At 43.0% G+C, this 144179-nt stretch overlaps 2 protein-coding genes across 4 annotated transcripts; both read right to left on the bottom strand.

Annotated features, from left to right (window-relative positions):
* Window positions 1–45754: 45754 nt before the first annotated feature.
* LOC144689194 (bactericidal permeability-increasing protein-like) lies at window positions 45755–105101 on the bottom strand. The gene is made up of 16 exons (XM_078556310.1): window positions 105057–105101; window positions 104390–104537; window positions 100211–100319; window positions 93740–93868; window positions 86139–86291; window positions 84537–84600; window positions 81216–81276; window positions 81029–81120; window positions 69752–69928; window positions 65208–65267; window positions 61963–62130; window positions 57963–58030; window positions 56432–56474; window positions 56084–56147; window positions 53511–53587; window positions 45755–47197 (listed from the first exon to the last, which is right to left on the bottom strand). The coding sequence occupies exons 2-16, from the start codon at window positions 104496–104498 to the stop codon at window positions 47156–47158; spliced, it is 1416 nt and encodes a 471-aa protein (XP_078412436.1). The 5' UTR covers window positions 104499–104537; window positions 105057–105101; the 3' UTR covers window positions 45755–47155.
* A 5249-nt stretch (window positions 105102–110350) lies between these two features.
* Window positions 110351–137594, bottom strand: cdk5rap1 (CDK5 regulatory subunit associated protein 1). 3 transcript variants are annotated; one of them, XM_078555397.1, is made up of 13 exons: window positions 137254–137591; window positions 134817–134920; window positions 132745–132779; window positions 132218–132318; window positions 129127–129337; window positions 127919–128039; window positions 126695–126925; window positions 125990–126087; window positions 121705–121760; window positions 120893–121023; window positions 120040–120189; window positions 115316–115456; window positions 110351–113993 (listed from the first exon to the last, which is right to left on the bottom strand). In XM_078555397.1, exons 1-13 carry the CDS (start codon window positions 137573–137575, stop codon window positions 113880–113882), a joined length of 1815 nt encoding a protein of 604 aa, XP_078411523.1. In that variant the 5' UTR covers window positions 137576–137591; the 3' UTR covers window positions 110351–113879. The 3 variants fall into 3 exon arrangements, with proteins under 3 accessions (XP_078411523.1, XP_078411522.1, XP_078411524.1); XM_078555396.1 differs by lacking the exon at window positions 132745–132779 and having other exon boundaries at window positions 132218–132335; window positions 134799–134920; XM_078555398.1 differs by lacking the exons at window positions 110351–113993; window positions 115316–115456; window positions 132745–132779 and adding an exon at window positions 115606–115685 and having other exon boundaries at window positions 132218–132335; window positions 134799–134920; window positions 137254–137594.
* Between the last annotated feature and the right edge of the window lie 6585 nt (window positions 137595–144179).

Below are 144179 nucleotides of genomic sequence, written 5' to 3'. Positions count from 1 at the left end.
CACCAACCTGGACTAAAAAAATAATGTCCAAATTCTTCCATCCAATTCTCTCAGTTCCTTCGCCTCCGTTGCACCTGTTCCAATGATGCTACTTTCCAAAACAGTGCTTCTCACATGTCTTCCTTCTTCCTTTAACCGAGGTTTCCCACCCATGGTGGTTGACTGTGCCCTCAACCGTGTCTGACCTATCTCCCGCGCCTCTGCCCCCACACCTTCCTCTCCCTCCCAGAACCATGATAGGGCCCCCCTTGTCCTCGCTTTTCATCCCAGCAGCCTCCACATTCAAAGGATCATCCTCCACCATTTCTGCCTACTCCAGCATGATGCCACTGCCAAACACATCTTCCCCTCACTCCCCTGTCGGCATTCCATAGGGACCATTCCGTCCAGGACACCCTGGTCCACTCCTCTATCACCCCCAACACCTCATCCCCTTCTATGGTACCTTCCCATGCAATCGCAGAAGGTGCAACACCTGCCCCTTTACTTCCCCCCTCGTCACCGTCCAAAGGCCCAAATACTCCTTTCAAGTGAAGCAGCATTTCATTTGCACTTCCTTCAATTTGGTCTACTGCATTCGCTGCTCCCAATGTGGTCTCCTCTATATCGGAGAGACCAAACGCAGACTGGGTGACTGCTTTGCGGAACACCTTTGGTTTGTCCGCAAGCATGATCTAGATCATCCTGTCGCTTGCCATTTCAACACCCTATCCTGCCCTCATGCCCACATTTCCTTCCTTGGCCTACTGCAATGGTCCAGTGAAGCTCAAACTGGACCTCATCAAACAGCACCTCATTTTCCAATAGGTACTCTACAGCCTTCCGGACTTAACATAAAGTTCAACAACATCAGACCATGAACTCTCTCCTCCATCCCCACCCTCCTTTTTCATCTCCCCATTTTTCCATATTCATTTTTATTTTATTTTAATTTATTTTATTTTTTTAAATACTGAAAAAAATTTTCATTAATTTTTTTTTTCCCACTTATTTTCATTATTATTATTTTTTTACATTTATTTCCATTGTAATTCATTGTTTTATCCCCAGCTTTTAGCCTATTTTCAATCTTCCTTCCCCCACCCCACCCCCACTAGGGCCATCTGTCACTTTCCAGAGTGCTTACCCTGGTTTGGCCATTACCATATCTTGCTTCCTTAATGTCACCATTAGTGCCTCTTTAGCAAATATCACCACCATTAACAACTCTTTGAACTTATGTTTATGCTATCTTTTGCCATATCTCCTTTGCCTCCACCTGTCGCTGGCCTTCTATCCAGCTACACTGATTCCACCCCACTTAATCAGTATATATTTCATCATATCGCTACCTCCCTTTAGATCTGAAGAAGAGTCATATGGACTCGAAACGTTATCTCTGTCTCTCTCTCCACATGCTGTCAGGCTTGCTGAGTTTTTCCAGCATATTTTGTTTTCGGTCCAAATTCCTTTTGGCCATTTCATATGTTTAGCCATCTTCTCAAATGAGATAAAGAATACTTCGACATCTCCTTTCTTCAAACTTTGGAAGAGTTTGTACATATATAAACACCTCCCCACTGGGTTCTGATCTGGAAATAAGCCCTTCCTCATCTTCTGGTGTTTCTTTTTTAACTACCAGTGTTTTAAACTGGAATCCTCTGTCTCTCTCTTTTTCTCTTTCCTCCTTTTCTGACCTTGCCATTTCTAATTCCCTTTCCAGCTTACTTTCTTCTTGTTCTCTTGCCTTTTCTCTCTCCTGTCTTTCTGCCAGTTCACTTTGGAATGCTTATTCCCCACCCTTTTCCTCCAATTCAATCTTTTTCATTTGCAACTGAATTTGAGCCCGTTCCAATGACCCACACCTTGAAGAAATCGGTCTCTCGGGTATTCCTTCCAATTTCAAATACTACGCTATACCTTCAATTATGTCTGATTCCCTTACCCCTGCAGGTAATCCTAATTGTAACTTATCTGCCAATTCAATTAACTTAGCTTTAGTTACCTTTTGTAAACCAACCAGAGTTATGTCTTTTACCCACAGAAAAGCCTTAGTAACTGCCAAAACTATATTGCAGTCTCCCACTTTAAAATCTCGTGATACAACTCCTGGTTCAGTATGCTTCTCACCCTTGTTGTCTTTAAGTTCACCAATTCCAAGCCAATCAAGGAATTATTATTTTAATATACTATAAAGAGCCCTCAATTTTGTTATGGCATGGTGGACGGTGAATGTCAAGCTTCTCATATCCCAGAAGGAAACTTGCAACAGCTGCCAAAACGGTTTTTGAAATTTGTATAGTATGAGGAGCGGTTCTGAAATCAGGAAATGATTTCCCAGACTACTTATGATGACTTTATAGTAAGGTAATCATTTACTAAAAGAATAAGGGGGAAAAAAAACACAATTACATTTAAACACAAGAATGGCTTCACACAGTAAACAGTATTTTAAAACAGTTCCACAAATCTTAATCTTAAATTCTGCCAACTCCAGCATGATGCCACCACCAAACACATCTTCCCCTCACCCTCCCCTATCAGCATGCTCCCAATGTGGCCTCCTCTACATTGGAGAGACCAAACGCAGACTGGGTGACCGCTTTGCGGAACACCTTTGGCCTGTCCGCAAGCATGACCCAGATCTTCCTGTCACTTGCCATTTCAACTCACTAACCTGCCCTCATGCCCACATGTCTATCCTTGGCCTGCTGCAATGTTCCAGTGAAGCCCAACGCAAACTGGAGGAACAGCACCTCATCTTCCGATTAGGCACTTTACAGCCTTCCAGACTTAACATTGGGCCATCTGTCACTTGTTCATGTATAAATTCAGCATAACCTCCTTGCTCTTATACTCTATGTCCCTATTAATAAGCCCCAGAATGTTATATGCTTTATTAACTGCTCTCTCCACCTGTCTTGTCACCTTCAATGATCTATGTAAATATACACCCAGGTCTTTCTGCCCCTGCACCCCTTCAAAATTTCACCCCTTATTTTATATTATCTGTCCATGTTCTTCCTACCAAATGCATCACCTCACACTTCTCCATATTGAACTTCAACTGCCAACTATCTGCCCACTCCACCAACTTGTATATGTTCTTTTGAAGTTCCACACCATCCTCCTTGCAGTTTACAACACTCCCAAGCTTTGTATCATCGCAAACTTTGAAATTATCCCCTGCACACCAAGATCTAGATCATTAATCAGGAAAAACAAGGGTCCCAATATCGACCCCTGGGAAACTCCACTACAAACCTTCCTCTAGCCGGAAAAATATCCATTGACCATTACTCTCTGCTTCCTATTTTTCAGCCAATTTTGTACCCACGCTGCTATTGTCCTTTTTATTTCATGAGCAGTAATGTTTTTCACAAGTCTGTTGTGTAGCACTGTATCAAATGCCTTTTGGAAGTCCATGTACACCACGTCAACAACATTACCCTCATCGACTGTCAAGAAGAGATATTAATGTGTATAATGTTATTGAAAATTATTTTTAAATTGGTATTGTAGTTGGGTCTGTATCTATGTGTGTGTGTGTGACTGTGTGTCTGTGTGTGGCTTAATTGGATCAAAAACAGTTAGGTGCTTTGATGTTAAGTAGTTTGGGATGTTAATTAGATAAACATAAGGAGTGAAAGGTAAAGAGCAATTTGTATTTGTTGAATAAACCATTCAAAAGAATGAGTAAAATCTTGCACCTAGCTGGGAGATGCCAAGAAATGTGTTATATTACTAATAAAATTGGTGGATTGAAAGGATTATTGTTAGGAGAGGTAAAATTAAAACACTAGTAATACAATGGAAAATTCACATTCAATGGGAAAGCTAGGCATAAACAGAAAGGAGTTTGTGTGTGTGGGTCAGAGGCATGTAAGATCTAACCAGCCTGTAAGCCTACAACTGTGTCTGCAACCTGAAAGGGGCCTCATTTTGAATTCATAGGGCTGAATTTTCGTCCCGTTTTGGGGGGGGGGGGGGGGGGGGGGGAGGGGGAAGTTGATTGGCGGGTGCATGCAGGTGTGCTTCTGATTGGCGCCCCCGATTTGAGGCGCGGCACCATTTTACGTGGGTGGGCCAATTAAGGCCTGCCCAGTGTGACGTCCGCAGGGAAGCGCTCCCTGTGCGGGTGGGGGGAATGCCTAAAATCGAGAGTGTGATCTTTCGCGCATGCACCCTGAGGCTAAGTGCAGCCTCAGGGAGATCGACTCTACTTTCAACAATATTAAAAATAGAAAAAAAGATTCCCTTACATGTCCTCTCATGACAATGTCACATGAGTTGGGACATGTTCATAATTTCCAACAAAACTATTAAAATTTTTAATAGTTCCCACCTGTGGATGAGATTTCATGTTTTTTCTACTTCCCACCGGGGCTCCTGGCCTGCCCGCCAACCTTAAGGTTGGATGGGCAGGTCCATTAATTACTTTAATTGATCTGTCAATGGCCTCAATTGGCCATTGACAGGTCGGCGGGCGCGCAGCTGATTTTGCTGCGTCCCTGCCTTCCTGAAAATTTAAATGGGGCGGGGTGACGTCGGGAGTTCCGCCCGACATCATCCCGCATCATTTTATGTGTCGGCAAGCCTCTGCTCGCCGACAGTAAAATCCTGCCCATAAGGTCAAATGAGCTTTGCCTGGTGTCTGTTTAAAGTCTATGGGTTATTGTTGCCTTAGTGAAGATTTACCTGGGAGTGATTAATTTGGGGATTTGTTTAAAAGTTATTATGGTAATAAATTGTTTAAATTTGATGTTAATTTAATAAATGTTTAATTTAGTTTTATATTAAAAACCTCTTGAGGCTTGGTGGTTTTATTCCTGAATTCAGAGCTGCATCTCAAACATACCAATTGAAAATATAGCTTATGACAGTTGTTCAAGTTTCCCTCTGTTACCTCTTCAAAAAACTCCAGCAAGTTAGTTAAACATGATTTCCCTGTTAGAAATCCATGCTGGCTCTTCCTTATCAACCCATATTTTTCCATGTGACGACTAATTCTATCCCGAATAATTGCTTCTACCTTTTACAACCTGTATATATCGATCCTCCTTTGAACTATAACAAGTCAATTCAAAAACACTCCTGTTATTGCTTTATGTAAAACTTTGATTGAAGTTCCTCTTGGTTCATTAGCATATCAAAATCACTTCTTAATCCCTGCCGTCAGTTCAATTCTCAATCCAATTACAGCCTGACTTCCAGTAGATAAGAAAATATGCCAGGGTTATTACAAGAAGAAGATATTACAATTTCTTGTTTTCTTGACAGTGCCCATAACTATATAAAAGTAGAGAACATGGCTTTTCCATTCCCCCACTGAATTTTCTAAATGAAGCCTGGTTTACATTTTACTATCAACTTGACATCTGTCATATGCACCATTTTTCTGCTTCATCTTACTCTCTATATCTCTCATCATCTGGGGAGATCTAACTTTGTTTGACTTACCTTACACCCACAGATCGATTCACACCCCACTTTATTATTAGCGCTCGTCCAATTGTGTCTTCTGTGTTAAATTGCTCCTGTCCTTTTCCATTACTAAACTAATCCCAATGATACTATGATCATTGTTCCCTAAAAGTTCCCCAACGGACACTTGATCCTCTTGTTCTAACACATTCCTTGAACCAGATCCAGCAATGCCCCTTCCATATTGGGCCAGAAACATACTAATCAAGAAAATTCACCTGTATACATTCTTCCCCCTTTATGCCCTTTGTACTATCACTATTACAGCCTATATTGGGATAATTAAAATTCCCCCTGGTAACTACTCTATGGGTAGAATTTTGCCCTTGGCAGGCGTCACTGGGTGGGGGCGGCCGGGAAGCTGATTGCCACCTGCGATCAGCACCAGACCGCGATTTCATGCTGGCAGGACAATCACGGCCTGCCCAGTGTGAAATGCGAGTGGCAGCGCTGCCTGTGCGGGCGTGGGGAGGAGGGCGAGCCTGAACTTTGTGCATGCGTGCGAGTGAGCGCTTCATAATCTCCCTGAGTCACAGAGCTGCCTCAGGGAGATGAAGTGTTGTTTAAAAAAAAAAGGGAGCAGGGACATGTTATTAATTCAATTGTAAAACTTTTATTTTATTTTTATTTGCTTTTGGAAACCGTTGATTTGGTTTCCAAAAAAATGCAAAGGCTGCTTGGCCTTTTTGCCTGCCTGCCAACCGTTAGGTTGGACAGGCAGTGAAAAATTTAGGTTAATTGATTATTTAATGGCCTTAACAGGCCTTTCAGTTGTCGTTGGGCGCACTGCCGATTCCCGAGCGTGCCAGCCGACTGAACTATCGTGCAACTGTGGGTTGACGTCGGCACGTCAGCCAAGGTCAACACGTGTCATTTCACGCTCGAGCAGGTCAGGCGCACGCCCTACCGCCGAGTGAAAATTTCTGCCCTTATAGATTTTGCACATCTCTATATCCCTGCAAATTTGCTCCTCATTTTCTTTCCTTTTAATTAGCCCCATCAGTACTTTCTTGTGACGTATTAAAGTGTCACTTATTCATGTGTGCGTCTCGACAGTGCCAGAATGCAATTTGTTCTCAGTGAGCGCATCACAGCCAAACTTGATTCTATCATCACGCAATGTCCGTGCACGTTCACTTTCAGTAGTGATCATTGGATAGTGATCGTAAACAGGAGCCAATTTTCACTTCCCTGTCTCAAGGGTAATGAAGCTAATTGTACAGTCCTTATTGTTGCCCAATCAGTGAACCTACGATTGAATCTGGTCCTGGTCTGCATTCTGCATCCACTCATTGTACAGGTCTGTTGAGCTATTAGGTTTTAATAGCTTTAATCGTTAGACCAAAGAGGCACATTTCTAGTCCCAGTTTCGCAATGGTGCAAAGCTATCTTAATTTGTGTTTTGTCATTTAGATGAAGCGTGTAAGAGTACAGTAAGATTTATGTGGATGTTGCCTGTTAATACATACGAATTTAATAACTTTACTGCAGTTTGCTGTTATATTTTGAAGTATATTTGTTTTCAGGTTCCATATTGAACATAAGTAGTGATCAGAATTAAACCCTGAAAGATCGACAGATGAAATTAAAGTCCACATTTCCTACCCCGCATTGTTACGTGCTGAATGCAGATGTAGACTTTGACCATTTGTGCTGCCTGATATATTTTTTCCCCTCCTTCCCCCACCCAACCTTTAAAATCAGGAAGCCTAGGCAGGGCAAACTGTTGCTTGGTCTCTACTGATATTATGTTTTTAACAACCATTAGTGTTGGCTTGTGAGTGACATGGGCCACCTTCCGAAATTCTTCCTGGAAATTCTCGTCCCAGTTTGTAGAACCTCCTCACTTTCATCGTGGTAGGTTTTTCTCAGAGCCAGAGTGAAACTGGGGTTTAATGTTTGCTATCTCGCAGATGGGACCATTCTTGAGCATCAGGTCAGCCCACAGGACTTTAATCAGCAGTATTTTAGTTCTTGCAAAAGGTAGCCTGTTCAAGAAATAATATTAAAATTATAAAATACACTTCAGTTAGCATGGTCATCCATTTGAAAGTTTACTTTTTCACAACCTTAACTGAACATAAGGGCTGATTTTATGGACCTATATTACTGGCAGAGAGGTTAGGGTTATCAGCCCTCCAGTATTGTCCTGGAGTCTATAGGAATAGCTCCAGGACAGTGCTGCGAGCAATTCAGGAGAAAATTCACAGAGACATTTAAAAAAAAGTATGTTTTTTCTATTCTCTGAGTTATTAGTTATAAAAATATTAGCGATTGGAAAAATTGCACTTTAACAGAGTCAGGAATCATCCAGTTAAAGGATGACAAAGGAAGAGCCTGTTTGCCTTCCGATTGGTGGGGGAAGAGAGAAAACCACAGATGGGTGTTTTTAGATGATGGATGAGAATATAAGAACATATGAAATAGGATTAGGGCCATTTGGCCTCTTCAACCTGTTCTGACATTCAATAAGATCATGGAAGATCTGATGGTGAAATGTGAGGGCAGAGGTCATGTGATGAAACCTTCAGGAATGCATCCGATCAGAATTGACAGCATGAAGAAGGCTTCACATATTGATCGCACATGAAGGCAGTAAAATCAAGGATGATGCTGCTCGCCAAACGGTGTGGATTCATAAAATCAGCTCCATCACCATCACAACAATGTAGAAGAATTGACTTGTAGAATGACAGGACTGATTCCTCAAGTAAACGCTTGAGGCAAGAAACAACACTTGCAGGGAGTGCTAGGCAGGATATCATGATCCCTCGAATAATTTGAATGAACAGAAAATTGGGCATCATCCAGTGCTCCAGCGGCGGTCACTCCACACTGAGATCACCCGGTCAAGGAATCAGACTTTCTACTGAACGTCTTGCACAAAACTAGCACTGACAATAAACTGGCTTCATTCAGAGCTGCTACTTATTGAATGTGTATTTCTGTTTGTAACTTAAATGCAAAGGAATCTCATACATTCACATTTAAGGATTCTTCTTGTTTTTCTAAAATACCTCACAGGCCATGTTTTTTGGGAACTGGGCTGACCGATCCTTTGTCCCCTTCACTGTCAGGGCTGACGGCCTGAAGGTGCTGGGGATATGGTTCGGAGGGACCGGGGCATGTGTTAGAAACTGGAAGGAGTGAGTGGCTATGGTGAAAAGGAAACTGGGCATGTGGGAGCGACGCTCCCTCTCCATTGCGGGTAAGAACCTGGTCATCAGGTGTGAGGTACTCTCACTGTTGCTGTACGTGGCGCAGGTCTGGCCCATTCCAGACTCCTGCGCGATGGCGATCACTCGAGCCATCTTCCGCTTTATCTGGAGGTCGAAAATGGACCGTGTCCGCAGGGACGCGATGTACAAGCCTCTAGATAAAGGGGGAAAAAACGTGCCCAACATCGCCCTCATACTGATGGCCACCTTTGTGTGTGGCTGCATCAAGCGGTGCGTAGACCCTCAGTACACAAACACCAAGTGTCACTACGTGCTGAGGTTCTACCTGTCCCCGGTGTTGCGAAGGATGGGTCTGGCCACGCTGCCGCGGAACGCTCCAAGTAGTTGGACCGTGCCGTACCACCTGTCCCTGGTGGAAAAATTTATGCAGAAAAACACCTTTGACCACAAGTCCATCAGGCAGTGGTCAGCACGTAACGTCCTAGAGGCCCTGAGGGAAAAGGAGAGGGTGGACCCTGTGGGATTGTTCCCCGAGCAGACTGTCAAAGTCATTTGGCAGAATGCCTCATCGCCAGAACTTTCCAACAAGCACCAAGACGTAGCTTGGCTGGTGGTGAGAAAGGCCCTCCCCGTCAGATCCTTCCTACACGCCAGGAGGCTCACCCCCTCTGCACGTTGCCCTCGAGGTGGCTGTGGTGGGGAAGAGACCGTTGTTCACCTCCTTGTGGATTGTGCCTTTGCAAAGAAAGTCTGGAGAGAGATGCAGTGGTTGCTGTCGAGGTTCATCCCGAGCAGTTCTGTGACACAGGACTCTGTGCTCTACGGGCTGTTCCCAGGGACACACACCGAGACAAACATCAACTGCAGCTGGAGGATCATCAACTCGGTGAAAGACGCGCTTTGGTCTGCCCGAAACTTGTTGGTCTTCCAGCGCAAAGAGTTGTCCCCGACCGATTGTTGCGGACTGGCACAATCCAAAGTCCAGGACTACGTGCTGAGGGACGCACTAAAGCTTGGGGCAGCTGCCGCAAAGGCGCAATGGGGAAGGGTCGCTGTCTAAGACCTTTCTACCACAGCGCACCGAGAGACTGGGAACTGTTTAGAGCCCCTCGGGCTGTACAGATCAAAATGAAAGGCTGTAAATGATTGTAATATTGTTTGTACTGATGCACCTGGTGATACATTTTGTAAAAGTTTAACCTGGATTGTACCCTTGTAATGTTGTTTTTGAAATGGTTTTGAATGTGATTGAAGATATTTTATGAATAAAGTATATTTTTGCAAAAAAAAACCTCACATACAAATTCTTTCATACAAGAAAATATTGATTTCCATCTGGAATCTTTTTATTCATTCATGAGCTGTGGGTGTCACTGGCTAGGTCAATATTTATTGCCCATCCCTAATTGTCCTTGAGAAGGTGGTGGTGAGCTGCCTTCTTGAACTGCAGCAGTCCATGTGGTATAGGTGCACCCATAGTGCTGGTGGGTAGTAAGCTCCAGGGTTTTGACCCAGTAACAGTGAAGGAACAGTGATATAGCTCCAAATCAGGATGGCGAGTGGCTTGGGGGGGAACTTGCAGGTGATGGTGTTTCCATGCATCTGCTGCCCTTGTCCTTCTAGGTGGTAGAGGTCAGGGGTTTGGAAGGTGCTGTCGAAGGAGCCTTGGTGAATTGCTGCAGTGCATTTTGTAGATGGTACACACTGCTGCTACTGTGCATCGGTGGTGGAGGAAGTGAATGTTGAAGGTGGTGTATGGGGTGGTAATCAAGCAGACTGCTTTGTCCTGGGTGGTGGCAAGCTTCTTGAGTGTTGTTGGAGCTATACTCATCCAAATGGGGAGTTTTCCATCACACTCCTGACTTGTGCCTTGTAGATGGTGGACAGGCTTTGGGGAGTCAGGAGGTGAACTACTCTCCACAAAATTCCCAGTTTCTGACCTGCTCTTTCAGGCACTGTATTTATATGGCTGGTACAGTTCAGTTTCTGGTCAATGGTAACCCCCAGGATGTTGATAGCGATGGTAATGCCATTGAATATCAAGAGGAGGTGCTTAGGTTCTCTCTTGTTAGAGATGGTCACTGCCTGGCATGGGTTTTACGCAAATGTTACTTTCCACTTATCAGCCCAAGCTTCATTATAGTTGTTAGGGGGAAGAAAGTAAATGAGAATTTTTGGTAAGGGAGAATTCATTATAAGGGAATGAATTACTTAAATTAGAATCTATAGGCAGGCCAGCGCAAACCAGTAAATCAACAATTAAACAGTTAAACCAGATGAACCGTATACACTCTCAAACTTTGTACACCCTCAGGGTTTGCAAACACCAGCAAGGTCCTGGGAGTTAGACTGGAGACTTAGGTTGGAAAACAACTAAGATTAAGTGTGCTCTTCAACAGATAGGGGAAGGACAGATGGTCCCAGCTTAAATGGAGGGAAGGTCTCTGCCTGGGTAAAAATAGGGACATATGATGCATGTACCTGTTACCAGAGATGTCTGTTTAATGTAAACCTATATGTTGAAAAGATTGGAATCTGAAGAATGTTCTGGTACGTGACCAATAATGTATAAATATGGTGAACATTTGTAATTTAGCAGAGTGCTATCTCAAGCTGCATTGAGATGGTTCTCTCCTTGCAATTGCTCGAATAAACGGCCGTGACCTGTACCTGAGACTCCTGTGGTCCGTTTGTCAAAGTTACTACATCATAGTCCAGCTCATGCTGCATATGGTCATGGACCTCTTCAGTATCTGGGGAGTTGCAAATGGTGCTGAACATTGTGCAGTCATCCACAAACATCCCCACTTCTGACCTTATGATGGAGGGAAGGTCATTGATGAAGCAACTGAAGATGGTTGGGCCTAGGACACTATCCTGAGGAAGTCCTGTAACAATGTCACAGGACTGAGATGATTGACCTGCAAGAACTATAAACATCTTCCTTTGTGCTAGGTATCTGTGGAGCATTTTTCCCCTGATTTCCATTGACTCCAGTTTTGCTAGGGCTCCCTGATGTCACACTCAGTAAAATGCTTCCCTGATGTCAAGGGCAGTCACTCTCACCTCACCTCTTGAGTTCAACTCTTTTGTCCATGTTTGGCCCAAGGCTGTAATGAGATCAGGAGCTGAGTGGCCCTGGCAGAATCCAAACTCAGCGTCAGTGATTCTTTATTCTTTCATAGGATGTGGGTGTCACTGGCAAGGCTAGCATTTGTTGCCCACCCCTAACTGCCCTTGAACTGAGTGGCTTGCTAGGCCATTTCAGAGGGCAGTTAAGAGTCAACTGCATGTCTGTGGGTCTGGAGTCACATGTAGGCCAGACTAGGTAAGGATGACAGATTTTCTTCCCTAAAGGACATTAATGAACCAGGTGGGTTTTTAACAACAATTGACAATGGTTCCCGATCACCATTACTGAAACTAGCATTTGATTCAAGATTTGTTAATTGAATTTAAATTCCACCAACTACCATGGTAGGAACTTTACCCTGTGTCCCCCGAGCATTAGCCTGAGCCTCTGGATCACTAGCCCAGTGACATTATCACTATGCCATTGTCTCCCTCTTACTGAGTTATTGAGGTTATTGCTGAGTAAGTGCTGCTTGATAGCACTGTTGATGACACTTTCCATCACTTTGCTGATGATAGAGAGTAGACTGATGGGGCGGAATTTGGCTGGGTTGGATTTGTCCTGCTTTTTGTGGACAGGACATACCTGGGCAATTTTCCACATTGCTGGGTAGATGCCAGTGTTGTAGCTGCACTGGAACAGCTTGGCTAGGGGCGTGGCTAGTTCTGGAGCACAAGTCTTCAATACTATTGCTGGAAAATTGTCAAGACCCTCGCCTTTGCACTATCCAGTGTCTTCAGTAGTTTCTTGATGTCTCGTGGAGTGAATCAAATTGGCTGAAGGTTGACATCTATAATGCCGGGGACCTCAGGAGGAGGCCCAGGTGGATCATCCACTTGGCACTTCTGGCTAAAGGTGGCTGCAAATGCTTCAGCCTTGTCTTTTGAACTGATGTGCTGGGCTCCCACATCATTAAGGGTGGTAAGTTTGAATGCTATACTTTGAATCACATTCTCTGCCTGCAGCAGAACTTTGTCCTTGTCCTTCATTTTGGTTTAACTGCTAGCTAGGCCTGTCTCTGGCGAAGTCTTAACTTGTTTCAGTTCTGTAAACATGCTACTTCTGGCTTCATTATCAGCTCGCAGCTTGGAACGCCCGATGACTTTCCCTTCAATCTGAGTCTGCTAGCTCAGCACTGCCACCTGCTGTTAAATATTGGGTAATGTGTCAGCATTTTCGAAAAGCCTTCTGGCTGGTTCTCACTGCACTAAACTCTTTGACTTGTGTACTTCATTACACTGAGATGGTTTGCCACAATTTTGTGTTTGCTTGAGCATTGTCTTTTTCCCTATTGTTACTTTGTTGGGGGTGTTCTATACCTTTTCTTAAGGTCTGTGCTCTCCACAACTTGAAGTTTAAAATACTTGTCAAAAGCTTTTAATACCTTATTAAAGTTGGCTGAGGATTTATTAATGGCTTGCATTAGTATTACTTCATCAGAAAATTCACCTGGACTTCCTCTGATTTCCTGCTTGATCCTGATGTACCCTGGTGCTGAAAAACTCTTCTCTCCATGATGTCAAATTTTGCATCTACTTTGGCCCTTGCATGAGCTGAATTGTTTTATTGTATAAAACACACTTGCCTAACCTAATTGTTGACAAACTGCTGTATTTTCTAGTTATATTTTCATACAGCTTTAAATCTAAACTTTGCATGAGCTGAAATTGGCCTGGTAGTTTTAGCAGCATAATGAACTGCAGCTGAGACCACTCAGGAAGCACAGCCTGGGCACGGGTGTTAATCACTTGTACATAATATTCACTATTGTCAATAAACTCCCAAGAATGTCTCCCTGCCTTTGGCTCCTTTTTCTGATGAGCAGTGTTCATGTCACTCAGACGTGAAACCTTTTTGCTCAAGATAAAGGCAGGTGTCTCAGTCCGGGGCCTCTTCCCTGTGCTCTGTGCAACATTCAGACCAAAGTGATGGTCCAGCCTTGCACTCCCTGGGCACATCAGTGATGTAACATGACACAGCCAATAGGGCTGAGTTGTTCAAATCCCAGAGGGAAACTTGAAGCAACTGCCATAGCCCATTGTTTGCAATTTGTATGTTTCGAGATGCAGGCTTTGAATTTAGTAGTAATAAGGCCATAGAGTCTCAAGAGGTTTTTTATAAAACTAAATTAAACATTTATTAATACAAGAAAAATTGTAAGCACATACATATGTCTACAAAATGACTATTATAATAACTACAAAAACCCCCTAATTAATCTGACTCTCAGTTACACCCCCATGAAGGCAACAGTAAAACTCAGAGATTTTAAAGTTACTCTCTTCTCCGCCATCTTCACTCTCTGTAAGTCAAGGGCATACAGCTAGTTCACCAAGCTCCATGATTCTGATGTACTCTTCCTGCAGGGTGTAAGAGAGAGACATGTGGATTAGCATGGGTGTACTAAGAACCTGTCCTGATTAAGTCTGAAAGCCCCTTAATGTACCCGAAGATTGCTAGTCACCACTTGGATGGCCAGAAATTAGTGCACTGCATGCCTGCCCGAAATCCCACCCACCTCTGCCCCACTCCACCCGACCGATTGGTGGCAGCTTTGCTCATTGCACTGCAGGCTGTGTTCTCAGCTCAGGCACAGGCATTCTCCTAACCCACACTGCAAGGCTGCACTGTTAGCTTGAAGCATGGGGGAGACTGGATCAAACCAGGATGATGACATTGCAAGGGGCTGTGAGCACCTCCATTAGTGACTGCTCCGTGGCCAGCTTTAGCAAGTAGATTGTACAATGTGGCAGTTGTCCAACTGTTCTGCAGTCCACTAAAACACGCATTACTTTGCCATCTATGCCTGAGGAGTGCAAAGCTCTGGAGCACGTGGTGGCACTTTGATGCCTCTGTGTTGCTTGAATGGGCAGATATGATTGGAGTCGGGCTTCTAGCTTATCAATGTGGCTGCGCCTGAACTGTCTCAGCCGCAGAGGAATGGTCACTTTATTCAAAGTTTCCCTAGTGCATGGCCGCTTCCCTCGCCCACCACCCCCCACCCCACACGTGCTTGTGTGCTACCTTCAACTGTAGGGCTGCCCTTTCCCCCACATTGTGCCTTAACAGCAGGGCAGCCCTTGCCTCCCCTCAACATGCCTCAACTACAGGTCAGTCATTGCCCCCCGCAACTCAATGCGCCTCAACCTTGAAGTTCAACAGGCGACCCAGGCGAGCACTCCGCAACGTTACTGTGCACTCACCTCCGAGTTCCCATCAAAGTGCAGCCCGCCAAGTGCACGCCTTTTATATGCTTGTTGTGAAACACGTCGGTGTGCAATCACACCAACATGGGCAGGCGATCCAATGGGAGGGCTCATAATAAATATGCAGATGTATTAAAATGAGGATCCCGATGTCCGATGGCAGGAAACACGGCCCGCCATTGGTGAGCGGAACGGATGATTGCAAACTGCTTTCATGACGTCGTGAAACTGATTTTTGGGCTTCTCGCCATATGGTCCGGTCATGCCACCGGACATGCTTGATGCCAGCAGCACAGACGATTCTGCCCTATGAAGGGGCTTGACAGGGGTAGATATTGAAACATTGTTTCCCCTGTTTGTGGTATCCAGAAGATGGGGGCGTAGTTTCAGGATAATGGGCTGATGATTTAGGGCTGAGGAGGCATTTCTTCAGAAGGTGATGAATCTTTGAAATTCTCTACCCCAGTGGGTTTTGGATGCGCCATCACTGAATATTTATGAGGCAGATTCAGACAGATTTTTGGCCTTCCAGGGAATCAAGGGATATGAGGTGTGGGTAGGAAAGTGGAGTTGAAGCCCAAGACAGCTATGATCATACTGAATAGAGGAGCAGGCTCGGTGGGCCGTATGGTCTTCTTTTGCTTCTATTTCTTATGCTTGTTTGACCAGTCCGTCCACTTCCACACAAACCAGCAAGTTCACATCGACACAAAATGGAATAGAAAGAAAAGCGGAGATGAGGTGGATAAAATGGAAGGTGTCTGGTATGGATTATAAACACCAGGACAGACTAGTTGGGCCAAGTGACCAACTGCTTCTGTGCTGCATATTCTATGTAATTTTCACTAGGCTGCAATTTGTATGAGATGGAGAAGATGCATCTGTGGACAGGATTTTACCCTGCACCAACACTCAGTGACTTTCAAATGGTTCTGACTAAAAAAATCTACAGCAGAAAAGGAAAAATACGGTATAAAATAGTAATTTAATTCAGTTTACAGAAAGGATACCAGCAAGAAATTCACAAGCCAAACATTTTTATACAATGTATGAATAAGTCAAAAACAGATAACAAATAATGGCTGTAATTCTGTGCAAATAATTAAAGATCATATTCCAGAGCTAGAGCGTGAATTCCAGAGTAAAAAAACGTTAGGTGTGGAGAAAGAGAAAAAGGAGTATAAGGATAAAACTTCAATTGCAGAATTTAACCTAACTTGCCCTTTCAGAAACTTATAGGATTGGCTGCAGTGCTGCTTTTATACTTGCCGAATTTCATTCCCCATTGCAGTCAGTGGAGGGTAATATTGAGCTGGCTGTAAAACCAGTGTTTCACATGATCGTGTGGGTTTCCTATCCACGGAGTTAGGCTCCCAATATCTCATAAGATTAGAACAACTGTATCTGTTAACAAACTTCATATGACCATCCTCCTATATTTTAATAAAGATATCAACTAGCTTAAAAGAAATGGATTGTATTAAAGCTTGTATTAAAAGGGGAGACTGAGAAAAGTAACAGCTCCTGAGCAGTTGCATTCTAAAAGCCACATATGAAGCCAATACCAATGGGGAACAATTCAATAAATTCTATGGGAATGATACCAAGAAATAAAAACAGGCAGAATATTCTGGTACAATAATGCAAAACAATTTAACATTTGTTAATTCAAAGTAATTTTTGGACCAAAAAACAGTGATTGAACAGATAATATGAAGCAAGGAACTATGAATTAAAGAGCGTGGACTGTATAATCCTGATCACTGCCTCAGCTGTTATCTGGCATTGACACTAACGGTCTTAGTTAATAATTTCCCTGCTGATCAGGATATTTTAATATGAGGACTGTTTCTTCCTGCTGAAGGACCGGAGAGAGTGAGATGTCCCAGCAGCCAACATGTGCTTTGTGCGTATTCTCTTTGAACAAAATAAAAAGAGTAAAACTGACTGTCATTAATTGACTTTTTTGCCTGACTGGGGACAATATCCAAAGGGAAATATAGCTTTGAAATGGTGACAATAAGTGTGTGACTATTTAACATGCTTGGATGACATTCCTTTGCCAGCTATTCTACTGGGAGCAACAGTGCAATTAAAATAAATGGGCAGAATAACTAGAGCCTAATGTTATTAAAATCCGTGTTTGGACTTGAAAGTTGAAAGTTACCCCAGGAGAAAGATGAGATATTGCTCTTAAAACATATGTTGAGCTTTGCTTGAACATTGTGTGAGGCCAATGACAGAGAGGTCAGCGTGGTACTGAGAGTGGGTGTTAAAATGGTGATCCACAGGTAGATCCGAGCCACACTTGCACCATTCACTTTGCCATTGTTCATGTTAATCTGTTTAGTGTAGATTATCCATTTTCTCAATCAGGACACCTTTGCTTGAAGTTAAAGTCGCTTCAAAAATATTTCATTGGCTCTAAAGCTTTTTAGGATGTCCTGAGATTGTGAAAGGTGTTGTACAAATGCAATATTTTAAGAAAACAATCAAGCTCTTGTCAGCTGATAGTGAAACATTAAGTTTCAATTCATGCTCCTGACATGATGCTGTCCAAAATGGGCATATGTATCAGGGGTTCGGGTGCTAAAACTTCTCCCAATATGTGTTTCCACTCCATCCCCGACACAGACTGGGCTTCTTCTGTATCATTCAGGTATTGTGGGTAAATCTGAGAAACCAATGGTGAATCATTCTCTAAAGTTTAATAGGTGTAAAGTTCCTTCTGCTGTTATATTTCAGAGCAGTTGGAATCCCTCAATGTCTATTTGCCTCAAACCCCAAGAGTAACCCGTTAAAACCCCCCTGAATTGAGGCCTCATAAATCGAGGCCTCATAAATCACAGTCTCCTACATCACATTTCCTAAATCACAGCCTCCTAAATCACAACCACAGTCTCCTAAATCACAGCCTCCTAAATCACAACCACAGTCTCCTAAATCACAGTTTCCTAAATCACAGTTTCCTAAATCACAGTTTCCTAAATCACAGTTTCCTAAATCACAGTCTCCGCAATTGAAACATCCTGGAACACAGCATCCATACAAAAAACATCCCGCTGAACTATCAGCTGCTTCTGCATTAGACCTTTCTTCTGCATCATGTACATCTTCGGATGTTTTTAAGCAACAAAGACAGTAATTGCATCCGGATTTCTGATGGCGGTTTGTCTTGTTGCTAATGTTGCTCCTCTGCTTCTTCTCTTCTCCGTCTGCAGTCCTCATCTCATTGTTATCTTGCTTTGGTCTTTCTTCTTGCCTGCTGGCGCTGCCTCCCATATCTTCTTAATTTGGCTGAATGAGGTTAAAAAAAACAGGGGCAAGCATTGATACAATTATTGATAATATTAAACTATGTACGAATTTTTCTTTGATATAGAATGACGGAGAGGTGAGGAAGGAACAATGAAAGGACAGAGAGAGGTAGACCAGTGTGGAGGAGGTGGAATTAAAACTAAAAACCAACTTGGTAGTTGAATCAAAGGAGCAGTTCTGGTTTTCCTAACGTTTTACTTGCTCCATCTATTCAGGAAGATGCCTGGAGAAAAGGGCCCACAGCGCTGGTCGGAGTTGTTAGGAGTGGAGGGATAATGGCCTGACAGGACTTGACCATTGGTTTTCCTTCTCTCCCAAGGAAAGGTGTGGGGGAGCAGGCAGAGACTCATGGGGCAGAATTTTCCGTGCCCACCGGTGTCGGGCGTGTTCGGTGCCGCAGGCGGACAGTATGGCATTATCGCTTTCACGAAGGCGTGAAACCAGTTTGCGATTGTCCGCTCAGCCTGCTGATGGCCGGCTGCATTTCCCGCCATTGGATGTCGGGAACCTCATCGTAATACATCTGGATATCATTATTAGGCCAACCCGCTGGAATCATCCCCCCGCCCGCTGGATCATCTGTCCATGTCGGCAGTAAAGCACGCCGATGTGTTTCACATCATCACATAAAAGGCATGCACTTGGTGGGCTGCACTTTGAGAGGAACTCGGTGGTGAGTACACATTAAAGTTGTGTAGCACTCGCCAGGGTTGCCTGTTGGACTTCAAGCTTGAGGGTTGTTGGGAGGTCGGGGTTAAGGGCAGCCTAGCTGTTGAGGCGACTTATACGGGAGGGGCGGGGTCAAGGGAAGCCTTGCGGTTGAGGCAACTTGTGGGAGGGGTTGGGGCAAGGTCAACCTTGCTGTTGAATATAATGCACAAGCATTCGGGGTGGGGGCTAGGGTGGGTGAGGGAAGTGGCCACGTATTAGGGAAACCTGTATAAATTGACCATTCCTCTGCAACTCAGACTGTTCAGCTGCAGCCACATTGGAGTCAGGCTTCTAGCTTATCTGCCCACTCAAGCAACACGAGACATGAAAGTGCCACCAAGTGTTCCAAAGCATTTCACCACCCCCCCCCAACACAGACTGCAAACTTTAGTGGACTGCAGAACAGTTGGACGACTGCACATGTTGTACAATCTCCTTGCTAAAGCTGGCCATGGAGCAGTCACAGCCTCTTACAATATCATCATCCCGGTTTGGACCAGTCTCCCCCATGGTTCAAGCGAACAGTGCAGACTTGCAGTGCGGGTGTGGAGAATGCCTGCGCCTGAGCTGAGAGCACAGCCTGCAGCCCAATGGGCAAAGCTGCTGCCAATTAGTCAGGTGGAGTGAGGCAGAGATGGGGGGCGGATTCAGGCAGCCATGCAGCGCACAAATCTGTGGCCATCCAAGTGGTGGCCAGCACTCTCCGGGAAGCATTAAAGGTCCTTCACACTTAACCAGGGCAGGCCCTTAGTTCACCCATGCTAACCACGTGTCTTTCTCTTTCATCCTGCAGGAGGATTACATCAGGATTATGGAGCTTGGTGAACTAGCTGTACGCCTGATGGCCTACAGAGAGTGGAGGCGATGGAGGAGAGAGCGGAGGCTCCTGTTTGTGCAGAGGGAGGAGCAGCACCCTCAGGGAGAAGGGGTAGCTGGAGCTCCCACACATGCTGCCAAAGAGCCACAGCAAGCTGTCGCTGGTCAGCGCCTAGCGACACCCGGGGTCAATGGATGCTGCCTGTCATTCCTGCAGATGACTGAGAACCAGTGTCGCTAAAGACTGCGAATGTCTAGGGAACTGGTCGGTCACTTCTGCCGCCTGCTGCAGGATTTGGTGCCACGGAAACTTGGAGGGCATCCACAGCCAGTGGCCGGGAAAGTAACCGCAGCGCTCAATTTCTACGCCAGTGGCTCCTTTCCGGGCTTCACAGGTGACCCCTGTGGGATCTTACAAGCCGCCACCCACAAATGCATCCATGAGGTCACAGATGCTACCTTTGTGAGTGCACACAACTTTTTGCATTTCGCCCGGGACCAGGAGAGCCAGGATGCAACAGCGATTGGGTTCGCCCAGATCTCAGGATCCCAACAGGTGCGGGGTGCGATTGACTGCACTCACATGGTGCTCAGATCTCCTTCACAACACAAGGTGAACTACATCAATCGCAAGGGGTTCCATTCGCTGAATGTGCAGCTGGTGTGTGACCACCAGAAACGCATCCTGCAGGTGTGCGCATGGCTTCCAGGGAGTGTGCACGACGCCTACATCCTCAGTTGGTCACAGATCCCTGGAGTCTTCCAGGGTCCACAGAGGCTCCAGGGGTGGCTCCTCGGGGACAAGGGCTACCGCAGAGGCTGTGGCTGATGACACCTGTGCGGCGTCCTCAGACTGCAGCAGAGCGACAGTATAATGAGGCTCATGCTGCAGCTCGCAACGTGGCGGAGCAGACCATCGGGATGCTGAAGATGAGGTTCCGGTGCCTGGACCAGTTTGATGGAGCCCTGCAATACAGTTCGCAGAGGGTGTCATGCAACGTCGTCGTCTGCTGCACTCTTTACAACCTGGCGCTCCAACGGGGAGAGGATCTGGCTGAGGAGAAGATGAAGGAGCTGGAGATCTCCTCCAATGAGGGCGGCACCGATGGAGATGAGGGTGAGGAGGTCCTCGGAGGTGAAAATGACAGGGATGAGGCCCTCGCACTGGCCAGGTGAGGCAGGGGCACTCGGGAGGCCCTCATAGCTGCTAGATTTGTGGAGGATGATGATGACATGCCGTGAGAAGACCCCATAGATCCTCACATTGCATCTGTGAACATTTGACTCCAGTCTGGCTTATGGCAGTGCGAATACCCTCTGTGAGAATGTTCCTGTCATGGAGATGCAGTGCAGGCCCTAATAGTCACTTGATTGCAGGAGGAGGATGACGACATGCAGTGAGGACACTCTATAGGTCTTCACATAGCCTCTGAGAATGTCTGACTCCTGTCTGGCCGAGGGCAGTTCACTTGCGCTCTGTGATCAGTGTCAAATCATAGAGACGCAGCCATGAAGCTTTAGAAGCATTTGTCTGCCTTCAGCATCTGATCCCTTCAGGAGCACAGCATCAGTGGTCACAGATGCTGAAGAGATGGGTGCCAGCCTCTCCTTAAAGGTGCTGAGAGCACACAGAGAGTATGACGGAACTCTAGTGTCTGCCGCTGCATTCTGGCAACAATGACAAGCACCATCAAGGTGCAGGCATCAGTAATGTTTCCAGGGAGTGTAAGGCTGGACCATCACTTTGATCCAAAGGCTGCACAGAGCACAGGGAAGAGGACCTGGTCTGAGGCACCTGCCTTTATCTTGTGCAGAAAGGTTTCATATCTGAGGACACAAACACAGCTCATCAGGACAAGGAGACATAGGCAGGGAGACATTCTTGGGAGTTTATTGACAATGGTGAACAGTATTTACAAGTGATTAACACCCATGCCCAAACTGTGCATCTAATTCTTCTTAACTTTCCTAACCCTGCCGCTACGTCTTGGTGCTCCCAGGATATCTGCAACGAAGGTGGAGGCAGCCTGCTGACTGCTACGCTCTGTCTGTGATGGGGGTGGGCGTCCTCTGGAGGGCCGAGACTTGGAGGGTCCCGGTCTGCTTTTGGGGTCTTGCTGTGTGGCAGTGGCACCCTTCTCGGCCTGTGGAGCTGGAGCTGCTGAGGTCACAGGAAGAGGAGGTTGGATTGGCCGGTCACTCTTGGAGTTACCTGGATGGATGGGCCCGGAGCGTGCACCTGCTGATCCTACTCCCTGTGGGTGCCCGAGAGCCCCAGGCTGACTCCTTGAAGAGAAGGGGTAGCTGGAGTGAGATCGAGCTACCTGGCACCCCTCTTGCGTACACACTGTTGGAGGCTAAGTATGGCATCAGCGATGGATTTGAGTCCATGCAGTAGTGCAAGAGTGATGTCTTGGACCAAGGTATCCATGGTGGCCACCATCCTATCAGTGTTGACCTCGGTGCATTGGCATGCTGGCGCTTTCACCTCAGAGGGCAGATAAACTCTTCCATCGTGCCTTGCAATCTCAGGTGTGCAGTGGACATCTCTTCCTGATATTCCCGAATTTGCCTTTGCAGCTCCAACAACTGTGACAGGACCGAGTCCTGAGGCTTGTCATCTGACTCGGACTCAGCAAATATCTGGCCTCCAGCAATCCTCCAAGTGCCAGATACCTGGGAAGTCCCTGCCTCCGCCTGCTGTGGATCATACAGTGCCATGTGCTTACCAGATTGTGATCCTGAGGCTACTCTAAAGCTAGGTCCCACTGAGTTGTGTGTCTCTGTGGTGGTGGAGGGTGTGGGTGAGTACTGTGATGGGACTTCGAGGAGGGTACCTTCAGATTCCTCTTCAGATGTTTCTTCGGGGCTTGATTGGAGGCCCTGGGTCATGGACTCCATCGGCTGTTTCCCAGATGTGCCTGCGAAAGCAAGGGGAGATAATAAGTGCATGGTAGTGGCCTGTGAAACAGGATACATCACTCATGCTCTGAAGAACGGGAATACAGACCTGAAATGTTAACTCTGCTTCTCTCACCACAGATGCTGTCAGACCTGCTGAGTTTTTCCAGAACTTTCTGTTTTTAATTTCAGATTTCCAGCATCTGCAGTATTTTGCTTTTACATCACTTACAGCATGGATATTGCACTGCTGGATCCTCACTTGGTGAAGCAGCGCTGACCTCACCGTCAGCACAGGACTGGTCCAGATCCTCACCGGCCAGCTGGATGGCTCTGTTTTCAAAGCCCGTGAGAACCTTGATTTCGAGCAGTCCTCCACCGGTCTGCCACCTCTCCCAGTTGTTGTGTGCCAACTTGTCCTGCATGGATAGAGATGGAGAAAGTGTAAGGAGGATGCCTGCCAGGCCAGATGATAAGTATGCCAGGCCTGTGTGGGTGGTGAGTGGCCCCACGACGGGGTGAGGACAATGAAGGTGTGTGTGAGAGAGTGAATGGTGATGTCCCTTGAACTGGCAGTGAGTGAGAGCCCTGTGGATGTGCGATGGGCATGTGCTTGTGTGAGTTGAGTGTGATGAGAAAAGTGACTTACCCTTGCGGAACGGAGGAGATCGTTCATCCTCTTGCACCACAGGTTGGCTGCCCTCTTTTGAAGGGCATTGGTGCTGACCACCGCTGCCACCGCCTCCCATGCCAGATTAGCGAGATTGTTGCCCATCCTGTAGCCAGAACAGGGTTAGAGGACATCCAGTGGGACTCCACAGCATCCAAAAGGCATTCCAGTGATGTATTGCTGAAGCTGGGGTTTGCAGTCTTGTTGCCTTTCAGGGCCATGTCTTCCCTGCAGCAGTTGAGGTCTGGAAGAACTGAGATGTGTGCACGCGGCTGGACTTTAAATATGGCGCCTGGTGTGATGAAGTGGTGAGGGGATGGCGGGTGGATGAATGAGAACCCACCCGCCATGGAAACGGCGTGTTTCCCAGGAATGCATAAATAATATGGCGGGTTTGGGACAATACGGTGTGAAAACCCGCCATTGTGGCTAGCGGCTAAAATGACATTTTACCCACCCACTGCCGCACTTAATGCAAATCTGGGACGATTCTGCCCATGGTCTCAATCCAGGAACGCCATGTAGTGGATGTGGCTAGGAAAGCATTGGGGTCTGAAATTCCTTTGTGGGCCACTTTTAACCACCTGATCATTTGCTTTGCAACAAATTGCTGTGTTGTGTTGTTATTTAATAAGTATTTAAACCCTAAAATGTTAAAGATTTGACCTAACAGCTGCAAATATCAGCACCCATAGGAATTTGCACAGGAACATATAAAACTGAGAGGCAGGAAAAGACCACTGAGCCTCCCACACACAGTCAGGATGTGCAAAGTACTGGGATTAAAGAACACCCTCCGACATCAGCCATGGCGTCTCCTAGCGACTGACTTTTCACTTACCTGCTAGATCCTGTGTGCCTGCCTGGGAAATTCCTGTGATTGGACAACTTTGTTCCCCCCCCCCACCCATCTCATCTTTCCCAGCAACCTTTCCTCAGACCTCTGATCTCCTCCTTGGCCTACGATCCCTCCCACCAGGTCTCTGATTCCCAGTGCTGTCCTCACCCAGGGCATGGAAAGTTTATGTATGGCAAGGATAATGGATGAACTATGGAGTTTCTTCAAGGAAGTGATTCTGAATGCAATGGACCTATTTGTATCGAGGAAAAACAACTGTACCAAGGTTGATCAAGTCCACCAATCAACTTACAGAAAAGAAAAAAAAATACATTCAAGTTCATGAAAGAAAAGGGCACCAGCACTGGGATGCATTCAGGGCCAAAGGAATGCCTGGTGTGCATAATGGGCTTCCAAATGGAAAAGAATAAATTTGAATTGAATATGGCAAAAGAAGTGAAGGGTAATAATAATGACTTTTAGTTCTATGAAGATAAAAAATAAATATGCTGAGTGGGATCTTGGAAAATGGGACTGGGTGAGAACATGATAATTGATGCTACAAAGACTGCAAAATTGGGAGTAAATCAAGGTGTACAGTGCCTCCAACCTGAATTATAGATTCTAGCAATTTTCTGACAACAGATGTTCGGCTAATTGGTTTACAATTTCCTGGTTTCCCCCTCTCAGTTTTCTTAAATAGCTGAGCAACCTGTGCAATATTCTATTCTAAAGTTATGGCTTCTGAATCAAGGGAACTTTGGACGATAATAATTAGGACATCTGCAATGTTCTCACCTGCTTCCTTTAAACCCCTGGAATTGAACCAATCTGGTCCCAGTTACTCTGAGGGGATATGATTATTGTCACTCTTTAATACCATTATTTTCCTCATTATTGTTATTTTTCCTACATTAATGATGGTGTGTCCCTGTTTGTGATCCAGTATTAGTTCCTTTGGGAAGTGTGGCTCACTAACCACTTCCTCTGCTGTAAACGCTGATGCAGAGCAATTATTTAGCATGCCCGCCATTTCCTTATTATCATTGACAACATCACTGTTATTGTTATCAATCCAACTCACTGGTTTTCTTTGAGGGTGTGACAAAGGAGCTTGATAGGAGTTGACAGTGGAGGTGGTATTCTGCAATTTCAGTTAGACCTTTGATAGAGTTCAACTGTAAAAGCTGGCACTGAAAATAAAGGAAATGGAAATGAGTGAAAATAGTTGACAATGGATATGTAATCGGTTGATCAAAGGAACCCAGAGGGTGGTGGTACAGGGATTATCATTAGCCTGGGAAATCCACAGTGGGTTTTCACAGGGGTCTGTTTTACAGGAGGATTTTATCGGCATGAATAGTGCACTAAACACCTGGATCTGAATATATTTAATTAGTCGTTGTGAGTTCCTGTCTGCATGGAATAGCTGCCCATAGGAGCCCACAGTCTTGGAAGCTGAAAATTAAAGTGCTGCCGCGGCAGTTTAAAGGATTGCAGCAGTGACAATAGTCATTTTTGTTGATAGATAGTTGGTGTTTATTCTTTGGCAGGTGTGTCTCAGTGGGTAACAAGTTCAAATGCAGAAATTTGAGCACAAAATCCAGGAGACGCTTCATTGGGGTGCTGAGGAACTGCTGCATTGTCAGAGGTGCCATCTTTTAATGGAACGTTAAACCAAAGCCCCCTCTGCTCATTCAAATGGATGTAATAGGGTTGGGGGGTTTTCCCAATGTACTGGACAATATTTATCCCTCAATCAACATCACTAAAACAGATTATCTGATCTTTTTCACTTTGCTGTTCGTGGGACCTTGTGCTCTCATTGCTGCCATGTTTACTACATTGCAAAACTGACGATGCTTCAAAATTAGCTGTACTCTGCTTTAGGTGTCCTGAGGTGATGCTATATATATGCAAGTAATTATTATTCATAATGCAAATATGCAAATTGAAGTCAATAAGTATGTGGAATCAATTCATACTGAGCGAAAGAGACAAACATTCACCGCATTAGGGTACTTGATAATGTACAGGCATATTTATCAATTGTGTCTTTCAGCTGTTGATGCTTGGTGAAGGCAAATGGCTGGTGCTCAAACGGTTCCCATCCCAGAGTAGAATCATCCAAAATGCTGCTGAGGTGATCACTCTTTTGGGCGAAAGCTTAAACCAAAGCCCAGTCTACCCTCTCTGCTGAATATGAAAGATTCCTTAGCACTATTTCATTCATTCTTCCCTCATTAGCTACCAGCAAAAACAGAATAGCTCTTTGTGGTTTACAGCTGTGCACAAACAGAATCCTGCATTTTCCTACATAACAATAGTGAGCATACTTCAAAAGTAATTTCTTGGATGTACAGCTCATTGGAATGTCCTGAGTCTGTGAAAGGTACCATAATTGCAAGTATTTTCTTTCTTTAAATTAGAACAGTTTCTGGTTAGGAGTCCATAAGTATATAAAAGTAGAGAATATGGCTTTTTCATTTCTCCACTATATTTTCTATATTCAGCCTGGTTCTTATTTTTATTATCAACCTGACATCTGTCATCTTCACCAATTTTTTGCCCCATCTTTCTCTCTTTTGTCATTCAGAGACATCTGCATTCCTTTTAATTAGCCCCATTTGTACTTTCTAGCACCTTGTTAAAGTGTCACTTATTCTTGTGTGCATCTCGACAGTGCCAGCATGCAATTTGTCCTCAGTGAGCGCATCACAGTCAAACTTGATTCTGTCATCACGTGATGTACATGTATATTCACTTTCAATAGCGATCATTGGATAGTGATCATAAACAGGAGCCAGTTTTCACTTCCCCGTCTCAAGAGTAATGAAACTAATTGTACAGTCCTTATTGTTGTCCAATCAGTGAACCTATGATTGAATCTGGTCCTTGGTCTGCATTCTGCATCCACTCATTTTATAGGTCTGTTGAGCCATGAGGGAAGCTCTGATTAATAGTTTTAAGCATTAGTCCAAAGAGGCACATTTCCAGTCCTAGTTTCACAAAACTATCTTAATTTGTGTTGTAATTTAGATGAAGCTTGTAAAAGTGCAGTAAGATATATGTAGATGTTGTCTATTAATGACAGTTGAATTTAACAACTTTTCTTCAGTTTGATGTTACAATTTGAATTATGTTTTCATTTTCCATATTGAATATCAATGGTGAACATGATTAAACCCTGATAGACAGATGAATAATTAGGTTAAAGTGCACATTTTCATACCTCACAGTCACATGCTGAATGCAGTTGTAGACTTTGAGGATACTCTCCGTTGTGATATATTTCTTCCCCTCATTCCCGCACTCAACTTTTGAAAACAGCAAGACTAGACAGGACAAGCTGGTGCTAGGTCTCTACTGATATTATTTTTTAATAACCGTTAGGGTTAGGTTGTGAGCGACATGCACCATTTTCTGAATTTCTTTCAGTTTTGGTGTATGGAAGCACCTCATTTCCATTGTAGTATTTGTTTTTTCAGAGCCACAGTGAAGCTGGGGACTTAAGGTTTACTATGTTGCAGGAGGGACCATTACTGAGCATCAGCTCACTGTTTACTTCTTCAGAAGGTGTTATAAATGCCTAGTTCATAGTTCATAGCAATATATTGGAGGTAATTTTTTGTTCTGGGAATATTAAAGTTTAACTGTAGAAAATGGCTTAAATGCAACCAAAGCAGATTTAAGACTATTACACTTAAAACGTTAGGACCATGTTGACTTAAGGGTTAACCAGCTAGAAAGATAAGATCATAAAACAGTAGGTGGGCTTACTTAGCTGTAGAATTGGAGACCAGGTGTCTACACTGTTTGTAAAGAAATGTAGCCCAGAGAGTTGTTTTGTTTTGAGAGTTAAAACTACAATTAGTTTAAAAAGCATTCAGTAAGCCCTGGTTGCTGTGTTGTCATGGAGATAGGTGGAGCTTAAGAAGGTTTCAATTTATCTGTGTGTTTGCTGGGGAGTGAGCGTTCTGCAGCAGGGGAAAAGGCCATACTGAAAAGGTGCTGCTGTCAGCCTGCTTCAGGCAGCAAAAGTGTTGCTGTTAGCTGGCTTTGTGCAGTTGGTGCTCAGAAGAAGTCCCACAGGCCATTTGAGAGCCCTGTGCAGTTAGGGCTCTGGAGAAGGTGGCTGAAAGTCACTGGCTCTGTGCTGGAAAGGATTAGTGTTCAGAGAATCCCAGGGAGCCTTTTATAGTTTGGTGTAGCAGGGGTGATTGGAGCTGGGTAAAATCCAGGGGCAATGTCAGCCCAGTGAAGCTATCCAGATATTAAAAAGCTGAAATTGTGCCAGTAAGTAGAGGTTGAAATGCAGACTCAAAAATCCAGGGAAATGGAGACTTGGGAGATGAGATTGAAACCCTGGGAGGTGTGCAGTCATTGAGGCAGTCAAAATTAGAGCAGCTTTGAGGGAATTCAGAGGCTTGATCTACGAAAGTGAGAAGTTTGGAATCCCTCATGAGGGAGATAGTTTTAACTACATTGGTTGACTCACATTGTTTACTGGCATCTGGGTGAATTGCTAAGAAATCCATGGGATCTGTCTTGGTTGCATTTGCTATTTATTGGACAATGTGGTGTGTTTGACCACAGTTTGTCTGTTAAGTCAAATGTACCTCATATTAGCCCTGAATATTAGAGTATAAGGTAGATACATAAATTACTTTGTCTTTCTGACCTTGTACAGTGAAGTTTTTTTTGTTCAAAACCTGTGGAATCTTATGGCGTTATTCTCTTAAAGCTCAAACCTTGTCTACTTTAAACAAAATGTTTTTGGTCCCTAACCGAATTGTACCAGAAACCTTGGAGTGGGGTGGAGGGGGGGGAGGTTAAGGATCGTAACAACATTATCTTGGTTCTTGAAAAATACACCTTCCTTAAGAAATAATCTAAAATTACAAATGCAAATGTTGTAAATGTTCCTCCCACATCTGACTGAAACCTATCAAGTCATATAAACAGCACAATTGCTCAGGCCTGCAATTACTTTGTCAGTCTCTGTAATATTGCAGGTGCATTTTTCATACCAAATGGCATGACTTTAAACTTATATAGTACATTTGGCGTCACAAAAGCTGATATCTCCTTTGCTCTCTCCGATAATGATACTTGCTATATTCTCTCATCAAGTCAATCCTTGTGATAAATTTTGATTGTCCCACTTTCTCAATGCAATCTTCCAACCATGGAATAGGAAATGAATCCACTTTTGTCACCTCATTCACCTTTCGATAGTCCACACACAGTCTTTGTGTTCCATCCAGTTTCGGTACCAGTACAATAGGCGAACTCCAATTACTGCAACTAGACTCAATGATATCACTTTGAAGCATGAATTTGATTTCTTCCTGCACTTGTGATAACTTTGCCAGATTTAATCTATAAGCTTGATGCCTTATCGAAGATGAAAGTTCTACACATACATCATGTGTAGCTACATTTTTCCTCCCCAGCTTATTCCCACAAATAGCTTTGTGAGATTTCAATAGCTTCCCCAGATCACTTTGACACTTCTCTGGAAGGTAACACAATATTACATTTAAATTTTCAAGTACCCCCTCATTCTTCAATTTGATTAGTGGAAAATCAATTTCATAATGCTGCTTTTCTACATCTTTCTCTTTATCTACTACCACTAACACTTCCCTTTGGTCCTCTCCCCTATCAAAGTACTTTTTAAGCATATTTACATGACACACCCTCTGCTTCTTTCTTCTATCTGCAGCATTTATTAAATAATTTACTTCATTCAGTTTCTTTTCAATCCTGTAAGGCCCACTAAACCTTGCCTTTAACGAGTCACCCAGTACTGGTAACAGAACTAGCACTTTCTCTCCAGTAACAAAACTATGAGCTGTAGCTTTCCTGTCTGCCTTCACTTTCATCACTTGCTGTGATATCTTTATATGTTCCCTAGCCAACTCACATGCTCTGTCCAAACTCCCTCTGAAGTTTGATACATAATCCAGGAGAGTAGTTTCTGAATTTTGACCCACCAGTTTCTCATGAATCAATTTTGTGGTCCCCTTACCTCATGACCATGAACTAGCTCAAAAGGACTAAAACCAGTTGATGCATTAGGAGTGCCCCTAATAGCAAATAACAAGAATGGAATTCCCCTAGCCCAATCCTGTGGATAATCCTGACTATACATCCTCATCATAGTTTTTAGAGTTTGATGCCATCTTTCCAAAGCCTCTTTTGACACAGGATGATAAGCTGTTGACTTAAACTGTTTTACCCCCAAACTGTTCATTATTTCCTTAAGCAGCTATGACATGAAATTTGAACCCTGATCTGATTGTATTTCTTTAGGTAAACCATATCTTGTAAGAAATTTAGTCAATTCTTCCACAATTTTCTTTGTTGTATTATTTCTCAAAGGTATCGGTCCAGAAAACCTTGTAGACACAAATATTATTGTCAGTGAATAGTGATTTCCACTTTTAGTCTTAGGGAGGGATCCTACACAATCAATCATGGCCCCAGTAAAAGGTTATTCAAATGCTGGAATTGGAATTAAAGGTACTGGTTTAATCACTGCTTATGGTTTCCCTATCCCCTGACATGTATGACATGTTCTACAGAATTTGACTACATCTCTACACAATCCAGGCCAATAAAAATATTTTTGTACTTTTGCCTGTCTTTCTAATTGCTAAATGTCCCCCTATTGGAATTTCATGAGCTATCCTCAGAATCCCATTTATATATCCAAATGGTATTACCATCTGATGCACCTCCCTCTAGCTTTCATTGGCTGAAACATGATAAGGCCTCAATTTTCTCATTAAAACATTACCCATAAGGTAATAACTTTCTAGAATACACTCTGCCTCGGCTTCTGAGTAAGCTGTTTGACATAATTGTTTTATTTGTGAATCCTTTATCTGCAACTCTGCCAACTGCCTTGAGTTAAACACCTCAGCTGAATTGTCCTCTGTTCTTTCCTCCTGAACAATCTTATCAAAAACAGTGCCAGCTAATTGGGCTTCCGCGCTTTCTCCCTACCTTTGAACTTCCTGTTCTTGTTATGATCTATAAGCCTGTGATCTTGTTATCCCACAATCTGGAAACAATCCAGGATGGTCTCTCTGCAACACTACAGTTGAAAACACTTCTACAGGCTGCTCAACTACCACAGGCATCACCCACATCTGGGACCCAACTATATCATTATCTAAAATAAATTGAACAACCGCAATGTGCAATTTTTCTACTACTCCAACAATCACTTTGCCTGTTTTTTGCTTACTCCTTAAATTTAACTTCCACAATGAAATAGGTTTAGCATCGCCACGAACCCCACTTATTATCACATGCCCCTGAAATACCCCCTTTGAACAAATATCACTATCTCCTAACATTAAGGATTGACCAGCCCTTGTGTCTCTTAAAATTGTAACATCTTTACCTGCTTCAAACTGTACACATGGAAAGATTTTCCCTTCACATACAAATTCTTTAAATGTTTCTGCAACCTGCTCCTCAGAACTCTCTTGGGTAAATTGTAAACACATTCCCACTTCTTTACCTATCACTGATTCTTCCTGTTTTACCTGTACACAAACCACTTGTTTTTCCTGTGCCTGAACTTCAGAACCCACAGTACTTTTACTTCCAGAACTTTTCTGCACCCCAATAATCCCAACAGATTTCCCCTCCAATTTCCAACACACTGACTTTGTGTGTCCAATTTTATTACAACGAAAACACCTCAATTTTCGAATGTCACCTCTACCCGCAGCACCTTCCATTTTATTATGAGATAAACCTTCTTGCGAATTTTCACCTACTCCTTCTCTTCCCTGACTACCCACCTTCCTTTCACCTGCCCACTTTCTATCCTTATTTGATTTAAAAAGGGTGGCGAGAAAAAGGTTTAGGTCTATGAACTAACTCATAATCATCAGCTATCTTTGCTGCTTGTCTTACTGGTTGAACCCTCTGTTCCTCCATATGAGTTCTCACTACTGAAGGAATTGAATTTTTAAATTCTTCCAAAAGAATTACCTGAATATATAATCTCTATCTTTAATGCCTGTATCTATTGGTCAAAATTACTTTGTTTTACTCTCTCAAACTCAATATGAGATCCCCAGGCTGTTTTCTCATAATCTTAAATTTCTGCCTGTATACCTCAGGAACCAACTCATGCACTCAAAATACTCTTTTTTTAAAACCACATGTTGGTTTATCGAAATTATTTCTGACGGTGAAGCATAAACCTCATGTGCTCTACCCACCAACCTGGATTGTAACAGCAATGCCCAGTTTTCCTGTGGCCATTTCATCTGTTTAGCTATCTTCTCAAACGAAATAAAGAATGCTTCCATGTCTCTTTCCTCAAACTTTGGAAGAGCTTGTATAAATTTAAACGTCTCCCCACTGGGTTCTGATCTGGAAGTAAGTCCTTTCTCACCTCCTGGTGTCTCTATTTTCATTGCCAGCATTTTAAGCTGGAATTCTCTGTGTCTCTCTCTTTTTCTCTTTTCTACCTTTCGGCATGTTCCCTTTGAAATGCCGTTTCTCTTTCTGCTGCCTCTGGTTCCACTTTTTTCAATTGCAACTGAATTTGAGCTATTCCAATGACTCACATCTTGTAGATGGCACACACTGCTGCTACTGTGCATCGGTGGTGGAGGGAGTGAATGTTTGTGGATGTGGTGCCAATCAAGTGGGCTGCTTTGTCCTGGATGGTGTCAAGCTTCTTGAGTGTTGTGGGAGCTGTACCTATCCAGGCAAGTGGGGAGAGTTCCATTACACTCCTGACTTGTGCCTTGTGGATGGTGGACAGGCTTTGGGGAGTCAGGTGGTTACCCATCGCACTATTCCTAGCCTCTGACCTGCTCTTGTAGCCACAGTATTTAATTGGCTAGTCCAGTTCAGTTTCTGGACAATGGTAATCCCCAGGATGTTGATAGTAGGGGATTCAGTGATGGTAATGCCATTGAACATCAAGGGGTGATGGTTGGATTCTCTTTTGTTGGAGATGGTCATTGCCTGACACTTTTGTGGTGTTACTTGCCACTTGTTAGCCCAAGCCTGGATATTGTCCAGGTCTTGCTGCATTTGAACATGGACTGCTTCAGTATCTGAGGAGTCGCGAATGGTGCTGAACATTGTGCAATCATCAGCGATCATCCCCACTTCTGACCTTATGATGAAAGGAAAGTCATTGATGAAGCTTCTGAAGATGGTTGGGCCGAGGACACTACCGTGAGGAACTCCTGCAGTGATGTCCTGGAGCTGAGGTGACTGACCTCCAACAACCACAACCATCTTCCTTTGTGCTAGGTATGACTCCAACCAGCAGAGAGTTTTCCCCCTGATTCCCATTGACTCCAGTTTTGCTAGGGCTCCTTGATGCCACACTCGGTCAAATGCTGCCTTGATGTCAAGGGCAGTCACTCTCACCTCACCTTGGGAGTTCAGCTCTTTTGTCCATGTTTGAACCAACACTGTAATGAGGTCAGGAGCTGAGTGGTCCTGGTGGAACCCAAGCTGGGCATCAGTGAGCAGATTATTGCTAAGCAAGTGCCCATTGATTGCACCGTTGATGACCCCTTCCATTACTTTACTGATGATGGACAGTAGACTGATGGGGTGGTAATTGGCCGGGTTGGATTTGTCCTGCTTTTTCTGTACAGGACACACCTGGACAATTTTTCACATAGCCAGGTAGATGCCAGTGTTTTAGCTGTACTGGAACAGCTTAGCTAGGGACGCGGCAAGTTCTGGAGCACAATTCTTCAGTACTATTGCCGGAACATTGTCAGAGCCCATAGCCTTTGTAGGATCCGTTGCCTGCAGCCAATTCCTGATATCATGTGGAGTGAATTGAATTGGCTGAAGAGAGGTATCTGTGATACTGTTGTCCTCCGGAGGAGGCCGAAATGGATCATCTACTCGGCATTTCTGGCTGAAGATTGTTGCGAATGCTTCAGCCTTATCTTTTGCACTGCTGTGCTAGGCTCCTCCATCATTGAGGATTGGGATATTTGTGGAGCCTCAAGAAGCTTGACACCATCCTGGACAAAGCAGCCCACTTGATTGGCACCACATCCACAAACATTCACTCCCTCCACCACCGATGCACAGTAGCAGCACTGTGTACCATCTACAAGATGCACTGCAGGAATTCACCAAGGCTCCTTCGACAGCACCTTCCAAACCCACAACCACTACCATCTAGAAGGACAAGGGCAGCAGGTAGATGGGAACACCACCACCTGGATATTCCCCTCCAAGTCACTCACCATCCTGACTTGGAAATATATCGCCGATCCTTCACTGTCGTTGGGTCAAAATCCTAGAACTCCCCTCCTAACAGCACATGGACTGCAGCGGTTCAAGAAGGCAGCTCATCACCACCTTCTCAAGGGCAACTAGGGATGGGGAATAAATGCTGTCCCAGTCAGCGAAGCCCACATCCCATGAACGAATAAAAAAACTAGGAAAAATACAGTACAAAATAGTAATTATTATGTCCAGAAAACGAGTGCACAAATCAAAGATTCTTTATATATAATATACAAAGTCAAAAACAGATAACAAATAATGGATTTAATCCTGTTAAAATAATTAAAGATAATATTCCAGAGCTAGAGTGTGAGTCCCAGAGTAAAAGAATGTTAAGTATGGAGGAAGAGGAACAAGGAAGAGTAATATGATAAAAGTCCAATTGTGCAATTCAACATAACTTGCCTTTTGGGAAGCCTACAGGATCGGTTACAATGTTGGTTTTACACTTGCCGAATTTCATTCCCCGAAGGATTGGAGGGGGACACGCCCAATTGATTCCTACAGCCCCGCTGCCATTTTATGCTCTAATGAGTGTTGACTGGCATAAGGCAGGACTTCCACCCCTCACTCAGTAGGAAATCCCGCCTTGGACAGCTGCCGGCCATTAAAATTGACCAGCAGCTCTCCAGTCCCTCCAGCAACAGCACTGTATTAGTTGGAAGAGGCACTGCATGGAGTTGCCTAAGACTAAATCCCTGGAACCGAACAAAAAGATGTTTCAGGGCTACCAGGGCGGGAAGGGTAGGGAAGGCCTGGGGGGTCACAAGGGGGTCATCAGAATCTTGGAGCAAAGGCCTGGGGAGGGAGGTCCAGAGGTCACCAGGCCTTAAGGGGAGGGCGCATCCAGTCAGAAGGGGGCTTCTGATGGAGGCACCCCCGCCCCCCCAACCCTCTCCACTTGAGATCGAACTTTATTTCTGAGTTTCCCACTCCCCTCCGAGCTTTCATCCGCCCACCAGACTTAAAATTGAGGCTGGACTGGAAGCGGCCCTTAATTGAGACCCTAAAGGCCTCAAGTGGGAAAGGGCGGGCTTCCTGTCCGAGGCCCTGCCCGCCCCAGCGTAAAATCACTGTGAGGTCGGGGCGGGTGGGAAGCTGGTGGTAATTCCGTCAGTGCAATTTCAACTCCCCGCCACCTCAAAACCCTCTGGGGGCGGGGGCTGGGGGAGCAGGTGAGCATAAAATTCTGGCCAGTGTTCCATGTAGTCTTGTGGCTTTCCCATCCAGGGAGTTAGGTTCACAATATCCCAGAAGATGAATACAACTGTAACTGTTGATGCACTTCATACGACACTCCAATGATATTTTAACAGAGGTACATAGAAAATAGGAGGAGTAGGCTATTCGGCCCTTCGAGCCTGCTCTGCCATTCATTATGATCATGGCTGATCATCCAACTCAACAGCCTGCTCCCGCTTTCTCCCCATATCCTTTGGTCCCTTTTGCCCCAAGAACTATATCTAACTTCATCTTGAAAACATACAACGTTTTGACCTCAACTACTTTCTGTGGTAACGAATTCTACAGGTTCACCACTCTCTGGGTGAAGAAGTTTCCCCTCATCTCAGTCCTAAATGGTCTACCCCATATCCTCAGACTATGACCCCTGGTTCTGGACTCCCCCACCATTGGGAACATCCTTCCTGCATCTACCCTGTCTAGTCCTGTTAGAATTTTATAGGTTTCTATGAGATCCCCCCTCATTCTTCTGAACTCCAGCGAATATAATCCTAACCGACTCAATTTCTCCTCATATGTCAGTCCCGCCATCCCAGGAATCAGTCTGGTAAATCTTTGCTGCACTCCCTCTATAGCAAGAACATCCTTCCTCAGATAAAGAGACCAGAACTGCACACAAGGTGTGGTCTCACCAAGGCCCTGTATAATTGCATCAAGACATCCCTGCTCCTGTACTCGAACCCTCTTGCTATGAAGGCCAAAATACCATTTGCCTTCTTTGCTGCCTGCTGTGCCTGCGTGCTAACCTTCAACGACTGGTGTATGAGGACACCCAGGTCTCATTGCACAATCCCCTCTCTCAATTTGTAACCGTTCAGATAGAAATCTGCCTTCCTGTTTTTGCTCCCAGCTTAAAGGAAGTGGGTTAGAGCTTTTAGGAGACAGAGAAAGTCATATAACTTCTGAGCAATTAACTTCTAAAAGCAACATATGGGACAGGCTTTTGAGGTCATCAGGCACGTGCGGTGGGGGGGCCTGGGAGCGGCTGGAAAATGGTGCCAATTAAGGCCCGCCTAGCGTGAAATGCGGCTCCGCATTGACCGGGAAGGGCCGAATGGGGGCGGGTGCCTGTTGGCCGCTGGGTCCAATGGTGACCAGGCGGTCGGTTTTAAAATGGCCCAGGCAGCCCCTGTAAGGACATGTGTTCAGCATTCCCAATGGAGTAGAGTGTGGTTGGACATGGCAGGCGGCAGGTCAGGCGGGTACTCAACCCCCCAACATTTCCGACGCATGCCTCACTGTCCAGTAGAGAGGAGGTGGATGCCAGGAGATACCCTTGCCCCCAGGTATGGGAGGAGGCCACCACACCTCACCAAGAGGGCATGGGAGGAGGTGGCAGCAACAGTGAGCAGCCATGACGTAGTGCGGTGCACATGGGTCCAGTGCCGGAAGCAGTTCAATGACCTGCTGCACTCAGGAAGGGTGAGTACCGTGTTGGCATGGGTCAGTGTGCAGAAGTGTTAAGGTGTGTCCGTCCGTCAGGGCTGTTAGAGTCTGAGTGCCAATTGTCAATCATGCCGGAGCTGGCCAAGGGGGTGAGCCCTGGCTACTTGGACTGAGTGTCTTGCGGCTCATGGGCCATGGCTCGGATGTGCCCTACAAGGTGTTGCTCAGCTGGGGTTGGCCAGGCTGCAATGGCGCTGCAGGTAGAGAGTGGACTAATCAATGCTCCTCTGTTGTTTCAGGAGAATACATGCCGTAACCAGGCAGAGAGGGCACGTACAGACAGAGGGCAGCCCAATCTCCTGCTGCTCAGCAGGATTGAGCAAGACGCCCTGGAGCTCGTGAGCCAGCACGCTCCCCATGCAACCGGGTGTGGAGAGGCAGGGGTGCCCAGACGAAGGTAAGAGCGCAGTGCACAGAGGTGAGAGTTCCAGCTTGTGCAACCATTCTTGTGTAGTCTCTTCATTGCTGGGAGCCTCAAACCTGGAATTCCCATTGATCATTGAAAGACGGTGGCACTATGAGTCAGATCTCCATTGTCCCACCAGGGTACCTGGAATGCACAGTGACAGTGTGATGACTTTAACTACTGATGTGTCCTTCTTCTTCCTTTTAGCTTCACCAGCAAGTGTTCACTCTGTGAAGCCCAAAGGGCCCAGCCCTGACACTGGAGGATCACCGAGCTTCTGTTGCACGTGTGTCACACCCGCTCTCTGGAGCAGGCACCAGCACGGATACCAGCACCTCGATGGGCATTAAATAGACAGATAGTATCTCCGTGCACATTGGTAAGGGCACTTCACACTCGCTTGGGGTGCAGGCGGAGGCAGAGAGTACCCAGGGTGCCAGCAGTCAGAGGGCTGCTGGAGACCAGGATGATACTCAGTTGAAGGCTGATGATGAGCCTCTGAAGTTGTCCATTAGGTGGCCGATGCAGGATGTCCAACGAGATGTGCAGGAGGATTTGGCAGAGATCTATGAGGGTCCATATGCCATGGTCTCCGTTATGGAGGAGTCCATGCGGGACATAAGCACTGCATTGACTTTCATAGCCGTGCGCACTGCCTCCTCCATGGAGAAGCTACTCCAGGGACAGAATCAGGGGTTCCTGGGGTTGCGCTCAGACCTGCAAGCCCTCACACAGGCAATGGCCTCAGGTGGTCAGTGTCTGTGTGGGAGATGAATGAGGCACCCAGTATCCCAGCTAGGTGCCCATCCATCAATGGCGAGCAGGAAGGCCCAGTGCGACCTCACATTGGCACACGAGCTGCTTATCATCTCGGCTCCTCTCAGGGCACTCTGTATGACAGCAGCAGCTCCTCCGCCCCTCTACTAGTGACCGTTGCATTTGTTGAGGCTGCGATGACTGGGGAGATGCCAGCCGTGGCACTGGCTGCTCCCTCCCAGGTGGGGCCAGCACAGACTCCACTGGCCAGAGGACGACCACCAAGTCATCAAGGCCAACAAGACAGCAGAGTCAACAGGCTGCCTCTGATGCCGGTGTGAGCGAGGTGGGGGGGGGGTGGGGGGGTGACCTAGGTGTAGCACTCGCAAATGTAAGTTAAAGGCACCTGGAGTACAAGAGGGACAGTTCACGGGTGATTTTATGTTCATTTATGTTTACTTTATCTATACTGGTCTGGGAATGAAGACCAGAGAAGTTTATGTAAATAGTTTGGAATTGTCAAAATGAGATAAATTTTGCTTTTGTTGTCATGGCCTAAGTATGCTTCACCTTTTTATTTTATTGGTGCGGGGAACGCCAGGTGTGTAATGCTGGACGAAAGTGCTCTGAACTTTACTGCCCAGGCACTGAGTGTTCTTTATGTTCAAATGAAAGGGCCATTTCAGACATCCGGGGTGGAGGCTGCAGCCCTGTTATGTGTTTGAAGCTGATCTGTGGTAGCCTAGTTGAAGGAGTGTTGGATCAAGGCATCCCTGCCTCCCTGGAGGTTACAGAAGTCTGCCTCCATGCCCCTAGCATTCTCCTCACCATGCTCCTCTTCTGACTCACTACTGGACTCATCATGTGTGGCCTGGGCAGCTGTGTTAAGATTCTCTTCCTCCAGTGGGTCCCTCCTTGCCAGATTGTGGAGAGATTGTGCCAGATTGTGGAGAGTGCAGTATGTAACCACTATCAGTGGCACCTGCTCTGGGGGGTATTGTAGTGCTCCCCCTGAACGGTTGAGGCTTCCGAAGCACATCTTGAGAAGACCTATGGTCCTCTCTACCACCGCCCTTGTGGAGGCATGACTCCTGTTATACCACTGCTCTGCCTTTGTTCTTGGATGGCGGAGAGGCGTCATGAGCCACCTCTTCAATGGATAGCCCTTGTCACCCAGAAGCCATCCATCCAGTCGGGCTGGAGCACTGAAGAGCCTCGGCACCTGGGAATGTCTGAGGATGTAAGTGTCATGGGAGCTGCCAGGGTACCTTGCACAGACTTGCAGAATCTGCATCCTGTGGTCACACACTATCTGCATGTTCATGGAGTGGAAGCCCTTCCTGTTGACAAAAGAACCCGGCTCACCCACTGGCGCCTTGATGGCCACAAGTGTACAGTCGATGGCACCCTGAACACAGGGGAACTCGCTGCAAAGCCTCCGACTCGCTGAGCCGGGCTGGCCTCATTTGTATGGTAAAGAATAAAGGTCAGTACCCGTCTGAACAGAGCTCCTGTCACCAGCTTGACACAAATGTGGGCAGCTGATTGGGACACTCCACACAGATCCCCCACTGACTCCTAAAAAGAGCCGAAGGTGTAGAGGTTGAGGTCCACAGTGACCTTCAGAGCTACCAGCTTGGGGTGTCCACCCACACAGTCGGAGGTGATCTTAGGATCAATCATTTGGCAAATGAAGGTCACGCTCTCCCTCGAGGTGGAGCCTCCTTCAGCATTGCACCTCGGACATATTGAGGTAGCTGCATTGCCGCCTGTAAACCCTGGCAGCAGGATGGTGGCATCTTCTGTGGTCCCTTACACCTTGGACTACCTGCTGGCCCTGTGCCCCTCGTGCCTGTTCCTCTCCTCCCACAGGTTCCTCCCCTGGAAGCTGCACATGGATACCTGGCCTCCTCTCCCTTCTGGCCCTCTCGTCCTCCTCAGAGGAGGTGCCTCCAGCGGAGACCACAATCCCCATTACCAGGGTAAGGGAAGGCTGTCTGAAAGCTGGAATGGTCCATATGGTCTGAGCCATCTGAGGGCCTTGCAGACAGCAATGAGTCCTGAAATGAAGCCTGGAAATGCTAAGAATGAAGCTCAGAACAGAGGTGAAGCTGCCAAGTACCAAAAAGCAACCAACAGCAAACTATCTTCAAAACTCCTCACTACTCACACTGGCAATGCTGCTGACCCTTATTATCCCGCCCTTGGATGAGGTTTGTGAAAATGTCGGCTGGTCACCTGCCCATTTTGACAGTGCGATGAGCTGGAAATCGCACAGGCAACGAAAAATCACAGTCAATTGGACTCTCAAGTGCCTTAAGTGGCCGCTTAATTAATGGCGGGCACCGCTCCAGCACCCACGCGTGTCCGCCGACCGAAATATCAGATGGGTGCGCGATGACGTCTGGACACTCGCCTGGCATCATCGTGCACTATTTTATGTTCGAGCGTGTCGGGTGCGCGCCCACATGCTGAGCGAAAAATTCTGCCCCATGAATTTCTAAGCTACAATCAATGGGGAACAATTCCATAAACTCAATTGGATGCCAAGGACTAATGCCAGGCAGAATATTCTGACACCACAAACGGAAAACAGTTTAAAGTCTTGTTCATTTAAAATAATTTTTGGATCAGAAAAGTGATTGAAGAGATAATATGAATCAAATGAATATGAATGAAAGGGAGTGGACTGTATAATTCTGATCACTGCCTCAGCTGACACTGATGGTCTTAGTTAAGTATCAGGATGTTTTAATATGAAGAGTTTCATTTTACTGAAGGACGGGAAGAATGAGATATCCCAGCAGCAAACATGTGCTCTGTGTGTATTTTCTTCAAATCAAGGAAAGAGTAAAACTGATTGTCATTAACTGACTTTTTTTGCTTGGCTGGGGACAATATCCAAAGGGAAATATAGCTTTGAAGTAGTGACAATAAGTGTGTGACTACTTAAAAGCTGGCATTCCTTTGCCAGCTATTCGTCTGGGAGCAACAGTGCAATTAAAATAAATGGGCAGAATAATAATTAGAGCCAAATGTTATTAAAGTCAATGGGCAGAATTTTGCCCTCGGATGGACAGCCGACCCCCGCCACCGAAACGGGGCCCGCCGCCATTTTAATTGGGCGGGCCAATTAAGGCCCACCCAGCGGCATCCCCGACAGGAAGCACTTCCTGTTCCGGGTGGGGAGGGAATCCCCATCTGTCAAAGTGCGCTCTTTCGCGCGTGTGCGCTGCCTCAGGGAGATTCGTGACAGGTAAGTTAAGTGTAAAAATAGTTGCATTAAAAAATTATTAACATGTCCCCCTCATGTGACAATGTCACACAGGATGATCCTTTGAATGCGGAGGCTGGTGGGGTGATAAGTGAGGACAAGGGGAACCCTATCATGGTTCTGGGAGGGAGAGGAAGGTGTGAGGGCGGATGCGCGGGAGATGGGCCGGACACGGTTGAGGGCCCTGTCAACCACCGTGGGTGGAAAACCTCGGTTAAGGAAGAAGGAAGGCATGTCAGAGGAACTGTTTTGGAAAGTGGCATCATCAGAACAGATGCGACGGAGGTGAAGAAACTGAGAGAATGGGATGGAGTCCTTACAGGAAGCGGGGTGTGAGGAGCTGTAGTCGAGGTAGCTGTGGGAGTTGGTAGGCTTGTAATTCATATTAATGGACAGTCTATCACCAGAAATTGAGACAGAGAGGTCAAGGAAGGGAAGGGAAGTGTCAGAGATGGACCATGTGAAAATGATGGAGGGGTGGAAATTGGAAGCAAAATTAATAAATTTTTCCAGGTCCAGATGAGAGCATGAAGCAGCACTGAAGCAATCATCGATGTACCGGAGAAAGAGTTGTGGGAGGGGGCCAGAGTAGGACTGGAACAAGGAATGTTCCACATACCCCATAAAGAGACAGGTATAACTGGGGCCCATGTGGGTACCCATAGCCACACCTTTTATTTGGAGGAAGTGAGAGGAATTTAAGGAGAAATTGTTCAGTGTGAGAACAAGTTCAGCCAGACGGAGGAGAGTAGTGGTGGATGGGGATTGTTCGGGCCTCTGTTCGAGGAAGAAACGGAGAGCGATCAGACCATCCTGGTGGGGGATGGAGGTATAGAGGGATTGGACGTTCATGGTGAAGAGGAGGCGGTTGGGTCCAGGGAACTGGAAATTGTTGATATGATGTAGGATGTCAGAGGAATCACGGATGTAGGTGGGAAGGGACTGGACAAGGGGAGAGAGAATGGAGTCAAGATAGCAAGAAATGAGTTCCATGGGGCAGGAACAAGCTGACACGATTGGTCTGCTGGGACAGTCCTGTTTGTGGATTTTGGGTAGGAGGTAGAAGTGGGCCGTCTGAGGTTGGGAGACTATCAGGTTGGAAGCTGTGGAAGGAAGATCTCCAGAGGAGATGAGGTCAGTAACAGTCCTGGAAACAATGGCTTGATGTTCAGTGGTGGGCTCATGGTCCAGGGGGAGGTAGGAGGAAGTGTCTGCGAGTTGACGCTCAGCCTCTGTGAGGTAGAGGTCAGTGCGCTAGACAACAACAGAACCACCCTTGTCAGCAGGTTTGATGACAATGTCAGGGTTGGACCTGAGAGAACGGAATGCAGCAAGTTCAGAGAGAGACAGGTTAGAGTGGGTGAGAGGAGCAGAGAAATTGAGATGACTGATGTCACGCCGAAATTGAGAAGTAGGAAAAGACCATCGAATCCCCCACACAGTCAGAATGTCTAAAAACTTGGGATTAAAAAACCTTCCCCAACGCAGTCATGACGTCTCCTGGGGCAGCAGAAAAAATACTGCCAATCAGTTAAAATAATCTGGAGAGATCCTCTCAGAGCCTTCTAGGTGACCATAAGCTAGTTCAGGAGAACACATTAACCATGCTTATACTGCCTGATATTTTGCGTGCCTTTTATAAGATAATTAACTTAAACAGAAAGGTCTCCGTTTCAGACGTCCGCTCTACACAAGGCAAGGGTCAATGTTTCATTCGTCATCGTGTCTGTGCTAAAATTACCAAAGGATCCATAGTGAGTGATACAAAATGTCCTTGTGCCAATAACCCACTATCTAAGACTAGAAATTAACTTTTAAATTAATGACGAACAGGAAATTAAGATTGAAAAGTCGTCGCGTTGTAATTTACACCCAGTGCTAACTTTCCGACACTCTTCCGGAGTTTACTCACTTTGACTCCACTGTGATCTGTCTGCTGCAATTGACAACACTCCCGATACATTAACACTTACCTGCTGCACAGTTCTCGATCCCTGGTCCAAGTTAACTTGCTTTTCCTGGAACTTTCAGTATTTAAACTCTCACGTTGCCAAATCTTTCTGGTTCCTGTTTTTGAGGCGCCAGGCAGCTCCCACCACCCACCTGGAATGAGGCAATTACTGGAATGAGGAAATTAAGGGAGGTGATGGTGTAGTGGTATTGTCGCTGGACTAGTGATCTGGGAACTCAGGTTCGATTCCCGCAACAGCAGATGGTGGAATTAAATAATAACTATGAAAAAACCCATCTGGTTCACTAATAAAACTTTATAGAAGGAAATTTGCCCTTCTTGGCTGGCCTCTGTGTGACTCCAGATCCACAGCAATGTGGATGAGGGGTGGACAATGACCACATTTCACAAATGAATGAAAAAAAAGCCAACACATACACAACCTATGTGTTTGACTCCTCATCTTTTGAAAATTAGCATAGGAGTAAATTCTGAGTTAGGAAACAAGGCAGTGTTGAACCAAATCTCCTTCATTTACAAACTGGAAGCCAAATTATCAGAGCATCTTACTTCTATCAGAACCTTATCACCAGCGGGATTATGAGCATTATGTCTAAAGGTGACTGACTTTAACCTGTGCCTGATTCTTCTGGCATGTGTCCCGATGTCACCACGTGTCATTCCGATCTTCAGTCTTCGATCTTCTGATACTAAGGCCATTTAAATACCAATTGTAATAATTAACAGGGCTGCCCATTAAGGTTGAAAAGCAGGCGAAGAGCTCAGGTGGCCTATGCACTTATCATGAAACCTCATTTTAAGGGCGGGATGAGGTTTCATGAAGGCTTTATAAATCAAATAAAATTTTTTATTAAAATTCATTGACATGTCCCAGCTCATGTGACATTGTCACATGAGGGGACATGTCTGAATGTCTTTTTCTATTGTTTTTGAAGTTTTCAGAATGAAAATAATCGGAGATTTCTGCGCTCTTTTGCTCTCTCCCTGGTTTCAATGTTTCTGTCAGCCCCCCTCCTTTCCTGAACATGCTGATTATTACTGGGGGGGGGGGGGGGGGGGGCGGGGCGGAAGAATGGGCACAGCTTCATTAGCACAGGTAGCACCAGTGGCCCATCTTCCAGTGTGAGCTCAGACAGCTGTTAATCCAAAAAAATTGCAGTCAAACTTTGTTCTGTCCTCACCCATCATTTCTTTCAAACACACACCACTAAGGAGTGATTGTGAGCAGGAACCTTGGCTGACTTTATTTCATCATGCAACTTGAGAGTGACAAGAATCTCTGATGCTTTAGCAAGGTTCAGGATCGCTCATGTTAATGTTTTTCCAGAGTTAATTAAACTTTCTCAATCCTCTTCTCCCTCAACAGTGACTGATGGAGAGTTAGGATGTTCACTGTGCTCACACTTTGACAAAGGGAAAATTTAACCCTGAGTGTGGACAGCATGAGGCTCAGCTTTGATACCTCCTGTGATTAAACCAACTGAAGATGCTCAGTCCTTGGCTCACATGAGTAAAGGATGCTCGGTGAGGTAGTAGAGGTGTGGGATGAGCTATCTCGCGCAAAGTCTGTGGAGATTAAAGGTGAAAAAAATCAAAACCTAGGAAGCCAGATACAGTTTTGACATGTGAAGGTTTGCAATGAGCCAAGAGGATTGTGAATTTATTTTGTCCACAACCTGAGGCACAGATTGGAGTGGGAGACTTGAAGCAGCAAATGGGGATTTCCAGGCTTGTTGGTGCACTTCTGAGTGTTTTAGTGATTTTTAAAAATCATTCATGGGATGTGAGCATCGCTGGCAAGGCAAGCGTTTGTTGCCTTTCTCCAATAGGCCTTGGGCCCATTTTAGTCAGCGCTCTTCATATAAACATTGGCTGAATTCCAATATTAGTCTGTGATGTCAACACAACTAATGCAGAAGCAAAAGGTGGTGTTGAGTGCCTTGCTGTACTCCATGTGGTGTATGAACATCCATACTGAAGTTAGGGAGAGAGTTCAAGGATTTTAACCCAGTGACAGTGAAAGAATGGGGATATAGTTCCAAGTCAAGATGGTGTTTGACTTGGAGGGGAACTTGCAGGATGTGGAATTCCCATGTGACTGCTGCCCTTGTCCTTCCTGATTACGGGAAACAAGTTAGTTTGGGATGTAGAATGTAGTCTGCATGCTAATGGTAAGCATGCATTGTCTGAAAGAATTTACTATTTGTACATGAAATACACAGGACAAATTATCCTTTTGATGAATATATTTAGTTAGTCATTGTGAGTTCCTGTCTGCATGGAATAGCTGCCCATTGGAGCTCACAGTCTTGGAAGCAGAAAATTAAAGTGCTGCTGTGGCAGTTTAAGGGATTACAGCAGTGACAATAGTCATTTTTGCTGATAGACAGTTGGTATTATTCTTTGCCAGGTGCGCCTGAGTGGGTAACAAGTCCAAATCCAGAAAACTGAGCACAAAATCAGGAGACACTTCATTGGAGTGCTGAATAAGTGCTGCATTGTCAGAGGTATCATCTTTTAATGGAACGTTCAACCAAAGCCCTTTGCCCACTCAAAATGGAGGATTGTACAGGACAATATTTATCCATTACAAAAACAGAATTACCTGGAAAAACTCAGCAGGTCTGGCAGCATCGGCGGAGAAGAAAAGAGTCGATGTTTCGAGTCCTCATGACCCTTCAACAGAACTAAGTAAAAATAGGAGAGGGGTGAAATATAAGCTGGTTTAAGGTGTGGGGGAGAGAAGTTGGCGGGGGTGGGGTGGTGGTTGTAGGGACAAGCAAGCAGTGATAGGAGCAGATAATCAAAAGATGTCACAGATAAAGGAACAAAGAGGTGTTGAAGGTGGTGATATTATCTAAGAGAATGTGCTAATTAAGAATGGATGGCAGGACACTCAAGGTACAGCTCTAGTGGGGGTGGGGTGGAAAGACTGACAGGGCATTACAGTTATAGATTTAAAAATAATGGAAATAGGTGGGAAAAGAAAAATCTATATAAATTATTGGAAAAAACAAAAGGGAGTGGGAAGAGACGGAAAGGGGGTGGGGATGGACGAGGGAGTTCAAGATCTAAAGTTGTTGAATTCAATATTCAGTCCAGAAGGCTGTAAAGTGCCTAGTCGGAAGATGATTATAGAGAAGTGCAAAATCTATAAGGGAGTTATAATAGGAAACTTTCATTTTCCTAATAGACTGGAATAATGACAGTAAACATGGCAACAATTAGAGCACAACAACATCCCACAAACAGCAAAGTGATAAAGACCAGATAACCTGTTTTAGTAGCGTTGGTTAATGGATAAATATTTAGGGAAGCTCTGATTAATAGTTTTAATCATTAGTACAAGGAGACACATTTCTAGTCCTAGTTTCACAATGGTACAAAGTTATTTTGTGTTATCATTCAGATAAAGCATGTAAGAGTACAATGAGATATATGTAGATGTTGTCTGTTAATGACAGATTAATTCAATAGATTTTCAGCAGTTTGGTGTTACATTTTGAAGTATATTTGTTTTCAGTTTCCGTATTGTATATCAGTAGTGATCAGAATTAAACCCTGAAAGATAGACAGATGATTAATTAGATTAGAGTTTACATTTTCATATCCCACACTGTTACATACTAAATGCAGTTGTAGACATTGAGGATACTATCTGTTGTGGTCTACTTTTTCCCCTCGTTCCCCCACACAACTTTTAAAATCAGAAAGATTAGGCTGGGCAAACTGTTGCTAGGTCTCTACTGATATTATTTTTTAACAGCTGTTAGGAGTTGCTGGGAGCGACATGCACCACTTTCCGAATACCTCCCAGTCCCTGTGTTTGGAAGCTCGTCACTACCATCATGGCAGTCTATTTTTCAGAGCCACAGTGAAACTGGGGACTTACTGTTTGCTATATTGCGGATGGGACCATTCCTGAGCATTAGTTCACCACCTACTTCTTTAAACAGCAGTGTTTTGGTTCTTGTGAAATGTAACCTTTTTCAGAAATAATCCAAAATACAGCATACACTTTAATTAACATGAATGTTGTTTGGTAGTACAGAACTTGAGTATTGCTGAAAAAAAGAGACGTGCTTCAAAACATGATTTCTGATCAGGGCAGCCATTATCCCGCAGGATAGCTTTGATGCACTGTATTTCAGCATCAAGCTTGCACATTGAGAAAATGGCTCGGGTCCAGTTTACCTCAGATTGCACTAGAAGGGTAAGGCGTCTCAAAAATTTGAGCAACAGGTGAAGCTAGCCATTGCATGCTGTTACTGTGCAGTAGCAACACAAGTGGTATTCTTCACCAACAGGATGCTGCCAAAAAGACGTTCTGCCTACCACACAAATGAGTAACGTGGTGTCTGAATTTCACTGCCGGTGTGATGCCAGGTATGCAGGCCGTACATTCCAACGACTGGCAGATTGCATCAGACAGCACGTCCCTTTGGCTGTTCACAACAGGCAAAATACTGACTGTGCCTAACCAGCCCATCCTTGCAAAACTCAAAACATAGTGTCCAACATTCGATGTGATTCTGCAATTGGCCAACACTTGCTAAACAATTCTGATTGTGCTAAGAATTACACTGAAAACCAATTTATGATTATCAGTCAGGCTCGCAGTGTGGCCCACTTACGCATGCCAGAAGTCACATATATTTATACACAGGGCCCTTTCCTTTGTAGACAGAAGGAGCATGTCCACGCATTACGCCAACTAAACAAAAGCTTGGGGGAACAGCCATTCCCTGGTTCATTATAGCAATGCCTTGACCAATCAGAGTCCACCCGCCTGGTTTGAATTTGAAACAAAAGCTTGTCAACAGTTAACTGTTCCATACTGCATTCTCCATGGCAATGCCTCTGCCAGTCAGAATCCACTTGCCAATCAAGCAGCATTCTCTTCTCATGCTGTATAAATTGTTGTTCCCTTTACTGTTGGTTTATCTTGTGAGCTGTCCTGATGAGTGCAAGACAAAAGGCTTCGATAGCATGTCTCTTTTTCCAGCAATATCCTGACTCTCCATTCTGAAATTCACTTTTTCACAATCTTAACTAAATGTGAAGGTTGATTTTATGAATGTATATTATTGGCAGGGAGCTTAGGGTTGCCAGTCCTCCAGCATTGTCATGGAGATGTCAGGGACACGTCCATGACAGTGTTGCGAGCAACTTAGGAGAAAATTCCTATAGCTATTAAAAAAAAGTGATTGCTTTTCATTTACTTTGAACATCTACATTTATTAGTTATAAAAATATTGGAGATTGGAAAAAAGGCAGTTTAACAGTCAGGATTAGCCAATTGGCCAATGAAGAGTCTGTTTGCCTTCCAATTGGTAGGGGAAGAGAGTAAACCACAAAGACGGGTGTTTTAGATGATTGATGAGAATATAAGAACATATGAAATAGGGCCATTTGGCCCCTTCAGCCTGTTCTGACATTCAACAAGATCATGGAAGATCTGATGGTGAAATGTGAGGACAGAGGTCATGTGATGAAACCTTCAGGAATGCATCCAATCAGAATTGACAGCATGAAGAAGGCCTCACATATTGATCGCACATGAAGGCAGTAAAATCAAGGATGATGCTGCTCGCCAAACGGTGTGGATTCATAAAATCAGCTCCATCACCATCGGCAATAACCCTCCAACAAAACAGATGGATTAGGCTATAAAATGACAGGGATGATTCCTCAAGGGAGCGTTCACAGCAAGAAACAACACTTACAGGGAGCACTGGGTGAGTCATCATGGCCCCAGTTGGGGAATCAGGCCTTTCTATTGAATGTCTTGCATAAGACTAGTACTAACACTAAACTGGCTTCATTCAGTGCTGATACTTATTGAATGTGCTGTATCTCTGTTTGTACTTAAATGCAAAGGAATCTACTATTCACGTATATGAGGATTCTTGTTTTTTTTTCTAAAATACCTTAGATGCAAATTCTTTCAATGTGTTTTTAAAATACAAGAAAACGTTGATTTCAATTTCGAATCATATGCTGTACTTTGAAACAAAAAATATGCACAATTTTATTTATATTGCTTTTTGATTATTTATGGATGAGGCACACTCATTATGCAAATATTCAGACACATAAAGGTCATATGACAGCTTAGAAATTCACAAACTATTGACTAATACAAAAATAATTAAGATTAATTACACTTTACATTAGAATTTTATCTTAAAACTCTTTCAAGTGGTGATCTCAGGCAGAATTATATTTTAAACACAATTTAATTTTTAATGTTACTGTTTTTGCAAACAAATCCAAGTCCATCACTTATATTTTGCCTCTTCACTCCCTTTTCCCTATTGTCTTTACCATCAAGTCTCCTTTCCTTTTTCTAACCTCTGATAATCTACCTTGTTCATTTCTTCAGTACTCTTCATCTCTCCTACTTTCATGCCACTGTCCCAGGTTTGACTCCTGTCTTAAATAATCCTACAATTCCCTTCGTGACTCTCTCGGCATTCACAAAAAGGCCTACCAAGGTACTAATCACTACCTTTGAACAAGCAGCAGCCCCAATTATCTTCTTCCTATTCTCACTATGCTCTTCCTGACCTGCACACCAGCCGGGGTCCAATCTTAGCAACTTCAATCCCATCTCGCTCATTCCTCAGTTCCAATGGACTCTCCTCACCTTGCTCCAGAATGTGTGTTTCCTTGTGATTTAGCCCTGGTCATTCATGAGCTTATTGTCACATTGACATCATGGCCTTGACAGAGACATGGTTGAGGGGTAATGGCACCTTTTCCCTTAATAAAGCTTCTCTGTCTGGATATACTGTGCCCTGAAGTTTTTTTTATTCATTCATGGGATGTGGGCGTCGCTGGTTGGGCCAACATTTATTGCCCATCCCTAATTGCCCTTGAGAAGGTGGTGGTGGTGAGCTGCCTTCTTGAACCACTGCAATCCATGTGGTGTAGGTACACCCATAGTGCTTTTAGGGAGGGAGTCCCAGGATTTTGACCCAGCAACAGTGAAGGAACAGCGAAATGTTTCCAAGTCAGGATGGTAAGTGGGTGGTGAACTTCCAAGTGGTGGTGTTCCCATGTGTCTCTTGCCCTTGTCCTTCTAGATGGCAGTGGCTGTGGTTTCTGAAGGTGCTGCCTAAGGAGCCCTGGTGAATTCCTGCAGTGCATCTTGTAGATGGTACATACTGCTGCCACTGTGCGTGGTGGTGGAAGGAGTGAATGTTTGTGGATGGGGTGCCAATCAAGCGGGCTGCTTTGTCCTGGATGATGTCAAGCTTCTTGAGTGTTGTTGGAGTTGCACTCATCCAGGCAAGTGGGGAGTATTCCGTCACACTTCTGACTTGTGCCCTGTAGATGGTGGACAGACTTTCGGGAGTCAGGAGGTGAGTTACTCGCTGCAGGTTTTCTAGCCTCTGACCTGCTCTTGCAGCCACAGTATTTATATGGCTAGTCCAGTTCAGTTTGTGGTCAATTGTAACCCCCAGGATGTTGATAGTGGGGGATTTAGTGATAGTAATACCATTGAATGACAAGGGGTGATGGTTAGATTCTCTCTTGTTGGACATGCTCATTGCCTGGCCCTTGTGTGGTGCAAATGTTATTTGCCACTTGTCAGCCCAAACCTGGATATTGTCCAGCATTTGAACATGGACTGCTTCAGTATCTGAGGAGTCACAAATGGTGCTGCCCATTGTACAATCGTTAGCGAACATCCCCACTTCTGAGCTTATGATGGAAGGAAGGTCATTGATGAAGCAACTGAAGATGATTGGGCCTAGGACCCTGAGAAACTCCTGCAGTGACGTACTGGAACTGAGATGATTGACCCCTAACAACCACAACCATCTTCCTTTGTGCTAGTATAACCAGTGGAGAGGTTTCCTCCTGGTTCCCATTGACTCAGTTTTGCCACACTAGGTCAAATGCTGTCTGACGTCAAGGGCAGCAGTCACCTTCATCTCACTTCTGGAGTTCAGTTCTTTTGTCCATGTTTGAACCAAGGCTGCAATGGCTGTAATAATGTAGCAACAGTATCATTTGTTTTGCTGCTTCAACCTACACACAGTGCCTCCTGTTTTTCTTTTATCTTAGGCAAATATCATCATCATAGCCCTCCTCAGAGCAGGTGCAACAGAAGTTTTCCGGCTGGGAAAGGAAAAGGGAAGCAAGCCATTGGGAGCTGAGAATAGCTTTGGACTGGTTCCTAGAGAATGAAGTGTTCACTTAAGAGACAGGATAAACTATAACCGAGGAGAGGTTTGGCCATTTTAAAAGTCAAATGGGGGAATCTTTCTGCACTTTAGAGTATAAGTTGCCAACTGAAATAGTGTTTACACACTGTAGCCTTTAGTTTGTTAATTACAGTAAATGTCTTAAAATTTGAAATCTTGTTGAATGATCCTTCCTGTCAGTTAGTGGAAATACAAATATCTTTTTAAAAGCTATCATCTCTACAGAGATCCTAACACTCTCCACCACTTTTATGACCTTTGTCCCCACTAAAATAATTACACTTTCTCCCCCAAAGCATTCCCCCCATGTACCCTTTCTCTCTGCTCCCTCAAGTCCAAGGGCCACAGGCTTTAAGATTTTTGGTTAAAAAAAATGGTACAACCATTCATCGCCAGATCTGGCTAGACCACTTAAAACCTCATCAGACACAATTCCAAGATTATCCTGGATTGCAAAGATAACCCCTGTCTTCTTTTCTCTACATAAACTGTCTTCTTAGACCAGCTTCCCCGCCTTCTCTACCCTCAACACCAACTGTAGGTATGAGGAGCTCATGAACTTGTTTGTCATAAAGATTGAGACCATCTGTCCAGCTGCCTTTGCTGCTTTCCGCCCTTCCCTTTGCCCTTGGGACAAATTTTCATAAAATTTCCCTGCTAGTCCTGAATGCACGCCTTCCTTTTGATCCCATCCCATCTCTTGTAATGCTCTCTCAGCTTATCTGGTCCTTTAGGCTTATCTCCTTCTGCTTACAATCCTATTCCAACCAAACTGTTGACTATTCAACTTCCCTACTGGGTCCCACGATAGCTGATATTGTTAATAGTTCTGCTCCTCGCAATGCGTAATTGTGAGTGAGATGCCAGTGAGTGTGTGATGGCCTTGTGAGTGTGGGAGTTTCGTGTGATAAAATGGTTGCCTTACAATGGCAGCACATAAGATTATTCATCCTTTTTCTGCACTGGATGGTCGACCTCTTGTGTGCAGCATTGGCACTGACCATCTTTGCCACCGCCTCCCAAGCCAGAGTGGTGATACCGATGGGCCTCCTGCGGCCGGGGCAGGGATAGAGGACATCATGGTGGGCCTTCACAGCATCCAGAAGGCCTCCCAGGGATGCGTCACTGAATCAGGGGCTGCACTCTTCTTGGCTTTTGGGACCATATCTTAACCAGTGCCCTCCTGGGCTGCAAGCATTGAGAAGTGTTCGCGTGGCTGCTGTTTAAGCATGGTGCCCTGCATGAGGAAGCGGTGAGGTAACAGCCTGGTAGGCTAATTGGAGGCCGCCCACCAGTGTGACGCTGTGTTTCCTGTGGCTGCATAATTAATGAGGCGTGAATGGGACAATACAGCATGAAAACCTGCCAATGCAGCCGGTGGGTAAAACAACTTTTTTCCTGCCTGCTACCGCACTTTGTGCAAACCTGGAACGATCCTGCCCATTGTCTGTGTGGATGCCAGAAGCTACTGTCAGCTTCATAGTTGTAGTGATGGTGAAGTTTCACCATCATTACAACAGCATTGTCATGGACAAAAAGTTAATATTGTACATTTACATGCTAATTTGCACAATTAAGTCTTTAGCTTGAGTAAATGGGAGCAAAGAACAATCAGCAGCTTCTCTTTCCTTAGAACACTATAAATGTGAATCTGTTACCTGTTCAATTTTAAGGACTGGATTAATCAGCGATACCTTGTCCAAGGTTGGTATGGTGAATCCCCTTTTCAGGATTGCTAGGAAACATTTAGAATAAGAAACAAGAGGAAGAAATATGTTTGATATTATTAGGTAATGGATTTTGTTGTTAAAAAGATAGATTTTTATAAAATTGTTTGCTCCTTTGATGAGTGGGAGTGAGGGCAGAAGGTGCTATTCCCACATTGAGAGTGGAGGGGAGTATCTATGGATGGCGCAGGAGTGGGGGGAGTCTGACTGTGTTAGGGGTTCAGTCCTGGCAGTAAGCCTCTTCAGGTCCACAAGCAATGTTGTAGCAACACTTTCTCTCTTCAGCCGCTGGATTTCTTGAGACCTGGGAAACTCAGCTGACCAGGGTTAAACCTGTAAGGGCAGCCTCATTATAATACTTAAATTGCCAATGTGCCTCTTGTGAAGAAGTTAAACCCAGAGGGGAGCAGGTTTGAGACTCTCTAAAAATTTTTTACATCTGATTCAACCCTAACCCATCCTGTTTTTGGCAGTTTAAATTCACCCCTATGTATAAATTAGTGCCACAATGCGTTGGCTAAAATGTGAGGCCAAAGTATTAAAATTAGTTCCCACAAAGTACTGACACACTTTACTCGTTAGGAAATAGTTTAAATATATGTACCATTTACAATTCAATACTGTATTTTATCAATCTTGTAATTATACTGGGATTAGCAACCACTTACTAATTGATTATACTGCTAAAGTCACAGTACATAATAGGATCTTAGAAAATGAAACAATCTCAATTTAAATATTTTGGATGTGGTTCAAAGGAGCTAATGCAGTTGACAAATTGTTAAAGGATACTTGAAGAATTATTTGAGTAAGGACACTGGCTTTAATGTGACCCACACAGTTTCCTAAGGTTCTGTACAGCATGATACCATGATGCTTTAGTGGCTTTGTGTTTCTCATGTCTCTCATGGTAGGCTTTGCAAGGCTGCCATTTTCTCAGAATGGGATGTATGGAAGAGAGGAATTGGGAGACGCCAGCCTCGATTTTTCCAATTGGAAACGCTGATTTTAGGGCAGGGGTAAATTTGGAAAACTTATTACCCCAGATCTCTACCCACTTTACACATTGCATGTATTTTGGGAAGCAAGGGGTATATACACAAGGAGCATCCACCTAACAAAGTGTAGCAGTTCCATTTTAATATTAATGTGGGAGTGGGGATATCCAATGTTGTGGCATGTAAGGTCTCTATAGGTAAGATTTCTGTGGGGGTCCTCTTGGCCGCCACCTGTAACTAAGACAGGGGATCAATGGAAACAATTGAGAAATGACATTTGAAAACTATCATCTCCAAGTTGCTCTCCTACTGACAAAACCACCCTGACTAGGACATATGTAGTCATTTCACTGTCACTGGGCTAATATCCTGGAATTGTCCACCTACATCATTGTGAGTATATCATTACCACAAGGAATGCAGCAGTTCAAGGAGTAGGCCCACCAGCACTTTCTCACAGCTACCAGGGAAGGGCAATAAATATGACCTGACCAGCAATGCTAAAATCTCAAGAACAAATAAATGAAAATAAAAGCTGCTTCTCCATAACTGGTGCAGAGATATTTTGTAGCTGTGATACTTAATTTACCAACTTGTAGCAGTTAAATGGCTAAAAAAATATACTGTGGCCTAAAAAGTCTGACAGTGTGGGGAAAGGGATGGGAGGGGTCTTATTGCTGGTGTGTCCGCCTGTGGCCTCCATTGCTAACTCTTCCAAATTTCACAGTGTCAGAAAGAGGAGCAGCTATGAACATAGGAGGAGTAGGCCATTCAGCCCATCAAGCCTGCTGTGCCATTCAATTAGATCCTGGCTGATCATCTACCTCAACGCCATTTTCCCACATTATCTCCATAACCCTTGATGTCATTAGTATCTAGAAATCTATCGATCTCTGTCCTGAACATGCTCAGTGATTGAGCTTCCGCAGCCCTCTGGGGTAAAGAATTCCAACAATTCACATCTTCTGAGTGAAGAAATCCGTCCTCATTTCAAACCTAAATGGCCTGTCCCTTATTCTGAGACTGTGTCCCCTGGTTCTAGACCCACCCCCCCAGCCAGTGGAAGCATCCTTTCTGCATCTACCCTGTTTAGCTGCTTATGAGTAGCTTGCAGGGAGCATTTCAGCTCCTATTTATTTATTATCTCAGAACCATGCAAAAACTATATGATGGTTTCTGAGAAGATCATTTGCTAAAGCTTTCCAAATTCTTGCAGTCGAAATATGTCGACTTTCCCCACCCTACTCCCAGCCCTTGTAACAGGCTAACCTCAGGCTCACATGAACAACACTGCAGCAAATTTGATAGTGTTTTAAAATTCAATATCCCATCCCCATCCTGAAATTTCTCTCATATTTGGTATCTAAGTTGCTCATTAATAACTACTAATGCTCCTGCACACATATGACAGCAGAGACGGTGGACTACTTGAATGAATAAAATAGTCTGCAATGTGACATTATACTGTACAACTGCAACAGTTGGTTTACCTTTAGGCAGCCCTACCGTTTATCTTTGGAATCATCATCTTCTGTAACCCCAACTTCAGCATAATTTCCATTGTCTCTGTCTTTGATATGATAAAAGCAATTATTGTGAAAATTAATTTTACACAACATTTTGACTGTGGTAAGTTTTTTAAGCTCCAGAGCAAATTTGTTCTCTCAAGAGTGAGCAACTGTCAGCTCTAGAATGACTAGTAAAATCAGGAGTTGCTCCTAGCAGTGAGCATTTCTGTGTAAAAAAAAGCTGTACTTTGCAGCAATTACATTTTATTGTGAAGAATTAACAAGCAGTTATTAACACAGACAGTTTAAAGTGTCTATGGACATAAAAGAAGAAAATAGGACTTACTGGGATTTGCCCCACTTTAGATTCTTCCACAGCCAGGTCCACTCTAATTTAAAAGTTAGAAAGCTTTTTTAATGATTCAGTTTTATATGGATAAACCACAGAAGTCACATAAATGGATGAATTGCAACAAAAAAGGGATTTCCTTGGCAAATCATACTGGGACTCTTGACACCTTGTGCAGTGAAATGGTTGGTTATTGGTGTTCTACATGGTGAAGCTAAGAAATCTCAACTGGACTTCTGGGGACAAAAGCCCTCATTTGAAGTGCAACGCGTTCCTACAAGGAGGCCTCTTCTGTAGCTGCATTGAAAACATCCTAGAGATAGGTTTCCTGCTCACTTTTTCCCTGCAGGAATTGATGGAGCGGTAGGAGAATGTAGGGAGTAGGTTATGGTGTCTGGAGATCATGGCAACGGAACCTCACTGTTATAAACTGTTTAGTCACAATTCCATCTTTATGACACAGATGAGCTGTACCGCATCTTCCCACCCAACATCATTAGGATACGGTAGCATAGTGGTTACATTACTAGACTTGAAGCAATCTTGAAGACCTGGGTTATGGTAGGTGGTGAGAAAACCAACTTGAGAGATTGCCCAGCTTGTCCTCTTCCTCACAAACCCGACAGCATTGCCAAAAAGTGACCACTGAAGAGTTGTTGTGGAGACCAAGCTCCACCTTCACACTCAAGCCACCCTCCACTATGTTGTGTGGTACGATTACATGAAAATTGGGATAGTTTAAGAACTGTTTTAGCAGCTCACAGCTGGGCAATATTAAGGCTCTTTGGGCTATCAGCATCAGATGAATACTGAACTCCTACAATCTGTAGCCTCATGGCTTGGCATATCCACATTCTTCCATCATGGTCAAGCCAGTTGACCAGCCATGCTGACTTGGATCTATATCACTATCTTCATTGTTGTTTGGTCGAAATCTTGGAATGCCCTACCTAACAGTGCTGCGGCAATACCTCCATCATGTGGACTGCAGCAATTCAAGAAAATGGCTCACCACCATCTCAAGGGCAACTAAGGATGGGTAATAAATGTTAGCCTTGCTAGCAAAGTCCATATTCCAAGAATGAATTAAAAAACACCCTGAAAAACAATCCCTGAGATGTGCCAGTTTATTACTTTAAGCAATTTATAATCAACAAATAAGATTTGTGGAGAATTTCTCTTGTGATTGAGAGAACCAACACGGGGGAATAATTAATATCATCTCTTGCTCACCATACACCTGGTAAAAACTGCAGACACATCTTTGCTATGAAGATTCTATTCATACAGATACATTGAAATGCAGCTTATTTTAAAAACAGATGTGCCTTTGAAGTTTTATATATATATATATATATATATGTTGTACCACTCTGAGGCATTGGAGCAGGGTAAGAACTTATAGCATTGCTGTTTGTCAATTGTCACTAGCATTTTCTGCCTGGAACCAAGTACTGTAGTTTGTGGCCTAAAAAGCTGGGAATTACTTAGAAAGAAATAAAATATTTTATTCTTATTTAATTTTTACCTGTTCAAAGACACTGATCCACAGAGTTTCATGTTTGAAATGAACATTTGTCCACGCACACTGACTGTCTGTGATCAACATACAATTCGTTATAGCAATATTAACATATGACTTCTGCTCACAAGAAAAACAATTTTAATTCCCTAACTTTACCTTTCTGTATTGAACAAAGGCATTTTTACTGCACTAGACTCTGGCTGATACCTATGATCCTACAAATAAATTATTTAAAGAAAGGGCCAAGCTTTGCTGAAATAAAAACAGAAGATGCTGGAAAAACTCAGCAGATCTGGCAGCATCAGCAGAGAGAGAAACAGAGTAAAAAGCAAAAAACTGTGGATGCTGGAAATCCAAAACAAAAATAAAAATATCTGGAAAAACTCAGCAGGTCTGACAGCATCTGCGGAGAGGAACACAGTTAACGTTTCGAGTCCGTATGACTCTTCAACAGAACTAAGGAAAAATAGAAAATAAGTGAAATATAAGCTGGTTTAAGGGGGGGTGGGTGGTGGGACAGGTAGAGCTGGATAGAGAGCCAGTGATAGGTGGAGATTGCCAAAAGATGTCATAGACAAAAGGACAAAGAGGTGTTGAAGGTGGTGATATTATCTAAGGAATGTGTTAATTGGTGACATAAAGGGTAGAAAGCAGGATGAGCAAGGTACAGATAGCCCTAGAGGGGGTGGGGTGGGGGCAAGGGATCAAAATAGGCTAAAAGGTAGGGATAAAACAATGGATGGAAATACACATAAAAATAATGGAAATAGGTGGGAAAAGAAAAATATATATAAATTATTGGAAAAAAGGGGGATCGGAAAAGGGGTGGGGATGGAGGAGAGAGTTTATGATCTAAAATTGTTGAACTCAATATTCACTTCGGAAGGCTGTAAAGTGCCTAGTTGGAAGATGAGATGCTGTTCCTCCAGTTTGCGTTGAGCCTCACTGGAACAATGCAGCAGGCCAAGGACGGACATGTGGGCATGAGAGCAGGGTGGAGTGTTGAAGCGACAGGGAACTCTGGGTCCTGCTTGCGGACAGACCGAAGGTGTTCCGCAAAGCGGTCATCCAGTCTGCGTTTGGTCTCTCCAATGTAGAGGAAACCGCATTGGGAGCAGCGAATGCAGTAGACTAAATTGAGGGAAGTGCAAGTGAAATGCTGCTTCACTTGAAAGGAGTGTTTAGGCCCTTGGACAGTGAGGAGAGGGGAAGTAAAGGGGCAGGTGTTGCACCTTCTGCAGTTGCATGGGAAGGTGCCGTGGGAGGGGGTTGAGGTGTAGGGGGTGATGGAGGAGTGGACCAGGGTGTCCTGGAGGGAACGATCCCTGTGGAATACCGCCGGGGGGGGTGAAGGGAAGATGTGTTTGGTGGTGGCATCATGCTGGAGTTAGCGGAAATGGCGGAGGATGATCCTTTGAATGCGGAGGCTGGTGGGGTGATAAGTGAGGACAAGGGGGACCCTATCACAGTTCTGGGAGGGAGAAGAAGGTGTGAGGGCGGATACGCGGGAGGTGGGCTGGACATGGTTGAGGGCCCTGTCAACCACTATGGGTGGAAAATCGTGGGTGAGAAACAGAGTTAATGTTTCGAGACCATATGACTCTGCTTCAGAGCTAAAGAGAGGTAGAAATGTGATGGATTTTATTTTGCTTAAGGGGGGGTGGAGCAGGTGGAGCAAAATAGAAGGTCAGGGATAGGTGGGAGCTCAGGAGAGATTGACAAAGGTGTCATGTACACAAGACAAAGAGAGTGTTAATGGCAGTGGTAAAGACCAAAGAAGGTGCTGATAGTGGCATAAAAGTAGGATAGCAGAATGTGTTAATAAACGTTTTGAGTCTGTGTGACTCTCCTTTAGAGCTACCTGTATTTCATTTGCAAAATATGAGGTGTAAAGGCCACTGATAAAGCTAAAATGACAATGCTAAAGGCTCAAGCTCTCCTAAAATTTGTCTTGTGACAGTGATTTAAAATAGAAATCCAAAACTTTGGAGTAATGGAATAGATTGAAGCAAAAGGAGAAGTTGGTTTAATCACTGTAGGTGACTAATTACTAAGCTGGACTTAATTTAGTTCAGACAAGTTTACACTTTTAGACGACTGTTATCAAAGTAAAATTTTTGAAGTAAAATAAGCAGGGATATTTTCCAATAAACAGGCATCTGCAAATTAAAACTGCACTAGGGTAGGGAGAGGTTACTATCTGTGATCATTTTGATACAGTTTACTATTTCTCCTATATGCATACTGCACTTGCAGAGAGAGGAAATATTGGTTAGATTTACATTTTGTAAGGACATTCAAATAGAATTAGCCTATGATGTTTATTATTTTCATTAATGGCACAAATGAATTCTTCCAGATATTTCACCAGACTTTAGGAACCACTTATAGGGCCACTTTAATTAGTTTGCCTTCCTTCATCTATTAACATTTTCTCTTGAGGTATTTATGGGAAATCCAAAAGAGATTAACAAACAAGAAGTAACCAACTAATTATTGAATGTTTCATTTTGAAACATCTGGTAGTATTGTGAAACTAACAGAACATACGAAATTAAGGCACAAGAAAATTCCTTGAGAAATGCCAGCACAATTATTCACCTTATCTGACTTATTGTATCCACTGATTTTGCTACTGTATTCATACGGTAAGATTGTCCCTTCACCCAGGTAAAGTTTCAACAAATCCCAACCATTAATGGTAATGATAACATCAACAATCTGTACCAATATAGCGCCCTTAAAGTAGAAAGCCATCCTAAGCTGCTTCACAAAGCCAAAAGAGAAAATAGATGTCAAACCAAGGAAGAGAGATATAAAGCTTTGTCACAGAGGTAGGTTTTAAGAAAGCACTTAAGGGAGGACTTAGAGGGGGTGAGGTGGGAGGGCATTCCAACGAGTAGGCCCCAGCTGGTTGATTGACAGTTTTATGAGGTTGTAAGTGGAACAGTTTTTTTCCAAGGGGATTTTCAAAGCCTTATTGTGCCTGTTTCAGGAGCATTTCAAAAACTTGCCAGACTTGCCAATGACTCATTGGTTCTGTACTGGGACAATTGATATTAAGGGTGCATGGGGGGCATGAAAGTGGCATGGGAGTAATGGAAGGGTATGGAAGGTACATGGGTGTGGAGAGGGCTTAGGGGTAGGGAGGGGATATGAGTGCACTTGGAAGGGGCATGGGGCAGGGAGGGTGCATGGAATGAGGGGGCATGGGGAGTATAAAGGGGGCATGGTGGTGAGGGGTGGTGAGATGTGGAGGCTGAAGGGACTAACAACCCTGAGTTGAATTGGGATGGTGTGCCAGTAAATGGAGGCGAGCCATCTAACCAGCCTGCCTCGCCACCTTCCATCACTGCCTCAAGTCTACCTAGGAAGGCAATAGGCCTGAACCAGATCTCATGGAGGGGAAAATACTGTGGGAGTGGGAGACTGTGACTTGTGCTTGGGAATGCAAAGATAGGAAATGGCATGGCTCATGGTTCTCAACTGAGGGGATGATCCAGGCCAATGAGTTTGGGAGCTTCTGACACTTCCTGTTAGAGGCAAGGGTGAGAAAGCAGAAGAAAAAAAATGTTAAAGAGGTAATTAATAGCCGTGAAAAGGAGCCTGAGGTTATTCTTGATATTTAGGATAACCCTGGAGTAGTGGGTTATTTTGGGAGTGTTAGGCCTGGTAGATTGTAATGTGGTCAAACCAGGCAATGGCTATTAGCATGAACAAAAAAGTGGTTAGTCCTATCCCAAAATTATTTTTATGCTTCAAATGTATTAAGATTTTCTGTAAAATAAAAATCATGCCTCAAAACTACAAGGAAAGTAAAATACACTTAGCTGGTGTATTTTGGTTTCAAAGGGGCTCCAAATCAGAAATGAAAGACGTGTCTCTACAAACATGTATCTGCATAAAAAGCTTGATTTATCACTATAATTGTTTCTTTCAATTTTCTGTTCTGTTATTTATTTTTCTTTTAATAAGAAGATTGAGTAAATATGACAATACTTACAACACCCAGCACAAATAGTTCCGCTAAGGATTTGTTCGGAAGGATTGCGAATACTTCAGCTGTAGTAAATACATCAGCTGTGAGTTTCCCCGGAACAAGCCTCACAACCGGTTGCTTCGAAGCACTCATCATAATTTTCATCAGCAGGTTGGGGTACTGTGTTGCAACCTGGAAGGTGCCAAATTCATCTTACAGTGGGTTAACAAGCAACATTGGTAGAATTTATTTCAATATCTATTTGTTCAGCATCTCAAAGGAAAGTATAGAAGAGCAAATTAAGGTACCTTCTTCCCTTTTTAATATTTCTCAGACAGTTCCAGCTTCACACTGTCTGCACATTGATGTTGCAGGTATTGCACTTTTGTGCAAAAAATGCATAATAATGAATTATTGATAATGGCCTGTTTTTCCTATAATTGACCTATAAACGGCATGGTTGATGGTGGGTGTTATCTTCGGATTGGTTGCTGTTAAGCATATCTTAGGAGAAGCAAATCAGATCTAATGTGCAACCATTTATAAAAAAGCCAATAAGACAATCTCAAGAATTTAACCTTGCGCAGGATTGCATTCCAAAGCAGGAAAGAAAGAAGCGAGATTGGCATAGTATGTTATATTTCTCAAAAAGCATTCCAAAGTGTGTCACATACAATTAAACACAATCGTTGCTGCTAAGTAGGTGGACATGACAGCTTCTAACGGTGTTAAATTTTGGGTGACCAACCAGAAGTGCATGCTAGCCAATTGCCTGTGCCCACAGTGAAAAGGTGGCCATGATTTTGATGAAGTTGCTTTATTAATATGAGACTAGCAAGCTGTGAACTGTTAACTGAGCATGCCAATGCAGCTAACTGGATCGAGGCCTCCCAATATTGGGTTTCCCCAGCCACCAGTGAGTTAAGTGTGGGGGATGGGAGGGGTGTTCAAGATCATGGAGGATGGAGGCCCTGGAGAGTCAACAACCAAGATTATTTCTTTGGGCCTGGAGGAACACCCCTTTTCTTCTGCATTGCATAAAATTATTTCCAAAATTACTTTGGCTGGGCTTCTCGGTCTCCATCGGGGAACTGGACACAGTGTGCACGACACATGCATTGACCGGTTCAAGCCGAAAAAGGCCATCAGCTTCCTGGTAAGGCTATTAACACCATTTTGATGTTATTATAGCTTCAGGTAATAGAATTGGCCCCATCAATTTCCCACAAACAACAGTGAGATGAATGGCCAATTAATCTAATCTTGGTGGTATTAGCTGAGGTTATTGGGAGAACTCCTGCTCTTTGAATAGAATTCCTTAATGGCCACTTAAGCCATTGTATTCAGTAGCAGTCTTATCCAAACGATTGTACCTCCACTGATGCAACATCCCCCAACTAAATCATGTGCTCCAATTTTGAATGGGGTTTGAGCTCTTAATTATGTTTCATAGGTAAAAATGCCACAAACTGAGCCAGGCTGCTACCACCCTTTCTATTCTACAAATTGTTGGCTTTTAACGTTCATTTAGAATAACGTTTATAACGCTATGGCTAGGTGAGGAATGGTAGAATGCCTCCCCTCTTTTGCCTCTCGGTTAACTACAATAGGTGTTTTAAAAGAAATTGCTTGTCAATTTAGCGAATATTTAACTGTTTAAGTGCTGTGACTGTAAAGACACACAGACAGATTTCCCTGTAAGTTTTAAAACAAAAGGAAATAGTGTTTATTGTCCTTAACACCCAATATTAAAAAAAATACGAATGCTTCAACTCACACTCACACATGTATCCCAGAGACTTATCAATGCATAAAAACATTCAAGCAAATAAGTGTGTGTATTGGTGTGAGATGAAGAGAGGGGTAAAGAATATTACTACGCAGAAGTAGGTTACAAGGAGGGAGGGTAGGTTAAATTGTTTCAGCGTGTCCAAAAAAAATTCAATCACATACGGATATTGTCGGTTGATGGTTTCAGGCCAGGTTCGGTGATTTTTCCAGAACCTGCGCACAGACCATTCAAAGTCTTGATGGGCAATCTATGTCTTTTCCTCTGAAGACAGCAGCTGTTTGGTTTACGTTGAAGATGCTGCCTGCGGCCTTTGACTGGTTAGAAATAAGCAGGGTACACACATGCAGAATGGCTGGAGAGAGAGAGAGAGAGAGAGAGAGAGACCACGAGTTCTCTTCTTGCTGTTATCCACACATGGTCTGTCTGACTCTGACTCTAGGAAAGCAGTGGGCGGAATTTTACAGTCACGCCAAAGTCAATGGAGTTTAGAATAGCTCACTGCATTTTACGGACCCATCGTAAAATTCTGATGTGTCTTTTTAACACAAAGGGTTAACCTCCATTCACAAACTAGCCAGTTACTAAATATGGTCATAGCAAGCTGGGGAACTCTCATTCTAGGTCCATTGTTTACAGTGATTAAATTAAATGGTCATCAGAGCCCCATATTCAGCCGGGGACCATTGTCCAAAATGATTGAGTTTAACAGCTGGTCCACACGCATCTGAATAAACAGATTATGCCTGGATGTCTGAGAGTAGCTCAGCGGATGAGCCATTCACACTCATTTAAGCTGATTTTCCTGGTGGACTACATCCAGGCAGCGTGACTCCTTTCTGTTGGCTTTGTAATTTGCAGGCTGAAGTTATGTAAATGTTCGGCCACTTTGAGAACTGCTGCTTAGGTCACTTTAAAATACTGTTGTCAGTCTTTTTAAAACTTACCTTGTGGTTCAGTTTAGTCAGAAATTAAAGTCATTTTTGTTATAAAACGTGGTTTTATAACAAGAGTGTTAAATTTCTGAAATACTGACAAATTGATTTCCAGCAAAGTCAAATGTTAATCAATTGATTTCAGCTCAGTAGTAAATGATGGTGTTTTAGAGATTATGCAGCGATCAGTTTAACTATGGTGCAGTCCTGAACATGGAAGAAAGATGTTTGAAAGCTGAAGCAGTGTATTGGAAAACGATGGCGAGAGACACTGCCTATGTTTATAATTTTAGGTTGCCAGCTTTTGCGAATTTTCCATATGTGAGGGAGGAATGAGGGAGAAAACAGCTGCCTTCACAAAATGAAGAATAAACAACTTTAAAAAGTGCAAAAATATGTGCTTGGAAAGTGCAGAATGTGCACTTGTAGTTTACAAAAGATTCTTACATCTAAAAAAATGTTAATATGCATTAGTATCATTTGAATAGATGCAAACCCAAATATTTTACATTACTGGTCACGGAAATCAAAATGTTAATTAGTACCTTGGGTATCAAAATTTTCAGACTGGATGTGTTGAGACGAACTGGTATGTCCTTTGGAATCTGAAATGAGATGGAAAAATGCAACATCTGGATGAGGTATGGATACTGTATGAGAATTGATGAGGAATTCTTCCTGTTATGCAACTTAATTAGGATTCTGACCCTGATGTTTTAGTTATCAATCATCCTGATGGATGAGATGCATTTTTAACACTTGATTTGTACAGTGGGTTAAGAACAAGTGAAGTGACACAACATTGAGGTGTTCTTGGCACATTATTTACATGTATGAGATAGATGTTGCGTCACTTCATCAGGTTTTATTCTGTATTTTGAGACTCTAGATTGGGAAAAGAGGATTTCTGCACATACTCTTAATATGATATGCTATCCTCTGGTTTAATAGATTTTCAGGTGTTGTTATAAAAACATTTTTGAATTCTTCTGGCTTGCCAAGGCAAATAGTCAAGTATTCTAATCTGTACATGCAGTTAGATATTTGCGCCATAGTACGACTATACATACAAACTAGTAAAGAGAGGCTATGAAATTAGTTATAGTATTATAAATGTGGCTATTGTCTGACTAATACACTTTGTACATCTTTCTATATGTGAGTGGACGCTGTTAGAATGGGTCCCAGCAAGAGGATTACAGAGCAGAGGTTATTAAACTAAAAAAGAGCATAGTAGGAAAACTGTATGAGTTGAAGAGTTACTGTTTAACTCCCTTCAGGTGGTTATTGTTGTGCAGTTTACAGGACACAGTTAGTGGTGAAGCCTGAGCAGCTCCCAAGGAAATTCCAGGCCCATGACCTTCATGTTACATTGACATAAAGACAGGGGGAGGAAACTCCATCATTGCACCAAATTTTGTGACATGAGATCATCTGGAGATGGGTTTCACACTAGCTGGAGTACAATCTCAAACAGCATTAAAAAAATACATCTCAAACTCTATTTCTAATGTTCAGAATGATCCCTGGTATAGTTCTTTGAATTTTTAATGTTATTAAAGAGCTGATATGACAGACAGATTTTCACTAACTTAAAAGATTGAACCAACATTCTGAGCGGAGGTCCAACATATATTCTAGCATTCTTGTATAAGGCTTCACCTTCCCTGAAAACATACTGCTGCAGAACCATCAGTTTAACGCAATGTTGACAGGTTTCAGTCAGGTGCCTGCAGTAAGAGATGTGATTAAAGATATAGGTCATCTAATTTATAGATGAAAATCATAAGGTGCACACATCAGGCAGATCAACTACATCTTCCCTCCCATGTGAAACTTGTTGTGATTGTTCTAAATAGGACAACATTAAAAAGGCATAGATGAAAACATTGACCAGTCTTATCAATAAGCAGCCTCAGGTTGACTTGTTTAGTAGACTGCACATATTTAGAATGGTTAGAGTTTAACCTGTTGACTTGGTTTCTTATCTATGCCACAGGTAATGATAATCAGCACTGTGGACAACCATCTGTTTATCAACCATAGAAACATAGACTGAAATTTTCTGCCCTGGCCGGAGGCGAGGAAGGAGGCAGACCTGAAAAAAAGGAGGGTTGGTGTTGGGACTGATACCTGATGCCTTCCCATCTCCTCCGGAAGTAAGTTCTGGTTGGGAAGGCCCATGGTCGACCTTCCCGTCCCACCTCCACTTCAGTCCCTTAAGTGTTCAATTAATGACCACTTAAAGGCCTCTTCTTGCCTCTGCTGCAATCTTCCCAGCTCCAGGTGGGCCTGCCGATATGTGGCCTGCATGATTGGCAAAACTGTGTGTCTGCATGTCAGCTGGAGAGGTGGGGTCCCTCAATGTGCATGATTGAGGGCATGGACATGGCACAGCGGGGTGGATGCTGACAGCCATGCCCTTGCCTTGCTGCTGACCCTCATGGCTCCCCTCTCCCTGTGACCCTGACCCTGCGAGACCCCACTCCAACAGCACTTAACTTTATTCTGGGTTGCTCTACGATCCTGGAACTCCAGGCTGTGTTATTCCAGCAATAGGCCCAGCCTCCTCCATGGCGCTGCTGAGTGCAAGAGTTGCAGGCCTCTGATTGGCCAGCAGCTCTTGGCGGGCGATATGTCGTATTCCAGGGTCCTTAGTCAGGAGGAAGGGCTGCCACTGTCCAATTAACTGCCTGATGGGCAGAAGATACAGTGGGCCTTCCTCCTAAGAGTCACGCAGGTGTCAGACAGTGAGCGAGACTCCCGCCAAGAACAGAAGATTCCTTCCCATGGAATCATAGAATGGTTACAGCACAGAAGGAGGCCATTCAGTCCATCATCTTGACAACACCTCTCTGCAAAATAACTCACCCAGTCCCACATCCTGCCTTTTTCCTGTAGCCCTGCAAATTCTTTCTCCTCAGATAATTATTCAATTCCCTTTTGAAAGTAATTCAATCTTTCTCCACCACACTCTCAGGTTGTGCATTCTGGATCCTGGCCACTCACTTGTAAAAAGGTTTATCCTCATGTTGCCTTTGGTTCTTTTGTCATTCATCTTGAATTGGTGTCCTCTGGTTCTCGGCTCTTCCACCAATGGGAGCAATTTCTCCCTATCTACTCTATGCAGCCACTTCATGATTTTGAACACCTTTATCTAATCTCCTTTCAGCATTCTTTCCTCTCCCCCAATCTATTCACACAACTAAAATCCCTCATCTCTGAAACTATTCTTGTAAATCTTTTTTGCACCCTTTCTGATGCCTTCACAGTTTTCTTAAAGTGTGGTGTCCAGAATTGGACACAATACTCTAGTTGAGGCTGAAATAGTTTTCTATAAAGGTTCATCATAATTGCCTTGCGTTTTTACTCTATGCCTCTATTTATAAAATCCAAGATTGCGTATACTTATGAACCACTGTCTCAACCTGCCCAGCCATGTTCAATAATTTGAATACCTATACTCCCAGGTCCATCTGCTCCTGCACTCCCTTTAGAATTATACCTTTTATTTTATATTGTCTCTCCGAGGAGTTTGTTCTAAAATATATCGTTTCACACTTCTCTGCATTAAATTTCAACTATCACGTGTTCCACCATCTCTTGAAGTATGTCACTATCCTCCTCACAGTTCGCAATACTTCCAAATTTTTTGTCATCTGCAAATTTTGGAATTGTGCTCTGCACCTGAATCTAGATCATTAATACAGATCAAGAAAATGAGTGGTCTTAAAACCGACTCCTGGGGAACCCCACTATGTATTTTCCTGCAGTCCAAACAAACAGCCTACTCTGTTTCCTGTCACTCAGCCCAATTTCATACCTATGCTGCCATTATCCCTTTTATTCCATGGGCTTCAACTTTGCTGACAAACCTGCTATGACAAATGCCAAGTTCATAACACAAATGGAAACCGCCAAGAAGATGTAAGGTTCAGAGAGAAAGTGATATTAATTAGTGTTTTGCATCTGTCATTACCAAGGAAGGAGATACTAAACTTTATCAAGCACCTTTTGGAAGTCCACACAGACCACATCAACTGCATTACCCTCATCAACCCTCTTGTTTAGATGAGCAAAAAACTCAAAGCAAGTTAGTTAAGCACAAATTGTTCTTATCAAATCCATGCTAGCTTTCCTTAATTAGTCCACATTTGTCCAAGTGACAGTTTAATTTTGTCCTGGGTTGTCGTTTCTAAAAGCTTTTCCACCTGTTAAACTGACTGGCCTGTCCTTAATCCTTACACCCTTTTTGAACAAGTGTGTAACATTTACAATTCTCCAGTTCACTGGTGCCATCAGTTTGAAGATTATGGCCAATGCCTTCACAATTTCCACTCTTACTTCCCTCAGAAACCTTGGGTGTATCTAGGTAAAAGCAAAATACTGCAGATGTTGGAAATCTGAAATTAAAACAGAAAATGCTGGAAAAGCTCAGCAGGTCTGACAGCATCTGTGGAGAGAGAAAGAGAGTTAATGTTTTGAGTCCATATGACTGGGTGTATCTAATCCATTCTTGGTGACTTATCAACTTTAAGTACAGCCAGCCTTTCCAATGGCTCTGCTTCATCAATTTTTAGCCCATCCAGTGTCTCAACTACCTCCTGCTTCATTACAAGTTAAGTATTTTCTTCCTTGGTAACAACAGATGCAAAGTACAAATTAACACCACTTGCCCTCTGAACCTTACATCTTCAATGTGGTTCTCACTTGTGTTGTGAACTTGTCATTTGTCGTACACACTTTTTTCTTCTCCATCTTACTGTCTATCCTATTAGATGTTAAAGGTTCCTTTGTTCCAATTTCAGTGAACAGGGGTCTGAGTTGTCCATGTTATCACTGTGCTTTACTCAGACAAACATGTAGGGACATTTGGATTAGACAATTATCAGTGCCACTGAAAAATCAGCAGATGGCCCCAAGAGGCAGCTTAGCCAAGAACTGAAAAATGCATCAAAAGAGGGTAAGCACATTCTAATGACCAGGCATGGCCTGGGACTGTAACTTGTATTTCCTGGTGGGGAGGGATTGGTCAATCACTACAGATTTGCTTTGCAATCAGTGTACTCCAAAAGAATAACTCACTTACCATATCATCTGTGATGTTAAATTGCAAAGCTCCAGCTACAAAATACGCAAATCCTCCTGTGTTAACAAAATACTCCGACAGTCCAAGGATCAGCATATGGTCAGTGGCATTTGGAAGGTTAAATGATTGTGCAGTAAATGGAGACTCCTTATGGTGTTGAACATCATACAATTCACCCTAAAGACATCACAGAACATTCTCAGTAATTCCAGAACTGATTGATTATAAACTCAGTGACGGAATTAGCAGAAAAACATGAAAAAGTGAGCAGGATAGCATGTACCAAATAACTGAGTCCCCAAAGGTAATGCTGCAATGAGGTGGTGGTAGTAACTTGACACAGCAAAATATTTTACAAGGTAACATGGAATTATTGCATCCTATTCAATGCAATTTGCAGTATACTTTAAAATTTTGAAGTTTCTTATCATTAAAGATATTGCTATCTTATTCAATGTATATCCACATTTTGCTGAACAAATACTTGTATAGTTTTAAAAGGCTAGCTGGTCTCCTAAGGGGAGTTTTCGAGTTTCGTTTTCAGGCCAAGTTAGATTAGAGGTTGGAGGATAACTGAGCCCTTACAGGATGGGTGTGGGGAGGAAATGGATTGGGACTTAGAGGAAGGATCAGGAAGGCAAGAGGAGAGTGGGGCTGGAGTAGAGCAAAGAGGAGTTGGGGTTGTAAAGGAAGCAGGTTGAGATGGAGAGGGCGAGAGGATAGGAGGTAAAGAAGGGGGTAGGTGATAGAGATGAAGGGGAGGAAGGGATAGAAAGGAAGTAGTAAGATGGGGTCAGTAACTCCATACATTTATAATAATTTATGGAGAACAGCCATCGTATGTTATTTAAAACCAGTAACCACAAAGGGGTGGAGGAGAGTCTCCACAGAAAAGGGATATTCTGACAATTTTTAGAACAAGGCGGCTTTTTTTCTAAATGGCTTACGTGCTCAACTTTAAGTGAGATTGTTTGGCCAAATTTTTTGGTGGTACTTACTACAACTCTAAGAGGAGGATCAGAACAGCATGTAAATGAAAGCAGTAAGTGCATAACACTCTTAAATTTCATCGCAAATGCTGATTACAGTGGTAACAGGTGCAATTGGTACTACATGTTCATGATTTCAAACTGGATTTTATCAGAGACAAAACTTAATGATAATTTAAATGCATATTGAAATGAAATGTTGCAACCTCCTCAGCATTTTTAATATGTAGTAAATATTCAACATATGTGCAAAAGATACTTCACTGGGAACTTTGGAAGAATGCAGAGCAAATTGGAAGAGCCAGAGAATCAGATTGCACACAGAGCGAGAAACTGAAAAAGTCTTGTCATAGTGCGCAGAGAATGTGGAATGGTACGGCACATTACAGATAAGCATTTTGTATATTGGTTCATGTTTTTGGGGGTTAGTGTAAGTATTGGCTATATTTTTGATGGTTGACATAAGTATTTAGTTTATTGGTTAGTTTAGTGTTCGTGGTTAGGATTTTAGTGGTCTTGTGTTAGCTAAACAGTTAATTGGCCTTAAGACTGAAAAAAAGCAGTTAAAAATAAAGAATCAATTAACTAGCATAGCAGGAAAGCTGGGGCTGTAACATGCATATTCTGTGTCCTGGAAAACCACATATGCAGGAAGTTCCACTAACTGCTTGAGTTTAAGCTTAGAATTTCTGAGCTTCAGGAACAGCTGGTCTCACTAAAGGAAGTTGAGAGTAGTGGTCAACTGCAGCTGCAGAGAGCGAGAGTGAGTGACCAACAGGCAGAATAGGAGGAACAGGCAGGCAGTGCAAGATCAACTGGGAGTGTGGTGCCCTCAAACCAGTATTAAATGTGGGAACGCAGTCGGAGGCAGATCCGTGGCACCACAAGCGATTAAGTTGTACAGGGAGGCACAAGAAATTGTTGAAATGCAATTGTTATTGGGAATTCAAGCATCGTGGAAAAAGACAGGCATTTCAGCAATAGTCATGATCCCAAATGGCACACTTTCAGGGTATATATGGGTAGCTTTAACCAATGCAGGAATTCTGTGATGAGAAGGGGATCAACCAGAAGCTGTGATACATGTTTGAACCAATGACATAGGTAAGAAAAGGGTTGAGATCCTACAAATACAGTTTCAGGAGATAGGAAAAAGGTTAATGAGCAGGATCTCTAAGGTGATAAGCTTGTGATTTCTCCCAATGCCACATGCTAGTGAGTACAGAAACAAGAAGCTAGTGCAGGTGAATGTATGACTGGAGAAGTGGTGCACGAGGGAGGGCTTCAGATTCCTGGGGCATTGGGACCAGTTCTGGAGCAAAACGGACCTGTACCAGTCAGACAGTAATGGTGGGCGACTTCAATTACCCTAATATAGACTAGGAAAAAGCAGAGTGAAGGGGAATGAAGGGAAAGAAACTCTAAAATATGTACTGGAGAACTTCCTTACTAAGAATGTTTCTAGTCTAATGAGGCAGGAAGCAGTGCTGGATCCAATCTGGGCATTGAAATAGGGTGATTGGAGTGTGTTACAATGGGAGAACATCTGGGTAATAGTGATCACAATATAATTAGGTTTACGGTAGTTATGAAAAGGGACAAAGAAAAACTGAAGATGAAAACTCTCAACTGGAAGAGACCAATTTAGTGTTTGAGAAGGGATCTAGCAAAGGTGGACTGGAAACAAAGATTGTCCAGGAAAGCAATAAATTAACAAAGTCTGGCCTTCAAGGTAGAGAAAGCTTGGATAAAAATGAGGCATTTTTCATAAGAAAGAAAGATTGGACATCCAAAAGCTGGATGTTTTTCTGACTGGAGAGTACTGTGCTATTGCCCCAGGGGGTGGTATTAGGACCATTGCTTTTCTTGCTATGTATAAATGACCTGGACTTGGGTATAGGAAGTACCCAACCTGACAACCTAGTAAGCAGTGAACAGTATAGCAGCAGATTTCAGGAGATCATTGCCAAACTGCTGAAATGGACAGACACATTGGCCAGAATTTCCCAGCCCCTCACACTGGTGGGATCTTCTGGTCCCAATGATGTGAACGGAGATTTCAATGGCTCACTGGCCCCGCCACAGGGGAACCCACCGGGTGGGAAGGCTGGAAAATTCAAGCCATAGTAGATGTTATTTAATGCGGCTAAATGTGAACTGATGTACTTTGGGAAAAACAACATAGGCCAGGATTTTCCCGTCAGCGAGCGGGGGGCTGGGCCTGCTCACCGACGCGTAAAATGATGCGCAGTGATGTTGGGCGGAACTCCCAACATCACCGCGCTCCATTTAAATTTTCAGGTAGGCGGGGGGCTCAGCAAAATCAGCCCGCCGACCTGTCAGTGGCCAATTGAGGCCATTGATAGAGTCATTAAAGTAATTAATGGACCTGCCCATCCAACCTTAAGGTTGGCCGGCAGGCCAAGAGCCCTGGCGGGCTTTAGAAAAAGCATAAAACCTCATCCACAGGTGGGATGAAGTTTCATGTAGGTTTTGAAAAATGTAATTAAAGTGTTTTTAAAAGCTATGGACATGTCGCAACTCATGCGACAGTGTCACATGAGGGGACATGTCAGGGACTTTTTTATTTCTATTTTTAATGTTTTCGACGCGACAGTGTCACATGAGGGGACATGTCAGGGAATTTTTTTTTTCTATTTTTAATGTTTTCGACAGTACAGCCGATCTCCCTGAGGCAGCGCATAGCCTCAGGGAGATGAGTGCGCTCTTTCGGGCGCATGCCCGAAAGAGCGCACTCTCAGCTGAGGGAATCCCCCTCCGCCTGCACAGGGAATGCATAACGTTTCCATGTGGATGTCACACTGGGCGGGCCTTGATTGGCCCGCCCACGTAAAATGGCGGCATGCCCCAGATTGGAGGCGCGCCTCTGCGCACCCGCTCTTTTACTCCCCCCATGATGGGGGGAAAATTCTGCCCATAGAGAGGTAGTATAATATAAATGGTGTTATTGAGTGAGGGTGCAAAAGCAGGGGAGTCTAGAGGACTTAGAAAATCTCAATGCAAACAGGCAGAGTCAACATGGTTTTGTGAAAGGGAAATAGTGTTTGACTAATTTATTACAATTTGCTGAAGAAGTAACAAACAATGTGGGTAAAGGGGAACTTGTGGACGTGGCGTACTTAAATTTCCAGAAGGCATTTGACAAGGTGCCACATCATTATTACACAAATTAAGAGCTAATGGTTAGGGAGTAATATGGATAAAGGATTGGTTAGTTAATAGGAAATAGAGTGGGTATAATTGGGTCATTTTTGGGTTGGCAAGATGTAACGAGTGGAATGCCATGTGGATCAGTGCTGGGGCCTCAACTAATTGCAACCCATATTAATGACTTGGAGGAAGACACCGAATGTATAATTGCTAAATTTGCTGATGACTCAAAGATAGACAGGAAAGTCAGTTGTGAAGAGGACATTAGGGATAGGGATAACAAAGGGATTTAGATTGGTTAAATGAGTGGGAATAATTGGCAGTTGGGGTATAATGTGGGAAAATGTGAACTTGTCCACTTTGGCAGGAAGAATAGAAAAGCAACAAATTATTTAAATTGAGAGAGATTGCAGAACTCTAGTACAAAGGGACCTGGGTGTCCTGGTACATGGATCATAAAGTTAGTATGCAGGTACAGCAAATGATTAGGAAGGCAAATGGTATTTTTTGCTTATTGCAAGGGGAATGGAATATAAAAGTAGGGATGTTTTGCTTTATTTGTATAGGGCCTTGGTGAGACCACATATGGGGCAGAATTTTCTGCCTGGTGGGCAGGCGGGCCCGACCCAATCTCCGGCGGGCGGGGAGCCGATCCCCGCAGGAGAAGCAGGCCCTGCCACCATTTTACGTGGGCGGGCCAATTAAGGCCCGCCCAGCGTGACGTCCGGTGGGAAGCGCTATGCGCTTCCTGTGTGGGCGGGGGATTCCCCAAAAGCGAGAGTGCGCTCTTTTGCGCATGCGCACGAAAGAGTGCACATCTCCCTGAGACTAAGTGCTGCCTCAGGGAGAAGACTGAAACGTTTAAAAATATGAAAATGGAAAAAAAAATTCCCTAACATGTCCCCCTCATGTGACAATGTCACACGAGGTGGGACATGTTCATAATTTACATAATAAGTTTATTAAACTTTTTAAAACCTTACATGAAATCTCATCCCGCCGGTGGATGAGGTTTCATGTATTTTCTATTTGCTGCCGGGGCTCCCGGCCTGCCCGCCAACCTTAAGATTGGATGGGCAGGTCCTTTAATTGTTTAAATGACCCTTTTCAATGGCCTCAATTGGCCATTGACAGGTCGGTGGGCCCGCAGTTGATTTTGCTGTGCCCCCGCCTTCCTGAAAATTTAAATGGACCGGGATAATGTCGGGGGTTCTGCCCGATGTCATCCCGCGTCATTTTACACGTTGGCGAGTGGGCCCCGCCCCCCTGCTCGCCAACGGTAATATTCTGCCGATGGAATACCGTGTACAATTTTGGTCTTCATATTCAAGAAAGGACATAATTGCATTAGAAGCTGTTCAGAGAAGGTTTGCTGAACTGATTCCAGGGGTGGGGTTGTTATCTTATGAGGAAAGGTTAGACAGGTTGGGCCTGTATCCACTGGAGTTGAGAAAAATGAGAGGTGATTTTATTGAAACATATAAGATCCTGAGGGGACTTGAGAGGGCGGATGCTGAAAGGATGTTTCCCCTTGTGGGTGAGACTAGAACTAGAGGACATAGTTTAAAAATAAGGGGTCTCCCATTTAAGACAGAGATGAGGACAAATTTTTTCTCTCAGAAGTTTGTGAGTCTGTGGAACTTCTCCAGAGGGCAGGGGAGGCAGGGTCGTTGAGTATTTCTAAGGCAGAGGTAGATAGATTCTTGACTAACAAGGGAGTTTAAGGGTATTGTGGGTAGGCAGGAAAGTGGGATTAAGGCCATAATCAGATCAGCCATGACCTCATTGAATAGTGGAGCAGGCTTGAGGGGCCTACTCCTGCTCCTAATTTGTATGTTTATATGAGAGGGCACAAAAGAAGCTTACCATGAGGCTACTAGGGATAAGGAACTTCAGTCATGTGCAGAAATTGGAGAAGTTGGGATTGCTCCCATCAAGCAGAGCAGTTTAAGGGAGACCCAATAGAAGTATTCAAAATTATGAGGGTTTTTGATATAGCACGAAGGGAAAAATTGGTTCCTTTGGCAAACGGATCGATAAGCAGAGGTCATAAATTTCAAATAATTGGCAAAAGTACTGGAGGTGAAATGAGGAGAATTGATTTCACACAGAGGGTTATTATAATCTGAAATACACTACCTGAAAGGATTCCATGTGATTGGTTTTGAAGAGAACTAATTTGCAGGGCTATGTTGCGAAATCATGAGCGTGAGACTAAATTGGACATCTCTTTCAAAGAGTTGGCACAGACACAAGGGGCTGCAACCTCCCTGATTCTGTGAACGGTATTCTAAGAGTATGAAACATGGAGAGATGTTTACCGTCCCCAGACCTCTTGAGGAAGTTTTTCAGTGCTATAGATTTTCCCATGTAGTGTTTTAACATTATTCCCAGGAGATTTTGTTCTTTTTACCCTCAACATTAGATTCTGACAAAAAATTACAGCAAAGTTTTGTATAACCATGACTTACATCATATTTTCCACAGGTTTAAGTAGAATACGAAAGATAAGAGGGAGTGTATGCGAGCTTGTAAGTACTATTGATAAATTAATGCAGACTGTGAAAACAATGATTAAATGGTTCATAGAGTTCACTGTAGGATTGCAACACATTTCCAACTGTTTTTATATGCACAATTTCCTCTTTGTAGCCTTAATTTGTGAACTTTCCTTTTGAATTTTGTCATTCAAATCCTGTTACCACTGATAGATTTTCTATTAACGTTGATATTAAGGTCATACAGTTTAGCAAGGTGATCCACATTACACAGCTTTATGAGGGGGCTGCAGTTCTAACAAGCAAAGATATAACATGTTGCATAGTAAATAGATCATAAGCGATGTGAAAGATCCCTCTGCTTATTAGAAAACAGGCATATAAGTGATAGAAGATCCTTCATAGAAATGAAAAATTATTAATCATTTGTTAAAAGGTGAGTAGTGAAGTCCACTTAAGACCAACTGTTAAATGCCAAGAGGAAGCTGATTTAAAAAAAATAGACTTGATATTAAACATGTTGCCTCAGATATTTGTGCATATAATGGAAACAAAAAAGAAAGGTGAAAAAATTATTTTGCCACTAAATACTGATTTCCCCAGGAAATGCTGTGCACTAAAATATAAATAAGACATATTACTTCCAAGAATCAAACAATTACAACTTAATTCCACTAGCATTTTGAGTTGCATAGTAATTAAGTTGCAACTCAATTGCCTATTACTTTTCTATATGTCACAATTCTAAGTGTTTACCTTTCCAAAATGCTTTGAAAGTAGCTGGTAGTGATAAAGAAGTATTGTATTGTCCCTTCCTACTATATATTTTGATAAAAAAACAAGTTCTGTAAAGGTAGCCTCTAATATTTCTAGTCAATTGATAATAACACAAAGGGCAGAATTTTACAAGTCGGTGAGTGGGGCCCGCGTGCCGACGCATAAAATGACGCGCGGTGACGTCGGTTGGAACTCCCGATGTGACCATGCCCGATTTAAATTTTCAGGAAGGCGGGAGTGCAGCAAAATCAGCTGCGCGCCCGCCGACCTGTCAATGGCCAATTGTCAAATGAAGGGACATGTAAGGGAAATTTTATTTTTCTATTTTTGTCTTTTTTACATGTACAGCCGATCTCCCTGAGGCAGCACTTAGCCTCAGGGAGATGAGTGCGCTCGTTTGTGCACATGCGCGAAAGAGCTCACTCTCAATTTTAGGATTCCCCCCCCTCCGCCCGCACAGGGAGTGCATAGTGCTTCCGTGCGGACGTTACGCTAGGCGGGCCTTAATTGGCCCACCCACGTAAAATGGCGGCGTGCCTCCAATCGGGGGCGCTGATTGGAAGCACGCCTGTACGCGCCGGCCCATCAACTTCCCCCCTCCAACCGGGGGAAAATTCAGTTCAAAGTATTTCTTCTTAAACATAAACAGAAAATGCTGGAAATATTCAGAAGGTCAGCCACATCAATGGAGAGGGAAACATAGTTAATGGGCTGGATTTTCATGGAGTTGTGGAGACCTCATGGAGGGGTGAAAATGTAGCCTGGGGCCTGATTCTGGGATTCCTGACCCCATTCCCAGGGTTTCCAACTTTCACAAGTGCGTTTTAAAGGCTGGTTTGGGTCGTGAGCCTGCATCCTGCACTCTTGACCTGGCTGGCTTCATTACAGTGATAGGCATGTCTTAGTCCTCTGCAATTTTCATGGAGTCACCCAGCTTTTCAAAGAGTCATGGTTCACAGCACCTCAAAGGTGTCATGAACCATAGCCTACTTGCGGGAACTTTTTGAAAGGTAAGTTCAAACAGCCCATGCCTAGGTATGCCCCCCACCACCCTCTACAGACCCTCATGTCCCCCATATCAAGGTGTGCCCCCCCAAAAACACCCTTTAGCCCCTTGTAATCCCCTGCCAAGGTATGCCCCCCACCCACACCCTATGGCTCCTCATGCCCCCCCCCATGCCAACCTATGGTATTTCAATGCCCAGTCACCCACTATAGAACCAATGAACCTGATAGTGACAAGAGTTTGTGTGAAAGAGTCCTCTAATGGACTTCTGGGTTCTCAGCCAAGCCTCATTATGTATTCTTGGCTGACAGCCGAGAAATACATTAGAGTACTGAAACATCTGAGCCCCAGGAGAAGCATTGCTTGATTGATATAGCTCTGGATCTCTGGTCTCTTCTGTCAAATGCTGAATGTTTATTTACACAAGATAAAGAGGTTCAAGTGCTTGCAGTTTCAGCCTCTGATACTTTAAAGGGTCTGGATGATTGATACTTCTGTTGACCTGTAGTAAAAATAATTTTTTTTGAGAAAGTTAACAATGAATGACATTTTTTTAAAAGCCTTTTTACATATCCTGTTGTCTCTTATTGGTTTTATACAGTGTATAGCGGATGAATGGGCATGGAAGTGCCATAGGTGGTATGGGGGCATGAGGGGCATACCTTGGCATGGGGGACTGAGGGGCCATAGGGAATGTGTGGGGGGTGACGGGGTGTGAGAGGTCAGGGCTGGAGGGCCTTTTTGTTTTTATTTTAACTGAGAAGCTCCACATTGAGGCAGGCCTTTTAAACAGCCTGCCTCTGCACCTGGTAGCCCTGTGGCTACCTGCAAACTCTTTCCCAGATTGGCTGGTCCAGCTGCAGCCCGCACCCACCCCCACACAATAAAAATCCAGTCTTTCTAGGCACTTTCTCCCAAGGTGGGTGGGCTGAGCTGGGAATTTTCCCAACTCCTGCTATCCACCTTGAGGATGAAAATCCAGCCCAATGCTTCCACTAATGACTTTGCATCAGAACTGGGAAAAAATAGATATGTAACAGATTTTAAATAAATACAGAGACATAGAAAGGGGTGAGGTGGGTGTGGTGGAGGAGGGGCAAGTGGTGGTGGAGGAAAGAACAAAAGGGGGGCAAAACAGAAGGGATTAAATGACAGAAGGGATGAAGTGCAAGGTAAAAAAGGTGGTAATAGTACAAGAAAAGAATCAAAGGATTTGACTAAAGAAGCTGTAAATGATAACAGCAGAATCATGACCAACAGCTGCTGTTCAAGAAAGTAAGAGCAGTGGTTATGATCTCGAATTATTAAACTCAATGTCAAGTCTAGAAGTCTGTAAAGTACCTAATCAGAAGATGTGGGGTTTGAGGTTCCATCACATTAGAACTCTGTAGAAAGCCGAGGATAGTGAAGTCAGAGTGACAGTCAGGAGAAAAGAAAGACTTGCATTCAATTAGCACTTTTCATAATCACCAGACATCCCAAAGAGCTTTACAACCAATGAAGTACCTTTGAACTGTAAACATTGTTATAATGTAGGAAGCGCAGCAGCCAATTTTCTCACAGCAAGCTCCCACAAACAGCAATATGATATTGAGCAGATAACCTGTTTTTTGTGATTTTGATTGAGGGATAACTTCCCTACAAAATAATCCATGGGATCTTTAACATCCACCTGAGAGGCTAGATGGGGCCTCGATTTAAGGTTTCAACTGAAAGATAGAACCTCCAACACTACAGCATTCTCTCAGTACTGCACTGGAGTATGAGCCTTGGTTTTTGTGCTCAACTCCTAGAGTGGGACTTGAACCCCAAACTTTCTGACTCAGGGGCAAGAGTGCTACTGGCTGAGGCATAGCTGACACACAATTAAAGTGAGAGGTGATTGGAAGATTGGGGTCACACTTAGGGACTAAACTGAGATGTTTTGCAAAATTATTACCCAAATTTGCTTCTTGTCTTGGTAATGTTTCAGTTACTATAAATGGTCTAGGCATCGTGATCTCAAAATTGCATAGGCTTTATCCCAGCATTTCTTCTAGGATGACTTATGTCTGCTGCTGTCCTTCATCACTGACCATTCCGAAATGTGTGGGGTCAGTGGGAAGGCATCTCATTGCTATGGATTGACAAGGGCCTCTGCCACTCTGGGCACATTCTGGGTGCCCACCAAACTGCTTGAAACTCCAGCATCCAGAGGCAGTTGCACAATTTCTCCCCTGCCGCCCTGGAAATATTTTTGTATACTCTCTTTTTCCCCCCATCATAATGAAAAATAAAAAATTTCATTTTTGGGGTTGAGATTCCATCCCTGGCCTAGATTCCCTCGGAGACCATCACTTGCACCATCCCCCCTGGGGATTAATATATCACATCACACTGGGTGCAATGACTCTCAACCTTATATTCCACTGAGGAAGTCTCCATCCACGGCTAATTCCCTCATTGCTTCACTGGCCTTGTGGCTTGAGGTTCCACTGAGTGGGAACTTGAGGTGAAGGCCAGGATCTCACATTTCCTCACCTATTTTTGATCCTTTCATTGCACTCTCACAGGAGAGCCAAGCAGTTTTAGCCCCATAAATATTTTCGAAATGTCATGGTCCTCCAATGGAATTTTTCAGAAGTTAGTTTTGTCCAGATTATGTCCATGGAGTTAACTCATTGATAGCTATTTTAGATGATCCAGAAGCTCTACAGAAAAATTCATTTTAAAATAAATGTCACTATGTTTGAAAATGTAAGTCTGAGGAAATTGAACCCAACTCAAGAAAATTGCCTTCCTACTCAAGGATTAATAGCTTTACTATTATGACTTTTGTCAGGTGTGGCAACCCTACCTTAATGGGAAGACCAATAGAATTAGCTGTGATTTCCGGCTCTCCAACCAACGAATAATCAAGTTCTACGTACCGATCCAGTTGCCGTGAAACTGTGAAACAAAATAATACAAACTGTAAAGCCCACGAAAGTCACTGACACAAAAACAGAACATTTCCTGCTTATTGTCTTATGGAGGGTACTTACTGCTCAGTGTCTGGATGATGGCTTCAAGCTTTCCAATCATATTTCTAAACTCAGAGCACAGCTGTATAATAAATACAATGAATAATTAAAATTATAAGGAGAAAGATATATGGAGAAATTCACCAACATTCCTTCCAGTACTTTAAAAAAAATAACATTAGGTTATAACTATCAGCTTTTGAATTTAATGCAATAAGATTTTGCAAGAGTTTACAAGTAAGTATGGAACAAGAAATAACACCAACTTCCTTTTGCCTGAAAATAAGTTCAAATTCCTTAGCTTCTCTTTACAACTCAATAAACCTAAGGAACGATTTGTGAATGCATACTCCCAGCACAGGAAATCACTCTTGTGCTCTCTGTATCTTAACCCGCACCCAGGTCCAGTTCACCCTTCACCTCTGAGTTTATTAATTTACAAGTTGGTTCCCGGTCCACCAATGTGTCAGTTTCAAAATTCCCATTCTTGTGTTCAAATCCCTCTGTGGCCTCACCGTTTCCTGATCTCTGTAATGTTCTCCAGCCCTATAACACCCCAAGATCTCTGCATTCCTCCAACATTGACCTCTTCTTTATCCCCATTTCTTTTGTGGTCATGCCTTAGGCCACCTAGGCCCTAAGTTGTGGAATTACCTTTCCAAACCTCTTCACTTCTCTCACCTTTTTAAAATGAGACTTAAACTTACCTAATTGACCTAGTTCTTGGTTACCTGCCCTAATATCTGCTTCCTTGGCTCGGTATCAGTTTTTCGTCTAGTTATACTCCTTGAGTGCCTTAGGATGTTCTATTACATTAGAGGCACTATATAGATGTAATTTGTGTTGCTCCCCATGATTTTCTATGTAGGGACAGAAGACTGTGGGGAGTGAGCCCATAATTTTATTATATACACTCCTGGTGGGCATGGGGCCATACTAGGAGGATTGGGAACACTAGCCTCCTCTTGTCATTTGTGACTCTTTCAGTCTTTCCCAACATTTTTGTATCTTTTCTTAAATGCAGTTACAGTTGGATATAACAATTTACACATGGTTATGCCAGTACTTTACAGACTGCACATATTACTTGCTTGCAGTTATATTTATGACCCAACAATAATCCCCAACATTCATTGGGCTTTTCAATTTCTGCTACAAAAATTGTGTTTAGGTTTTCAAGTTATGGACAACCATTATATCTAGATATTTTTATTGTCTCAACTTATTTAGTGCCATAATCTTTAATGTTATCTTGAGTTTTTTTCAAAACTTTCTTCTCAGGACTAATTGCCCTGAGAAGCTGGTCATGGGCCTTCATCTCGAACCACTGCAGTCTATGTTGGTAGTGATTTGATACAACTGAGTGGCTTGCTAAGCCACTTCAGAGTCAGCCACATTGGTGTGGGACTGAAGTTGCACAAAAGCCAGGGCAGGTAAGGATGGCTTCTTTCCTTACAGGATATTAATGAACTAGTTGAAATTTTATTACAAACTCACAGCTTTGTGGTCACTTTTCTTGATTTCCATATCTGTAAAACTGCATTAAATTTCATAAAGGGACATAGTGGGGCTTGAACTCATATTATCTGGATCACTTGTCCAGTAGAATAACCATTAAGCTACCATACCAGTATCAGTATATATACTAGCATTTTTCAGAATAAGTGTCATTTCCAATTTGCCTGTACAATTATTAACTCTCTTTGCATTCTTTGAATTTTACGATTTTAATCTTTTGAAAATCCAATGTCCTTCCATCTGATTATCCTTTAATATTTGCATGGGGGCTGAGCTGAATAAGGAGAGATGGATTGAGGTGACCAGCAATTTTAATGAGGACAGAACTGGGAGGTGGGGAGGGGGGAGGTGAAGCGGGGTAACTGATTAGGATGGACATGTATTAGTAGCTTTAGAATAGACAAATGTGGTTATGGGAGCACTTTCTAAGCATGATGGGAAATATAGCCAACACATAGGCATGATGGGTAAATAGCTAGTATTATGGGAACCCAACTAACAATCACAAGTCATAAAACTTGACTTTCACAGGATGGGTAAACAAATGTCAGGTTGATAAGAGCACAGACTGGGAGGCATTAGAACTGAGGCATTTCCCAGCCTCCCCATGAACTAACAGAGACATCTGCAGCCTGAATAATCCTGCTCATTAGGTATGTAACTGGCGGTTGTACTAGGCAGTATAGTGAAATGTGATAACTAAAAGATGTAAATATGTTACTCAGCTTTTGTATCAGAGAGACACACTGTAGAACCATGCTGTGTCCTCCCAGCATATGCTTGTAAATAGAAGTCCTTGGCTACGTGAAGAGTACAGACTAGAGAGCGGTTTCTTTTTCCAGAACATGTTGTGGGGGGTTTCCGGGGCGGGGGCGGTGCAACGTGGTGAAACTGGTCTTCACTGGGAGAGTGAAATGCAGTCATAGCAAATTAACAGCCTGTTTTATGCTGTCCCCAAATTCCTTTCCCATTGACTTAATTGGAAAAGAAAATCAAGCATGGTCTAAAGTGGGCTGCCAATTCAATGTGGCTGTTTTTGTGCTACTAGTGAAGAATAATTTCACCCCACACCTCGGTTTCTGATGCAATTTTCACTTGTTCAAGTGAATGGATATCAGTCTCCTTCTTGTAGGTGGTCTATAGGAGTTGCCAGAAATCAGTTTTCTTTCTGTGGTGCCATTGGTTTCATTAGGACTGATTTGGATCTCATGTTACACAGAGTTAAATCCGTTAATATGTGGGCTAGCACTTGATAATGGTCATTTAAAATTTGATGGATTATTGTAAAAATCCACTGGTTCAATAATGTCCTATTTGGTCTGGCTTCCCTAACAGTAGGTGTCTCTATACCACAGGGGCTGCAGCGGTTCAAGTTCGCCACCACCTTCTCAAGGGCGATTAGGGATGGGCAATAAATGCTGGCCTAGCTAGTGAAGCCCACATCTGGTAAATAAATTAAAAAATCTACTGAAGTCCTCAGGGCAACAAGTGCTGGCTTGTCAGTGTCACATCTCAGGAACAAATAAAAAAAGCCTATTATTAACTTATGCCTTATTAACAATGCTCTCCTTGTATTTCTTACCCTTTCCCCTCATATTGACCCCCTAGCCTAATTCTTTATAAGCATTTTAAACTCAAATAATATGCAAATCTCTGGCCTTAACGAATCCTCCCATTTCTTCAGTTCTATCTATTTTCTTTTTGCACACATGGTCCTATGAGTAAATATCACACAGTCTCTTGCATTTTACAAGCATATTTGGCACTACCAGTGATTATAACTTTGGACCTAAAGGGAAAAAGAACAATAGAGTCTCGGTTTACCTTCTGAGGAGTGATTTGTCTGATTTTATTTTTCACTTGAGGAAGGAACATGTTGTAAAACCAGCTTTGAAAAGAAAAATAATATTGTCAAAAGTATAGCAACATGATGCAAGGCAGTTACATTCTTTGCTACTAATCCATTATTTGCTCCTAAGAATGACTGAAATTGGAATTAGGTTATTAGATTTTTTTTATTAAGATAGTTGTAAAACTACTGGTTAATCCCAATGACTTTTTCTTTATTTGTTCTTGAGATCTGAGCATTGCTGGCTAGGCCAGCATTTATTGTCCATTCCTAATTGCCCTTGAGAAGGTGGTGGTGAGCCAACTTCTTGAACCGCTGCAGTCCATCCACAGCGCTGTTAGGAAAGGAGTTCTGTTTTTTGACCCAGAGACAGTGAAGGAATGGCAATATAATTCCAAGTCAGGATGTTGTGTGGCTTGGAGGGGAACTTGTAGGTGGCAGTGTTCCCATGCATCTGCTGCTCTTGTTCTTCCAGGTTGTAGCGGTTACAGGTTTGAAAGGTGATGCTGAAAGAGCTTTGGTGAGTTGCTGCATGGCATTTTGTAGATGGCCCACACTCCAGCCAATGTGTGCTGGTGGTGGAGGGAGTGAATGTTTAAGGTGCAGCGGAATGGGGTGCCAATCAACTGGGCTGCTTTGTCTTGGATGGTGTCAAGCTTCTTGACTGTTGTTGGAGCTGGACTTATCCATTAAGTGGAGAGTATTCCATCACACTCCCGACTTGTGCCTTGTAGGTGGTGGACAGGCTTTGGAGAGTCAGGAGGTGAGTTACTTGCTACAGAATTCCCAGCACTTGGTTGATCATCCAGTGTTGTAATGAATTGTAGAGGCAAGGCAGGTCCCCAAATAAGTTAACGGACTTCAGCCAAAGTAAGTAAGATTATAAATAAATGAAGTAGGTAGGTATAGGTAAGTGAGATTATAATTGTCAAGTTGTTGTTGGACTAGGAATGATGGAGGGGAATGAATGGACAACAAGAATTCTGCTCTCAATTCCAGTCCAGTTATTTCTGGTATAAAGTGCACACTGTTGATGGTGTAAAAGAACCAGACTATGCTTGACTGCAATCCAATTCAAGGATGAAGAAAACCTGCTGACATATGAAGAACTACCACTTGGTTGAGGGCTGCCCAGCAACTGTGGAACTAACCAACAACATGAGTCAACACCTTCAGGATAGGAAAGCAACTTTTCCAAATGTAGCTACTTTCTTGTCTTGAAATCTCTCCGCGTTACATTCTCTGATCAACATAGTAAGGAGGCACATAAATTGCCCAATTTATTTTCCATTGCATTTAATGGAAAGTCAATGCAGGAGAGGTTTATAATGGATGGTCAATCCACAAATGCCAATTTACAGCTTGCACAGAAAATGAAAATTGCCCCCTACTATGAAGAAACCTGAAGCATCAGGTTACTGTGAAACCGACTGTTTATGAGAATTGTTATAATGTTATACATGTCTCACAATGCATATATCTTGGATGTCTCACATGTATACCCTGCATGCTTCACAACGTGTATTCCTTGGATGTTTTACATTCTATAATATTTCCATGTTGCCCAATAAGCCTACCTGCCTCCTCCATGAAGCTGAAGGGTGAAACTGTTTAAACTTGCACTGCAGTCTTTGTAACTCAGCACTGGTCGAGCGCTGTCCTGCGAAATGTTGACAATAAATGCAGCTGAAAGATCGTTAATGTTCAGGTCAAAGGTTCCTCCATCTTTTCTATTGAAGGGTAATGCACATGTTACAATTGCTGATACATCTGCCACAATCATGAATAAATTAGTCAACCCTCATCAGTGCAGTATTTTCTTCCAAACTGTTACTTGTGCCCAGAACAAATCATCAATATACAGTAGCTTATAGTTCTGGCACATGAATATATGATGTTCAAATACTTTCCTGATTGTAGCAGTCTGTCCTATGTACAGAATGAAATCATTCTTTTATCTCTCCAGTTAACTCTAATTACCTCCAGCACTTTTAGCTTTTGCCAGTTCACCCGGTCAAAAGCTTTTTCATAATCCACAAAGCAAGTGTACACTTCCTGCTGGTATTCTATGCTTCTTTCACTGTTATACCCTTCCTAGTCCCACAATGCTTCCTAAAACCGAACTGATCACAGCTGATGTAATGGCTGGTTTTGGCTATTTAGCATTAGCAAAGAATGCATTCTCCAAACATAAAGGGCAGAATTTTACGGCCCCGTTTCGGCGGGGACGGGGCTGTAAAATGTGGCGAGATGTTCTAAACCTCATTGACTTCAGCGGGAGCGTAAAATCCCGCTGCTGTAAAATTCCGCCCAAAGAATTGCTCAGCATATGAAAGAGTAGAGACCTTAAGAATATAATTATCAAGACTGATTTGGACCTTAAGAAAAGCAGATGTCCCAAGACTAGAAAGTTGTGGAATGTGGTTCTGGAAAAGGATAGGTTGAGCGGGTCAGTTGAAAAGAACACAACAGCAATGAAAAAGTTCTCAGGATGGTGGAGAAGGAAAGATTGTTTTCATCAAGAAAAGGCAACAAGGTTGGATTGGCTATATTCTAAGGCATGAGAACTTGCTGAAGGAAGATTAGAAGATGTAGGCAAAAAGGGAGAATGAGAATGATAATATTAGGCAAATTGAATTTGGAAATGGGAGGCTCCAACGAGAAATTTAAGAGACAGTGCAAAATGCTAGGTATGGAGAAATGAATAAGAGATCTGCCTTAGGCGGATTCTACTACTCCAATGTTGTTTACACTAAAATAATTAACTGACTTGTTAAATGTTATAATAATCTTGTGTCTCCCATATGATCTTAAATCTCCCTTGCAGCAGTTATTCCCATGCACCTCTGTACATAGGTTTAATGATAATAGATGCACAGTACCACTGTTGACAACTATTCAAGTCCTTGCTGGGAAGAGCGTCCTGCAGTCAGCATCGCAGTGAAGTGGTCCGGGAAGAGCGTCCTGCAATCAGCATCGTGGTGAAGCGGTCCGGGAAGAGCGTCCTGCAGTCAGCATTGCAGTGAAGCGGTCCGGGAAGAGTGTCCTGCAGTCAGCATCCTGGTGAAGCGGTCCGGGAAGAGTGTCCTGCCGTCAGCATCGCAATGAAGTGGTCCGGGAAGAGTGTCCTGCAGTCAGTATCCCGGTGAAGCGGTCCGGGAAGAGTGTCCTGCAGTCAGCATTGCAGTGAAGCGACCTGGGAAGAGTGTCCTGCAGTCACCATTGCGGTGAAGCGGCCCGGGAAGAGTGTCCTGCAGTCAGTATCGCGGTGAAGCGGTCCGGGAAGAGTGTCCTGCAGTCAGTATCGCGGTGAAGCCGTCCGGGAAGAGCGTCCTGCAGTCAGTTCTTGTTGAAAATAACAAGAGTGACATCACAAGACAGTGCAAGAGAGCGGTAAAGAGATTAGAACCAGCACGAGTGTGGGGAAGCTTCAAAAAGTGACGTCAGCACAAAGGTGAGAGCTGATTGGTAAGTAGTGGTTAAGCGTTTTTTTCTCCAGTTTAAAATAGATTAAGCTAAGGAAAGGTAAGAGTTCTAGTTTTTATTTAAAGTACATAAATAATTTAACTTCTTTTTACTGTATTTAACTTAAAACAAGGGTTTTTTCAACTAGAGGCATGGCAGACCACCAGCAACAAGTGTGAAGTCCTAGACGCTCCTTGCGCTCTGACCGACCACGTGTGCAGGAAGTGCCAGCAGCTGCAGCTACTTGAGCTCCGAGTTTCAGAGCTTGAGCGGTAGCTGGAGGCACTGAGGTGCATCTGTGAGGCTGAGAGTTTCGTGGATAGCACATTTTAGACGTGGTCACCCCTCAGCTTACGGAGGTGCAAACAGAGAGGGAATGGGTGGCCATCAGTCAGAAGAAAGGTGTCAGGTAGGTAGTCAGGAAATCCCCAGGATGTATCTCACTTGAGAACCATTTTTCTGTGTTGAAAAACGGTGAGAGTGACGGTTCCTCTAGGGAGTACAGCCACGCCCATGGCACTGTGAGTGGCTCAGCTGCACAGGGGGGGGAGGAAAAAGAGGGGAAGAGCAATAGTGGTAAGAGACTCAATAATAAGGGGAACAGACAGGTGTTTCTGCGGCCGTAGACTTGACTCCAGGATGGTATGTTGCCTCCCTGGTGCCAGGGTCAAGGATGTCACTGAATGGCTGCAGGGCATTCTAAAGGGGAAGGGGAAACAGACAGAGATCATGGTATATATTGGTACCAATGACATAGGTAGAAAGAGGGATGAGGTCCTGCAAGCAGAATTTAGGGAGCTAGGAAGCAGATTAAAAAACAGGACCTCAAAGGTAATAATCTCTGGATCACTTCTGGTGCCACGCGCTAGTGAGTATAGAAAGAGGTTAGGCCAGATGAATGCGTGGCTGGAGAGATGGTGCAGGAGGGAGGGCTTTAGATTTCTGGGTCATTGGGACCGTTTCTGGGGGTGGTGGAACTTGTACAAGGCGGACAGGTTGCACCTGAACAGGAATGGGACCAACATTCTTACGGGGAGGTTTGCTAGTGCTGTTGGGGAGGGTTTAAACTAATTTGGCAGGGGAATGGGATCCTGAGAGGAGGTTCAGCATGGGGAGATGCACAGCCAAAATTAGAAGAGAGAGCAAGTGAGTCTAGAAGGCATAGGCTAGTTATGGCACAAGGGAGTTTGGCAAGGTTGGATTGTATTTATTTTAATGCAAGGAGTCTGACTAATAAGGCAAGTGAGTTGAGGGCACAAATTAACACATGGAAGTATGATGTCATTGCTGTCACAGAGACATGGTTGAGAGAGGGGCAGGATTGGCAGCTCAATACTCCAGGATATAGGATCTTCAGGCGAAACAGGGAAGGAGGTAAAAAAGGAGGGGGTATTGCAACATTGATCAAGGAATCAATTACAGCAGTAAGGAGGGGTGGCGTCTTAGAAGGCTCATCAAATGAAGTCATATGGGTAGAACTTAAAAACAAAAAAGGTGCAATCACATTGCTGGGAGGCCCCCAAAGAGTCAGAGAGAAATAGAAGAGCAGATATATAGGCAAATTTCAGAGAAGTGTAAATAATAATAGGGTAGTAATAGTGGGGGATTTCAGCTTCCCAAGATTAATTGGGTTAGTCATAGTGTGATAGGTTTAGAGGAAGCAGAATTCTTAAAATGCATCCAGGAGAGCTTTTTAAGCCAGTATGTCGAAGGCCCTACAAGAGAGTCCTGGACTTAATTTTAGGGAATGAAGCTGGGCAAGTGGTAGAGGTACCAGTGGGGGAGCATTTTGCAGATGGTGATCATAAGTCCATTAGATTCAAGGTTGTTATAGAAAAGGACAAGGATGGGCCAGAAATCAGAGTTCTAAATTGGGGGAAGGCCAATTTTAATAAGATCAGATATGATTTGGCCAGAGTGGACTGGGAGCAGCTACTTTTAGATAAATCTGCGTCAGAGCAATGGGACTCATTCAAAAAGGAAATAGGGAGAGCACAGGGACAACATATTCCAGTAAAGATAAAGGGTGGGACCAACAAATCCAGGGAATCCCGGATGTCGAGGGATATACAGGATTGGATAAAGAGACAAAGGGAGGCTTATAGCAGATGCCAAGGGCTCAAAACAGCAGAAGCCCTAGAGGAGTATAGAATGCGTAGGGGGATCTTAAAAAGGAAATTAGGAGAGCAAAAAGGGGGCATGAAAAGACATTAGCAGGTAAAATAAAGAAAAATCCAAAGTTATTTTAAAAGTACATTAAGAGTAAGGTTGATAACAAGGGAAAGAGTTGGGCCCATTAAGGACCATAGAGGTAATTGGTGTGTGGAGCCGGAAGACGTAGGTAATGTTCTAAATGAATACTTTGTGTTGGTGTTAACAAGTGAGAGGGATGATGTGGGTATGGAAATCAGGCAGAAGGACTATGATATAATTAAAGAAATGAACATAGAAAGGGAGGAGGTTCTAAGTGGTCTGGCAGGCTTAAAAGTAGATAAATCTCCAGGCCCGGATGAAATGTATCCCAGGCTGTTGAGTGAGGCAAGGGAGGAGATAGCAGGGGTGCTGGCAATAATTTTCAAAACTTCTTTGGCCACAGGAGCGGTGCAGGAGGACTGGAGGACAACCAATGTGGTACCATTATTCAAGAAGGGAGGAAGGGATAATGCAGGGAACTATAGATCAGTCAGTCTAACCTCAGTGGTGGGGAAACTATTGGAAGCAATTCTGAGGGACAGAATTAATCTATACTTGGAGAGGCAGGGATTAATCAAGGACAGTCAGCATGGTTTTGTTAAGGGGAGGTCATGTCTGACCAATTTGATTGAATTTTTTGAAGAGGTGACCAGGTGTGTAGTGAGGGCAATGCATTTGACGTGGTCTACTTGGACTTCAGCAAGGCTTTTGATAAGGTCCCAAATGAGAGACTGATAACGAAGGTAAGAGCCCATGGGATCCAAGGCAATTTGGCAAATTGGATCCAGAATTGGCTGAGTGGCAGGAAGCAGAGGGTGATGGACAAGGGATGTTTTTGTGACTGGATGCCTGTGTCCAGTGGGCTCCACAGGGATCAGTGTTGGGTCCCTTGCTGTTGTGGTATATATAAATGATTTAGACTTGAATGTAGGAGGGTTGTTCAGTAAGTTCGCGGATGACACGAAAATTGGTGGGGTGGTAAATAGTGAGGAGGATAGCCTTAGATTACAGCAGGATATAGATGGGCTGGTCAGGTGGCAAATGGAATTTAATCCAGATAAATGTGAGGTGATGCACTTGGGCAGGACAAACAAGACACGGGAATACACAATGAATCGTAGGACCCTGGGAAGTACCGAGGATCAGAGGGACCTTGGTGTGTGCATGTCCATCGGTCCCTTAAGGTAGCAGGACAGGTAGATAAGGTGGGTAAGAAGGCATATGGGATATTTGCCTTTATTATCCGAGGCATAGGATATAAGAGCAGGGAGGTTATGCTGGAACTGTATAAAACGCTGGTTAGGCCACAGCGAGAGTATTGCATGCATTTCTGGAATCTGCATTATAGGATGTGATTGCACTAAAGAGAGTCAGATGAGATTTACCAGGATGTTGCCTGGGCTGGAGAGTTTTAGTTATGAGGAGAGATTGGATAGACGGGGGTTATTTTCCCTGGAGCTGAGGAGATTCAGGGGGAACATGATTGAGGTGTATAACATTATGAGGGGCATAGATAGGGTAGACAGGAAGGAACTTTTCCCCTTGGTGGAGGGATCAATAACCAGGGGGCATCGATTTAAGGTAAGGGGCAGGAAGTTTAGAGGGGATGTGAGGAAGAATTTTTTCACCCAGAGGGTGGTGGGAATCTGCATCTAGCTGCCTGAAAGGGTGGTAGAGGTAGAAACCCTCATAACATTTAAGAAGTACTTGGATGTGCACTTGCGATGCCATGGCATACAAGGCTATGGGCTTAGTGCTGGAAAATGGGATTAGAATAGTTAGGTACTTGTTTGACCAGATGGGCCAAAGGGCCTTGTTCTGTCCTGTAGACCTCTATGACTCCTTCTTACTTGTGAAATTAAGTCCAGGTTCTGTCATATAATGCTTACTATTATAGAACAAATTCTGTGGTAGATACAAGACAGGAAAATAAACTTGAAGAACTTAACCTTTTTTTAAAATTAGAGCACTGTCAAATGTAGATTTGACCAAAGTCATAAATTAATTATGCATGTCAACACATTGTGAAACTAAAACCCTGTATATAACTACAATAGAAGCTTTATAATGAAAAGAATTGCCCCCAAATTCCCATCTTGGAAGTCCCCATTCTTAGCTCCAATATTAAATGAAGTACCAGACTATGGCTGGCATTATGGGCTTTGCTGCATATAGGGATGGAAAATACAAAGGTCAATTTCCCTAAGCTGTTTCAGTGCACCCATTTACAGTCACAGCAGACAGCATAGGCAGAGATCTGGGTCTATAAATGTAACTACAGAGCATAAATCAGAAAGACCTCACTTGCATACTGAATCCTGCTTTGGTTCCCAGATTTGTGGAAAATTAAGGCACTAAAACAAGTTTGGAACAAGATGTCAAAGATGATATTGGATGATATTAGTGCTGCTACAGAAACTCAATGACAACCAGGATGTGATGAAGGAAATTCAAATAGCTTGGCGAAGGAAATTCAAATTTCCTATGGTCCTCACAATGGCAACCCTGACCTCTGAGGAGGTGTGTGCGAGGTTCACACTTGAGGGCTTCCCGACCCATGGAAAGGCTGCACAAAAACAGCAAGGGGGTTGGGATGCAAAGTAGAATTTGCATTCAAAAATCCTGAACTTTTTACTTACAGCGTCCCTTTCCTGCTTCGATCGGGAGACAAAAATCCTACCCAGTATGTTTCCAAACAATCCCAATGACAGAAAGAAAGAGTTTGCATTTATTCAGTGTTTTGCATGACCTTAGGATGCCGCAAAGCACTTTATAGTCAATGAAGTTCTTTTGAAGTGTAGTTACTGCTGTAGCACAGAAAATGCGGCAGGCAATTTGCGGACCGCAAGGTCCTGTTGCTCTTTTTTAAGTGATGTTGATTGAAGGATAAATATTGGCCAGGATATTGGAGAATAATCCCCTGTTCCTCTTCAAAATAGTGCCATGGAATCTTTTATGTCCACCTGAGATGACACATTGTGCCTCAGTTTAAAGTCTTATTTGAAAGATGGCATCTGTGAAGTGCAGCATTCCCTCAGTACTGCACTGGAGCATCGTTCTAGACATTGTGTTCTTGAACCCACAAACGTCTGACTCAGAGTCAAGAATGCTAACACTGGGCCACACTTGTAATCCTAATATCCTGCTTTTGGAGATAGAATTCTCAAATTTAATAATATTCTTTAAGGGTTATGCCAAACGCTTGCTCTCGGTGTTAATTTTAGCAAATATATTTACAGATTTGTTAAGATGTTATTTGTTAAAATAAATGCATGGAGATACACATCAGGAAAAGTTTTCACATTGAAGTTATGGAAGTTGGGGTGCATAGTAACCCCAAAATGCTAATTTGTTTTTTTACACTTCTCAGCCAGATAGGTGAGTATCTTATTGTATTTTGATAGTTCATATTCTTCCATTGTCTATAGTAAACATTTGAAGCTGGGCATTTGACATTTTAACAGAATATTGTACACTTAATCCTTCAACAATCTATAAGGAACATTAAATAAAAACATACATCAGTCCAAATGTTACATGCCAGTTTCCACCTATGTCAATGTAGGTTTTATCCATTGAAAATTTGACACCGGAATTGGGGACGAATCGTATGTCAGAGTTAGGCAATCCAAAACTCTTAATGTACATCCTGAAAATACAGACAAACGTTCATTTTGTACCTTCATGAGCAAGGATGGAAAAATATTATTTGCAGATTGCTCTGAGGAAGAGTCATACAGGCTGGAACTCTGTTTCTCTCTCCACAGCTGCTGCCAGACCTGCTGAGTTTTTCTAGTGTTTTGTTTTTATTTCTAAAAATATTACCACAAGTTCAATGTACACGTTGCACTACCAGAATCGTTTCAATGTGAAGGAAATACATGAATAAATTGGTAGAATTCATATCTATTTAGGGGATTATATTTTAGAATTGAGAAAATGGACACAGATTCATGGATAGCCATTTTTACCCAGAAGACCTCAAACATATACATGGGCAGCATGTATTGAACTAGAAACAGATGTGGCCTCATCCGTACCATCCGCTAGGTATCACTGGGCATTTTTTCTATTTTGGGAATAGAGAAAAGCTTAACTGCCTCATTCACTAGCAAAGGCAATTTAGGGAAGATTAATGATGGCACAGCCTGGTACTATTATCTATTAAGGAGACATCCCTAAAACTTAGCGAACCAGAATTGGACATGATCAGATACCCGATACAAAAATAAATATTATAGGAATGCAGCTCAATCCAAGCTGGAGAACAAAAAAACAATTTTTAAAAATCTCTATTTTTCTATTAAAAGTTTAAAATCACTTTATGAAGAAATGGAAACAATTGGAAGAAATCAGGAAGGATATTGGAACATATCACGTTGTACAACGTTGACCAGATATCGGCTCACAGCGTTGATATAATAAAGCCATTTTAACAAATAATTAATAGTGAATTTTAAGAGCTAATCAAGAAGGAGGAGTTTAATCAAGGAGGCTGCTAAAGATGATGTAACCTGGTTTTAGAAGGGTATAAACGTTCAAGTTTCCTTTCAGAAAATCAGGGATATTACAGAAGAGTATTGAGAACCCTCCAATATTTCTCCGATTGTCGAGGAGTTGGATATCTTAAAGCGGATAGCTTTTGTGTCCAACTGAACCACTCGGGGATTTAAGGTAACATATTATTTTGAATATTTGATAAATATCCATAACTAATTTTAACCATAGCATTGTATTTTAAAGTTTTATTCACTGGATTTTCTATTAGACTTTTAAAAATCTTTTTATAGTCATTAACATTACAATGCAAGTACCCGCTTTAAAATGTTTTGTATGTTAAATGTTTCTTTAATAAATTTGTAAATAAGTTAGTAAAGTATAACATCCCTTGTAGTCTTCTGTGTGCAGTTTAAGAAACCGCCTCTCTTGTAAGATACAATTTTTTGAAGAGAGACCCCTGGATGCTTATAATATCCAGGTAATTATAACCTAGCGTGTTAAATAATTTGTCGGCCATCTGGAAGAGGGTAATTCTATCTCTTGGTAGTCATCTTCCTTGGGAGAGCTGTAGTTCACTTTCTTAGACCCAAAATAAATGTCTGTGAGGGGGCTGCTTTGAACTCAAGTGAGGGTGATTGTAAGGAAGTGCTGCCGATCTAGGGTAGTCCCCACTAGGGCTAGAGTTATAATCCACTTCATCAATATCCTTGATTGTGACTTTTAATGCTTACTGAAACCGCAGCCACAAATGTAACATGGAGAATGTAGTGCATCTTAAAAACACTGCATTGATGATGATTTGTTCAGGAACTTTAATGAAAGACTCACAATTGATAAACACTATATCGTTGAGATGGTCTCTGGCACTAGTGAAAGAATATCCAGAACTCACCTTAGGTTGCATGATATTCTGTTTACCTGTTGGCACACAATGCTGCAAAACTTAAATGTAAAATACACCAATCTATTTGAATCAATAAATAAGTAACCTTTTAAAAAAAAAATTTGACTGTACAATGCTGTCAATACTAGAAAATAATGTCAATATACCCGGTTCATGCCAAGGTTCAGGAGCAAGGAGATGATGGTAAAAGTGTATTGCAAGTAATTCCTAAACTCAATGACATGCAATAACAGCATTTAGATGTTAAATCATGAAAAACAATTCTTTTTTTGGACAGACCAATGGGATAATTTTTGCATGAGCGGCAATCTGTTGGAATAGATTGCCAACCTATTAACCCATCCAATTTTCATTCTCCTGATTTCAGCTGGGAATTCAGTTGGACTAAATGCAACATCACTAGATAAATAAATTATTCAAAGTTCATTTATTCAGCATGGAAATGGACTTCAAATAATCTTTTCACTTAACAGTGGCAGGTGTTTCAAACTAATTGTTTCTCCCTGCCACAGCCTTAGTGAGACCACATCTGGAGTACTGTGTCAAGTTTTGGTCTTACTTAAGAAAGCGCATAAATGTATTAGAAGCAGTTCAGAGAAGGTTCACTTGACTGATTCCTGGGATGAAGGGGTTAGCTTATGAGAAGAGGTTGAACGGGTTGGGCCTATATCCATTGGAGTTTAGAAAAATGAGAGGCGATCTTATTGAAACATACAAGATCCTGAGGGGATAAAGACTCTTCTGAAGAAGAGTCATACGGACTCAAAACGTTAACAGATGCTGTTAGACCTGCTGAGTTTTTCCAGCATTTTTTGTTTTTATTTAAGATCCTGAGGGGACTTGACAGGGTGGATGTTGAGAAGATAGGCGGAATCGTCCGTTCCCATTGGCAGTGGGCGTCAAGGCGGCCGTGAACGGACAATATGGCAAGAAGGCCAAAAATGGTTTTATGCCATCATCAAACCAGTTTCCGGTTTCCCGCTCCGCCCTCAATGGCGGGCTGCGTTTCCCGCCGTAAGACATCGGGAACTTAATTTTAATGTATTTGCATCTCATTATTGTGCCCTCAGGCCAGAATCACACCCCACAACAAATTTACTGCCCACATCAGCGTGACTTCAGAATGACGTGTTTCATGGCTGCCTTTAAAAGGCGTGCACCTGGCAACCTGAGCTTCGAGGGGAACTTGGAGCTGAGTACACGCAATCTGGCACAGCGCTCGTGAGTGTCTCCTGTAGGATATCAAAGAGGAGGCACCATGCATTTGGGGGTGTGGCACAGGCAAGTCGCTTTCTCCCGGGTGGCTTTCAGTATGGTGCCGGGGCAAGGCATCACAGACTGATGGAAGTAGCCATGGCACAGTCACTGGTGGAGGCACTCAGAACCCCTTGCAATGTCTTTATTAAGGTTTAGACCAATATCTAACATGGTTTATGCTAACAGCGCAGCTTTGCAATGCGGCTTAGGAGAACGTCTACACCTAAGCTGAGAGCCAATCAGTCAAGCGGAGTTGGCTAGGGTTTTGGACAGCCATGAAGCGCACTACACACTGGCCATCCAGTACGTCAACCACAGGGGTTTCCACTCGCTGAATGTTCGGCTGGCCTGTGACCACCACAAAGGTCTGCGCATGATTCCCAGGGAGCATCCATGACTCCTACATCCTTAGCAGGTCTCAGATCCCTGACACCTTCCAGGGTGCACAGAGGCTGCAGGGTTTGCTCCTCGGGGACAAAGGCTGCCCACAGAGGATGTGACTGATGACACCCGTGCGGCAGCCTCAGACTGCAGCAGAGAGACGGTATAAGGAGGCTCATGCTGCAACGGGAGGAGGACCTGGCTGAGGAGGAGATGGTAGAGCTGCACATCTCCTCCACTGAGGATGATGTCACAGGGGATGATGGTAATGAAGTCTCAAAGACGAGGATGCTAGCAATGAGCCCATCACACTGGCCAGATGAGGCAAGCGCGCTCGTGAGGCCCGAATAGTCACAAGATTTGTGGAGGATGATGATGAGATACACTGAGGACAGTCATGACATCCTCGCCTTGCATCTGTGAACGTTTGACTCCTGAGTGGCTGAAGGCAGTGCACATACCTCAGTGCTCGGGCTCATGTCATGGAGACTGGGCAGAAGCTCTAATAGGCTCCAAGATTCCAGGAGGATGATGACAACATGCAGTGAGGACACTATATTGATCCTCACATTGCCTCTGTGAACGTCTGACTCCTGTGTGCCTGAGTGCAGCTCACTTGCGCTCTGCGATCAGGGTCATATCATGGAGACGCAGCCGTGAAACTTTAAGTGCACCTGATCTTTGTCAGCCTTCAGCAACTGTCCGCTTCAGGACCACACTGTCACGGGACACAGATGTTGAAGAGATGGGGACCAGCCCCACCTCAGAGGTGTCGAAAGCACACAGAGAGAATGACGAACTCTGTGATGCCTGCCCACGACATTCTGGCAGCAATGACAAGCACCATTGAGGTACAGGCATCACTGATGTGTTCAGGAAGTGTGAGGCTGGACCATTACTTTGCTCTGAAGGTTACACACTGCACAGGGAAGAGGCCCTGGACTAAGACACTTGTCTTATCTTGTGCAGAAAGGTTTCACATCTGAATGACATGAACACTGCTCATCATAACAAGAAGCCATAGACAAGGAGACATTCTTGGGAGTTTGTTTACAATAGTGAACAGTATGTACAAGTGATTACCACCCGTGCCCAGGCTGTGCAACTACATCTTCTTAACCCTGCTGCTATGTCTTTGTGCCCCTCAGACATCCACAGTGGAGGTGGAGGCAGCCTGCTGACTGCTACGCCCTGTCTGCGATGACTTTGGTGTGTGTCCTCTGGAGGGCCAAGACCTGGAGAGCCCCGGCCTGCTTTGAGTGACCTGGTGTGGGCCAGGTGCACTCTCCTCAGCCCGTGGAGCTGGAGATGATGGGGTCACAGGAAGAGGGGATTTGGATGGGCCGAAAATTCCCGGAGTCACCTGGGTGGATGGCCTCAGGGTGTCGAGCTGCTGGTTCTCCTCCCTATGGGTGCCCAAGGGCCCTTGTCTGAGTCCTTGAGGAGAAGGGGAACCTGGAGTTAGATCGAGCTGCCCCGCTCCCTCTGATGTTGATACTGTTGGAGGCCAACTATGGCATTAGTGATGGAGTGCAGCTCGCACAGCAGCACAGGACCGATGTCCTGAACCAAGGTCTCCATGGCGGCCACCAGCCTGCCAGTGTTGACCTCCTCCCCAGAGAGCAGTGGAAACAGGGTCATTGAATATATTCAGGGCTGTGTGAGATAGAATTTTGATTGACAGGGGAGTCGAGGCTTATGGGGGGGCAAAAAGGAAAGTGAAGTTGAGGCCACACTCAGATCAGTCATAATCTTATCAAATGGCGGAGCAGGCTCGAAGGGCCACATGACCTACCCCTGCTGCTAATTCTTGCGTACTTGTGATTTTCTCATGCTGGTTGTGTATGGTTTGTCTACGGTTTACATCTAATATAGTATTACCCAAAGAGAGGAGGTGGATGTTTGATGACAGGTTCCTGGTTTGGAAAGGATGGCTCTTGGGGTAGCAGGGGCCGTGCACTTCCTTGTATAAGTTCACAAGATGATCCTGAAACTGACTGCATCATATCTGTAGGAGTGAACTCATTTACTTATATAAATCATTTGAGTGGGTTGGCTGGGTGATGTAGATGTTGTATCAGCCTTGAGATGCAGGTACCTGATCTGTTTTTTTTACACCCTCAGCAAGTTCTGTGATCTGCATTGGAGCAGACTGCAGTGCTGTAATGAAAGTTTTTGAAATCCACACTAGGATACTGCCCAGAAAATCAGTTAGAATATTTCCAAAAGAACTCACAGCTGCGCTTAGAATCACACTAAGACGGGTTCGCCATCGAGGTGCTACAGCCCAACAATGGACTCCTGCCCTCAAAAGCTGTCAAACATCATTGAACAGATGTGGTTAGTGGAGTCCCCTACAACAAATGTCACATACCAAATTCATCCTTTAATCTCAAATTGCTCAGTGCTCAGAAAACAACATTCTGAGAAAAAAGATTTTCTGCAAAATAATTGGGAGGATAATAAAAGTAGAAAATAAACAATTAGAAAGCAGAAGATAAAAGAGTACAAACATTTTTTTAATGAAAGGGAGATTGGTGCCACATTCAAGACATATACAGGCATAATGATTAAGACAAAGAATAGATATGGACAGACAGAATTTTTGATTACAAAGTTGTTTTCATTTCCTTAGCTTTTATTGCACTTTCTGATTTGTGGTAATGGAACTGTGGTAATAAAATTAAATCAGTTAGTATTTCATCCCTTCCTAAAGCATAGGTATATTTGGATATGCACTTGAAGTGAAAATACGTGCAGGACCCAGGCTATGGACCAAGAGGTGGAAAATGGGATTAGGCTGTGCATCTAGCACAGAGACAATGGGCTGTAAATTTTCTATTTCTATAGCCACCTTGCGACCTTACAGAGGGATTCAAGCTCAACAGGCTGTAATATAATGAGAGTCGTTGATACAATAAAAACGTGTTTACCTCTTATCATACATACCCTGTGATCTGATAGTCTATCCACCCAAGTAGGTCTATTGTCCCACTTACATCCGGCAGGTGAAACTCCTTAATCTTCTTCTCAGCATCAGTGATGGCAATTTGCCTGGCTAATCATTTTAAAACAGTGTTACCACCTGTAAACAGTGTTGAGCCCCTACAAAACATCTTAAATTAAACTTCTTGCTTTCTGCCAGCGGAAGCTAATATCAGAAAGCTGTGTTGTAAAATGTGAATGGGCACAGTAAAGACTGCCGGCCAGAAGACAGCATCACTGGCATTTCTAGAGAACATAAACTTGACCATAGATTATAAATCTGCACATATTGAAAATACTAGAAGCTTTCTCTGAAAATATTCAAGGGGTAACACCAGGCGACATTTCCAAATCTTCCAAACTTCATTCCCACCATTTATCAACTATATGAATCATTTTAATCTGTTATTTTCTCCATAATTATCATATGCAGTTTACCCACATTAACCTGCAGAGTTAATGCAAATTTTTTACTGAAAACAAACAATACTTTAGGTAAAGGGGTACTTTCAAGTTTTCATGACAAGTTTTCGTTTCATTAGAAAATCTTAACAAGCACGTCAACAGTTTCTTTCTTATGAAGTTAAGGCAAAACTAGTTTTTGGACAGTATGATATTTCATTATGTGCTATTACAAAAGCATCATTTTCAAATGGGCCCAGATTTTGTGATTAAAAATAGCAGTGAGGTTATCAGTGCTCACCATTATTAAAGTTTAAATGAGGCAGCAACATGCAGCAACCGTAAATTCACGGTTAAACGTAGAAATCAGGAAGTTGGTGCATGAAATGCTCTGTTTCTCCAGAAGCTGCACTATACTAGCATCTCGACAAGTGACATAGCATTGAAATACATACAATTGTGTGAAGTTGCTGTATTTACCTGATATATGCACACGAAACTCACCAGAAAAAAGTTAGTGCTGCACCATTCCAATGTAAAGTAATTTTCAAAGGCTTGATCGGTCTAAACTACTGCCAAACAGCCTCTCTGGCATTGAAATTTAAAATTTTCACCTGTGGAGTTCCATTTTTTGAGCTTTTAATTTTTGTTGGAGATTTAAATATGTAACTAAAGTTTTAAAAGTGGGTGGCAGGGTGGTGCAGTGATTAGTGCTGCTGCCTCACAGCTCCAGGGACCCGGGTTTAATTCTGACCTTGGGCGTGAGTGTGGAATTTGCATGTTCTCCCCATGTGCATGTGGGTTTCCTTCAGGTGCTCCAGTTTCCCCCCACCATCTAAAACCATCGGGTTAGGTGGATTGGCTGCAGTTAAAATTTCCCTTTAGAGCATGTGCCCTGTGATGGACTGGCATCCTGTCCTGGGTGTACCCCACCTAGCACCCATTCCCTGTTGGGTTAGGCTCCAGCTCTCCGCAATCCTGATTTGGATGAAGCAGTTCTGGAAAAGTGAGTGAGTTTTAAAAGTTATTTTTTCTTTTTTCATTTCTCCCTCCTGAAAACATCTTTCATTCCCTCCCTTTTATTCACTTTCTGTACTTCTATTTCCTGATATGTTCCGGTCAGACTCTGCATGCCCCAGTAACCGTTCTATAATCGGATTGGCTAACGATATACATAGATATTTGGTCTGTTCACATAGGTTATAGATCCACTGTAATGACTACGGTGCTGAAATGACTTTCTAATCGCAGAAAGTTCCAATGCAAATGCTCACAGAAAGTCCATGGGCAAATGTAAATGTAATAAATGGCTGGTGCAGTTCAGTTGCTGCTGACTGCAAAATCTCAGCTAATACCTTCGTTTATCTAACTGCCAAAAATAAAAGTGATATCGAACATCAGACTTTGTGCATCATCCTTGATGTCATGTGTGTTTATGTGGTGAAACTACTTCAGGTGAAGTCTGTATACGGACAGTGCTGAAGACTATCGACCAGCTTGATATTATATAGCTGTTCCTTTCATTGAGTTGTTACAGTGCATCTTGTTGTAGATGGCATTCACTGCTGTCACTGTGTGGCGGTGGTGGAGGGAATCAATGTTTAAGATGGGGTGCCTATCATGTGGGTGTCTTTGTCCTGCATGGTGTTGGGCTTCTTAAGTGTTACTGGAATTGCACTCATCCAAGCAAGTGGAGAGTATTCCATCACACTGCTTTGTAGATATTGAAAAGGCCTTGGGGACTCAGGAGGTGAGCCATTTGCCACTGAATACCCAGCCTCTGACCTGCTCTTGTATCCACAATATTTATGTGGCTGGTCCAGTTACATTTGTGATCAATGGTGGCCCCCCGCCCAAGGATACTGATGTTGAGGGATTCGACGATGACAATGTCATTGAATGCCAAGGGGAGGTGGTTAGAATCTTTCCTGTTGGACAATTTCCTGATTATTTGCACCTATTTCTTCAATTCATTATATATGTCTCTAGCACAGATTTGTTAAGGACAAATCATGTTTAACTAACTTACAGGAAGGTATATAGGGGTTCCTCAGGGGATCATCAGCCAAGATCTCATTGAATGCGGAGCAGGCTCAACAGGCCAAATGGCCGACTCCTGCTCCTTTGTTCTTATGTCAGTGTTACAATCACTGCTTTTCTAGATCTATATTAATTATTGAGACTTGGGTGTGCAGGTCGCAATTTCAAAATTTGCAGTTGACACTAAACTTGGAAGTATTGTGAACAGTGAGGATAGCGATAGACTTCAAGGGGATATAGACAGACTGGTGGAATGGGCAGACACATGGCAGATGAAATTCAATGCATAGAAATGTCAGGTGATACATTTTGGCAGGAAGAATGATGAGAGGCAATATAAAATAAAAAGGTACAATTTTAAATCCTGAAGTAGAATAAGCTGACAGTGTATGTGCACAAAAACATTAAAGGTGGAAAGGCAGATTGTGAAAGTGGTTAATAAGGCATACAGATCTTGGGTTTTATAAGTAGAGGCATAGAGTACAAAAGCAAGAAGTTATGATGAGCTGTATGAAACACTGGTTTGCCCTCAACTGGAGTATTGTGCCCAATTCTGGGAACCACACTTCAGGAAGGATGTGAAGGCATTAGCAAGAATGCAGAAAAGATTTATAGGAATGGCTCCAGCAATGAGGAACTTTAGCTAAAAACAAAACACTGCGGATGCTGGAAATCTAGAACAAAAACAAAAATACCTGGAAAAACTCAGCAGGTCTAACAGCATCTGCGGAGAGGGATACAGTTAACATTTCGAGTCCAAATGACTCTTTATCAGAGTCATTCGGACTCGAAACGTTAACTGTATCCCTCTCTGCAGATGCTATTAGACTTGCTGAGTTTTTCCAGGTATTTTTGTTTTTGTTCAGGAACTTTAGCTATGTGGATAGATTGGAGAAGCTGGGGCTGTTCTTCTTAGGGAAGAAGAGATTACAAGGAAATTTGATAGCAGTGTTCAAAATCATGAGGGTTCTGGATAGAGTAGATAGGGAAAAACCTGCTGGAAGGGTCAAGAACCTGAGGACACATTCAAAGTGATTAACAACAATGCAATGGTGACATGAAGAAAAACCTTTTTATGCAGTATGGTTAGGATCTGGAATGCACTGGTTGAGAGTTTGGTAGAGGCAGATTCAGTCATGGCTTTCAATGGAGAATTGGATAATTATCTGGAGAGAAAAAAATTGCAGGGCTACAGGGTAAAGATGGAGTTGGACTAGGTGAGCTGCTCTTGCAGTGCTGGCATGGACACAAGAGGCTGAAGGGCTTCCTTCTGTGCTGTAATCATTCTACGATTCTATTCTATGAGCATGCATTAGCATCCCACAGCACCCATAACTTACCAAACTCATGTTGCAAAAGTGCCTGTTCAATTTCCTGAGCTGGATTTTCTTAAAATCTACAGCACAAGTGCTTAAATAGACTGTCCTCTCTTTTGGCAGGGGTTTGAAAATGACACTACAAACCTACTGCTAATACCTAGCTCAGTTCGGTGCCTTCAGTTTATCCTTCTTTTGTGACCTGTTCATTTTCTTGTTCATTAGATCTGGCTGAAACACTGGATCTATTTTACGATATATTTTTAATGTAAGTTTGAAATAGGGAAGTCATAAACTTCTGTCATTTTATATTTTCAGAATTCTGCTATGGCTCAAAGTGAAAGACACAGGATACATTGAGAGACAGTAATCATAGTATACGCACCATATTCTAAACCTTTCTGTGTAATTTCGCTTTGTATTCCTGGATTGGGGCCAGTCTCTCCAAGCGCAGTTCCAATCAGAAGAAGAGCAACACAGATTGACAGGTACATTTTTGCTACGAGCACTCAATTCAGACCAACAGGATACAGCTGCAAAATATTACGTTAAAAAACCAAGTTTCCTATTCTTATGTTATATGCTATTTAAGTTTTTCGCAGTTCACACATATATCAGTAATGTTAACAAAATATTCAGGATTACGTTGTCAAAAGAAATTCTGCTTGGTAACGTCCAAAACTGGTGGTCTCAACAATCACCTGCAGTATTAGATTGTCATTAGGCATAATTTCTTGTGTAATTAGATAATTATAGTTTACACCATTTGCTGTTGTTGGTTTCCGGTAATTTACCGAGATAATTTGATTTTTCAAAATAAAGTAACAGTTAAAAAAAAATCAAATGTCAACTTCAGAGCAAACATTCTTTCTAAAGCTAGATTCTGCAACACACAGCACACTTTTTGAAGGGATTAAACTTGTCAGGATCTATATTGTGTACAATAACAGTGCACAAACAGTTCTGATGCTTACTCTTATAACTGCAAATTATTTAGAATTATAGTTTATCAAACTAAGGGCTGCATTATTCTTTAATCACGATAAGCTTACCTTCTCTGCATGGTTCAATATGAGCAAAATGTACTTCTCCAAAGTATTTTTACTTTGGTTCTACAGAAACAGGAAGAACTGTCCAGTCAATGACCGAATGATACTAACATGTTAGCCACATTATGTTTGACTTATTGTCTCCAAAATAAGAGCTTTGGTGAGAGCAACAAACAAATGCAAATTAATTAAGAATTGACATACTTGTGAAGGAGCAGTGACTATGAAAGAAACAACAATGCAATGTATTCAATCATAATTAAGCTGAATATAAACATGCCACAATCACGCACCCCTTTTCTAAGGACTGACAATATTTGGGAAGTGGCAAAACACAGTGCATGTACTAGCCATTTCAATGTTTAGAGTTATCTTTCCTTCCATTCTTGGGGATAAGTATATAAACTGAACCCCCTTTTCGACAAGTTTCTGAGAACAGACATACATTCCACTTATCAAATTCGCTAGACAGATGTCATAGAATCATAGAAATTTATTGCCTGAGGCAACCATTCAGCTCATCTTGTCTGTGCCAGCAGAGAAACCAACTGTCTTTCCAACTCTTAGTCCATAGCCTTATAGGCTATGGCTTCGAGTGTATATCCAAGTACTTTTTAAATGCAGTGAGGGTTTCTGTCTCTATCACCCTTTCAGGAAGTGAACTTGAGAGCCCTAACACCTTCTCAGTCTTTTTTCATTCTTTCACAGAAGTGGGCGTCACTGGCTAGGTCAGCATTTTTATTGCCCATCTCTAATTGCCCTTGCGAAGGTGGTGGGGAGCTGCCTTCTTGAACTGCTGCAGTCCATGTGGTGTAGGGACACCGACAGGCCGTTAGGAAGGGAGTTCCAGGATTTTGACCCAGCCACAGTGAAGGAACAACAATATAGTTCCAAGTCAGGATAGTGAGTCGCTTGGGCGGAAACTTGCAGGTGGTGGTGTTCCCATGCATCTGCTGCCATTGTCCTTCTAGTGGGTTTGGAAGGTGCTGTCAAAGGAGCCTTGATGAGTTGCTGCAACGCATCTTGTAGATGGTATCCACTGCCACCACTGTGTCGGTGGTATAGGGAATGGATGTTGGAGGTAGTGGATGAGGTGCCAATCAAGCGGCTACTTTGTCCTGGATGGTGTCAAGCTTCTTGACTGTTGTCGGAGCTGCACTCATCCAGGCAAGTGGGGAGTATTCCATTGCACTCCTGACTTGTGCCTTGTAGATAGTGAGTGAAAGGCTTCTTCCCCTCTCCCCTCTAATTCTCTACCAATTGCTTTAAATCTATGCTGCCTGGCTATTAACCTCACTGCTAAGGAAAATAGATACTTCCCATTCATTCTATCTAGGCCCCTCATAACTTTATACCTATCAATTACATCTCCGCTCAACCTCCTCTGTTCCAATGGAGCAAACCCTAGCCCATTCAATATTTTCTTACAACTAAAATTCTCCATTCCTGGCAACGTTTGTTGTGACCGGATCCTTCCTGTAATGCCACCTTCAGGAATCTCTGGACGTACACATCAAGGTCCTTCTGTACCACTACATCTCTCAGTATCCTACCATTTATTCTGTTGGCCCTTGCCATGTTTGTCTTCCTCAAATGCATTACCTCACACTTCTCTGGATTGAATTCCATTTCTCACTTTTCTGCCACCTGACCTGTCCATTGCTACCTTCTTGCAGTGTACAGCCTTCTTCCTCACCATGAACTACATATGTTTATATCACCTGCAAATTTCTTAGTCCAACCCCTACATTTAAATCTAAATCATTGATATATATTTATATCACATAAAGCAAAGGACTGAGGCTTGTGGAGCCCTACTGGAAACAGTCTTCCCGTTTCTCCTGCAGGCAGCAGTGAGTTCAGCTGATCACTGCCTAAAGTCTCCACACAATGATCAGCTGAACACATATGTTGCTGGCACCCCTTTGGCACGTTATGAGGGCTCCCAGATGTCTCCTCCATACATCTACTCTCATGGGACATGGAGGGGCTGCCAATTGACAGACAATGCCTGTCATCCAGATACGTCAATACATCATCAGGCAGCTGGTGCTGGTGATTCCAAATGCCAGGGCCCATCTGGGCAATCCCTCCCCATGTGGCCATCCATCCTGTGTTGCTTATTGAAAGCATCAATAATCTGAGCTGTAAGTTAGACTTACCCTCGCAGAGTGGAGGAAGTCATTAGCCCATTTGTGACACTACATCCATGAGTGTTGCCAGGCCCCATGGCTGCTGACCTCTACTACAATCTCCATCCAGGCTTTCTTGCTCAGGCAGGAGGGTCTCTTCTTGCCATTCCAAGGGAAGAGTACCTCCCGCCTTTCCTGTGCAACCTGGAGAACTTAAGAGGGTGGATCGCTAAACCTTGGGGTCACCTGTGTCTTCCCTCAGACAGGTTGCTGTTTGATGCCTCCTGCTCCACTCCTTGGATTGTCCTTTAAGTCGGGGGCGGGTGGTGGAGAGGGGTGTGGGGCAGGCAGTTGAAGGATCTTGCACTGGAAACAGAAGGGTGAGTGTCTTGCACTGGAAACAAGGGATTAAGGGTCTTGCACTGGAGGCAGGGGGACTTTACAGCGGTTGTTTTGGCGATCTGGAAGAATCAGGGAGTACTGCATTCAAGTCTGACTGCTTTTTAAACATGGTGCCAGCACCTTCCTGTCAGCTGACACCAAGACTGGTTTCTTGCTGCTCACCCCATAACATGATTGGATTGGCCCCACACCACCATCATGTTAATTTGGCCAGTTGCCACGTGATTGTGTTTGGCTGCTACATCACTCCCGACCGACGCCATCTGCTTCCCATCATGAGAGATTTTTAAGAGCATGGGATGAGGGTGTGGGCAGCAATCCTGCATGCAGCAGTTCCACCCGTGACTACTCCATTTCAGAACCACAACCTCGTCCCCCCCTACCCACGCCCACCCTATTTTCATGAAGTTGAGCTGATTTTGGTGGACATGGTTCATGGAACCTCAAAGGGGTCATGCACCATGAAGGAAGCCTAGACTGGAGTCAGGATCCTTTTAACAGGTAAGTTCAAAAGGTGTTGACAACTTCACATGTCATAATGTAATAGTGTTTGATAAGTTAAATACGTTTTCAACATATTGATTAATGATGGGGCTTTGTTCAGAAAAGATTTGAGCATTAAATTGTGTGTGTTCGGATATATTTTCCGGTGGGTAAATTCTGCATTTAGCAGAGTGAGGTACAGATTTTAATATGTCAATTTCCCCCTGTGATTTAATAATTTAAGATTGACAGCCTATCCATCTGTTGAGCCTTTGAAGCATTGGATCAGATGGTCATTTGTTTCACTACTTAAAGGGCTTAATACTTTCAGTTCTGGAGGCTTTGTTGACACAGTTATGTAATGGAATCCCATTATGAATGCTTGGCTGAGCTCCAAATCTCACTAATGGATTCAGCTCAGGGGTTGTTGATACAACTGTCAAGGGGACTATGAACTTTGGTTTTGATTGACAGGCATAAGAGCAGTTAATAAGATTATGTTTTTGAAGAGGTTTTTGAATGGCTGTTTATTTTGTCAGTTACATGGCCACTTCAGAGGAGCAAGTTCTTTTTCAAGTGGAGTTTAAATGTTAGTGTTTGATTGACAGTTTTATGAGCCAGGATTTTTTTTTGCGGTTTTTGAATGGTTGTTTATTTTGACAGCTTCATGAGCATCTCAAAGACTTCCCAATGTTAAAATAAGGTTCATAAGTTCCGTTAATAATGGATAAGTGGGCCTGGGGGTATAAAGCAGGCATGGGGGTGGGTGGAGGGTGAGGGCTAACAATCATGTACAGACCTGGCAGATGGGCCTTCTAACCTGCCCACCTCGGCATCTGCCTGTCTCCATTCCCACCTCACGCCTGATCTGTAGGTAGTGACCCTGACTCCAGCCCATCCCTATCACCCCACCATGAAAGTATCATGGATGGGCACTGCCAGACTGGAGATGGGATTGCGACATCACGAAATAGCTGACTTGCAATTCCCACCTCGAAGATGAAAATCTGGGTCAAAGCATTCATTAAGAACTATTTCCACATTTTCTGCCTCCACACAGAGCTTAACTTTTTGGTCTCTAATAGACACTACCTGTTCTTTAGTTATCCTCTTGCTCTTTGTGTATTTATAAAACACCTTCAGGTTGTCCTTGATTTGACTTGCTAACATTTTTTTCATTTCCTCTCTTTTGCTTTCCTAGTTTTTTTTTAAGTTTCATCTTCACACTTCCTAAACGACACCAGACTTTTTGCAGTGTTAAGCCCTTGGTATTTAACCATAAGCTTTCCTTTTTTGCCCTACCTTACCGTGCTTGCTTCTTGACATCCAGGGGGCTCTAGATTTAGGAGTTTCACCCTTTTTCTTTATGGGAACATATTTGTTCTGAACCAATTATATCTCCTCCTTGAATGCCTTCCACTGTTCTGATACTATCAAATGTAGTGATAAGGCACAGCTATAGAATATTGAATAATAGAATAATTTATAGAATATAACTATAGAATAGTCTACAGTCATCAGCAATGTAAACTTCATTTGAAGTAGTTTCGCCACACAAACATACACAATATCAAAAGTGATAGCCAAAGCTCAGTGTCAGTGTTTCAACTCTCAATTAATTATTTGCCAATAAAATAGAAGCAACATCAGGCTTCATGACTAACAGCAGTCACTGTAGGCCATTCCTACAAACTAGCATAATTAAAGTGTATTAACATATCTGTAGACTGGCAGTATGTTCAAAAATTGGCTACTTTCAAAAATCTAAGCAGGTTCCTCACAAAGAAGCTTAAGAGGGCCACTCTGGACACAAATATTACAGCAAAGTCCTGCATTTTTGAATTACAATTGTATTCACAGTCATCAAAGACTGTTACAGATATACTTGTATTTTATATTGAAGTGCTTATCATGTGATATGAACCCTCCTTTGCATTGGGGTTCAGATTAGTGTTGGCTCTCATCATGCATTTTCTGGAGTTATTCCTCACTCTGAGCATTCATGACACTGAAAATGCTAGGAAAATTCAGTAGGTCTGACAGCATCTGTGGAAAGAGAAAGAGTTAACGATTTGAATCTATGACCCTTCTTCAGAGCTCTGAAGAAGGGTCATACAGACTCGAAACATTAACTTTTGTTTCTCTCTCCACAGATGCTGTCAGGCCTGCTGAATTTTTCCAGTATTTTGTGTTTTTATTTCAGATTTCCAGCATCTGGAGTATTTTGCTTTTATCTTAGGTTGATAATCAACCTGTTTCCAACAGGCCCATGACAGGCAGGAAAGATTCCTGATCAGCAATGCTTGATGCTTAGTGGTGCTCCCTCTAGCTATAACCACGTGCCCTTCTCTAACAGAGAGTAATGCCTATGCTCCCTTGTGCAATATGGCTAATTACGGAGGGGGCTGTTAGTCCATAATTATAATACCCTTGAGATTTGATTTATTTTTCTGCCTTAAAAAAAACACTAAAGGCTACCTCATGCAGCAGGCACAACCTTTAGTCCTGTTTCTAGCCATAAGTGGGACTTCAAATCACCCTTACGCTTTAATAAAAACAAAGTGCTAGAAAAATTCAGTAGGCCTGGCAGCACACATGGAGAGAGAAACAGAGTTAATGTTTCAAGTCCAATACGACTCCTCTTTGGAACCGAGTTCAGACCTCCAGCATCTGCTATACTTTGCTTTTATTTCACCCTTATGCTGTAGTCTTATCGCTATTACGCCTCAGGTATAACAAACAACATTTGTGTGCTATCGTTTGTGTAAACCTGCCACAATTGTTTGATATTACAAAGATTATTTTTTGTTCTCAGTTCAAGAGTCAAGATATTGAGCAATGCAACCTGGAAAAAAAAATCAAGTTTTGGTCAAGTTTACTTGGTGGGGGCAACCAAAGCAGGGAGTGGAGTTTTTTGATTCAATCATTTGGGGAAGGGAATTGGTACAGACACAAAGAAATTCAACAAGAACATGTTTACAATTTCATTATACACAGAACCATGCATAAGTCTTGGTTGCAATATAACAATGAAACTTTATAGCAGAGCCATCTATTACTGCTGATTGTTCTTGACTGGGTAGTCTTTAATCTTAATTTACTAACCCTCACATCTAGATACTGACATGAATCTAACCTTAGCAGTACTACAAATAAATGGAGAAGACATTAGCTGCATTTTGATAGTCAGAAGATATTTCAGAAAACTTACAGTTTCTAAATTTCATATCTGGAACAGCAACCACTAAAAAACAGAAGTAAGAAAGTTAGTAAAAAGTTAAAAAATGTTCCAATGATTTCAGTTCTTCTTTTAGTGCAGTAAGATTAGTAGTATTTATTTCTATTGAAAGTCTTCTTTCCTCAAATTAATGCCTCTTATTTGCAATATTGCACATCCTATTAGTAGTTTTGATCTTAATCTTCATTAGTTTCAAGCTTTAAAATAAAATCATTTCAATTCCTGTTTTCAGATTAGTTAGTAATTAGCTGTTCCAATTTTCATGCTCCTGCTGCAGAGTTTCCTTACCTCATCCTGATTTCTCAGACAAGTCTCTGGCTTCCCTCCCCCATCGTGTCAACCTGCAAAATATTTGCTCCCTTGTGGACAAGGCCTTCCCCATCCATCAATCTCAACTTGCAGGAGCACACACATATCCTGTGCTTGGCTTACCAACAGCAATGTCTTTGCCCTCACAAGGCTGTTCCTGCCCATACAATCACACATTCCCAAACCATAATGGTGTGAGCATCTTCAGATCCCAAATACCTACTGGCTCACTCTCTAAGATCCAGAACCTTACCATTTACTACACCTCCCTGGGATTCACTCCATCTACCAATTTCCTCACTGCGTACCCCACCCTCCTGTTTATCCTCAGTTACAACCCCAAAATGACTTCATTGTTGGCATTTTGATTTTTCTTCATCTGTAGAAGACACGTTTTGTATTTCTATACCCTGGGTTGGTCATCAGCAGCTCTGAGAGATCTTCCTCACCAGCATGTTCTCCGCTCTTCAGTTCATCTGAAGCCATCAACTAAAGAGTTTAGAGATTCCAGGGTGGGTCACAAAGTTAAGTTCTTTTCATTATTGTTGCGAATGTTAATCAGAAGTTAACAAGCAAATCTGCTATACTGATCTTGTCACTACTTTTAACAAATCTGATTTGTAGTTGACATGCTTATTTGTGCTGCTATTCAAAGGCAGGAAAAGCACAAGCGGACTTGTAACAATTTGGTGAGCTAATTGAAGTAACAGATTTCTATTTGATCCTGGCAGTGCTACATTAATAGGAATTTTGCCTACAAATTTGCATTCTAGTTTCTAGGGAGTGAGAGTTTGCTATCAGGAGCATTATGTAGAACATATGACACAGAAACAGACCAACCAATGCATGCTGGCATTTATGCCCTAATCAAACCTTCCCACGTCTAAATGTATAATTGTAATTCTCTAACTTCTCCCATGTGCTTGTCTAGCTTTCCCTTAAATGCACCCATACTCTTCATTTCAACCTCTCGCTGTGGTAGCGAGTTCCACATTCTCACCACTGGATTTTAAAAAAGCTTCTTCTGAATTCCCTATTGGATTTCTTGGTGACTATCTTATATTGATGAGGGAAGTGTCTGCCAAACCCCTAAAAAATGTAACTGGTCAACTAGATCAGGTGATGGACAGGAAGATCAGTCATAGAACATGTGCATTTGAGTTGGATTCTCATATTTATTCAATGAGAGATCACCTAACCAATAATTTTAGCATTTCTCACACGGCTACAAAACAGGTTGACAGAAGCTTCAATAATAGAAGAGCTTGCAGAGCAGAGATGGAAAGATTAGAGCTTGCAAGGAAGTTAGGGCGTTTTTTTTCCCCTCGGGGTGCAAGTTGAAAGCAAAGATGCTGGCATAGACCATAAGTGTCTACAAGTTTTCAGAAAGAGCAGAGTTGATGACAAAAGCTTGAGAGATATTAAGGACCCATGTAGTGATGAGACTGGGAAAATTAAAAACTTGCATCTCCAAAAGTGCACTTTCCTCCAGACTTCCGAAAGCACTACAGCCAATGAAATGGTTTGTAATGCAGGAACCAACATTGTGCATATAGTAAGGTCCACAAATTGCAAATGAGATAAATGGCCAGACAATCCGCTTTAACAATTCTGGCTGAGACATCAATGTTCAGCAGGACACAGGAAGAACTCCCTGCTCTTTGAATCGTGCCGGGGTTCAGTTATGTGCACCTGAACTCAAGAAGCAAGAATGCTATCACTGAGCCAAGGCTGTGATTTGGGAAATGAAGGATGAGCTTGAGGGAGGTAATAAGGCCAAGAACATTGAGACTATAATACCTATAATCAGGTAAAAACAGATCTCACAATAATTATAATTAATCAAAAGATTTCAACAAATTCAATATTTCAAAACTTGTCAGCTGTGATGAGCTTGAATGCAAAATGCCTTACCCTCAATGAAAGAAAACGATGTGCATACATTTTGAAATCTTCCTTTATCACAAAATATACGTGCAACATTACTTTTACAATTATGCATCTCTAACAAAATAGTTTGTCACATTTATTTTGTGCCAATGTTTTCACATTGCAATACCAACCAACCAAGTATCTGAAACTTTTAATCACATCTCAGATTTTAACTCGTCGCCAGGATCTGAACTCAAAGAGACACATGCACTGGTTCTTTGTATTTGAAATCCAAATGACATTTACTGTACTTCCTCTGTGGTGAAAGAAGCACAAACTTGATACTTTTGCCGAATTATCTTTTGGCACAACTCCAGTCCTGGATATATGTTATTGTCCACTACCGACAGCTCGCAGCTGTTTAGCTATCAACTTTGCTGAATTGTTCAGTGTTGTATGGCAGATTGGAGTACCCTTTAAACTTTGAGAGCTGGCAGATGTTATCTGAAATATAGGCGCAAAAGTTGAATTAAATATATCCATTCATATATTTAAATATGTTATTTATTTTATTAAAAAACAATTTCAAGCTGTTTACAATAACTTACATACCTGCAATTTTCAATGCGATGGTGGAAAGAGTAGAAAACAATATTTCAGCAACTACATGAATCTGAGCTGCTCTCATGCACCTCCTAATGGGCTACTCAAGCACAGTACAGATAGAGCCCTCAGAGCGGGTTGGGTCAAAAGCTCACAATTCCAGTCAAGTACCATTAATTCTTATTTAAAATGGCAATATAATTGTCCTCAGAATTACTAGGCTAAGGACTTCATAAATAAAATCAACCAGGACTTCTCATTTTATAGTTACCCTTGCTGAAAATTACGATTGAACTGAATTAGGTTTCTGCTCCTGTCATGGCGCTGAAACAGCCCTCATCAAAATCAAAGTCATAGAGGCAGCGATATTACAGCACAGGAGGCCTTTCAGCCCAAACAACATCCAATGTGACTGTTACAGTGGTAAACTGTTCCACCTCATTCTTCTTGACCTGCCAATAGCCTTTGGCAGTTAATCACACCATCCTCCTTCAAAGGATCTCATCCCGTCATCCTGCTGGGTAGGACTGCTCTCACCTGATTGCATTCTTATCTATCTAGTCATTGCAGAGAAATCACCTGCAATGGCTTCTCTTCCCAATCCTGCATCGTTACCATTGGAGTCCCCCAAGGATCTGTTCTTCACCCTTGCTATTTTTCAACTATATGCTGCCCTGGCAACATCATTTGAAAATGGTGATGTTAGTGGCCAATACCTCTATGTAAGCACTTCAAAAATTCCATTGCAACTCCACAGCAAAATAAAGAATAGGGTTAACAGTAACTGCTCTCACACATCACTGTGGTTGTGTTATCAGTTCTACACTGGTAGATGCAGTATTAGATGCACAGGTTGTTGCTACAATTTCCATACAATATGTTATATCCCCTTCTCTACAGTCTCCAGTAACAACGTAAAAACTCTATCAATTACCGTGTTTAAAAGGTTTCTTAGCAAGCCTCAAGAAGGTTGGCCTACAATATTCCTGCAATATTCTCTGTTGTATTATTCTCTGTTGTATTAATAAAGTACAGTTTAATGAAGAGAGACACAGGCTGCTTTCCACTATGATTTTGAAGAAAACAATCTCTGGCTTGTAGAAACCATTATTGTATAACTTTTGCTTGCAATTCATACTTAGAATTTTGCAAAAATGTGACAATTTCTCAAATGTCCATTACACATTAGAAGTATTCCTGCAAAGTCTCAGTTATTCACTTACTTGCACTGATATATAGTCTCCGGATCTGATAGGGACAAGCATTCCAGATGATGAGTCACATGGTACCTCCACATTGGGAAAAATTACTTTAATATTACCATCACTTCTTCCACACAATTCCAGCTTAGTCCGCTTACTAGCCTGGGAATATACAACAAAATTAAATAATAGGTAATTGGTTTCTGTATTATTAGTTTTAGAACTAGAACACAAAATCTAAGGAGAGTTACAGACATAAAATACCAGTCATATGTTACATATTCAATAGCTATGTTTTACATTTTCTACATCAAATTTATCTAGTCCTTCATTCTCTTATCACACATTCCATCAAAAGAGATGTTGGGAAAAGATCCCATACCACTAACTACTGAGGAAAAAAGAAAGAAAATCAGAATGGTCAAACGCTTAGGCAAACATTTAAAATGAAAAAAAAAACCTAAAATCAACTCAACTGTGTAAGGATTAAGGAATAACTTCTCAAAGTACTTAGTCTATCCTGTGAATATCTTATTTATAGGGAAGGAAACACCTTAGGGTAATTTGTCATTTTCATGGAAGGACTTTCTATAAATTTATGTGACCTTCTATTTTTGAACACTGTCATGAAGAGATATTGATGTCTATGTTACTGGAAATTAATTTTTAAATAGAGTTTTAGTGAGGTCTGTGTATGTCTTAATTGGATTAAAGCCAGCTAGTCTGGGTGCTTTGATGTATAGTAGTTTTGGGATGTTAATTAGATAAACATAAGGAAGGTAAAGTGTAAATTTGCATTTGTTAAAAGAAACCATTCATGATTGTGGGTGAAATCTTGGGTCTGGCTAGAAGACGTCAAGCAATGTGATTATTCTTTTCAGCTTACCAATAAAATTGGTGGGATGAAAGGATGTTATGAGAAGAGGTAAAATTAAAAGCCTAGTGATATGATGGAAAATTTACATTCAAAGAGAAAGATATGTATAAAGGAGAAAGGAGATTGTGTGTAAGGCGCTTTAAGATTCAACAACTGTGAGAAGCCTCCAGCCTGTCAGCCTCAAGTCTGTCTGAAAGGACCCAGAGCTGTAAGAAACTCATTTTGAATGTAACTGTCCAGGCTGTGCATTGCCAGGTGTCTCTTTAAATCTATGAGATTTACTGTTGCCTTGCCGGGGGTCTAACTGAGAGTCAGATTAATTAGGGGATCTTTGTAGTTATTATAGTAGTAATTTTGTAGACATATGTATGTGTTTACAATTTTCTTGTACTAATAAATGCTTAATTTTGTTTTATAAAACCTTCTTGAGACTCAGTGGTCTTATTACCACTGAATTCAAAGTTGGTACCTCGAAACATACAAATTGCAAAAGGTGGGTTATGACAGTTGCTTCATGTTTCCCTCTGGGATTTGAACAACACAGCCTTTACCATCGGCTGTGTCATAATAAGCACATCAACTTAAACAAAGGCTCCCTAAATGCCAGTTAAGGGCAATACTCCATTAACTCTGCTTATTGCTTTACTACAAATAGCTACTCCAAAGTCACGTGCAAGTCACTGTGGAGCTTTTCGGCTTTGGAAAATCACACTATCAGCTGAGGATTCAGTTTGCTGAAATACTACTGTTCTTTACATGACAAATATTATTAGAAAATAGAATGTTGAAAAATAGTACTGTTTAAACACTTACAAATAAAGTTGAGCAGAGCTGCGATGTGGGAGGTGGGGTGAGCAGTGCCAGTGGTGTCCGGGTGGGGGGCCAGGGGGTGCGGGACTGCTTTGATATTCCTACTGATTTAAAGGGCTATTCTCTTGAGCAGGCTTTACAGAGCAACCCTAAATAAATCAGTGTAAAAAAGGGGTACGTATACACGCTGACAGGTCCTAGTGGGTCCATCAGTGTGGGTTGCCCTAGAGCCAAAAATAACCATTTTATTTAGAGTTACTGAATTTAAAAAGTATATATACTTTTAAAGTGAGTTTATGTTAAACATATCTTTTACCTGTAAACGTTATGCTGGAAGAAGGTTTGAGATGTCGGCTAAAACCAAATTTTTTGGATTACTTTGATTGCTTTGCTGCTTTCAATTATCAGTGGGTTCTCCTGACTGGCTCTTTAGGATAAGGTTGTTTTCATATATCATTAGTAATTCCTCACTTGTAGTCTTCTAGTCACTTTCCTCACTTTTGATTCATATGTTCCCTACTCCTCAGTTTTGATTTTTCCTGTTTTGTGAATGTGACATTTAAACCAGTGAATAAAATCTGATAGACAAAAAGTGCACACAACTTTATCGATTACATTACATGCAGATTCCCTATGGCAACTTGAGCAATGTGATAGAGATACCCTTCTGCCTCAGAGCATTATGCTACAGTGCACTGCTTTTACAATCTATATTATATTAGTGGATCTCTTTGATATTGCTCAGGGTAAGTCTGATGACGCACAGTTTAATAAGGAAAGGAGCATTTTGATTAATTATGAAAGCTATTAATGCTGAAAATATTATTCTGCTGCTAAAGTGTAGGGATGAGAGTGGCCGAAGACAAAAAGGTTTGAAAATTTCTGACAAGAAATTACGTAATTATAGCACTTTTTATCATCTGCATGAAATGTAAATATATCAAAAAGGTGGAATTATTAGACTTCAAGTGGGTAGAAACATTGGTTTTCCTGTGTTTATGTTCTATTACCGTCAAGACTGTGGGCCAATGCATTTCTATCAAATTACCAAAGTGACTTCAGCATTTCAGCATTCAATGTAGTAAGTACATAAAATACAGGATGATGTCTATACTAACAACTGAATATAACTTTGCTGGGTTACATACATGTGAAGCGAAGCAAAGGACTGCAACAATGTGACCCCATTTTAACTCATCACCATCTTCTCGAGGGCAATTAGGGATGCACTACAAATGCTGGCCTTGGATTGACACCCCCATCCCATGAACAAATATATAAAAGAACTCTTGAAAATTAACCTGGCCCCAGAAACCAGCAAAAACAAAACAGCAATAAAGCAGCATAATAACAGACAGTATATAATTAAAGTTCGTGTATCAGATATATCATATAAATATGAATGTGTTTTTAAAGTACTTGTAAAAATGTTATCATTTTATGTTCCCATGTAGGTTTCAACCAAATTCTCTATATTCCTGGCAATGCAGATCCAAGTCGTGTTGGCTGAGGAGGAGCCTGATGGGGGTAATTGCAGCAAGAAGCAGAGTCCAAGCAAGATGGGGAATTCCAGGTAGTGGGGGAGGGTGGAGGAGGAGGAGGGATGAGTAAGTGTATCTGGGATGAGTAAGTGGATCTGGGTGGAGAGGGAGGGCAAGGTTGAGTGAGGGTGGGTGGGGAGAGAAAGGGCATTACTTGGGAAGACTCAGTGAAGCCCCTCACTCCACACACATTGTAATCAGCTCCTTTCTCCCCACTACAAACACTCCCCTCTTCTCCTACACTCACTCACTCAGCAACTCCTCTTCCCAATCCTCCTCCCCTCACTTACTCATGCTTTCCCTCTCCACTCATAACCCTGCCTCCCCATGCAGCCCCAACTCATGCCCTTTCTCTCCCCACCCACCCTCACTGACTCCACCTTTCCCTCCCTCTCCACCCAGACCCACTTACTCATCCCCTCCTCCTTCTCCACCTTCCCCGGCTATCTGGAATTCCCCACCTTGCCTGGACTCGGTTTCTTGCTGCTATTACCCCCATTAGGTTCCTCCTCAGCCAGGAAAGGATGAGCTGCCTACCCAGGGACAAGAGCTTGGGCCCAGGGGGCTCAAAACCTTATGGCCTGGGTTACCTCTTCTATTACTGGGCACTTGAGAAGCACTGGGGTCCCGAATAGGCTGAGCCAGGGGGTCACGCAAAGCTGTGCCTGCTGCTGAGGGAGGGATGTGGTTGAGACCACAGCCAGCTGGAATCTCCCATGCTGCTGCTCCAGCTCTTCCAATCACAGGTTGCCTCTCTTCTGCCCTTGCTGCTCCTCCAATCATAGATTCCATCTCTGGAGAAGCAGCAACAGCGGGAGGGGGGATTGCAGGAGCCGGAACAGCCAGCATGGAAGAAACAGAATCTGCGACTGGAGGGGCAGCTGCTCACAGATTCCGTCGCTCTTGTGCTCGCTGCTCCTCCAGTCTCAGCTCTGGAGTCAGTTCCAGCTCTCATTCACTGACAGCAGAGTTGCTTTTTTTTTCAAAACTCCCTGCCTTGGACTAGCCGTGAATGTCAGAACATATATTTAAAATGGCCAATTTCCAAGATGCCAATGTCGAAAATTTGCCAAATGGTAGAAATTTCTCGTCCCTGTAAAGTGAAGCTGCAGCCCCTTCAAAAAAGTTTAACCTTTTTCAGTTCTGATAAAGTTATCCAGCTGAAACGTTAACTCTATTTTTTCCATCTCAACAGGTGCTGCCTGATCTGCTAAGTATTTCCAGCATTTCCTTCTTTTTTTGTGATGCACAAATGAGTATAAAGTGGTGTGACAGATAGGAAATGCACACCAGATGCATCATTCTTAATTATGTTATTGATAGAAGTATGAAATTGAAAAGGAGTCCATCATTAAGGTTGCAAATGTTCATATGTGATGAAACCTAACATAACCAATTAGTACTAGCCAGACTATGATCTGATCTGGAACATGTTACTTTTTCAATATTTGTTGATTAAATTTATTCCAAGAAATAAAGCTCACATTTCAAACAGCTTTAAGATTCCTTCTACATACCCCTTCCACTAGCACAAGTTGCTCAGTTCCAATAAGCTCAGAGTTCAGTTTAGCTGCCTCCTCTCGGAACACAGTGATAAGTTCTTCCAAACGACGCTGCTTCACAATTGCAGGAATGCTGTCCTGTAGTCTATGATAGGAGTGTGTCTTCTAGAAAAGACCAATATTACTATGACAATTTATTTTAGGCTTTTGTGGCTAATCACTGGCAGCAGAGAGGATCCATGGTAAATTGAGAGGTTTAGATGAAGTTAAAGAATACAGTGAATAATACATCACATTAACTGCTTCCCTCAGAATAGTCCTTCGTTTTGGCTGTAAATTTGACAGATGACAATATGATGGAATGGAATATGATTTCTCTTTGTGAAGAGTTATTTTAACTGCCATTTGAAGCTTCTTGTAGTTTAGTAGTATAGTCTGAATTGTAACATCAGAAAATTAACTACTTGTGACATCTTCCTTTTCTCAGAAGTTAGTAGTTAATTTTCTCAAGTTATGACTTTCTAAATTACATGGTTTAATCGCTAAGTAGCAAGTCATAAGGGCATGTTGTGCTAAGGAATGGATTGAGGCAAAAGAACAAGCAAGTTCAGGCATTTTAGAAAGAAGCCAGTTTTGGAACCTGATTTTGAAATAGGATACAGCTAATGAGTGATCCAAACAGTGTAGAAGTTATGTATCCCTAAGTTACGTATTTTCTGTGAGTAGGCTATGTTAAAACAGAGATGAATAAGTAGCTTTCAAACAAAAGAATGGTAGTAATAAGGTCATGGGATCACAAAATACAAAGCTATGTCAACTCCATCTCTTCCAAATATATCAAGCAAGTTGATTACTCTGGGTAGCTCACCTTTCTCATACTATAGGCAAAAAGATATCCCACGTTATATCGGACCCGTCTTAGAAGAGAAATGGTCTGCAGATGATCATCCTCAGTCTCCTCACAAAATCCAGCAATGAAGTCACTACTTAAGCTTACACCTGTTTTCATAAAGACATTTATAGAAAAAAGTAATTGACATGTTAACACAGTAAATTAGCTACAATAAATTAAAAAGCAAGCGGCCTCAGAATTGAATAGTACTGCACCTGCAGGTGGCTGCAGAACTGTAGCATTATATGAACAACTGGCTTCAATGGGATCAGACCCAACACCCGCCCATGACTTAACTACTTTACAGCCCATCGCCACTCAGACAGTATTTGGACCGAATCTTGCCCACTCCACTAATTCAAATCTCAGCTCTTAAACTCTACAGTGTTTGACACCTGAGCTCAACAATTCTTCACATTTGATAGCAGTCTACAAATAATAAACAATAGCCTCTAAGGCAACCATAAATTCAACTACCACCTTTAACACAAAACTAATGTATCGTAACTAACCATCAGACCACAAAAGCCTGCCCGCAACCATCAGACAAATTCTATCTTAACCTTATTTTTTAAAAACAAAATACACGTTACCCTGCAGATCTGCAGTCACATAAAATTAAAACAATTTCCACTTTGAAGTACAATGGGACTTTGCTTCCATCATGCACACTGACATGTCTCTGCTTTCAGCAAAGGAAAATAGAGATTTTAATGTACAAACCAATTCCAATAACACCACACAATCGAGCAAGCATTATTCTTAGAAAATCATGAAAGTGAAGTTACCTGGGATGATCCTGCGTATATGTTCAACGAGTTCTAAGTATGCTTCTCTAGTATACCTATGATGAAAACAGACAATTAAGGAACACAGACCATCAACAAAACTAGCATTCAGCACCTTTAAATGCAGGAAAGGAACTTTAGACAGACAAAAATCCATAGATTAGCAGAATAGGTGACTGCAGGCATGATCAAACATCTAGGATGGAATTTAATTCCCTCCGCCGTGGCAACATTGGTGGCAGGGGTAGCATTTAGTTAGGCGGGAGGGTAGTGGGTGGGGAGACCACCACTTTCCCACCTTCACCCTGATTAAGTCCGGGCGTAGCGGGAGGCCAGAGGATGGTCTTCCGGCCACCAATTGAGGCCCTTAATTGCCGCTTACGTTAACCCACCGGCAGGCAGGGGGCTCGCCATACAGGGAACACAACAAACAAACCTGTGCGGGGTTGCTCGTGAGCTCCCAGGGGACGTCCCTCATTCAAAGGCACTCAGTGCCTGATCAACGAGCATTGGGAAGGGAGGGGCCAGCTGAGAGCCACCCCCCCTGACCTTGCTGACAAGCCCTCACCCCCTCCTCTGTGAACCCCACCCTATGACCTCCTTCATCCATTCACCTGTGGCCTAGGATCCAGCAATGATACTATGTCTTAGGTGGGAATTCAGTGAATTCCCCACTATCAACATCCTGAGAGTTACCATTGACCAGAAACTGAACTGGACTAGCCATATAAATACTGCAGCTACAAGAGCAGGTCAGAGGCTAGGAATCCTGCGGCAAGTAACTCACCTTCTGACTCCCCAAAGCCTGTCCACCATCTACAAAGGCACAAGTCAGGAGTGTGATGGAATTCTCCTCACTTGCCTGGATGAGTGCAGCTCCAAGAACACTCAAGAAGCGTGACACTGTCCGGGACAAAGCAGCCCACTTGATTGGCACCACATCCACAAACATTCACTCCCTTCACCACCAACGCACAGAAGCACCAGTGTGTACCATCTACAAAATGCACTGCAGGAATTCACCAAGGCTCCTCTGACAGCACCTTCCAAACCCATGACCACTACCATCTAGAAGGACAAGGTCAGCAGATAGATGGGAAATACCATCAACTGGAAGTTCCCCTCCAAGTCACTCACCATCCTAACTTGGAAATATCGCTGCTCTTTCACTGTCACTGGGTCAAAATCCTTCCTAACAGCATGTGGGTGTACCTACACCACATGGACTGCAGCAGTTCAAGAAGGCAGCTTACCAGCACCTTCTCAAGAACTACTAGGGATGGGCAATAAACGCCGGCCCAGCCAGCGAAGCCCACATCCCATGAATGAATAAAAAGAAATAAAATACTGGCAGCAGCCACTGCCTCGCCAGTGGCAGGCAGTTCTCAGCAGGCAGGCCTCAGGAAAGGCCATCGTTGTCCAGTTAAGTGCCCGAGTGTTACGATCCCCAGCTGAGGTTACCACTGGACAAGCCTGATCCCAGGGTGGAACCCAGCTTGATAGACCCTAACTTTTGTTTGTTTGTTTAGATAAGAGGAGAGTGGCTACTGAACAATCACCAAAGTCAGCTGATGAACTTTTAACAAAAAAAACATTTATTCAATGAGAAAAGATGAACCATATTACAATACTCCTTCACCTACAACTATACCTTTATAGATATTTACAGATTTGTAAGGATAACACAAGTTACAAAAGCTATCTTATACTTTAATGTTCACAGTAAATACACATTCCATGTAAACCTATAGCAACCTTTGGTCAGGCACACCACACTTTGAAACCAAGTGACAGATGCCACCTCAGCCAGATGCTATGGATATCTCCTCAACTCCCCCACCAAGATACTTGTCACACCCTGAGCCAAACAGTCTCACTGTACTCTGTCTTTCACCCGAGGGTTTCCAATCTCCACTCTCCAATAAATTGCTTTGGAATCTTCTCCCAAACCAACACTTTCTCTCAGGTGCCTTCCGCGGGGGTTCATCTCCAGGGCTTTGAACTCTCCATCCAATGTTTCTCTTCCCTAGGTCACCACATGCATTTAAGCTATCTTACACATACTCTCTCTCTCAAACTCAGCCGTCAACAGTGCACTACTGTTTCACATGCCCATAGCAAAGAGTTACAGACCTTCAGCCACCTCTTTGGACTTTCTTGCCTCTTGCAAACTGTTCTTACTTTAAATCTGCTATCTGTAGCTTTTGTCTCTTTAAATCTGATGCTTGGAGACTTTCTCTCTGCCCCTTGCTCTTCGTTTTACTTAACAAGACCTTTTCCAGGTTCCTGTCCTTTCTTTTGACTAGAAGGTCTTCTTTGGACTTTCCCTTCTTCCATGCCCCTGAATTTTTGGGGTTTTCCTTAGCTTGGGACTGCCTATCTGTCTCCTTTGATCTAGTCTCTCCTTTCAGCAACTCTCAAAAAACCAACTGAACTCCACAGCTTTCAAATCAAAACTGCTGTTTCTCTTCTTGTGTGTGGGGGTCTGTGGGAGGGATCTGCTTCTCTGGCCCCCTGTTGCTAGGCAACAGTTCAATTCTTCTACCCTTGTTTGTTTAACTTAGCTGCAAAAGTCATAAAAAACCTCATCAGAAATGCAAGCACCTTTTTAAATTGAAACTATAACTCTATTTGACCTTTCTTAACACACAGGCAGAAATACAAATCAAACTTAAACTTTAAAGCTAAAACTCATTCTCAACACCTACAAATACCAATATTACTTACTTAAACTATCTCTATTTCCTAACACCAAGTGGCACTTAATTCGGCAGAACTTTCCTAAAAGGGATGACCTGGGGCTCCCACTGGCTCTCCAGCTGGTGGGAGAGACCCCTGCTGCCTCCATTAAATCCAGCCCCTGATTCGGAGCAGGTGGAAGAGGAGGTTTTTGAAGATGGGAAGAGATATTATAAGCTGAAGGAATCAGACAGACTTCCAGAGAGTAGTTGCTCTGTCATAAAATGTGACATGGGGGATATAACAGAGGCCAAAGATAGAAGAACAGAGGGCACATGCTGGTAGATATGGTTGAAGGCAGTGGTGAGCCACCTTCTTGAACTGCTGCTGTTCACGAAAGTCCCACAGTGCTGTTAGGTAGGGAATTCCAGGATTTTGATTTAGTGACACAGAAGGAATGGTGATACATTTCCAAGCTCTTGGAGGTGAACTTCTAGGCAGTGGTGTTCCCATGAGTCTGTTGCCCTTATTCCAGGTAGTAGAGGTCGCTGGTTTGGGAGGTATCACCCAAAATGCCTTGGTGAGTTGCTGCAGTGCACCTTCCAGATGGTACCCACTGCAACCACAATGTGCCAACAGTGGAAGAAATTAACATGTAAAGTGATGGATGGGGTATCTATACAATGAGCTGCTTTGTCCTGGATGGTGTCAAATTCTGTTGTGGAACTGCACTCACTCAGGCAAGTAGGGAATACTTGATCACACTCGTAGCTTGTACTTCATTGAAGGTGGAAAGACAGTGGAGAGGCAGGAGGTGAGGTACTCTTTGCAGAATTCCCAACCTCTGACCTGCTTTTGTAGCCACACTATTTGAGAGGCTGGTCCAGTTAAGTTTCTGGTCAATGTTAATGCCCAGGAGGCGATGGTGTAGTGGTATTGTCGCTGGGGTAATGCTCTGGGGACCTGGATTCGAATCCTGCTACGACAGATGGTGGAATTTGAATTCAATAAAAATCTGGAATTAAAAGTCTAATGATTACCACGAAACCATTGTCAAATGTTGCAAAAACCCATCCGGCTCACTAATGTCCTTTAGGGAAGGAAATCTGCCATCCTTACCTGTCTGGTCTACATACGGCTCCAAACCCACAGCAATGTGGTTGACTTTTAAATGCTCTCTGAACTAGGGCAACTAGGGATGGTAATAAATGCTGGCCTGGCCAGGGACACCCATGAACCCATGAACAAAAAAAAAGGATGTTGCTGGTGGATGATTCAGTGATGGTAATGCCATTGACTATCAAGAGGAGACGGTCAAGACTCTCTCTTGCTGGAGATGAACAAGTAGCCAGGTAGTGCAAGTAGAATATGAAATGGCTGTAATCTGTAACATACCTACCTAAGAATGTACCCTTAATATTGGTTGCATTATTACAATTTGAGTATAAACATCAGCACAGACTACTTAACTGAATGGACTGTTTCTTTGCTGTATATTCTATGTAATTTCCGAATCAATAATAGTATGAATTTTATAGTATGAATGGCTCCTTCTGTGCCGTAATGACTCTATTAATCAGAGAGCTATTGGTAGAAAATTGTTTACCCTCGTCTCATAGCTTTAAGGACAGCAGTGCTCCCACTCTGTGCTGGCAAATGGATCTGTTTGCAAATGTTGGCTCTCTCCTGGATAAGCTGTAAAACCTATGAAGGTGGAAATGAAGAAGGGAAAAAAATCAAAACGACAGTGCACTCAGTAACAAATATTGAACTAAAAGAAAAAAGCAAAGACTTAAAACAGTTATCTGCAGTTGGATATAAATAGTAGATTCATAGAATTGTTTCTATAAATGGCATAATGCTGCACAAATTTCACTTTCTAAATTTATTACTAGAAATAGAAAGCAAGTTATGAAGAGTAATTGGAATAAAATATAAACAAAATGCAAGCAGATTCTCCCAGCTTCTAACAGCCTGTCTAATGCTGCAATTGTGAACATTTTGTGGAGGTGGACCACATGGTAGATATTTCAAGATTTATCTGCTCGATGTTTCCAACTGAATTTATCAATCTTAGAATTTTAAAAATTTAATTTCGTCGTGGACTTGTTTCCCTTTGCTTCATGGAACATTGCTTCCACAGAGCTTCCAGTATAGACAGCTTCTTCAAAATTAAATCACTTAAGAGCATTGCTTTGTTGATGCACTGTTGTAAAATTTATTTATGCATGCAGAACTGCAGGAAGGACCATTATACTTATGGAAACTTTGATACTTCTCCTTGAACAGTGCAAACTGAACAGCATTTTACCTCATCTGGGAAATCCTTGGGGTGAGGAGAAGTGAAACGGATTCTCATCTCAGGATCGATTCTCGAGACCTGATCTAGTAAATCAGCAAAACGCAAGCCTCCACCTTTATTCCTGTATATGGTACTAAATCCACGGCTCAGATGTGTAGGTTCCTTCATGTGAAACGTAACCTCCGATGTATCACAGTAACTGTTGACATTCTGCCCGAGCAATGTAACCTCCTTCACTCCCTGAAATCAAAGGCAAAATTTCATTTAGTCAGACTCAGGATACTATTCAGCACAAACTAATAACTGCGAATCCTCCTACAATGCAAATGGCTCCTACAAGTCCCTTTGGATGATCATCTCTCTTCAAAAGGATTGGCCAGTCTTCCATGTCTCATGAAAGCCATTTTATAATTGGTTACCTAGAGTCAGGACATGCAAAGCGTCAGAAGATTCTGCAGACTGAGAATTCACTGTGTACAGAATCTAGCACATGAAGTGGATTTCCACTGTAAATATTCATTGGGTTAACTCCTAGTGCCAACTTATCTGATTTTTTTTCTTTCAAGAGAATTCCATGCCAATTATATTTATGGATTTGCCTAAGAGAACCAAGCATCAGGAGTACAGTCATGAATTTCACAGAAAAATTTCCCAGCTGTTTCTTATTCATCTAATCATTTTTCTATATTCATTAACTTAAATTATGCATGCTCCATTTAAAAGTAGAGTCAGGTTATGTTACTGCAGACGTTCGGATTCCACATAACATGCATTATCCAAGACAAAAATTTCAATACTTTTATAATAAATGATTTTTAGCAGTCATTTCTCCTTCTTTAATTCTCCCACGTGCGTATTATTTGTCAACTAAAAACGTCAGCAAGATAAAACAGCTTCAATATTTCTGACAATTTGGCCATGTCAATGAACATGGTAAGCACACTACTGGTCAGAAATGTTTCTAGGATGATATTACACTATATATCTGTTTATTTCAATGGAATTGTCTGGGAACCTTTTTAAACAGTGACTTCACAGCAGCTGAGTGGACAAATGGTCTGATCTGATAAGTTGCTTTAAAACAACTTCAAAAAAGTCAAGAACTATTTTTCTCAGCTTCATTTTTAAAAGGCCAACTATATACACATATATAATATATTCAACTTTCCTACACTTTTCTTCCATTTTAATGTCAATGCTTTATATGTCTTAAGCACTCAAAACTGGAGTTACCTGATCTGAAAGCATTCTGATTTCTTGTACAATGGAAGAAATTGGTCTGCTTCGCTCCCGTCCACGGGTAAAAGGAACAATACAATAGCTACACATGTTGTTGCATCCCCGCATGACAGATCTAGAGCAAGAGAAATACTTTCTTTTATATAGAGTCTGTTCAGTCTTACCCAAACCAAGATAATTCACCCCTAGTCATCAATCCTCGAGAACAGCAACAATAACCACACACCTATTTAACAACATACTCTACTGCTGAATATTCAAACTATATTTAACAGAATGAAAAGTACACAAGCACTGAAAAATTAATTTTCACTACGCTTTGACACAAAGCAGGGATATACAGAGCTCACTTTTGAGGTTAATCACATTTCTCAGCCACTCCATGATGAAGGAATAGCAGGCATAAACTAGACACTCCCTTATAAGAGAGGGAGGGAGACAAATCATGGAGACATTCTTCTGTAAGTCCTATCTCCAACTGAAAAAGCAATGTTCTCAGAAGCCTGGGAACAAACTGACTGACCACTCTCCTTAACTGAACAGAAAGACTTTCATTTCTGTAGCGCCACAGGGTGTCCCATAACAGCCAATGAAGCACTTTTGTAATGTACTCACTAAAGTAATGTAGGAAATGCAGCAGCCAATTTGCACACAGCAAGTTTCTACAAACAGCAATGTGATAACAACCAATGCTCTGTTTTTTTGATATTGATTGCGGTATAAATATTTGCCATTACACTGGGGATACCCTCATTCTTCTTCAAAATAGTGCCTTGGGAACTTTTACATGCCACCTGAGAGAGCAGATGGGGCCTTGGTTTAACAATTCCGAAGTGCAGCATTCCTTCAGTACTGTATAGGAGTATCAGCCTTAACATTTGTACTCAAGGCCGGGAGTGGGACATGAACCCGCAACCTTCTGACTCAGGAGGTGGGAGTGCTGAGCCATGGCTGACATTCTCGGATTCAGTTATGGATATATAACTTCAAAGATGGCAAATTTATGATCTTATTTGTTCCAACTGAGATTTCTGAAGTGAAGGTATGGTGCTTTCTTTACAGTTCCCCCAGGTCTTTGTTTGCCTCTTAATGGGCTGATTGGAAATGAGTGGAGGCTGAGGTCTATGAACAGCATGTCCTTTGACTGGGACATTACTACTTCCATCCCAAAGTATAAATTAGTAAATAGAGATTACACTTACACAAATGCAGACTTTGTCTCGGAGTTGATCTGAACTGGCATGACATCTGCATAGGTCTCATCCAGTGACAACAATAGATTCACAGCCTTTTGGCCTGTTTCAGCCACCATCAGGAGTCTAGGAAGGTCACGGTAAGAATCTGGTCCAGCAAGTACATCAACAAGTTTCTCTTTTTCCAGGATCTCCTCTTTCAGTCTCTCAGCCATGCATCCTATTGCCAAATTACAGCAATAGTATTAGACCACTCCATTTCAGCTTTCGGAGAATTAAAAAAATGAACCATCCATGTCAATATGTAAATGCATCTCCTCATTTCCAAGTTTTAAATTGTTTTCATCAGAATGGATATGCTTTAAACAAACAGGGGAATGAAATGTTTACATAACAATGTGCACTATTGGATGTTTCAGCAGTCAGATATATTCTGATTCAACTACTGAAGATCACAAATATAAACAGATGCTTTGTATTTTTCCATTATAATGCCTTGAAGCTGAAGAAAATTAAATGGTGAGTTTTTTGACAGAACTATGATCTCTTCTGTTTTTATATTAGATATCACTATATGATCGCTTTTAAACAATCAATTGCATAAAAGTTTAAACACAGTAAAAGTTTACACTGGGCCTACACTATTGAATGAACAGTAGACCTGGCTGCATTCAAATTATATACTTTATTACAGTTGTATCCTGCGAAAATGATGCAGCCACAAACCTCAGATAAAGTTAATAAACAGAATGAAAAAGAACCAGTGTCTTTAAAAATATATATTATTCATGTTTTATTCCACCCATTTTATATATTAAATTCAGTCTATTTGGTCTTGTTGCATTGAAAACCCTGCCAACAATATCCCTTTATAAAATATGTTCACATTAGCAGAATAACTGTTAACACATAACACCATTTATAAGTTTTTCAATGTTACAATTTGCCAGCAACAATGTAGAACATTTAGTGTGACACAACTGCTGCTATTTTATAGTAAGAATATGGATTTTAAAAACTGCTTTCAGTCTACATGCAGTTGCAGGTTCTTGTGGCTCTGCAAAGCAGTTCCTCCCCAGCTTTGATTCTCCAGCATGATGAATTTCTGATTTGCAAGATAGTTAGTTGCTTTCCTTTTTTAAATTCCCAACTTTTTAAATTTATACTTTAACTACATAAATATTCCTAACCTTTCTTATTTTTCCTCTCCATGAGATTTTGGCCCCAGTATTTATTAACTTGGTCATCTGCATGGGTATTCATTTATTTTGTGCCCCAAAACATCCCAATTGTATTGTGCCCCTCAAGCCTCTCAGGTGTGCCCTTAAGAGTTGAATATTCATAAGGGAGAGACAGGCATAGACTCAAGTGTTTGAAATAAAACCTCTCAAAGCTCCCTTATGTTAACAGGATTCAAAATGATTAGTGAAGCTGAAACCAAGACACAGAGCTTTTCTCTGTCAAGAGAGTTTATTGACTTGTTCAGTCTCACAGCCTTCCTCCCATTACACCCAGTGTCCCAGCTATCCCCTATTTATATGTGCTCAAAGACAACTAATACCCATCACCTGTGTCTGCAAACCTGAACAATGACATTAACAAACTTTAAAGTAATTAACAAGACATTCACACCACACTGACGGCTGACTGCCAAATCAGTTATCAGTCTGTTGTGGACTGGTATTTTTCTCCCACGTCTCTTCTAAATGAGGAGACTGCCCTATGGGCTAGTTGGCTGTGAGGGCCAGCTTGATAACTACTGTTTCCATTGGTACTGGCATGAACATTTGCCATCACCTTCTCGGCTGATTTTGCTCCCCACTCACATTTTCCATCCCACTGTCTGAATAGCACACCATACAGATCAGATAATCTGAAGCTTCCAAAAGCTCCATGGAGTGGTAGAAATGTGCAGCCGTAGGGGTGATTATAATAGACAGCTGGGCAATGAGGAAACTCTATTGAACTACTTTTTAAAAATATTCATTCATGGGATGTGGGCGTCACTGGCTAGGTCAGCATTTACTCCCCATCCCTAATTGCCCTTGACAAGGTGGTGGTAAGCTGCCTTCTTGAACCACTGCAGTCCATGGGATGTAGGTACACCCACAGTGCTGTCAGGGAGGGAGTTCCAGGATTTTGACCCAGCGACAGTGAAGGAACGGCGATATATTTCCAAGTCAGGATGGCGAATGGCTTGGAGAGTAACTTCCAGGTGGTGGTGTTCCCATGCATCCGCTGCCCTTGTCCTTCTAGATGGTAGTGGTTGTGGGTTTGGAAGGTGCTGTCTAAGGAGGTATGGTGAGTCCCTGCAGTGCACCTTGTAGATGGTAGACACTGCTGCCACTGTGCGTTGGTGGCGGAGGGAGTGAATGTTTGTGCATGTGGTGCCAATCAAGCTGGCTGCTTTGTCCTGGACGGTGTCAAGCTTCTTGAGTGTTGTTGGAGCTGCGCTCATCCAGGCAAGTGGGGAGTATTCCATCACACTCCTGTCTTGTGCCTTGTAGATGGTGGACAGGCTTTGGGGAGTCAGGAGGTGAATTACTCACTGCAGCCTCTGACCTGCTGTTGAAGCCACAGCATTTAATTGGCCAGTCCAGTTCAGTTTCTGGTCAATGGTAAACCCCAGGATGTTGATGGTGGTGGATCCAGCAGTGAAATATAATGAACACATTACATATATAAATTTATAATATGTAATTTACCCCTATTGAACCACCATCCTGCCTCCTTCAATACTTCTTCTAACATTTGATATAAATGCAGTGCTTTGCTTTCACCTAGACAACTCACTACCCTGTATGAATTTTTTTTCACATAGAAAAGCTATCCATTTTCTTAAACAAAGAGTCCCATACAACTACAACCTCTATGACTGATCCGTTTGGACTAGGTGTAGGAGAATGGCAGCAAGTCATAATGCTCATTCGGAAAGCTGGTGCAGACACGATGGGCTGAATGGCCTCCTTCTGCATCATAAAAATTCTGAGATTCTGTAGAAAGGACTTGATGACATTCCCACAGATCCGAATGGGATAGATAGATTCTCTCCATTGTTACCCATATGCTTGCATCAAAAACATTAGATTATCTAACGTACCTAAAATTCCTATTTTAAGTGGAACTTGAGACTTTGTCCGCTTGGATTTCAGTGATGCAAGCTGTTTCAGCCTGTTCCAGATGGTCTGCTCTGCCTTCTCCCTGAAATTAAAAGAAACCTTTTTTTAAAAAAAACATTCACAGCTTTTTAAACATTCACACGTTATGCCTAACTAAACTTGTAGTTTCCCCCATGTTTGCCTTAATATGATTTCCCTCCCTCATTCAATATTTAGGTAGCAGCTAATTAAGCTGTCATTGGTTTCCTTTTAGCTGGTTGACCAATTTAAGGAAGAACTCCATTTGTATGCACACTGGCAAGCACAGCCTTATTTTTCACTGCAAGATCAGCGTGGAGAGGTTGGGGGTCTGATTTGTAAGCGATGTCCTCAAGATTGTGCCAGAAACTGTTGCCCTTGCAAACTCTGCCCTGCAGTTCATTTGAATTAATTAAGCTGGGTTTGGAACCTGCAAAAACTCACTGCAGAAATACAAAAAAACCAGAAAAATCATAGAAAAAGATGTTACCTGATTGAACATGTTACAAGTAAAATCACATCGGCCTGCATCAAAAGAAATACAAGTCAGAGTGTTGATCTAATGATCTCTTGAGAACCAATGCGCAGAAATCTAAAGAAATATATACTATATGAGTGTACTTTATTCAATTACATACAAAGTGTTGCAGCCATTTCCTGAAGCAATGAGCTACCGAAAAGAATTGATTATTGTCGAACATACACATTCAAACCCAGACATGGTTCACGGCATTGCAACACACACACTAGCCTTTTACTGTGTCAAACACATACAGGTGAACTGAATGGTTTTATTCTGGTGTTGGTGAGAATTTATTCCCTTGTTGCTGACAAGGTTATTCAATGATTTATGGCAGGAACATCATGATCTTGGATTTTAAACATCATTGAACAATCTATTATATGGCATATTGTGATACTGAAATTAACCTGACATATTTCTCTCTCATGTATAAAGGGAAACCAAAGAGTCAATAAAACTTTGAGGGTTCTGCAAATACTTATTAACCAAAAAGTGCTTATAAGCTGAGTGCTTAGAAATCCTGACAATATTATGTTGTCAAATCAAAACGTTAAGTTTAACACAGAATTACTCTATTAGTACTGAGCAGCAAGGTGAAAGGAAGAGTTTGGGGGAGGGCCAAGTTATAATCGAAGAGAAGAACTTTAAGTTTAGAAAGCAGAAGACAGTTAACAAAACAGAGATGTTACGTTCCAGAGAGCCAAGGTCTAGGATCGGAAGGAGCATCAACTGATTGCAGAGAAAGGGGAAGAGAAGCAAGCAAAAAATTAATACTGGAAATGTAGAGGATGCATGCTGGGATGGATTAGGTTAGGTGGGGCAAAGCTATGTAGAACAAGGATGTCAAATATCAATCTTCTGGGACATAGGAAGTAAATAAAGTTTGCTGAGGTTGGAGACAATGGGAATGGAGTATTTTGTGCAGCTGGCAATGCAGTCAGTGGCATTTTGGACAAACTGAAATTTATGGGGGTGTGGAAGTAGGAAAACTGGCAAGCAGACCATTGGAGAAGTGAAGCCTCAATACATCTGTACAGATCAATAATGTGTGAATAATCAGGTAACTTTCATGGTACAATTCAGAGTTTCTTCCAACTCAACTGCAAAAAATAATATGCAGCCATATTTGCTATGCTCTGACATGTGAAATTCTGTTGTGTCATCCTTTCAGCTATTAACTGGAAGTCCAAACTTCTTTTTTAAAGTTATCAGTCTCTACAGGGATCGTAACACTCTGTCACCTGACATTTCCACAGTGTCCAGACATGTAATAGGCCTTTTGCTCTTGGCCAACCTCTTTTTACGTCAATAGCTCCCTATTCCTTTCAATCGCTCAATTCAATAGACCGATTAAGATCAATGCAAAACTTTTTGGATATTGCTGCACTGCCTCAGCTTGCCAAAATTGCACATTTCAACCCTCATTGGCAGCCATGTAGCCTGTCCATTGCTCATGTACCTCAATTGTTTTGTGAAAAACGCTCACTACCAGCTAAACGAAACCAAGTTCTTCACTATGTATCCTCTATGTCACTAGATTCCCTAAGAAAATTGAATGCAGTTGGACAGCTGTTCTTCTGAAGGCTGGACCTGCTTTCACAGCGCTTCACAGTGATCCTACAGATCTAAATGCATTGTAATTTAGAGACGCTTAGGCAGAACAGGAACAGTGAAAGTAACCGACGGTGGACTACTTTTCTTGTTTCATTAAGCAAGAGGCCCTTCAGCTTCCAGGTCCCTAGAAACCCAACAATTGAACTATATTTTGATAAGCATAGTCACAGTCTGACTGATACGTGACTCCTGTCTAACAGCAACATTGATTTTCTTTGCTCAATTAGGAACGGACACCAAATAATGGTCTAATGAGTGACAACGATATTCATATCCACTGCTGCAACTTTTAAAACAACTCAATATTATGTGGCTCCAAAGCTAAAAAGCATCAATTCATCACGTCTGTGGTTGATTCACCACAAGGCAAATGTATTGAACAACAGTGGTAATAGCTGTAAGTCAACAATATTGATATAATTTACCTCTGTGCAGCTGCTGGCTTTCAAATAACCATTTTTCTGGAGGATGGACCAAGCAATTTCTGTGTCATTAACATTCATTTGGCACCCATAGGTTTCAAAATACACTAAAAATGACAAAAATGAAACATTAAAAATTGCTGAAAATGACCTTCCATGACAATTCTACTTTTCATTGTAAACAAGTCATATATATTGTCTGTTGTTGAAGGGATAGTTTCATTAGACTGTTCCAACATTTAGGATTTGAAAATATTAAAATTAGAAAAAATAATACCGGCCAAAATTACCAGAAACAGACGATTTCCTTCTTCCTGCACCCCTAAAGATGCACAAATTTATAAACTCAATGTTATGTAGAGCCAGAAATCTGATGATATTGTTTAGCCAAGCGTAAAACCAATGTTTTCAGGTCTGAGAAACAAGACTTTGACTGTATGAAGACAGTGAAACAATGGTGTGGACTTTTCAATTGGGCCCCAAGTTAGACAGTTACTATTAGTATGCAGGGTTAACGAACTTACATATCATGGGCAAGCTCCAGCCCATACTGGTCTTGGCATTAGGAGCACACCAAAAAGGAGTGTGAAAACTGTGCAAAAGTAACCCTTGACAGCTGAGGGAGGGTGGGAGGTATGTTTGAAGTGATGTTGCCACTTGAAGGCAAACAGTTGTATGTGACAAGAAATATATTCACAGCCATTTAAAAAAAACTGTGATTTCAGCTTTTGTGAATGTTCGGCAAAACTATGTGGTTGTCACAAGAAATCTGAAGGCAAGAATCATAGCATCATAGAATAGTTACAGCACAGAAGGCCATTCGGCCCACTGTTTGTGTCAGCTCTCTGCAAGAGCAATTCACCTTGTCCCACTGCCCCACCTTCTCCCTGTAGTCCTGCAAATCAAAAACAAAAACAGAAAATGCTGGAAAAGCTCAGCAGGTCTAACAGTATCTGTGGAAACAAATAGAGTTAATGTTTTGAGTCCGTACGACTCTTCTTCAGCTCCGAAGGACTCGAAAAGTTAACTGTCTTTCTCTCCACAAGTGCTGTTAGACCTGCTGAGTTTTTCCAGCATTTTCTGTTTGTTTCAGATTTCCAGCATCTGCAGTATTTTGCTTTTATCCTGCAAATCAAATCTGTGCCTAAATGATGGAATGGCACAACACTTTAACCACCTAATGGTTAACAAAGTTTAGGTGACACAGTTTGAGGTATTGGTGAGGTTAGACAAGACTGCACTGTACCATAGCAGGAGACAGAGATAGGGACTTAACAGGATTCTAGGGTCATAGAGGTCTACAGCACAGAAAAAGGCTCTTCGGCCCATCAAGTCTGCGCCAGTCAAACGAGTACCTAACTATTCTACTCCCATTTTCCAGCACTAGGCCCATAGCCTTGTATGCCATAGCATCACAAGTGCACATCCAAATTCTTACTGCCACAAGTTGTGCCAGCAGCTTGATCCATGTTAACCTCAGGCATTCTAAGAGCAGTTCTTTATAGGAATGTAGGAAACAAGAGCAGAAATAGGCCATTCACTTCCTCAAGCCTGTTCCCTCATTTAACTGGATAATGACCAATCTATCTCAACTCAATTTTCCTGAACTATTTCCATATCCCTTGATATCTTCAATAATTAGAAACCTATCCATCTGTCTTGAATATATTTAATGATAGCCTCCACAGCCATCTGGGGTAGAGAACTCTAAAGATTCACCATCCTCTAAATGAAGGAATTTCTCATCTTCTCGGTCCTAAATGTCCTACCTCTTATTCTGAGACCATGTCCCCTGGTTCTATTGTGAAAAACCCTGAAATAAATTGTACTCCTGATGGAAATAAAAAAGATTTCAAAAATTGGCAAACCTACAAAAGAATTTTGATGAAATTGGGCAAGTTAGCACTCCCCTTATCTAAACCCTCTGCAGAGTCACAGAGCTTACTGCATCGCCATATGTAGTGTGCCAGACAAGATGCACCCACATCATTGTAAAGTCACTCACAATGCAATTAAGTCAGGTGCGTTCTCAATAACCTTTAAAATGTATTCCTTCTCATTGAAATCTGCACTGTACTTCCTGCAAACGTGAACACATTTTATGGCACTAAAATGCTCACAATTGAAATAGTTAAGCTTCCACAGTTGCATAAGACCTATTGTGCCTCATGTGCATAAATGATCGTTAATTTACTTCTATAAGGAGGGCCTCAGAAAACTCTCAGCCTTGTTTACATCGGGCTTTTAACGCTCTGACGTTAGCTAATGTGTAGCAGTAAAATTTGGTTGAAGCATGTAAGCAGCGCAAAGTCGGCGTCAATTGTAAGGAAATTCCCGGTTTAGCCACATTGGAACCACCAGTGAGTTGCGCCAATTTTGCAGCCGCTGATTGGAGGGTCTCCGCTCCCGTGTGGGGGCTGCTAGGGGCGGGGGGACCCACCTCTCCTCCCGCCGCCTGACACTCCAACCCCGCTGAGGTAGGGCGGCGGCACCTCCTCCTCGGCCGCTCCATGTTCGGGCGCCCTCCGGATGAACTCCCGGAGGGACGGTCCGGTACCGGCTTTCCTGCCGCCTGATGTGTTGGCGCTGGGATGCGGCTCCGGCCTATACTGTCTATGTCTGACCACTGTCCCGGGCACTGAAGCACGCAAGCCGGCCTCAAACTGCTCACGAAACCGGGACACGCTGACATTAAACAGCCTGTTCACAGCCCTAAATGTCCTCATAGCGAGAGCAGTAGGCAGTGCCACTGCGCATGACATGAAGCCCCGGGGCGCATGTCATCGCGGGAGTTGGCAATGGGTCGAGATTACACTGGTGGAGACCTGCGTTCCCGCATGCGTAAAAGAGGAGCCAAGCAATGTTCTGCCATGTTTGTAAAGTAGTTTGAGTCCCGCATGCGTAAAGCAGTCATGAAGACAGCTCGTCCCCATTTTTGTAAAGGAATGTTCTCCCAACGCATGCGTGAAGGAACAATGGCAAGAATATGATGGCACTTCAACGGAAGATTTTTAATCTGTGGAAGATTCATACGGGCTCGAAATGTCTGTGTCTCTGTCTCCTCAGATGCTGTCAGACTTGCTGAGCTTTTCTAGTATTTTTTGTTTTCGTTTCAGATTTCCAACATCTGCAGTATTTTGCCTTTATATTATTGTTTAATTATGTTCAATGGGCACCAAATTACATACTATATGAACTGCTGCTTCTTCCTAAACGTTTTCTAAAGCTAAATAAGGTTGGTCAGCAATGTTTGGAGAAATAATTTAACATGACGAGCTCCCAATTTTGTTACCATTCTGTTCAGGACCATTAAAGTTTAAAGAAGTAATTCAAAGACCCAGCAGCAATTAACCGACAGAACTACGTCACAAGAGTTCACTTTTTCTTTTTAACAAAAGCAAACTTTATTGACGTTACTGCCTGCATCAAAGAATAGTATCATCCATAATATTAACCAATGTATAACGACATTGAAACACGTGTAGTATCATTAAAATGTGTCTTTTGTCACCGTGGTCAAGTATTGTAGTTTTCACACAAAATTGAACCCTAATTCATCTGTTAAAAATTCTGGGATTGCAACTGCGATCTGCTCGCTGCCTCACTTCCCCCCACTCTCCTGCCGCCCTGCTCCCTCACTGTCTACAGGTGGCGAGCAAAGAGGCCAAGAATTGGGAGTGGGATGCTGAGTAGAGTGGGGGTGAGTGACCAACAGGCGCACAATGACATTGTCAGTGGCAGCACACATACGCCTACAGCAGATTAGGCGCTGACTTCCTGTTCCGGCGTGGTGGCAGGAAATTTAAAAAAGCGCCATTAACAACACTATAGCTTATAGATTTATGCTATAAACTCAGATTTCTTTTTACTTCTCCCTTATCTTAAAATCTTGAAGGTTCATTCACTTTTACTGGGGTCAACCCAAAAGGTATGCTGCAACCCTCCAGAATTTACTTTAATTCTCTTTAGTACTCCATCTATTACTCCGAGGTAATATTCTATGGGGGCCCCTCAATTAGCATTTTGGACACGTGACCGCCTCTTTATGGAGCTCAGGACTTTGGATGCCTCAGCTTCTTGTTTGGGTGCCGACTGATAGCCTGGGAAGCTATGGGAAAGCAGTTGGCTGCTTTCTGCCACAAGGTTCATTGAGGACCACTGTGGATTTCTTCCTCGAGCTTCAAACTAGGCAAATCTTCCAGCTGCTCTTCCTTCACGAAATTCAAACTGAGATACAGCCCCACCCACCTTCCACATAGTGAACTATGAAGTTAGTATTTTCAATGTTTGAAATGCAGACCAACTGACTATAACCTGATGGCTCTCATAATCTGGTGAGGTGCAGGCTTCACCACAGCAAAGTATACAACATCCTCTGTTTGTTGCCAAACTGAATTTCCTGCTTCTGTCAGCAAATACACACAGTTAAATTAAACAGAAGAACCTTCTGACCAAGGCTCCCACCTGAATCACTATTTCTTGAAAATGTGACACAAACAGCCTGTACCCAGGTAGAAATGTAAATTAACTACCTTTTAATTCCTTGATTTTTGGGAATCCATATAAATAGTTTCTATCTCTAATGGAGTTTTACGACCCTCTTTCCCAGCATTGCTAGCTTAATGCTTCTTTCATGGAGATAAGATAGACACCCTAGCTCCGCCAAGAGATCCAGAAATGGGTTATCTATTATTCATTGTTTGCTCTTCAACTCTAATCTTGCAAGGTAAATTTAGGTTAGCTTTGAACTATAATTAACTCCAAACTTGTTTGAATTGTATTTACTTCAAGGTTGCTTATCAGTTTCTCAATCATATGCCCTAATTTTCTACAGTTAATCTTTAATTTCTAAAATTAAAAGCTATATTCTGAAACATATAAATTTATGAACTAGATATTCGCAACAAGGTAAATAGTGTAGGTGATAACGAAGTACAAAAAAACCTATGGGCGAGAAATTCAATTTATTAGTACCCATTTTTTAAGGCACTATGAATACCATCATAGCTTCAAAGTCACATCTGTGTTGTTGAGCTAAAAAACACCACTCGAATCTGTAAGCTGTGAGTAACCAAGGACTTTTATTTACAGGCATATGCTGGGAGGACACAGCCTGGTTCTACAGAGTGTCTCTCTGATACAAAGGCTGAATAACATATTTATATCTTTTCATTATCACATTTCACTAAACTACCAAGTACAACATCCAGTTACATACCTAATGAGCTGAATTATACAGGCTGCAGATGTCTCTGCTATCTCACTGGGAGGCTGGGAAATGCTTCAGTTTTAACGCCTTCTAGTCTGTGCTCTTATCACCCTAACATTTGTTTACCCATCCTGTAAAGGTCATTAAGATTTATGACTTGTGATTGTTAGTTGGGTTCCCACAGTACGATAACCCATCATGCCAATGTGTTGGCTATGTTCCCATCATGCTTAGAAAGAGCTCTCATAACTATGTTTGTCTATTCTAAAGCTATTAATACACGTCCATCCTAATCAGTTACCCCACTTCAGCATACATGCATGGACAGTTTTGGAGTGAATTATGCTGGGCGATATATTCGTGTAGGTGTTACTGTGTGTGCAGTGAATGTCCAATGGAATTATGCAGAGCAATTAGGCAGATCATGACGCTGATCTGTGTGTAATGCTAATTTGATGCCACCAGCACCATTTTGGAACTCAACATTGTAGTTAACACCCTCTCTGAATCTCACACATCTGAACATATGTTCAGCAGCAGGAAGACCCCTAAGTTGCTTTATTTACCTGACTGTTACTGCAATTCTACAACTGTTTAGTGCTTTCTATAGTTGTTTCAAGCTGTAAAAGTCATTAGTATTAGCATTAAAAGTTAACACATGTGTTAACTTTTGCCATCCGCTTTTATTTAATAGAGATCACTCTGAGACTTTCTATTCAAAGAGAGCTGATTGCATTTCATTCTATCTTGCAGAGATAAGCAAGCAGACTGAGCACGCATCTCTAAGAAAGGCTTCTAAGAACTTCACTATAAGTATAAGCTAGATGACCTTCCACTAAACTGCATGAGACCTCTTTCTTAAACACATTCTTCTTCTTCTTTACCTGGCCCCCATTAATGCCTGCAGATCCTGCAAATGAGAGATGGCATTGAGAAGAGGGTGAGATTGAGAAGACTAAGAATAAATCCAGTGTGCAAATCTTTGTTGGCTGCTATGACCTGGTTGCCAATAGTGACCGTGCTTAAGTGTAAAGTTGAACCAAAGAGAAGTGATAAATTAATTACACTGGATGTGTCAGACACCATAACAATCTACAACCAAACAGTGGGGGAAAGATTAAAGGTGTTTTTAAAATAGTTTTATGCAGAATGTAAGTGAAAGTCACTTGGCTAATGCATGTAACTCTCAAAAAACTGCCCGACACACCCCCTCCCCCAACCACCACCACTCCCCCATATTCTTGGTCAAAGATGATGTGCATGATAAAGAATTCACCTTCTCATGTCCTGAGGTGATCCTCAACGTGAATGAATAGTTACGAACCATGTGGAAGGAAGTGCTGATAGGGAAAATGATGATATAAATTATAAGATGTACTGAGAGGACAACTGAACCCCTATGGATTTGCTAAGCAAATAGCCTGCAGTGTCCAGCAGTAAAACATAAGTACAGGATTGAGTGAGATGAAAAGGCAATAGCCGGGATTTTCCGTGCCTGCTGCCATTGGCGTGTGAGTGGACACTATGGTGCGATCGGTTTCACAATGGCTTGAAATCAGTTTGTGATCATCCGCTCAGCCTTCGGATGGCAGGCCACGTTTCCTGCCATCGGATGGCGGGAACCTCATTTTAATACACCTGCATATCATTATTAGGCCTGCCTGTCATAATGGCGCCCCACCCCCGCTAGATCGTCTGCCCACGTCAACGGGAAAACACGCCGACATGTTTCACAGCAGCATAGAAAAGGCGAGCACTTGGCAGGTTGTACTTTGAGGGGAACTTGGAGGCACATACACACTAACGTTACGCAGTGCTCACTGGGGTCACCTGTTGGACTTCAAGCTTGAGGCGCTTTGGATGGGGGGTGGGGGCAAGGGCAGCCCTGCGATTGAGGTGTTTTGGTGGGAGTGGGGTGGCTAGGGCTGCCCTGAGGTTGAATCTAGCGCACAAGCACATGGGGTGGGGGGGCGTTGGGTGAGGGAAGTGGCCGTGCATTAGGGAAACCTGTATAAAGCGACCATTCCTCTCCAATGAGACAGTTCAGGTGCAGCTATTGATATGCTTGGAGTCGGGCTTCTAACCTATCTGCCCACTCAATCAATGCAGAGCCATCAAAGTGCCACCAAGTACACCGGAGCTTTTCACTCCTCAAGCACAGACTGCAAAGCAATGAGCATTTTAGTGGACAGTTGGATGACTACACATGCTGTACAATCTCCTTGCTAAAGCTTGCCATGGAGCAGTCACTGGTGGAGGCACTCACAGCTCCTTGCAATGTCTTTGTTCAGGTTTGTATCCCTTATGGTTCAAGCTAACAGTGCTGCCTTGCAGCAATGGTTAGGAGAATGTCTGCGCCTGAGCTGGCAGCACAGCCTGCAGTCCAGTGGACAAAGCTGCCGCCAATTGGTCTGGTGGAGTGAGGTGGAGGTGGATGGGGTTTCAGGCAACCAAGTGGTGGCCAGCGTTCTCTGCGATATATTAAGGGGCCTTCACACTTAACCAGGACAGGTTCTTAGTACACCCATGCTAACCCACATGTCTCCCTTTTTCACCCTGCAGGAGGAGCACATCAGGATTATGGAGCCTGGTGAACTAGCTGTATGCCTCGTGGCATACAGAGAATGAAGACAATGGAGGAGAGAGCGATTGAGGTGCCTGGCTGTTCAAAGAGAGGAGCAGCAACCTCAGGAAGAAGGGGCGGCTGGGGTTTCTGGACTCTCCTCCGGAGAGCCACAGTGAGCTGTTGCTGGTTGGTGCTTAGCGACACCCAGGGTGTGTAGGCACCGCCTTTCATTCCTGCAGATGACCGAGAACCAGTGTCGCTGAAGACTGCACATGTCTAGGGAACAGGTCGGTCACATCTGCCGCCTGCTGCAGGATTTGGTGCCACAGGGACATGGAGGGCATCCACTGCCAGTGGCCCTGAAAGTGACAGCGGGGCTCAATTTTTACGCCAGTGGCTCCTTTCAGGGCTCCACAGGTGACCTCTGTGGGATCTCACAAGCCTCCACCCACAAATGCACCCATGAGGTCACAGATGCCATCTTCGCGAGGGCACACAACTTTGTGCATTTCGCCCCAGAACAGGAGAGCCAGGATGCAAGAACGATTGGATTTGCCCAGATCTCGGGTTTCCCACAGGTGCAGGATGCGATGGACTGCATTCACATGGTACTCAGGCCTCTGTAACAACACACAATCAACTACATCAATCTCAAGGGCTTCCGTTCGCTGAATGTGCAGCTGGTGCGTGACCACCGGAAACGCATCCTGCAGGTGAGCGCACGGTTTCCAGGGACCGTGCACGACTCCTACATTCTCAGTCAGTCACAGATCCCTGACGTATTCCAGGGTCCACAGAGGCTGCAGGGATGGCTCCTCGGGGATGAGGGTTACCCACAGAGGACGTGGCTCATGACTCCTGTGCGATGGCCTAAGACTGCAGCTGAGCGAAGGTATAATGAGGCTCATGCTGCAACTTGGTGGGGATGCTGAAAATGAAGTTCTGGCGCCTGAACCAGTTTGGTGGAGCCCTGCAATATAGTCCACAGGGGGTGTCATGCATTGTCGTCACCTGCTACCACCTGGTGCTGCAATGGGGAGAGGAGCCAGCTGAAGAGGAGATGGAGGAGCTGGGTGTCTCCTCAGATGAGGAGGATGCTGACAGGTCCTCAAAGACAGCAATGATGGGGATGAGACCTCACACTGGCCAGACCAGGCAGGCACGCTCGGGAGGCCCTCATAGCTGCCAGATTTGTGGAGTATGATGATGACATGCAGTGAGGAGACCCCATAGATCCTCAAATTGCATCTGTGAACGTTTGACTTCAGTCTGGCTTATATCAGCGTACATACCCTCTGCGATACCCCTTCTGACATGGGGACACAGTAGAGGCCCTGATCATTGCTCGATTGCAGGAGGGTGATGATGACATGCAGTGAGGACACTCCATAGATCTTCACATAACCTCTGAGAATGTCTGACTGCTCGCTTGCACTCTATGATCAGGGTCATATCATAGAGATGCAGCCATGAAACCTTAGAAGCACCTGAACTTTTATCAGCCTTCAGCACCTGACCCCTTCAGGAGCACAGCAGCACCAGTCACAGATGCTGAAGAGTTGGGTGCCAGCCCCACCTTAAAGACAGTGAG

Source organism: Cetorhinus maximus, chromosome 13, assembly GCF_964194155.1.
Source record: "Cetorhinus maximus chromosome 13, sCetMax3.hap1.1, whole genome shotgun sequence".
NCBI lineage: Eukaryota > Metazoa > Chordata > Chondrichthyes > Lamniformes > Cetorhinidae > Cetorhinus > Cetorhinus maximus.
This window is presented reverse-complemented; position numbering and strand designations above follow the sequence as displayed.

Coding starts and splice junctions, on each gene's coding strand:
- LOC144689194 (XM_078556310.1), bottom strand. CDS start 104,498: ATGTACCTGTCAATCTGTGTTGCTCTTCTTCTGATTGGAACTGCGCTT. Junction 84,601..86,138: donor CAGCTTCATGGAGGAGGCAG/GTAGGCTTATTG, acceptor TTCTTTTCAAAG/CTGGTTTTACAACATGTTCC. Junction 81,277..84,536: donor GACAAATCACTCCTCAGAAG/GTAAACCGAGAC, acceptor TTTATTATACAG/CTGTGCTCTGAGTTTAGAAA.
- cdk5rap1 (XM_078555396.1), bottom strand. CDS start 137,575: ATGTCATGCGCAGTGGCACTGCCTACTGCTCTCGCTATGAGGACATTT. Junction 126,088..126,694: donor CCAAGGATTTCCCAGATGAG/GTAAAATGCTGT, acceptor CCACCTTCATAG/GTTTTACAGCTTATCCAGGA. Junction 113,994..115,315: donor GAGACTATATATCAGTGCAA/GTAAGTGAATAA, acceptor CCTATATTTCAG/ATAACATCTGCCAGCTCTCA.